This window comes from Vicugna pacos, chromosome 8 (assembly GCF_048564905.1).
Source record: "Vicugna pacos chromosome 8, VicPac4, whole genome shotgun sequence".
NCBI lineage: Eukaryota > Metazoa > Chordata > Mammalia > Artiodactyla > Camelidae > Vicugna > Vicugna pacos.
Window position 1 is genome coordinate 45861937 of NC_132994.1, and position 144179 is coordinate 46006115.

At 41.2% G+C, this 144179-nt stretch overlaps 2 protein-coding genes across 5 annotated transcripts; one reads left to right on the forward strand and one right to left on the reverse strand.

The window, feature by feature from the left end:
• Positions 1–1049: 1049 nt before the first annotated feature.
• TPD52L1 (TPD52 like 1) lies at positions 1050–79811 on the forward strand. 4 transcript variants are annotated; one of them, XM_072965828.1, is made up of 8 exons: positions 1051–1263; positions 50046–50161; positions 58086–58234; positions 66633–66734; positions 71469–71507; positions 74522–74582; positions 76000–76081; positions 79175–79306. In XM_072965828.1, the coding sequence occupies exons 1-7, from the start codon at positions 1245–1247 to the stop codon at positions 76042–76044; spliced, it is 531 nt and encodes a 176-aa protein (XP_072821929.1). In that variant the 5' UTR covers positions 1051–1244; the 3' UTR covers positions 76045–76081; positions 79175–79306. The 4 variants fall into 4 exon arrangements, with proteins under 4 accessions (XP_072821928.1, XP_072821929.1, XP_072821930.1 ...); XM_072965827.1 differs by lacking the exon at positions 76000–76081 and having other exon boundaries at positions 1050–1263; positions 79175–79811; XM_072965829.1 differs by lacking the exons at positions 74522–74582; positions 76000–76081 and having other exon boundaries at positions 1053–1263; positions 79175–79316.
• A 4664-nt stretch (positions 79812–84475) lies between these two features.
• On the reverse strand, positions 84476–101321 carry HDDC2 (HD domain containing 2). Its single transcript, XM_072965831.1, has 6 exons — positions 101168–101321; positions 99814–99935; positions 98014–98116; positions 92886–92954; positions 87426–87564; positions 84476–84833 (listed from the first exon to the last, which is right to left on the reverse strand). The coding sequence occupies exons 1-6, from the start codon at positions 101252–101254 to the stop codon at positions 84736–84738; spliced, it is 618 nt and encodes a 205-aa protein (XP_072821932.1). The 5' UTR covers positions 101255–101321; the 3' UTR covers positions 84476–84735.
• Positions 101322–144179: the final 42858 nt, after the last annotated feature.

A 144179-nucleotide genomic window follows, 5' to 3' on the forward strand; every position in this document is an offset into this window, starting at 1 on the left:
CTTCTTTGTGTCAGCTCTCAGAGTGTAAACAAGTGCCCCTCCCACAGACTCACAGACTTCTGTGTGTTTTGGAGGATGATTTTGCTACTTAAAATGGCCTCCAAGCATAGTGCCAAAGTGCTGTCTAGTACCTTAGTGCCGAAAGGCTGTATGTGCCTTAGGGAGAAATGCATATATTAAGTAAGCTTAATAAGTTTTATTCAGGTGTGAGTTACAGTGCTGTTGGCCGGGAGCACAATGTGAATGTTAACAGTGTGTATTAAATGAGGTATGTTAAAACAGAAGCGTACAGAACACAAAGTTATACATTGGTCGGTTGACAAAAGTCTCAGGTACAGAGGGTCGGAGGAACTTAACACGGTATTTCCACTAGGAGCAGTGGTTCCCTATTGTAAGTCCACCCTCCTTCCTCTGCCCCAGAGCAATGGCCCACTAGGCAGTGGTCCATGGCTCTCTCCCCTGGCGTAGGGAGGTGCTTCACAACGAACTGTCCCATTAAAAACAAACACAAAACTTCATCTCCAGTATTCTGACTCCAAGTATCAATTGTGGTACCTCATCTAGGAGATTAATTCATCTTTATTTCTTTTTGTTGATGGTTGATACCCTCTCCCTTGATTTAGATTTATGCATTACTTTTACTCCACATTCCCTGTAGTCATAGATTCCAAAGCCAATGGGCGTGAATACATACGTGTCACTGTTTAATGAGAGACGAATTCAGGTCTGTAGACCTTACTGTGTGACTTGAAGTGATTCCTGCAGACGATTCTGACTTTGAGTATTTACGTAGACCATGGTGATACCCAAAAGAAAAAATGTTTTTATCTTTATGGATTACTTCATTGAACCATATACAATAGGTATCAATAAATAGATTCACTAAAAAAAAAAACCAAAAAATGAAGGCACCGCCGACTCCCGGCGTCTTTGGGCTGAGCACGCGCCCTGAGCCCGGCGCGGGCGCCCCCCGCCCGATGCGCGAAGCGGCCGGCAGGGGGCGCAAAGCGGCGGGCGCCGTCCCCGCGAGGTCTCGGCCAGGTAGACTGGAAGGGGCGGAGGTAACCAGCAGGGCCTGAGGAGGCCGCCCCGCGGGCCCCACCCCCTCCACGCCGAGCTCGCGACACGCGTGCGGAGAGAGGACGCGAGCGGCTGCGCCAGCTGCGTTCCAAGCTCGGGCACCGCAGCTGCTTCTCCGCCAAGCGCCAGGCGTCCCCGCGGCGCTCAGTCCGAAGTCGGCCACCATGGAGGCGCAGGCACGAGGTGAGTGGTCGCCGACCGCCCCGAGGGCCAGGCCCGGCGCGTGGAAAGGCCCTTTCCCAGCAGCACCCAACTTTGCTCGCAGAGCGGAACGGCGACTTCTCCACACGCCCGCGGCTCTGCCCCTGCCCGCGCCTGTGGGAGAATTCCTGCTCCCCAAACTCAGGATGTGCTGCGGGGCTGGGGACCGAGGAAGGAGGCGTTACGGGAGAGGACCCTCCGCAGGAAGAGAGCGCCCGCGGGACGCTCTACTCTGTCCCGGCCGCTCGCCCTCGCGCTCCCCGAGCCTCGGGGTGCCCAGAGGACCTGTTGGGCAGGCTCCGGAGTCCGCGTTCCGCGCCTTTCGCCCGCGGGGAGCGGTGGCGGAGCGCGGGTCCTGTCGCCCTGGGCGGTGGGCTCGCGTCCGGCAGCTCCCAAGTTCGGGGCTCGGCGCGCCGCGCGCCGAGGTGCTGGCTCCACAGAGACGCGGGTCTCCGGCCACGCGAGGGGCTTCTAGCGCTGGGACCTGCCTTTCGAGGCGAGGGGAGCGTCACCCACCCGCAGGTCTCCAGCACATCGGAGCGTATGTCCCTGTTTCCCACGGTCGGGGAGGGACCTCTGCCTCCGCACCCGCGCGGGGTCGCTGGCCGCGGTTTGGCTGCCCGGCTCCCAGCTTCTGGGGTCGCCCGCTCGAGGAGCCCGCGACACATTGACGAAGGGCAGCCTCGTGTCTTGGGGTCCCTCTGCGACCAGAGTTAGGGAATCCCGATGGAATCGGGACAAGAATGAGAGTAAATGGACGGTGGAAAGAAGCCGAGGGGGGCGGATGTGGAGCACGAGGCTGGACACTGGCTCTGGAGCCTGTCTTGGGAGCAAGCAACATTGCCCCCAAGAAGGAAAGAGATGCGAGGTCAGCCTTTTTTTCAGCCCTTAGAACAGTCATCACCACCTTTCTCCCACACTGCAGGAAATTCTGTGATGGCTTTGAAAATAAAGAAAGCCCGTTTGGGGGAAAAAAAGGGGGAAAAGAAGGAAAAAGAAGAGGTTCATGACCCTATGCGCTCGCCCTTTAGGGGCCGAAGCGTCCTTAATGCCAGCAGCTCGGCGGGTGCTTGGGCCTGGAGCCACCCAATAGGTTTGCTGCCAGAATTACAATGGTCTGAACAACACAAACCATCCTCGTTCGTTCCATCAGCCAAGATCCTGTCCATAAAGCTGCCGCTTCCAGTATATTTTTTTCCCCGTTATCTAAATAGGAAAGGAGAATTCAATTAAGGGTAGGGGGTTGTTGGTCAACTTCAAAACTGGAGGTCAGGTTGGACCTAAGCTGAAGCAGGTGGGAGCAACACTGGAGTTTTCCAACCTGCTTTGCATAGTAGAATTATTTGCAGAATCTTAAATACTGGCCCTGGCTGATCCCAGACCAATCAGATTGGAATCCCTGGGGCCTGGGTATCCGTATCTTTGAAAACTTCCCAGGTAAATCTATAACTCAGTGAGGATGGAGAAAAACTGCAGCCAGTAGGAAACATTCATCAGATTTCTGAAACTACAGATTGGACCCACTGTCACTGCCTTGCTTTACTCGTGAGATTTACTCAACAAATATTCCAGTGCTTTCCTTTGCTAAACGCTGTGCTAAGATGAACCAACACAGCCTTGATTTCTGCTTTGGGAAATTTACAGTGGAGGAAAAGGCAGATAGTAACTTGATAGTTATGTGATAAAGTGTGGAATTGCAACTATCTTAGTGATACGAAAGAGGGCCAGAGTGCAGGGAGAGCCTGAAAAACATCTGGCCCAGTGGGTAATAATCCAGCGAGTGGAGTTTCTTTACTGTGTCCCTGTTTCTGTTCTTTGTGCTTTACGTGTGTTGACTCATTTCTACTTCACGACAGTCTCATGAGGTAGGTAGTGTTCTTCCCATTCTCCAGAAAGGAAGGAAGCAAAAGATGTAACTTCCTTGTGACATCAAGTAACCAGTAGCAGAGTTGACGCTGGGAGAGCCCAGTTCCCGCTCCCCCACCCCGCCCCTCAAAGCCTACCACTTTCAGAGGAAAGGTAAAACTTAAGTTCCCCCCTGCCCACCATCTCCCCCACCACCCCTCTTCCCCCTGGTGTGAAGCCATCCTAGGGAGACTTGGATTAGGGTGACAGTCACCTGGGAAGAGAAGAGTGAACAGACTTAAGAAATACTTAGGAAGAAAAATCAAAATAACTTGGATTGCCTATGAAGGATGGTGGTGTCAAGGATGACCTCAGCTTTATATTTTACAATCAGGTGGATGATACTTGCCTTTTAAATCTGCATTTTCCCAGTACTTTAAGTTCTTCATTTTCAGACTTTTGTGGTCATTTACGCAGCAGACATATTAAGTTCTTTAAGAATAAAACTTTTCACAAAATGTTTATAGTTTATCTTAAAGGGAAAATCTTTCCACTTGGCACGTTTTTCTGGCTCAATGAACTGCCTCAGATTCTAAGAGAGTCCTGTGGTTTCCTCCATGCAAGTTTCTATCATCAACATGGTTTACTTTAGAATTGTCTAGAGTAGGGATGGCTTATCTTTCTGCCTCTTGAACTAGAGAAAAGCAAAAATGAGTGAGGTTAAGTGGGCAGCTGCTGGTGAAATGTCCCCCGGAACTTTACAGGGGGCCACCCACATGCTGTGGACCTGATTTCCACACATAATTCGATAAATGCAGTAGCAGATCCTAGAAACTTTTCCATAAATGACACGCTGCAAATAATGTGCTTTGACCGATTACTTTCAGCAAAACAGGAAGACATTCTGGGAAGGTTACTAAGTCCAAACTCATTCTGCTAGCTGCACGACCAGCCAATAAATCAGGAGATGAGGTGTTGAGGCAAGGAATAATGACTTTATTTGGAAAGCCAGCAGACCGAGAAGATAGTGGACTTAAGTCTTTGAGAACCATCTTCCCCAAGTCAGAATTCAGGCTCCTTTTATACTAAAAAGGGGAAGGGATGTGCTTGGTTGTTGCAGACTTCTTGATGTGGAAATTCTCTGTACTTGCAGCTGTCCACCTAGGCAGGTCATGATGTTCCTGTAAATCTCCAACAAGACAGATGTTATTCTCTGTTCTGCAACTTTTCAACTCTATATGCATGGAAAAGTGTTACACCCTTAAAGTCAGAGCCTTGAGAGTGGGCTATCCTGTATATTTCAGGCAGTATTATTTTACAAAAGGTACAGAACCATCATGACTAAGACCAGGAAACAAAGCACAGGGTTAGAGCTAAAGGAACAGATCTAACATGGAGTCAGATTTGTTCTTCCCTATGACAGGAAGTCGGTAGAACAGGAACACAGAAGTGGGATTAGGAGCAGAGCGATTCGACGGTGAGGGGCTGGAGCACGGTGTGCAGTGCAAAGCCCGCAGGAGGCCAGTGGTACCAGCTGTCTTCCTGCTACTAGAGAATTTTGCTTTCATAAAATTATAAATTAGAGAGAGAAACTGGTTAAGAATGTAGCATTTTCCTGAAATATATGGCAGTCCTTTAAAATAAAAAGTTCCTGACCTTTTTAAACTATCTTGCAGTATTTCACTGTTCTGGGAAATAACTTGTCTTTCCCAATGTCTTTAATATTAAAAAGAAAAAAGTTCTCTTCACTTAACACTTGTATATATTCAGATTAATAATTGTATTAGTGTCCTATGATTGCTATAACAAATTACTATAAATTTGTTAGCTGAAAACAACAGAATGGTATTCTCTCATAGGTCTGGAGGCTAGAAGTTCAAGATCACTTTCACGGCTTCCACCCTTCTGGATGCTCCAAGAAGCACCCTCTTCCATTTCCTTGTCTCTTCCAGCTGCTGTGGCTGCTGGCATTCTTTGGCTGCATCTCCTCGATCTGCCCTTGTGGTCACCTTGCCTTCTTTTCTGCCAAATCTCCCTCTATCTCTCTTTTAAGAATGCCTGTGAGTTCATTTAGAGCTCACCGGGATAATCCAAGATCATCTCCTCATCCCAAAATCCTTAACTTCACCACATCTACAAAGACCCCTTCTTCATATAAGGTGGCATTTACAGGTTCCAGGAATCAGGACATGATATCTTTGGGGGCCATTATTCAGCCAATTACAGTAACTATTTTTTATATTCAGACATTCAACTCAGGAGGATTCCCAGAAGTCCCTGAATGACATAAAGTAATAAATGTCAGATTAATCCTACCTGTTTGCAGATGCCATTAAAGTGAAAATGTCTTATTTACCTTACTTTATACTTTGCTCACAGGTCATTTATTGGCACTCATCTTGTTCCAGGAAGAACTCAGGGCAGTTTATACAGGTGTATGAAACACAGCAAGAAAATGCAAATTAGAAATACATGAAAGAAAACAAACAAGGATAAGAACAGAAAACGAAGCAAGGAATAAAGCTCTAGAAAAATGAGTACAATTATATCCTTTTTATTAACATTCCGTGAAAACAAATTTCTTGCTGTGAAAACAAAGCCTTTTTTTTTTTTTACAAAACAGTGAAATAATCCTTTCTCCCCCAAATAGCAACAGGTTCAAGTCTTTTGTATTATAAGGATCAGATTATCCAAGGGAAAAAATCAGTTTTCCAAATTTCAGACAATATAATTAAAAACCTCAAACTATCGAAGCTAGGTGTTATACATTTTGGTTTACAATTTTTTAAAATATTATGAAGAGCATTCTTACTGTCTTCAAAGCTACCTTCTCTTATATTTTCCCTCCTAGTAAAAGTTTTACAGTAGGTAGTGATGTATACATAAGATAAGGTCAGTCATTTGCAACAAATCTTATACCATTGTTGCAATTAAAATTCTTGTAAAATCAAATTATACAAATCGTAGATATTACAGTATATTGGAACCTATTTTGAATTGCCTCCCCTAATATACACCTTGTTTTCTTAATACTCTTGGTAGGCAGCATCTGAGAAGCAGCTTCAAAAAACTTACAGGCAAGAGTCCATTTTTCTGGTCAATTGTAAGATTTGGTACTTAGGGAGCCATAGTAAATAATAAATAAGTACTTTAGCAAATACTGATTTGTTAAATAAATATTTCAACAAATATCTATCGACTACTATAGTGATAGCAAATATTCAGCAAGCACTTACTATTGAGAGACAGGGGATAGCGGTTAAGATTCCAGATCCAAGTCAAACTGCCTGGATTTTAATTCTGCCTTTGTCACTTACCACTAACATGACCCTGAACAACTTTCTTGATCTCTCTGGGCCTTGGTTTCCCCAGACATAAAGTGAGGCTAATAATAGCATCTATATCATAGGACTGTAATGAGGGTTTACCGAGTTAATATATGCAAAGTGCTTAAAACAGTGCCTGACACTTGGAAAGCGCTCTGTAAACATTTGCTGTTGCCCTTAGTAGCATATGCCAGGAACTTTGCCTGCGTCATCTTATTGATTCCTTTAATGACCCCACGGGATAGATACTAGTATACAGACAGGGAAAACTGAAGGTCAGAAATTTGTGAGAAGGCAGACTTCGACTCCAAGTCCATCTGAGTGCAGAGCATGAGCTCCAGCGCTGTAGCGCACTGCTTCTCTGTATGCGCTGGGCTGCACGCGCTGATGGGAACAAAGACGGGTTTGACATGGGTCATCTTTCCAGGGAGGATGTCAAAGAAGAGGCATCCCTCTGTGATGACACATGGAAGTGATGAGATGATGTATTTCCATCTCAATGGGATTTTTGAGTATTAAAATACTAATTAGAACTAATTCACATTGAGGGTGATTAAAAAAAACAGTAATATTTTAGTGGGGTTTTTGAGTGCCAGATACCATCCTATTATGCACTTTTTAAAAAAACCGTATTTTTTAATAAATGTAACAAAGTTACCAGGAAGGTACTGTTATTTTCATTTCACAGATGAAGAAACTGAATGACAGAGTAGTTACACAACTTTCTCCAATTCATAGAGCTTGGATGGGTTGGAATCCAGATTTGGAATCAGGGAATTTGACTCCATACCTTGGAATCTTATTAATATTCTATACCATCTCCTTAAGTTGGTGTGTATAAGCATTCAGTGTGCCAAGTTAAAAATAATAGATTTTGTATTACATTCTATACAGTCAAGGGGGCTTTAAGGGGCAGAATTTAATCACACTGTCTGTTCCATATGTGGGCCGCATCTCAGTCTGGGACTATGACCAGAATAGCGGAGATCTGCAAGAATAAGCCCCATATTATGGCCCTTTGGAGGAGGGCAGCAACATCTTGCTGTTTGAGTTCTGTTTTCAAGATGGGAAATCCTATAAAATCACACAACATGTAATTCTTAGAACCTATGTAGAATTTTACTAGTAGCTGCAAGGAGAAGCCAGTTGAAAGGTGGAGTGTTTGAAATACGTTATTCCTCTTGCTGTTCATCCATATCTTGTCATCTTAGGACTTTAAAATAAATGAAAGGCATAGGATCTGCATGTTTGTTTCCAGAAGGTAGGATCTATACTGTCTAGATGCTGGCAAAAAGGACCAATCTCAATGAATACCCCAAAAAGAAAGATGTTTATAGTCTCATGAGTATTGTAATTACTTGTTTACACAGATATGTTTTAATTTAACCATTTCCCAAGCGTGTTAGCATAATACCTACTTTAAGAATGTTCCAGGGTGAGGGGAGGGGTATAGCTCAGTGGTAGAGTGCCTGTTTAGCATGCATGAGGTCCTGGGTTCAATCCCCAGTACCTCCATTAAAAAGATGAATTAAATAAATAAATAAACCTACTTACCCCCCCCCAAAAGACCAAAACAAACAAAACAAAACAAAAAGTGATGTCAACCAACATGTACCAGGAAAAAAGAAGAAAAAAATTCCTACTGGAAAAAAATGAATGATCAGAGGATTTGTCCTTAAACTAGTAGCTACTGTAGCCATCTCTATGTTAATTTTGTGGTCTAAAATGGCAATTGAAGAAAAGGGGCTAGCAGCCCCAGTCATCAGCCTGGTTTGCTCTATGTGTGTGTGGACGTTCATCCTCACTGAGGTTCTGGAACGTCCCCAGCAACACCTTGAAGCCACCTCTTAAACTTACTGAACTAGTATGCGGTTAAGAACACATAAAGGATGTCCCCACACTGTGGATTTTCAAGCCTGGCATTCTACTTGTCATTGAATATTGAAGAAATGAAGTATAATTTATTTAAAATATATGCATTAAATTAAGTATCAGTTTTAATGTACCAGGGAAGGCAGCAGAACATTGTAGTGAATTTGCATTGGCTAAAAGAGAGCTTTGGGTCCTCAAGGAAAGATGTGTTTTAAATAGTTTCTCACCGTATGCGTTGTTTATTAAGTGTTACGTTTTGATACAGAGGTAGTGAAATGCCCAGAATAAAACCACAGATTTCCAAGAATACCCCTTCATCATCAATATACTGCTGCTTTCTCAAAAGACAAAGAATCTGACACTTGGCTGTTTGTGCTGTAGCCAAATAATGTACTGCACCCTAAAAATATGCATATATGTTACATCTCATCTCCAGACTTATCTGTGGTTATTTGCACCTTACACGAATTACATTTTCCCTGACTTGTATCTAAAAATGTAGAATCCTCCAACCCCTTGAAATTACAAAATGCAATTTTCTTATAATTAGACATTTCTTATGTCAATCAATAGCAAGAGCACCTTGTCAAGGATCCTGGAAGTAGAAATGATTCATTCAAAAGAAGAAAGATAACTAGGTATGGGGGATGTGGGAGGGCATCTCTTCAGGTCTCTCAGCTTCATAGTCTCTGGCTGTTGGATATTTGTTTGTTTTTCACTGATTTTTCCCAGGCACGTGAATGAGCTGAGAGTGTTAATAATGAGAGCTGAAAAGAAAACTGTCTACAAATATTTCCAACATTTTCGGTTTCAAAATAGATTCATTTTGACATTAAGACATCATGGAAAGATGATTTCTCTTACTTAAGAGTTAGGACAGGCCTGGAGGAAAGTGGACTCCTTGGTCCTCATTATTCCTCTTTAGATACTGCAGGGCGCTATCTGGAAGTTTCAAGATATTCATGCTTCCTGCAAAATTTATTTCAAATGATTGGAAGTTTCTTATAATGAATTCATCTCTTTCTTCTATTTTCCCCAATCCATGAAGAGCGTTACTAACAAGGAAGATATCCGTATATTGTGGGCCTACTGTGTGCCAGGCATGGTCCCAGTCATTTATGAGATGTTCCATCAGGTTCCATCCTGTAGACCAATAATGCTCTCCCTAAAAGAAGGAAGCATATTCTGAGGATTAGGACTTGCGGTTTTTTTCACTGTGACAGTTGAGAGAATGTGTAGAGATGAAAACACATGCAAAAAATCTTTGAAAGATGATCTTTCCATTTTGAAAAAACTGCGTGTGAAGATGTGAGGAGAGTACCCACCAGCCAGAAGGCAGACGTTTCTTCACAGCGGAGCTCAACATGTGGGCTTTACAGATTCTCTGGCATGCGGGAGAGCTGAGCTGGAGACCCTGGCCCCTCCTTTCCAGACATGGTTTTGACATCCACAAGGGAGGAAGACCCTTCTACTTACAAATAAAAAATGTAATACATTTGAAAAGCAAATCTTACATTGGGGAAAAAAAGGTAGGAGGAAGGAGGTGGGTTGAATAACAGTAAACAGAGGGAAAGCACACATCTAAAAAGAGATTCAGATGTAAGTTTGAAAAGAATGAGAGTCACAATATTGCCCACCGCCCACCAACTTACATTCTTCTGATTATGTACGTTATAGGGTTGCTGACTTCCTTCAAAAAGAGAACTGGGCAAATAGTGGATCAGTGCTATTAGCTATAACATTTTGTAATCTACTATCCTAAGCCTTAAAATCAGACATAAATATAACTTGTTATGACCTTTGCTAAGGGAGGGAAAAAACCCATTTATATTTAGCGTCATCCTACATGTTGTGTACTTACAGTTAAATGGGCTTGTTTGCAATGACCTGGGAATTCACAACATCTAGAAGTACAAAAACTTTCTCCTGTGGAGACCTGACCTCAGGGGAAAAAAAGACTGGATGTCAACATTCTGTGTGGCCCCCCCTCCCCATGGTGCCCTATGCCTGACCCTGGAGGCTGCCCTCCCCAGATCTTTGTCTGGTCTTATCCCTTCCCCAAGGCTGAGGGAAAATACACATTTCGGATTAATGTAATGGGACCTGTTCTATGTGGTGAAGTTACAACGGTCCCATGTAATAGCTTTGAATTTGGGTTCTCTTTGATGAAAGAGAAAATGAGCTCTTCCTCTTTAAAAAAAAAAAAAATCCAGTGGTCCATCCTCAGTCCTCATCTTGGTTGACCTACCAGCATCTCTTGGCACAGCTGCTCACTCCCTTCTCCTTGGAGCGCTTTGTTCTCTTGGTTTCCAGGAGGCCAAGCACTGGTTCCCCATCCTTCTTCACAAGCCCCACCTCAGTCTGCTGTGCTTCCCGTCTGCACTCACTCTCTCACTGAGCTCCTCGTGTTTCGTGCTTTTAAATTCCATCCATACACCAACAACTCCCTCATTTATTTTCCCCACCTGGACCTGGCCCCTCAGTGTCAGCCTGCCCACTTCATATGTCTGCACGAATGTCTAAGAAGCATCTTGAACTTAACATGTCTAATGCTGAATTTCTGATCTTCCTCCACAGTAACCCTAATGCCCCAAGATCTCCCAAAGCTGCCTCCATCTCAGCTAATGGCAACTCCATTTCAAACACAGAAGCCCCAAACCTACCCACGAAAGGTTTTTGTTTTGGGGTTCTCCCCCCTCATCAGATCCCATTTCCGGTCCATCATGCCCACTCTGCTTTCAAAATATATCTAGAGTCGAACAACTTCCCACCCCCTCTGCTGATAGTGCCCTGGCCCAGGCCGCCATCAGCTCTCACCTGAGTGTCTGCAGGAGCTCCCTGGCTGGTCTCCCTGCTTTGGCCCTGGCCTGTCTTCAGTCTGTTCCCAACATAGTAATGAGAGTGAGCCTCTCAAAACATGTAGTGTCGCACTGCGCCTCCCTTCAGAACTCTGCAGTAGCTCCTCGTTTCACGCAGAATAAAGGGCAGGGTCCTTCCTATGGCCACAAGGGTGCTATGAGATCTGTTCCCCTTCCTCCCCGTTACCTCCCTGACCTCATCTCCTGATGCTCTTTCAATTTACTAGTCCCTCTACCTGAAAAACTCTCCCTCAGCTGCGTTCCTGGCTTGCATCCTTATCTTCGTTGCCGGTCAGTGTTACCCTTAGACCTGGCAACTGGACCCCTGTTATCAGGAGACAGTTTTAAGTGGGTCTCTCAAGTTTCTGCACAACTGGTCTTGTGAGCAAAGGCATTCACAGCTAATTTTCTCTGGATTGTCTTCTCAAGGAGGTTTTGCATCTCAGGGAGCCTTGGAAGACAGAGACTGTCTCCCTTAGAGGCAGGTAGATTTACTGTACAAGATAATAAAGATCAGGTGTCCCTCTGGTCCAGATGTCGTGAAGATTTGCTGGCAGCCCCTGTATCAAATCAGAGCCTCCGCATCTCAGTGTCACTCTCAGAAACACACCCCACTGTGTAAACAGGCAAGACCTGGCCTTTATCACATCACCCTTGCGGAATTAGGGCTCAGGGAACCAGTGCAGTGATGTTGCTATGGCTACTGCTATTGCTCAGTTTTTCCCTGGGTGGATGCTTTTTGTTATTTCTGTCATTTGTCTTTGATCAAACCCTGATGGAGAGAAAGTGCACCGTCCCAAGAGCCCGGAGACCTGCCTGGTCTCGGCTTTGCTATCACTCTTACTCACCTCCTGGATCTGTTTGCTCACCTCTTACCTGGAGGGGATTGGATCAGATGCTCTTTGAGGCCCTGACTAATTCGTTCTTGAGAGGCTCATTCAGATTTTTTCATCATATGTTCCTTTTTTAAAATAAAAATTAAAAAAATGTTTATATGTATATATATACACACATACAAACATGTGTGTATGTATATCTATATATAAAGCTGCTGTTCCTATGTATATAAAGCAACCATAATGAAACTATGCTTTCTTCTGTTTATATATGGAAAGTTTGTAGCCAAGTTAGATATTTTCATTTCCTAGTGTAATTCCTGAAAGTTTATTCTGGATGCTGGCAACTTCTCATTTAGAGAATGACTGTGTACTCACATAAGCTGTTTCTCCAGGCTGAGGAGGTGAGTGTGGTCACGTGGGGAGAAGTCAGGAGAAAAGAAAATAGAAGAAAGGAAAACAAAGGTTCTGTCCTATAAAGGGACTCTAGCCTCGCAGTGGAGAGCATGGATGTTGTCACAGAAATTTGGATATGTGCCCCAGTTCAGTCGCTTTTTGGATCTGTGACCTTTCGCTTATCCAAGTCTCAGTTGCAAAATGGTGGAAGTGGTGGCCACCTCGTGGATCTGGTGACGACTGAGTGAGATGATTTGTGTGAGGTTCGTAGGATGGTGCTTGGATGCTGTCACGGTAATTAAAAGGAACAGTGAGAATGATTTATTAATTTCTCATGAAATATGCATTGAGTGCCTCCTGTGCTGGGCTTTGCACTAGGTGCTAGGGAAACAGAGGTGAATGAACCAAAGTCCTTTCATTGTGAGCTTATCACCCTATTTTTGTTGTAACACTAGATGTCAAGCTACTATCTCTAATGCATTCTTCTATTAGAAAATCCTTTGGATTTTATAAACCACCTACCACACAATTAAAAATAGCTTTCTGGAGCTAAGGAAAGATGAGTGGGTTGAAAATAGAAATAAATATATAAGTTGATGGAATTTGGACATCTGGCCTGCACGCAAAGATCTTTTCTGAAGTGTACATTTTACCTACTAAAGCACACTGTGGTTTTGCTAATAAGAGGCTATTTTAAATGATTGCTCTTTTGGTCCTTCCTTATTTACTTGGATCAAAACTTAGCGACACGCAGACAGACTAAGCACCACTTGTTGTTTGGACACATTTTGAGAAGGAACAGGTTAAATTTTTTGCTTACGTTTCCGCTGCTTCTCACATAGTAATTTAATAAATCACCGGGGGAAGGGCTGGCAGTGCTTATCTTTTCAGTTAGCAGATCTTATTTCTGGTCTCTTGTGGCTTGGATGTTGGTTATTACAGGGCAGCCTTGCTGAAGGAACGCAGAGCCAGCAGAGCAGGGTGTGTGTGCCGGACGCAGGCCTTTGAAGATCCTGGTGTCTGCTGCTTAGCAGCATGCTTGAGATTTCTGAGTGCTCTGAAAAGCTCCTGATGACAAGTGTAGATTTCTGCTCTTGCTATATCAGATGGTTCAAAATATAAATAAGGCACAAATGAAGACTATCTGTATATATATAAAACCCTATCACGATCTATTCCTTTCACTCTGCTTTATTTTTCTTCATAGCAGAGTAGCATTTTATACTTATGCATAACTGTTTGTTTTCATGTTCTCCCAACGAGCGTTTAAACTCCTTGAGGGCAGGGGCTTTGGCTGTTTTCTCCACTGCTCCGTCCTCAATGTCTAGAACAATGAATGACTGGTTCATGGAAAGCACCCTGTAAATATTTGTGGGGAAAAGGATGAGTGGATGAATAGTGCTGAGTGGATAACATCTTTTATAACCCTGGCAGGGTGTAACAGAGGATAGACTTTCAACTTTTATAAGAAATGAATGGCTTTTAGAAACTTTTATTATAACTTCTTATAAAAGCTCTCCAAGTGAAAGAAGTGCCAGAGTGACAGTAAGAATTCTCAGTCTTCTGTCATTGTCATGAAATGTCGTTTCCAGCATGGAAACTGACATATTAAGCTTAGGAGTTGGGGGATGTCGGCATAAAAATAGAAGCTGGGATAGAACTAAGTCGTTCTTCTTAAGAGAAGGCGAGTGAGGGAGCCAAGGAGAGGGTGAGGAAGAAACATGGGAACTGGGCAGGGAGGGACCCAGGAGACTGAGCCTTAATGGGAGTAAAAAGAGTACCGTGGTGGGTGGGAGGAAGAGATGCCTGGAGGCCCGAGGAGAGGAACAGGAAAGAGATACCCCTAATGCTGCTTTCCTGGGAAATGCTGTCAATCACCCCCTCATTTCCCCTATGAGATCTTTATTCATTGTAGAATTTCACATTTTTTTTTTGTGGGAATAGAGTTTCATTTGTGGGTCAGCTCAAAAGAAAAGAGGCCAAAGATCCATTACCGGAAGAAGAAGCAGCTCATGAGGCTACGGAAGCAGGCTGAAAAGAATATAGAGAAGAAAATCGACAAATTCACAGAGGTCCTCAAGACCCATGGACTCCTAGTCTGAGCCCAATAAAATTGACTGTTTATTCTTCACGCTTGGCCTGGCCTGCCCTTCCTCCATCGCCGCCATAGGATGTGGGGACCCCCAGGGCCTGCCATCCAGGTGCCACAGGCAGCCCAGGGCTTAGAAGGCTGGGGACACCAAGGGGACGGACTTTAGTGCTGTTTAGGAAAGGCCGTTTTAAACTTTACAGAGCTCTAAGGGCTATAGGCATAGTTTGTCTGTGACCAACTCATTTGTGACAGTTGGAACAACCAGTGCAGCATCAGGACTGGTAACGGGGAGCTGGAAGACTAACTGGAGGGGACCCCTACGTCTGCTTAAACCTCCCACAGGGCTGGTTACTATACTCTGCAGCTGTTAGGACGTGAGCGAATGCTTGGGCATCAGGAGTCCGGTGTCTACAGAGGTGTTTGTGGAAGGGAAGTGCAGCCAGGGGGTCACAGGCATCGCCCTTGTGTCTTCCCTGTGTTTTGTGATTCAACGCTAATAAATTATTTTTAAAGGAAAAAAAAAAAAAGAAAAGAGGCCACTGTATACCTGGCACATACTTTACAAAGAAATAGATTTTCAGTTACTCCCAATCTCCATTGAACAAATAGGTACCGACTTGAGGATGAGATGTGCAAATGAACCATGTGCTTTGGGGGCCCAGGTTTTTCTGACTGTCCACATGGAGGGTCCCATGTGGTGGCTGAGGGTCCAGAGGGAGAGAGGGAATGAGCAGCCCACTTCCACGGGGAATGCTTTGTCCAGGCGGCTGACTTTCAGTGCAGTTGAAAACCTTGGATCAGGAACACCTGTTCAGGTTATTTGAACTGGGCAGAGGGAAGTCTCATTTATATAAATAAAAGCTATGATAATTGGGTAGCCCTTTCTTCTATAAAGCACATGTGGCCTGCTCTGCTTGCTAGTTTGTAGAGATTTGTGAGGAAAAAAAAGTCCCCGTTCTTGTAGTCTTAAAAACATTATTCTACACGTTGCAAGAAGTTATTGAACTAAACTTGAAAAACACTTATTTCCTTCCCTGAATGTGCCACCCCCCACCCCAAGTCTTCGCTGAAAGCTTGTGAACTCTTGAAATATTGACGAATGTGAATCCACTCATCTCCAAATTTCACTGACCTTTTACTGGGGAGCATTTTTAGCTTTGTTGAGAATGTAGGGCAGAGGAAATCTCCTACAGAAATATCAGATTATGTGAAATTTCTTTCAGTTTCATAGAATTCAAGATGGATTCTGGAAAATGAATATTTGAGTCATGGTTAGCCTTTATACTAATAAAGCAGTACAGTATAAGGTCATTTTAAAATAAGCTCCCGGGGAGGGTAATAAAGGAGTTCATTGGCAGAGCACGTGCTTAGCATGCATGAGGTCTGTGTTCAATCCCTAGTACCTCCATTTAAACAAAAAACAAACCTTAAAATAAACTCCCAAGAAATTACCGTGCAATATAAAAGCATACCCTTCTTGCAAAATCTAATTTTAATGCAAATAGATTAATAATGTAGTAATGTAATAATTTTGAAAATCAAATGTTTGTTTAGGTCCTATGTAAATAATACCACTGTGCTGCTAAAACATCTCTGACATCCTAGCAGATATGGTAAAGGCTGCTTCTCACACAGTAGCCTTTTGAGCAATCAGACATAGTCATCAACACACTGGGGAAGTGCTCTCTTGACCAGACTGGGTGGCTTGCTTATCATTGGACATTCTCCTGTCTCTCCATTTTCCAAACCCTAGAGAATTTGCTAGGGTGATTTTGTCCTCCTGGGATGCTGGTCCTCTCATTTCGACTTGTCAGAGCCCATCCAACTATTAACGAACTTCTGATTTTCTCCTTGGAAGTATCGCCCTCTTTTCTCGATTCCCACAGTGCTTTGAATCTGTTTTACATCCTTAAGGAGCAGCATCAGAATCGAGAGTTGGGAGGGGTTGGCAAACGATCTCATCCAGTCTCCTGGTTTTGTAGATGGAAGCTCTCCAAGAGATCTGGGTGGTGGGGTGGGGGTCAGACCCAGGGGACACTAGACCTGAACTTGAGTTTCCTTCCTGCCTCGCTGCCCTGTGATCCTTCCACAGGGAGCCTTTTACCTTCTGCAGCACATTGTGGTGATTTGTCCCTATGCCTTGTTGAAAAGACTATTTGTAGATTTATTTTTCATTTAAAAATTAACATTTTTTTCATTATATAGTCAGATTCAGAAAACTTACCCTCTTAAGTTCTGCTTGCAAATCTTATTCTATTTATAAAATTAGCAAATGCTAATTACTCAGAGGCACTTTGAAGGCTATTCAAGTAGTATAATGTTAACTGATACACAAATTTAATTGACATAGTCAATTTCATATTTAAGTACTTCAATTTTCTAGTTGACTATCCTCCCCGATTACTTAAATATTATGAATCTAAAAATTAAATATATAAATATAGCAAATCTAAAATTCTCTTAAATGTTCTAATATTACTTATAAATTTAGCAGGCTTCCCACTTAAAAATCACATTTAAATCAATTACCTAACTGAACATTTAAAATTGTAATTATAAACCTGATAGTGTCTCAATAGGCAAAATTTTCTCAAACTAATACAAAATACCAAATAGTCAGATGCCTTCTCACAAATACCCCAGTTCTATGGTTCTAGGGAAGAGGCAAATAGTAAACAACATACATTAATAAAAGATGTAGCATACTAGATGTTGGTAAATGCTAAGGAAAACAATAAATTGATAAAACAGGGATGTCTGAAAGGGGTGGCAGGTGGAGTGGCATTTGCAGATGATTCTGCATCTCTCTGGGACTGAGAGCTGTACAGAGGCTTTATCGGTTAACCGAGCTTACTTTCCAAAGAGAAGGGTGGCTTTCTGAGTACACTTGAGATTGCACAAGGACTAGAAATTTGGGTTGGGACATTGCCAGCATTCCCACTGGTGACCCCAGTGGATGCTCTGAACTTATCATTGCTGTGTCCACAACTCTGTGACTTCTAAAGGGAAACCCGCAGCCCCCACATTACTTGATTGGGTTTTGTATTTCTTTGCCTCTTGCAAAATATAAACATACTTCCCACCCAACTCTAAAGACCTTGAATGCACCTCTGAATTCCTTCATTTCCTTCAGAACACTCAACCCTAACAGACAGGTCTGACTGAATTCCAGGCATCCTTCATGGTTCTGTCCTGCAGTTTGGACACAGCTTCCCCAGTCACTTTCCTGATCAACTTTAGCTCTCCAGACGTCAGTGAACTTCAAGAGGAAAAACACCGTGCCTTAGCTCTGCTGTGTTCCTCATTTACCATGTATTCTAGAGAACGTGGTGCGTTACTCAAGTAGACCCTCAGAAAGTGTTGTTTAAGGCAGTCAGTATAGTGCTACCCAAAGACAGGCTGTCCCACTCAGCCTCTTGGTTGCAAGCAACTGCTCAGAGACTGGACTCCCCTAAATGTGAGTAGGAATTATAATAAGCCCCACATGCCTCAGAGCACTTTGTTAACTAAGAACCCCTATAGGAATGCTAACTTTCCACAGTATTAGTGGTTGAATGTTTGTTCCTTTTTTTGAATATGGGGATTGCTTTTTTAAAAATATTTTACTAAAGTGTGGTTGATTTATGTTAGTTTCAGGTGTATAGCAAAGTGAGTCAGTTATACATATACATACATACATACATATATTTTCAGTTTCTTTTCTATCACGGCTTATTACGAGAAATTTAATATAGTTCCCTGTGCTATACAGTAGGTCCTTGTTGTTGAATGTTTGTTTTAAAAATCACTCAAAGCATTTCCCAAGCAGATCGTCTTTTTCCCTTCCTGTGTAGGCTTTTGGATAACATGAGTTGTACTACTGTCAATGCTGATAATTTTATTGTATCTGGTATGTATTTAAGGCACAAGTCCTTTTCTACAGGATAACACTGATGCAGCAGAAAGATCTTTCATTTCTTTCTTTTCACTTTGTGGTACTAACTTCTTTTTTCTATTCCTTCAATTTACTGAGTTACTCTGAATGCCAGCAATCTTTTGGTGGATGGAAATGCTGAGACGGCAACTCTTGTTTGAAGTGAGTCTTTCCTGCTTTCATGCATGTTAGCTCTGTTTGAGCATTCTAAGAAAAAAATCGGAAATGGTTTCTAAGAAGGCTGTGTTGCTCTGGGAAGCAGCATCTTACAGGCAACCTGGTTAAGGGAGAGTGTGGGAAAGCCATTTCAACAAGGAAAGTCACTTTCTACCTGGAATCTGAGTGCACCGGAATCTGTCACCATGCAGAGCTCTGATACCATCCTTGACACTACCTTCTCATTACCTCAAATCCGTAGCTGTGGTTTTGCTGTTCGTCTGTCGGTGCTTTATCATGTGAGTAATTGTTCTGAGGTAGAATCATTGGACGTCTCAGTTTCCCTGTCTTTTCACAACTGCTGTGCCATCTCTGTCTTTTTTTTGTGTAATTATTATTTCATCTTATATGATGTTGTAAGGCATGTTGACTCTGCCTGTTATGGAGTGAAGGTGGAAGGGAGGGAAGGAAGGAAAAGAAAGGCAAGCTTGTATTATTACATTTTCAAAGACAGAAAGTGAGTCTTTTCCCAGAGTTACCTACCACCTGCTATGATTAATTGGACTGTTAGTGCCAAGCATGGTTTATAACTTTTGTTAAATGGAGCAAAATTTCACTTGAACTTTGTAGGTCCTGAAATTACTGACAAATTAGAATTTGAAAATTAAATGTGGTACATAATTTTGAAATAAATAAATCAATGTGGCATATGTATATATGTGTATGTGTGTGTGTGTATGTGTGTGTATATATATATATATTCAGCTTTTCTTTATCAGAGAACACAAAGGAGAGTGTTAATTACCCTATTCTGTTGAGTTCAACTTGTAATTGAACCCGTGAAGTGGGACTATTTAGCATCTGTATAAAACATTGTTTCCTGGTTTGTCTAATGATACATTCAGGTATCAAAAATGTTTTCTATTTACTTGCTCAAAGTTCTTTTAAGTAAAGAAACAGAATCACACAGCTTCCTGCTCTGGGGGCCCACAGAATGGCAGCCAAATGACTTGCTATTTCTGTGGCCCTTTATACTTGCTGAATGCTATTCAGTACGCTTAATTGTGGGTATTCACAGTGCTTTCTGCTGGTGCGAAGGAGGCTGGCATTGCCCTTGTATAGATTACAAAACTAGAACCAGAAGAGGGGAAAAAAATGATGGCTTAAAGTAATCTTTGAAGTTGCGATCAAGCCTACTTTTTTTTTTTAAAGATTTGAAAGGTCAAGAATCTGATGGCAGTGAACCAGGTAATGAATATGATGTCAAATTAATTAATTAATACCCCATAGTGGTTAATTTGTAGCAGTTAAGTAGCAAACCTGATAATACATAATCTAAATAACGAGCCTAAGTAACAGTGCCAAGAGGAAAATTCAGAAAGACTGAGAGGTCGTAATATAAGATACCTCTTCAGGAGGATTTAGGAATAACCAAGAGAACTACGTAACAGACCTCAACATGCTGGCCGTGGTACAGAAAAGAACTGAGGTCGTTGGGGAGTTGGGTGATAGTATCGAGGTAGACTAGCTGTTTTACCTGATTATGTATGTGCTGTCTATTTTCTGGAGAAAAAAGAGAGAGGAAGATCAACCCGAGATTTAACCAGCATCATGGGATACAAATATTAGACTATGACGAGCTATAGAATTTGGGTGTTTTACAGTAGCACTAAGGACAGAACTAGATAGAAGCATGTGTTATTTTATGATAACATTTATTTACTGACAAGCATTTCCTGAACATCTTCTTTGTGCGGAGCAATGCAGAGACTCTGGGGATACAGTGATGGCCTAGAATGTGCACTAAAATGTGTCAGCACAGGTAACTATGCGCATCCTGGCCTGATCCGCTTCCCTCGGTGTGGTGTGAGCTCTGGATCTCTGGACAATTTCTCTCTTCTCAGGTTGTCAGAGGGCAAGATTCTCTGGGACAGCTGGAGCGAGTCGGTATTGGGTGGTGCTCTGACTGCAGGATATATGGATTCTCTAGGACACTAGGGAGACTCTGGGGCAGTTGGCTTTCGTTTGGAAAGTTGAGTTTGGACTGCTCCTCTCCTGGTGGCTCCCGTCTAGATCACCCCTTCCCTTCAGGGCCATTCCCACGGGCAATGCTGCCTCCAGGACACGTCTGGCTTTAGGGAGGCACGACTGTGCTCCTCTGCAGCTAAACTTTCTGGAAACCAGTTCAGCATAAATGACCAAGAATCCCTAGGAAGGCAGGGAGGCATAGAGGCTGAGTGACTGCCAGGGGCCTTTATTAAGCCAGTATTTGTAAGTGTGTGTTGCTTGGCTGGACATTGTACAAATCAGTTTAAACAGCAACTGTGCCTTCTGTGAGGCAGATGTGCAAACGTCAAAAGCACGTGGAGGCTCAGGGGAAGTATGTAAGCCATGAATAAACTCACAGCGCTGTGTCACTTTTGACCACGTAGAAGCACAGGCTGCCTTTTTTGGGATTCGTGAGCTGAAGTCGTGAGCAACGTGTTATAGGAATTGCATTTTTAGAGCATGAGGTGGAGAGCAGTGGCTGCCTCTGTACAGGCAGCCGGAGAGGCTTGCTGAGGGGGTGGTTCTGAGAGCTGGTTGAAGGTAGAAACGGAGGGAACCTGCCACTTGGATGCCTGATGACATTCTAGGCGTTGGATACAGCTTCTTACAGCAGCCTTTGCTTTTGGAAAGAAGAGACTCAGTTAATTTGGCTGAGAACAGCTGAGGGAGTCAGGATGTTAGAGGACTGGCTTGGCCGTCACACAGTGTCATCCCTACCACTTCCTCACCTCAGGACCCTGCACCGCTGCGACATGAGCACGGCCATGTAGGATCCCATTTAATGTTCTCCAAAACATAGCTGTGCAGTAGGTGACAGCATCTCCATTTTGCAGATGAGTAAATGGAGGCCTAGAGGATTTAAGTAACCTGTGCACCAAGTAGTCAAAAATTACTGTGCATGTGTGTACATGTTTATATATCACCTAGGAATACACACATACACACACACACACACACACAGTGGGGATTACGAATGCAAGGAATGTTATTTTGAGTACTTCATGCCAACCACTGTGTACACTATGGAGACAGCCAGAGAGACAAATTCCCCTTTTTTGAGTCATTTCCAATAGAGTCAGTCCTTATACAATGAATAAAAATGAAAAGGAAATAGAAATGAAAAATAGCGATGAAAAGCAGCAGCAGTGAAGGTGCATGCACAACACAGAAGCCTCCAGAAGTTTCCCAGGGGCCAGCCTGCGTCAGAGCTGTATAGGAGAACTTCTTGGAGGCATGAGCTTGGAGCTGGGTTTTGTAGTTACAAAAGCTAGGATATAAACATTTGAAAGAAGTGTAAATAGATAAAGAGTGCCTAGTGGAGGGCCTTGAACAGAAGCATGTGTCGAAGTTTATATTTATTTGTATGACTCTGCTTAAGGGAAGGACATTTAATAAAAACAATGAACAAAGCATTGCTCGATTGTATGAGAATAAAATTGGATAAAGTGTAGGAACCCCCAGAAACTTGTGAAGGTGACTGTAGAGCAGTGAGACAGGGGTCAGGTTTTATCTATTTTTCCACCAAGCCTAATCCCTGGTAGCTTGGTTGACACTCAAATGATAGTTAAATGTAGATAAATAATGATAGTGATTGGGAGTGTGTACTGAGCTAAATAAGGAGTCTTGATGTGGAAGAGACAAACTGAAAGGGAAACTTTGTATAAAACCAAATGTGCTCAATTATTATCATCTAGTAAAATCTGGGAGTTCTATGGGGAGAAAGGAGGAGTGTCATTTAGAGTCCAGTTGTAGAGGACAGAATCCATCCATCTGTTTTAAACAGGAAGGGATTTGTTACAGAGCCATGTTAAATGGCCACAGAATAATTGCGGGGCTGTAGTCGTAGATTCCTCAGCTTTCAGGAATCACTCTTTTTTTTTTTCCTTAATAGTTATTTAATTTGAAAGGAAACCAACTTATTTATAAAAATTTTACTTATATCCCCAAGTCATTATTTTGTTGTTGTTTTTATTTTTATTGAACTATAGTCAGTTTACAATGTTGTGTCAATTTCTGGTGTACAACACAATACTTCAGCCATATAGGAACATACGTATATTCATTTTCATATTCTTTTTCACCACAGTTAGTATGAGATACTGAGTATAGTTCCCTGTGCTACACAGTATAAACTTGTTGTTTATCTATTTTATGTATATTAGTTAGTGCCTACAAAGCAGGAACAACTCTTAAAGCTACTCCCCAAAACTGGGGTCCCATGCTGCTGCTGCTGCTGCTGCTGCTGCTGCCCCCGTGGCTACTATTAAGAAGCAGTTGGGATCAGGAAGCCACAGCCATCGGGACCTGCCCCCTCCCCAAGCTGCTGCTCCTGCCATCAGCTCCAGAGCTGTGCTGTACCTGCTCCTGTCTGCACCAGCAAATGGATCAGTCATATCCTGAGGTAGGGGGTGGGGGTGCAGATACTGGGACCTCAGCCACAAAAAGCTGATGCCAAAACGATGCTTGGCTGCAGAGCAGCAGAAGAGGTCTTCTACCTCTCTGCTGTCACAGATCTCCTGGGAAAACCTCTGACTGACCAAATCAAAGTCCCATATGGCCCTCTGGCTCTAAGGAGTCCAGCTCCTGGGACTTTGTAGTGTATCTACAGAGAGAAGAGCTCAAACTCCCATCTTGCAGGGACAAAGGGGGAAGCGATCTAGGATTAATGTATCTGGAAGGAAGAAATATTTAGAAGAAAGGTTATTTTGTTGTATAAGATAGCAAACATTTTGTTTTTGTCTGATTGCTAGAAGTACGCATTTTGTTTTCAGAAGATTTTAATACAACTATTTGTGAAGAGAAGGCAACAACTTATAGAATTGAAAAGAGTAGTAGAACTTTCAAGTTAGCAAGAGAAAAAAGGAATGAACAGAAAGTCTACCAAGCAAAATAATAAAGTGAAAAAGAGGAGGTAATAATAAACTAAATTGTAAGTATAAGATTTTTTAAAAAATCAAATAAACCATTGTTACAGTAAAGTGTAAATGGTCTAAATACCCCTACGTAAAGAGAGCTGTTGGGGTAAAAACAAAAACATGGAGGAAAGTTGCTACAAAACATATACTTAAGCAATATTTTTAAAGGTTGAGAGAAGAAAGGGATAGGCAGAAATACACATGGCAGAGAGCAAACAAAATAAAAGCATGAGGAACAATATTTATATTGGCAAGAAAGCAGAGAACAATAAAAAGAGGCCCAATTTGTGAAGTCATAAACGTCTATGCCCAAATGGCACAGAACAAGAAATGCATAATCAAAAGCCACCACAATTGCAGGAAGAACTATTTAGTAATTCAGTTTTTAGTGATGTATTTTAATAAGGAGAAGGTAGATAATAAGTAAAGACATAAGGGCCTTGAACGATCCAGTTAAATTCACTTAATAAGATATATTATAGAACTTTCTGTAGAACTTCATGTTCTTAGCCTAACTGCCTTGGTGTTATGAAACACAGGAAAATTAGTGAAGTGCTTGGCCCAAGAAAGAGCTAAAAAATTCAGAAAAGCGTCTACAAACCACATTCTTTATTGTCCAACAAAATTAGAAATACATATTAAAATATACCCTAAATTTTTAAAAACTTGGAAATAAACACACTTGGACCAAAGGTAGAATCAAAATGAAAATTCTGAACTGTCTACAAAACAGTGGAAAGGAGAATGCTCCAAACTCCGTGAGACACAGGAACTACAAATAGTGAAAGTCACTACTTAAGAAATTAGGAAAAAACACACTAAAAGAAGAGAGAATTTTAAAAGATGGAAGCAGAAGTTAATGAAAACAGCAACAACACAAAGAGTAGAAAAGGTAAATCAGAAGTTAGTTTTTGGAAATATGCAAACCCCTGGGGAGCCTATTTCCAGAAAAAAAAAAAGAGAGCACAGGATAGAAGTGAAACAAGAAAACTAAAATATTGAAGAAATTTTAGAAGCTGGAGAATACCGCGTATAAGTTTTTGGAAACTAAATTTTAAACCTAGAGCAGGGTTCTGCAAGCATTTTCTTTTTCTTTCTTTCCTTTTTTATTGAGGTCACAATGGTTGATAACATTATGTAAGTTTCACGTGTACAGGCATTCTATTTCTACTTCTGTATATATGACAGTGTGCTCACCACCGAAATTTCATTTCTCTCTGTCACCATCCAGTTGACTTCCTTGATCCATTTCGCCCTACCCCTCCCTCTTCTCCTCTGGTAACCACTGCTCTGTTCTCTGTGTCTGTGTGTTTGTTTTGTTTTGTCCATTTATTTTGTGTGTGTGCACAGACTTTTTCTATAAAGGAACGTATTGTAAATGTTTCAGGCTCTGCAGGTCATATGGCCTCTGTCACAACTACCCTGTTCTGTTGCTGTAGTGCAAAAGGAGCCATAGACATTATGGAAACAAATGAGCATGGCTATAATTTAGTAAGACTTGACCAAAATGGGCCATGAGCCAGATTTGGCCTGCAAGCTATAGTTTGCTGACCCTAGAACCAGATGAAGGATAGCAAAATATAAACTACCAAAACTGATCCAAGGAGAATTTAAAACGTCAGTAGATTAATCAATCACTGTATTTAATATAAGACCGTTTAAAGTCCCAGTGAAGATATTTTGGAATTGGGCAAGTGCTCTTAGAGTAGCTTTAAAGAATAAATGTGTGAGATTAGACAGGCATTATGATAAAGAAAACCAAGTAGGGGAGACAGTTGCCTTATGGACCATTAATCCATATCATAAAATCACTCTCATCAAAACAGCATGGTATTGCCACTGTAGAAAAGTACCAGAAAATGGAGTCCAGAATGGATCTTAGAATCTTCTGGAATTTAATATATGCAATTTAGTGGAGAATATGCTTTATTTATTAAAGAATGTTAATACAATCGACTATGAAAAAAATAAAGTCTGTCTCTTACTCTATGTCTTACAAAATTAATTCTACATAGATTAAAATCTTTACTGTAAAAAATAAAACAATGCAAATATTGAAAGAAAAATGAGATGACTACTTACAGTGTGATAGCTGGGGAGACTGTTTTAACTAAGAAAAGAAATATAGATGGTACAAAAGAAAAATAATAGACATTTTATCCTATATAAAATTTAAAAATATTTGCATGGCAGAAAGTATTATCAAATTCAATAAGCAAACAATAGGTGGGAGAAAAATGTGGTCATATATAGCAGTTAATGGATTAATATCAATGAAGTATGAAAAAGCTAGTACTTTGATATGCCAATAGAAAAATAAGCAAATTATCTGAATGGACAGTTTATAGACAAGCAGATGCAGTTGGCCATGGCATATAAAAAGATGCTTCAATTAATTATGCTATGGAAATGAAGATTTGAGTAATGACATGATACTGTGCTGTATACCTTGGACAGGCAACAAATTAAGAGTAAGCTAACTCCGTAACTGAGAAGGAGGGGGAAATGAATACTTCCACACGTTGCTGGTTGAAGTGTGAACTGCTCTCAGCTTTTGGAAAACAGTCGGGCAACATCTATTAAAATTTAAATTTTGCTCTTGGAATTTTTTGGAACTGAAACTTCCTTATGTAATTATGCATGCACAGAGATACTCACTGCAGCACTGATTATAATAGGCACTTCTCCATCCAGAAAAATAGTGAAGTAAACAAATGTCCATCAAAGGGGCAAAGTTTGCATACGTACAGTATTTGCTTATCATGGAATATTCACCAGTCACTTCAAACAGGGAGTTATAGCTGTACCATTTAGCATGTGTATTCATCATGAATTGTTAAGTTTGAATAGCAAGATACAGAGGAGTAAGTAAATATGCCATATTTTGTGAGTGGCAAAAAGTGCATGTTCACACACACACACACACACACACACATTGCTAAAGGATAAACAGGGTCTTGTATTATCTTAAAGCCAGAAACCATCAGAGGCACTTGTATCTTTGTACCTCTTCATCTACCAAGGTTTTTTCTGGTGTTGAGACATAAAGGGTTTTAACTGGGGTTCAGAAGGTGAGTGAGGGCAGCATTTCCCATTTAAGAATAATTAATAGAGACATCTTGTTTTGAAAGTTCCTTTTGAGAAGGTGGCCAGGTTTCATGGCCTTGCCTGTTGAAAAAGACATCCCACAGTTATCCAAGCATATAGTACCTTCCGCCAGAGCCTTCACAGCTGGTTAGGTTTCAGAACAAGCTACCAGAGCTGAGAAAATGAATGACTCCAGTGGAAACTTTATGGTGCCTCCCTCCTCTGTTAAGATATCCGCGTCATCAGCTTGTTGTCTAAGTGGAAAGGCGCGTTTTTATCCCTCAGTGGACCTGTCTTCTTCCAGTAGTAAGTGCTGATTCTTCCTCCCACAGCTATGTTCTCAGTATTGCTAAAAGCGGCCTCACTCGTACTGGTTTACTCCCACCCTTTCCTTGTTGCAAAGAGGGAATTATACTGATAGCGTGTGAAAATTTAGATATTGCATGAAACAAAATTAAATATCCTTCTTAGACATGATTTTCAAACTTTTCAAATGTTGGTACAGAGTAACAAATACATTTTATGTTGCACTGTTATATTGGTGTGTGCATGCATATATGTGTATGTGTATATGTTTGTGTGTGTATGTTTATATATGTGTAAAATACTGTCACTGAAAATTTCATGCAATAGTACGTTCCCTTACTATGTGCATTCTTAATAGTTTCTACTCTATTCTAGTCTATTTTATTTAAAAAATGCTTCTCACAGCCCATAAAGTTGACTTAATGATTCACTAAATGGGGTAGTGACCTGAGGTTTGGAAAAAAAGAAAAAAAAGACTGCATCAAAAGACTCCTATGAAGCGGAGTACTTGGAGTTCCACCATCAGATGTTTTCCACTGAGCAGGTAAGGCAGTTACCCAGTGAGGGCAAATCCAGACCTAGGCGTCTTTGCCTCACTGAGTATATGCCAGTAAGGCCAGCAAATGTGGAAGACATTTGGGGAGCAGGTACCTTAAGATAGTTTTCAGTCTTAGGCAAAGCATTGTGATACTTCTAGAGAATTAACTTAAAATGGGAGCAAATTTTTTTTTTTTTTTTTTTTTTTTTTTTACTGCTGTGACAGATGCCTTAGGTAATGATTTTTCTCCGACAGTTGGACCTGTCATGAGAAGGCTGGTCATCTTGGTTTAAATAGGAGGCATCTCAGTTGATTTCACCTCTGCTGTAAGCATTCTGGGATTATCTTTCTTACTTAGACTTTGAAATTATACGCTCAAATTGAAAGGAATTTCCATACCAAACTTAACAGTTAAGTATGTTCTTTTATAGTAATATCCCAGGTGAGCAAACCACTAAGTTAAGTCTTCTTAGGACCAGTAGAGATCAGTTGTGAACTTCGTTCCAAACACAGGGTTTGCGTGGGTCATAATTGATAAGGTGGCTGATGCAGGCATTTAAAGTGGAAGTGTTTAAAAACCTGACTCATACTTTACCACAAAGGAAAATGAGGTGTGCTGTATCTAACTGGGATTGGGAGCAAGAAATTTCAAAAAGAAGGTGGAAAATGGACTCTGCCTAAGGTATCCCATATAGTTACCTAATTAATTTAAGATGTATATTACTAACATTTTTAGATATTCATTTGGAAAAAAAGACTTTATATTCTACCATCGACTTTATTTTTTTTAATCTAACTTGTGTTTTTCCTAGTGATTAACACTGATGCCTTTGATTTTACAGGTGTTGTCAAAAGACAGTTCATCCCATGGGGAAAGAGCAGAGATGGGGATTGGCAGCCTCTTTCCTCTTGGTACTTTTCCATCAGACTTCTCTCAACGACCCATTGTTCTTCCCTTTTTACTCTAAAGTAGTTCCAAACCTAATAGTGTAGGAACTTGATTTTGTTTCCTTATTACATGAGTATTTGAACTAAATTGAGCCGTTTTTGTTTTCAAGATATTTAGTGAGCATCACAGAAAGAAGAATGCAAAGTAAAAGCCATAGCAATAATACTTCCAGTTGACAAAAGACATAACAAAAAGGGTACACCGAGATATTGGACATCAAATCATAGGTACTCCCCAAATTTCCCTTTCCATTTTCCTTCCCTTCCTAGAATTCTCTACCAGCGTTGAAGTACTGCAGTTTAGGACAGAAAGGCGGTATGGATAGAGCTTTCTGCTCCTGGAGTCATGTGCCACTTCTTTCTATAGATGACGACGACCTCAAGTGCCAGACTGGAAATAGGTCCTATGAACTATATTGGTCATAATTTGAACTATTTCTACCAGACCAGCTGTGACTTTGTGACTAGCAAGAATTAATACGCTTTTCTTGGTTTGTAGGACTGTCGAAAAATAAGATACCAAACTTGTGACCGGTCCCAAATGAAATAGGCTGTTGTCTCTGGTGTTCCATTTTCAGAGTAAGTCCTAGGTCATTCTCTCTGAAAACAGTACTGAATAGGTGGCACAAGGGAATCACTGTGAAAACCAGGATGATGACAGGAAATCAATGAGGCTGAGGGCCATCCACATTACATCAGCATGCTTTAGAATTTTTGTGATGTCCTCAGTATATTCTCTTCTGCTGTAGCGAGGAAACAGTATGGAGCCATCCATCACCATTGTCTCCACTCTACTTACTGATTACAGTAGTTCATATTATATCATATGATGTTATATGGAGTTTTAGCATGATTTTAAATGCACTTGTCTTCCAAACTATAACCAACATTTTCCCTAAAACTGAATAACTTCTTGGTGACCTGGGGATTTTGTTTTGTTCTTGGTGTGTGCGTTTGATTATTTTGTTCAAATTAAATGTTCTCCATCTCTTTATTCTCAGTAATATTCCTGACCTTATTTCCTAGTGGATGATTTTGCAGGAGAGCAAACTGTCCTTTGACGCTTGGATCTCACTCATCATCTACTTGCCTAATGTGTTTCCCTGAGCACAGGCATTTCTAAATGAAGAAGAGACTCTATGTCCTTTTCCAGTTTCCATCAAAATACAGATTTAATTCTTTTTCTTTAATTACAGAAGGAAATGGTGAAGGTATAGTAATCAAAACTGGGTGAATAATATTATTTCTCCTAACTGAGGCAGTGTAGAGGAACCCACTCACTATCAAATATCATTTGCACAGCATTGCAGATGCCCAAGAACAGCACTGTTTTCCATTTGGTTGGCTATTCTCACATGCAGTTTGTCAGAATAGAGAAACAGGATGCAGATATTCTAAGGATAAAGCCAGACATACTCTGAACCTGTCTCTCTCCCTGCCATCTGAGGAGAGAGAAGGGTCTGAGCAAAGGAAGAAATGACAACTGTGGGATGTCACAGTCCTCCATGGCCTTCAGGTCCTTGACTTTTCTCTCACTTCCTCCTGTTCACTGGACACACAACACACCTTGTCTTTATGAACTGTTACTTTTTTTAAACAAGGTAGGTTCAAGGAAAATAAAAAAGAACCAATATTCACATGGTATATTAACATACAGAACTTGGCACAAAGTTGAATCATTAAAGATTTGAACAGAATTATGAATGAAGGATTTGAAATAGCTTACTGCATAGCCACCAAGCTTTCCTGACTATGCTGTTAGCAAAAGTTGTCATTATTCCCTAAGAACCTTTATTGAAGGAGATTGGTAGGAAGAGTTGAGGATGTCCTTGACTTCAAGTGGAAATTTTTGTTTTCCTGATGAACTTGGCAGGCACTCAGGACACCAGACATTTAGCTCTAGGCTATGACTGTCACCCACCCAGACCAACATCTGCCCTTTAATGCCAAGGGTTTCAGAACCAACGTCACAAAGTTCTTTTGGGTTAATCCATAGCAGTCAAAATCTTGAAAAAAAAAGAAAATATTCCTTTTCCTTATCTCAGCAGGATCCCCACATGTACATGCTTGTAACTTGAAACATAGTCTAAGGGGAGGAGAAATGAGCATCCTGATGTTATGACTCTTGTAGGCTTAGTCTTTTTCACAGAAAAATACCTACTATGACATCACCTGGCTACCAGGGGACATGCTACTAGCACCTCATAGGAAAAAAGAAAGGGTTGGGTTTGTGTGTGTGTGTGTGTGTGTGTGTGTGCACACCCACATAGTGGCACCTGACAGTGAGTCTTCCTGATGCCCATCTTCAGTTCTAAGGAAACAGGCATCGATTTTTTCCCCCTTTGTTTACTTGCCATCTAGTGCTGAGTCCACTTTTCTGAGAGTTAATAAGAAGTCAGAATATTAACCATCATTTCAAAGACCAACCAACAGTGTTGTGCTTTGGTGGTGGGCCTGAGTCTGCACTGACCCCTGTGGGACTTGCCTCCCCCATGCTCTGAACCTGACTTGCACACATATCTTACTGATCAAGTCAGGCCCATGTGTGGCCACGCCAGTGAGAGCTGGTTCCATCAGAAGTGTCCCACCTGATTTCTTGAAAGATTTTATTAGCATCCATGTCCTCCACAGCAAAAATTTCATTGTAAGTGCCCTGATGGTGCATTTCAGCTCTGCCTGGCTGGTTGTTTATAATAATCATTGCAAACATCTGTTCATTATCCTTATGTGTTAGACATTGTACCCAAGAGTTTACATAATTTCATCAATCCTCCAAACAACTTTTTTGAGATAGTTACTATTACTTTCTCTATTTCACATGTGAGGAAAATGGAGCTTAGAGAAGCTGAGTGAACTAGCCAGGATTGCTCAGCTAATAATTATGTTGCTGGGACTAGATTCAGGCCCAGCTTACTCCAGAGGAGACATTCTTAAGTCACACTGTGATTCTCAGTATAGAGCGTGGAGACAGGCTAAGACCTGCCTCCAGCGGGGTGAGGCACCAGGACTTGGGGGATTGTGTTTCAAGCTGCTTACGTTTGTATTCCCCTTTCCCGGGCCTCTCCTCGCTCCTCGCCTCCTTCCTATTCTGATAGGCTTCCCTGGGTAGACAGGGTGGGGGTGCCTGTCGTCACCAGTGACTCCCCCCCGGCCGCACTGAGTCACTGTTCCTGAGGAGTGTGCCACAGCCCTTAGGGGGTGGTAATGGAACATCGCTGAGAACCAGTGGCTGAAGGAAGGCTGACAAATCCCCAAGCAATTTTTCTGTCACTTCCTGTGTGAGGCGTTCTCTCTGGGATGGCGTAGCAGGGGTCGCACGCAGCTGCAGAGTGCTAAAGAAGGCTGGAGAGCAGCCTCTGTGTATTTGAGAAATGTATGTATATAAAAAATAGGAAACATATACATAAAGTGCTTATATATGTGGAAAAATACATACACAAAAATATACACATATGAGAATATAAATATACATAGATGTTGTTGATAGATGTAACTGGTTTCCAGGTTTTTGTCCCGTCCCAGAAAGAATTCAGAGACAGGATGCAGAGGTTAAGAAAGTAAAGTGGGGATTTATTAAGGGATGGATGGTGCACTCTCAAGGGAAGAGAGTGGGCAGGCTCAGGCGAGCAGCTGCCCCGAGTTTGTTTGGTAAGTTATTTACATAGGGTGTAAAAATAAATGGGCAGAATATTCATTAGGGAGGGAAGCGTCTGGGGTCGTATTCCCCAAGTTTCATTCCAACTCCACCTTCCCAAAGGGAGGAGGGATTTTTGTCCTTATTTAGTCTGAATCGGAAGTGCCATGGGTCAGCGCATGATGGTACTTCTAATCTGCAAGGCTAATTTTATTGAAATAAAGGCATAATGAGCAAAAGGTTACGTTCGGACGCTGGAGATTCCTGCCTTTCCCACCTTTGTTAGCCTCCAGGTTGCTCATCACCCCAAAAAGTGTGACCACTTTTCAGCCCAAAGGTTCCTGCTTGTCTTTCTCTGACCACAGACCCCTGGTGCTTACGTGATGTGTGGTTTCCTGCCTTTGGCCTGTGCCCCCTGCCTTTCTGCCCAGTTCCTGCCATTAGGCCTGCATTCCCCTTTCTCTGCTCACATCTAGCTCTCTGCCTGCTCTAATAACATGTATTTTGTATATGAATCTGTGTGACACTGTATATCTAGGTATAGCTATTTCTGTGTTGGACTCTGAGTGTGTATTTCCGCCTCTCCCGAGTCCAGCATCAGCATAAGTCAAGGTGCAGAGCTGTTACACGGTCCCTGTGTGGCAGTCCTCCTTTGAGACTAGCAGGAGGGAGCGGGGAGTCGCCCAGGCCTTCAAGGAGCTCACCACCCAGAGGATTTTTGTTTTTCTTGAGGATAATAGTGACAGTTCAATTTCTAGATTAGCTCTTCTAGTTCGTCCTGATTTAGACAGCTAGAGAGGATTCTGTGGAAAAGTTTTCTGAAAAGTTAAAAAAAAATTAAAAAAACTAATACACGGCCTCATGTCTTTTAGTCCCTGAGAGCCGACTGGGACCACCTTTGGAGTTCAGGCATATTTACTCAATTATATGATTAATGTTGAGTGTGACTTCTTGGTTTCCCTTGGCAACATCTGGTTTATAGGCCATTTTAAGTGGCAGTTGACAACAGGGAAAGATCTGGAAGAAACATCAACTCTCCGCTGTCAGCATTTCTGTTTAAGGATGAAAGGGCCGTTTACAACTCAGCAGCCCCTGAGGTCATCCACGAGTGGGTCAGAGTATCAGGAAAGTTGCTTTGGGCACAATGCAGCGGGCTGATGATGCGGGTTGGTAAAAGAAATACCAGAGATGGGGAAGAGTTTAGGAAAGTGCAATGGGGACACTGCTCTAGGCAGCAGCGGGCCACACAGACAGAGGTGCCTGTGTGAGCACCGAGGGTGGGCGTGCGGGGTCTTTTACTGGGGGAGGGTGCTCTGCACACAAGGAGTAGGGGCTGCAGGATCAATTTGTGCACAGGTACCTGACTGGCAGTAAGATCTGTCAGGGACTTCTCCGAACAGTGGGGTTTACAACTTTGATAAAGGCAGATGTGTGACCTGTCCCCTAAGGCATTGTGAGATGGGCTATTTTGGGGGGCAGTTTAGCTTTGTTAGGGTAAACACACATCAAGAGAAGGTGTTTTTATCCTGCAGAAATGTAGGTATGCAGAGAGTCCTGCAGTGGGGAGTGGGTGTTAAGGTGTCAACGGCTCCAGGCACATGGAGAGCCCAGGAGCTGGGGGTTTCATGACTCCAGAGAGCACCAGCCGGCTCCGCAAAAGCGGTGTTTTCGTCCTTAAGCCCGTCTCCTGTCCCGTCATCCTCCTTCTCAAAAACCTGTGCTTCTCTTTTCCGTCTCCTGCCTCCAGTCTCCCTTCCATCTTTTTTCCAATTCAAGGTCCTCCATGATCTGGACCAAATGTCCTATTTGGTGTGTTTCTTACCACCTTTTCCTAAAAGCCTCACTTCAGATAGTCAAGCAAGTCTTTGATCTTTTACTCTTCCTGATCTTTCTTGGTTCTTACACTTGGCCAGGGCTCCTCCTACGAGATCAGCACCCCAATCTCTACCTGCCAGAATTCTCCTGTTTTGTAAGCCCCAAATCAAACAACATTATCTCTATGAAGACCTTCAGGAGTAACTTGTGGAATTAAACATTTCTTATTTGTGCTAATAGTATATTGTTTTAGACTTTGGCCAAAGTGTTTAATACTTTCTTGGTTTATAGTTAGCTGAGTAACTGAGGCTCTTACTCTGCCCTTTGAGGGTAAGAAGCATGTCGTGCTTTTCTCGTAGCCTCTTTAAGGAAAGAAAGATCTTGTATAAAACGAGTAATTTTAACATAGTTTAACATGAAGTACACTTTAGATCTATGGAAAAGGCACTGATGTGAAATTCCCTGATAACACTGGGCAAATCAGCATTGTCATCTTGGCTTGCTCTAATCAACGCTTGCATCTTTTGACTCTCTGATGTTCCAAACAGGTTTTAACCTAAGGCTTTTGAACTGGCTGTTACCTCTCCTTAGAAATCTCTTTTCTCTTGGAGTTTTCAACTTCAGCTCTTTCTTGGGGCCAGCACAACTGCCCTGTCTTGGAGAGGCTTCCTTTGACTTTTCAAACCATTGTTGGTCACGTGTCGAGGCAGAAGCCCTGTCTCCAGTTACCGTCACAGAGCCCTGTCAAACCATAGCACTACCACAGCTAGCTAAATTGTTGATTGTCTGTGCATCACATTTCTCTTAAGCTTCATGAGAGCAGGGGCTCTGCCTGCTCTGACAATCATTGTATTCTAGGACCAGGGCCAGGGCCCTGGCTCAAAGGGGCCCCACTTACACCACATTATATTATTTGAAATTCGTGGTTCTCAATGTTGACTGCCTGTCAGTGTCACCCACCAGTGGGGCTTAAAAAAACACAGATGTGCAAGGTTGACCTGAAAGATTCCAATTCATTTGGCTTGGAGTGATGCCCTTCAATTAGTCTCTGAATGCTTGATCATCAAAGACTCAGGAAAACAAAGAAAGATAAGCTTTCCATAGCTTCCAAAGTTGTGGTTGTTTTAAAGACTTTCTATATTTTATCCTGCAGAAATGAAATTATCCTGCAGAAATCCTATATTTTATCCTCCAAAGTCCACTTAAAGACTTTGCAAATTCTAAGTCCTGATCTCATGCCCTTAATCCTTGGGACTGTCACAGAGAGGGAATAAGAAGATCAAACATGAACTTACCTTAGCCACAGAAACATCTGGGACAGTTCCTCAGTTTCCTTTACTGTTTCAGTAATGTAAGAGCTTAATTACAGTTTGAATGTTGAAACAAGTTGGGGTATGTTGCCCTGTAAATAAAGGAAATGTAAATACTTATCATCTGGGCTTCTGTCTCAATGCCAGACTGACAATCGCCAAATTATTTTCAAGAAATGTACTACATGTTAAATGGTTATTTTTCTGTTAGCTTATGTAAAGTGTGTGACATTGAGTAATGTCCTTGAAATACATGTTTATGTTATCCATAATAGGTGCTTTGGTGTTTATGAGATTCCATTAAAATTGTACGACAAATTTCCATGAAAAGAGAACTTCCCTTTTTTCTTCACATTTGTTTATTTGATATCAGACTTTATTCTTAGAATCCCCACCTCCCTCATCATCATGGTGTCTAAACAGATTTATAAGTCTGACCTGCTGCCCCCTGATTTTATACGTGAGGCACAGAGGTGAGAGTAAGACTCCTGCTCGGAGCCATCTACCCAGTGAGTGGCAGACACAGCATTAGGATTCCTCCCCCTTAGTGACAAAGGGGTAGTCGTGTTCCAAAATCGTTAGGCAGGAAAAAAGAAGCAACAGCCTGAAAACTATTCCTGGCCAAGCCTGTGCAATTAATCAGAGTAATCAAGTGCCTCGCCCACTGAGGAGCTCCAGAAAAGATTTTCCCAACTTTTTCTAGACCAGGAGGAACTACATTTAATTTATAATCTAAAAATATACCCTAAAACAGACTCATAACTGTGCTTGCTGATCTGATTTCATCTTTCTTACAGCTTGCTGGGAAAAAAAAAAAAAAGGGCTGCTGCCTTTTCCTTTTAACACGCCTCATAATAGGAGCAGTCTAGAGGGATCCCTCTTCCAGACTGAAATCTCCTTTATGTGTTATCACTTTGACCTTCTAAGCCCTTGAATCATTTTACTTTTTGATCTTGGTAGGTCTGTTCTCTTCATAATCACTAATTAATTGGTTCTAAACAGCACATGTCTCTGCCACTCCATCCAGTTCCGTCTAGAGGGATATGAATCAAGTCCACATGCTCAGAAATGCACAGAATGTAACTGTCCTTATTTTTCTGCATTCTCATTTTCATGTCTCTATTGAGTTCTTTTTCTCCCAGGGTGAACTGGAGAGAAATGTTTGTCACCCAGATCAGGAGACACTCCCCTCTTTTTCCCTGCCAGGCCCCAAAGGAAAGACTTTCTTGAGTGTAGGTGTATGACTCAGAACTCTAAGAGGCAGAATAGTTGGAAGAATTTTTTTAAGTGAAGTCTGTTTTCCACCCAAAGTAAAATATAACGTTCTAATCAGGTGTGCAAACTTGTTATTTCCCAAATAACATATAATTTAATAGTTTCTTAAAGTTAAGCCACACTTTGGAGACAAGAATGATTGGGGTGCTCCAATGAGTACTCTCAACTGAGCTGTACCCCAAATATTATAAAACCTTGTCAAGTTGCTTTTCCTTTCGTTTTAGCGGTCAGAATTCGGATGGGTGGCAGGCAATAAGTGAGCAAGAGTGTGCGGAATTGGTGACGGGGAAGAGCCCGCTGGGAAATGAGCCCACTGGGAAATGTGCCCACTAAACCTCGGAGATGGGGGCTGCCCTGTTCAATTTTCAGAGTCTGAAAGAGGCATTTGGGTGTTGACCTGAGACAGTAGTCATCAGTGTCTCCAGGAATAAGGAAATAAAAGGAAGCAGTAGGGGATGTCACAACAGCATGGTTAGCAGCAGTCACTGCTGGTGTCTACATGAGTGAGGCTGGCAGGAGCCTCTGCAGCCCTAGGTCAGCGTGAGGCTGGCCCAGGGATCCGCTAGCCCGAGGCCCTCTGCCTGAGCTGGTGCCTCCAGTTAAACAAGTAGGCGTCAGGCTCTGGGAAGGTCAACACTGCCAAAGCCCTAACAGGAGCTAGGATTATGCCCAGGGCTCCACACCCAGACCCCGGCTCTCTGCCCTGATCTGCATGTGATCTTGATTGTCTGCTTTGTTTGCTTTGCTTTTCCTTGAGCGGGGAGCTCAAGGTCTGTCCGCCTTTAGGGACAGAAGATCTGCACTTTGTTTCCAGTGGATCCTGGACACAGCAGAGGCAACCCTAGAGGCTCGCAGCCACTGCGAGGCGCTGACAGTACTTTAAACCCTGTAAAGCAGTCTGAGTCTTTTGTGTCTGTTGTCTTTGAAGGCATCTTGTGTAGTATTTGAAACACGTAATGGCTGGGTTGATAAATGATTTTTCAGTTATTTGCCGGAGATAGAAAAATCACAAAGTTCTTCTTTATTTTACATCTCTACTCACTTGCAGTGGCTGCCCCGGTTTTATGCCTGAACACACATGCTTGGATGCATGAGGTAAGGGAAATCTATTTACAAACACATGACCGGCTTTCAAAGCGGTAGGTCCAGGGACATGCTGAGATGACAAGTTGCCTGAATATAGAAAAAGCAGGGGAACCCAGAGACCAGTTTCTCTCTGTGAACATCAATTTTCTCATCTATGAATTAGGGCTAGCGATACCTCACCATATGAATTAACGTGCATCAACTCCCTGACCTAGTGCCTGACCCCTGCCACTTCTCTCCCAGCAGCCGTAACTGTGGACATGGGGCTGCCCTTGTGCCCCAGCAGAGCTTCCTTGATGGTTCTCAGCTGCTTGTGGTTTTGCCCTGCAGGGGACATTCTGCGGCATCTGGAGACAGTTTTGGTAGTCCCAGCCAGGGGAAGGGTACTACGGGTATCTATCTGGCCGAGGCCATGTAAACTATTGAACATGCGACAGTGGACAGGACCGTCTCCCACAACAAAGTATCCTCTGGCCCCAAATGTCAAATAGTGCCAGCATTGAGAAACCCACCTGGCTGGAAAGTCATAGCAAAAAAAGGAGGAGGTCGGCTCATTTTACTTCATCCTTAGGAAAAAGAACATGTTAACATACTGACATGTTAACATAACATTACTGACCTCTTCTGGCACTTAAAGATACAGACAACATATAGAATCTAGACATTGCTGTGAAACTAAATCTGATTCAGGTGAAAGAAAACTTTTCCTTAACAGTAAAAGTGTTTTCGTTTGTTTGTTTTAATTTAAAGAAGCAATCCTAACTACTCAGCTGGCTTATGGAATAATGGATTGAAGGAGCCAAAGCAGAATTTTATTGATTTTAATTTTTACCAATAATATAACCTAAAAAATGCTTTGCTAAATTGTGTGATTTACTAAATAATTACTGATGTTTTCATGATTCATGAAACCAAGAAAAAAGTCGTGTTAAAATTTCATGTTTAGATACTTATTTCAATTCAAATGAAACTATAAGGGTAAAAGATACTAAGTTTAACTTGCCTTAAATTTACAAGTAAAATGTGCCAGAATTTGAGTACCTATATCACAAAATATCAGAAATCAGATGTTGAGAAAAATTTAAATGACTTAATGCTCTTAAAGAATGCTTTGAAATCATAAGGCGGTTTTTAAAGCTCAACTTTCCTTGGGTTTCCACTTTGTTTTATTGCTAGATGAAGTCTCCCTAGTTCTGCAGTGAGTGGTTGCCACCTAAGTGCCAGGTTGGGTTACCTGGGACACATTGCCCTGTTTTATAGCTGCTAGTCTGTGTTCAGCTTCTGCGATGGAACCTTTCTAAAAGAACATACATTTTAAAGCCACTAACTGTTATTTAAGCTCTTTTTTCATTCATTTTATTCAAAGACTGGTTTTTTAGTTTTGTTTGCCACCAACTGGGAAGGATTTTAAAAGCGATCTAGGACGCTTCCTGCTTCTATGTTTAGCGTGCCATAAATTCCACTGATAAATTCCTAAGATAGTTTGATCTTTAAAAAATAATAGTTCTAGGTTTAGTCATTTGTCAAAAATGTGTTGAAAATTGATTATGTGTATATGAAATTGTACTGGCCACAAACAGATTTAAATACATATTTTCTTTGAAAAAATTTGCATTGAAAATATCAGAAATGTTTTCACAAAATGGAGACGCATGATACACAGTTTCTCAGTAATTCAACATGACGTAATTTTTATGTGTTCCTCAGTTGTCATTTATCCCCAGTGGGAGCTTGGGGGTCTGTGACTCCTGATTGCACTGGGGATGTGAGCAGTGTCTGTGAAACACGGAGAAATGGGCACTTTGAGCCTGTGTGTCCTCCTTGTCCCTCCCCTACTGCTCTCCAAATACACTGTCCCCTCAGCCACCTTATAAAATCTGGACCCACTTTGCCTGGGTCCAGTTTGCTTGCTTTGTTAAGATTTCTTCATGCACGCCCTTTCATGCACTCTATATTTGAAATAAAAAGCATCATTCATGATTTAGAAATGTGCACTTGCTTCCCATTGATACCAAAACTGTAAAGTGAAATGAATTATTTAATCGTTGATACGCGTGTTGTATATATACTGTCCTTTGACGATCACATTGACAAAACTGAAAAGACTCATCTGTTCCTTCTGCTCTTACGTGTATAAGAACCTATCTTCTCTGAGTATGGCTGAAAACAATGGCCCTTGATTTTGATTTTTCATTGCAACTTGTAGGAAAGTTTCTCTTCCAAAACTCTGTGACACTCTTGCTCAGAAAGGACTCCCTGATCCAGTGATCCTTCTTGGTTTTTCTATTTTCTTGGACATTTTTGGCCGGAGGTTCCAATAATTCTATTATATGCCATAACTGTGTTAAGTGCTGGAGATTCAGACATGATTAAGACAGGGTCCCAACTCTTGAAGAGTTCGTGGGTAAGGACGAAGAAGCCCTACGTCCAATGTGACGAGTGCTAGAACAGAACCAGTGAGAACGGATAAGACACGTACATGAGGAAACAGTCAATTCAGAGAAAAGCTTTGTAGGGTAGGCAACATTTGGTCTGGGCTTTGAAGATGACACAAAGTTGGACACATGAAGATGGTAGGAAAGGGCATGACTTGCCAAAGGGTAGCATCAGCAGAGGGAAGAGAGCAGAGAGGGCCTGGTGCTCTGAGGGTGACTGGGGAGCTAGGGGAGGCTGCAGAAAGGCTGGAGAAGGGCTCTGCCCAGTCGTGATGCCCTGCTAAGAGGGTTACAGTCTATTCTGTATCCTGTAAAGAGCCGCCAGGGGTTCTGCTGTGATGTGACAGACCAGCTTATCCTTAGCTGGGGTGGATATGATGCAGGGGCCCCATGGAACCCAGCTGGGAAGATCTATACTTTTTTCTTAACATACATTTATTTTAGAAAATTTGAAGAATACAGGAAAGTAGACACAAATTTAAAAATTGCCTATAAATTCACTTCCCAGTAATATTCCTTTTTAAGATTTTTGTGAATTTCCTCATAATCTTTTTCTATGCATAGAAAATACATGCAATTTATATAATATTTGAAACAAGCTTTGAAATTATAGTTTTGTATGTTTTTAAATTAACATGATAGTTTGAGCTTCTAATGTTATCATTGTTTTTCTAGAAAATGATTTTTTTTATTATGCAGAATGTTCCTTTGCATAGATTCATATAAAATGTATAAATAATCCTCTATTTTTGGACATAACATATTGCACTCTTTTGTTGTTGTTAGTCTTCAATATTTGCCTTTAACATAGTTACTAAACATAGTTAACATTGTTAAAACATAATAATATCACATCAGTGATATTGTCTATTTGTTCACAATTCCACTGAAAAAGGATAGTGATAAATGAATGTTGATTGACCTGGATGGAAATGAGGCATTCACCTTGATGGTAGTGAGAGTAACTTGAGTTAGACATTAGAAAGAACTTCCTTACTATAACAGTTGTGAGGTGTTGTTTGTGACATGGGACTCCTGAACCTAGTCTTACTTTCTGGATATTTTAAAAATAAAAAGCCAAGAATTTAAGTAATATCTTTCTTACCAGAATCGACTAGGTTGGATAGTATCTTATGCTATTTAAGTTTCTGTAATCCTTTAAAATTTTATTTATATTTAAATTGGAATTTAAAATAAAATTTTGAAAAATTTTGACAATTACATGCTGTATTGGTCCATTCAGGCTGCCATACCAAAAATACCATAGACTGAGAGACTTAAACAACAGAAACTTATTTATCACAGTTCTGGAGTCTGGAAAGTCCAAGATCAAGGTGCCGGCAGACTCTGTGTGTGCAGCCCACTTCCTGGTTCATAGATGACCATCTTTTTCTCTGTCTTCACATGGTGGAAGAGGGAAGAAAGCTCTACGGGGTCTCTTTTATAAGGGCACTAATCCCATTCAGGAGGGCTCTACCCTCATGACCTAGTCACCCCTCAAATGTCCCCATGTACTAATATCATCACATTGGGGGTTATGATTTCAGCACATGAATTTGGGGGCACACAAATATTCGATCTGTTGCACATGCTTATTGTAACCAGCCAGGTAATACAGAGGAATGTAAAACAGTTCATCTCTTCCTTAGCCAATCTCACCCTTCTGCATTAACACTTTTGGTGTTTATCTTTTCTCACCTTTCTCAGTGCTCTTATAAACACATGGACATTCCTGTTCACATACAAAAGGTATTTTTGTTGAGCCAAGTACTGTGTGCTGGTTATTAATCCCGAGGGAGGAGAACAGTGTGCACCAATCCTAGGAGAGGACTCCAAACACTTCTGTCCATTGTATCATGATATTAGAGTTGCCAAGGAAAATACAGTGCAGTCAAGCACCAGATGGATCAGTGCTTCACTTACACAGAAAAGTGAGCAAGAGCAGCCTCAACAGTGTGCCTCTGTCCTGCATGGCCTCACGTCCCTTCCCTCACCCAGCAGCTGACTGGGGCCATTGACCTCATTCTCCTTTCTACCACCATAAGCAGCGGAGAGAAGTGACCTCAACCCCACCCCTCTGGAGTGTGAAATACTGAAAGCTGGGGTGCACCTGAGGGCCATTGGCACACAGGCTTATGCAGAGCGAAAGAGCACTGGCTGGGCCTGAGCAGGGGAGAGTCCCTCCCAGGGTGGCAAGCTCTCTATCTCTTAGTCAGGAGGGGTTCCAGGCCCAAGGCCCATTCTTATTCAGCCAAGTGGGGGTCCAGAGACTGCCTGCTTGGGACTGCCTTCCCCAGGCATTTTCATTCCTGTCCCCAAATGGGTCCTCTGCCAACGTGACCCAGCAGCTGGCTTTACACATTTGACAGTGTGCCACGAAGAGTCCTCCTGGTCAGTGCATGTTGATCCAGTTCATTATTTTTAATAACTGAAAAGCAGTACGCAGTGTGGGCGTCCCGTGCCTGTTTCAGGTGTTTTCTTACTGATGAGCATCCAGGGCTTTTAGTTTTCTACCACTACCAACAATGCTGTGGTAAATATTTTATACCTATCTTCTTAGTTCTCCTCCTTTTTTCCTGTAAGACTGCTTCTCAAGAGTGTGGTGGCAGGGTCAGAGGCTCTCCCCCGCCAGCTGTCACAGTCCAGAAGCCATTGAGGTCGTGGAAGACCCATTTCTCCACAACCCGGCCAACACAGGCTGGCCTCCAACGTTTGCAGTTTTGCTTATCTCTTAGATGAAAAATGGTACAACTTTGCAATTATAATTTGCATTTTCCTTATTGCTAGTAAAGAATGTCTTCTCATTTTATTTAGTTATTGCATTTTCTTGTGTATGTCTTGCCTTAAATTTTCCTAATTCTTGAATATTTTATTTCTGCTAAACATTCATGATTCAGAAACACATCTTTCTCTCTCTCTTAGCCTTTATTTTCCTACTCAGATTTCAGGAGAAAAGGAGATTTTCTCCTGGACATTATCAAGAGCAGCTGTTTGAAATGCTAAAGGTTTGATAAGTGAAACTGAATGTTACTGAACTGATGGCTTAAAGTCAAGGGAAGATTGCCTGTACCTCTGAACAACACTTTTTAAATGATCAGGCCTTCAAGTCTGGGTGAGGTACCACTAGGCTGTATGCTAACATCATTCTCTAACCCTCACCATAGCCATAACGTTGTGTAAGGACTAGAGAGCTTCAAAACCTTATTTAAAAAACAAAACAAAAACAAAAAACCTCGAGTCAGTGGAAGTCTTTCTTTCTGTTTACTTCTTTCTGTAAATATGCCATGGGGGAAAAAGTTCTATTTGGTTCTGCTTGTGTCCACAGAAGATGTCTTCTATTGCAAAGGGAATGGTTTTACAATTTTTCCTGAACGCGCCCTGAAGAATGACACAGCCCTTTACAAAGACCCGTGATCACTCAAGGAATGACTGAGGGTGATCTGGAGTGTAGCCGATCCAGGTGCAAGCTTGTGTCTGTCTCCCTCCCTCGGGGGTTGGAGGAGAGGAGAAACTGGTCCCAGGGCCCTCGGCTATAGCATAGCTATCTCAGGTTGACTCATCAAATAAATGAATGGAAAATCCAATTCTCAAGTCTGTTTCTGAGGTGTAAGAAGAAGGAAGATGGGAGAGGTTTTTTAAATGAGTGTTACTTTCTATTTTTTTGAATTTGCTTGAATAATTTATTACTCTGAGCTTTTCTTGTAATATAAGTGAGACTGTCTTCTTTTTTGTTTGAGGCAAAAATACAAGGCTGAGTGTTAAATTTGGAGGGTTTATGCTTTGTCAGTTTCAGTTTCCTTTCCCAGAAGTTCCATGAGAGGTAAATTTGAATATGTGTATATGGGGCTGGGACTGTGAAACGAAGATGGGGATACAGAGAACAAGATGATCTAAAGGTTAAGATGGCCTATCTATTTTTGATTTGTTTGTACACACTCCTGCCATAGTTTTATTTTTCCTCATGTATGTAGGAGTTTATTCAGAAAAGGAAGTTCCTGGAGTCTATCAGGACGATAAACTGTTTTTGGTTTTTCCATAACTAGTTGTTTGGTTTTTTGTTCACAGATTTGTGGCTGTGTTTTGATGACTTCGTTTGGGGTTGTTTTGGTCTGAGTTGCAGATTTATCCAGGGCGCATGTATTGTGTGGGTGTCAAATTGTGCCTTTCAAGAGTCGCAAATAGTGGTTTGAAATGGGAACAATATCCCAAATGCCTTAATCTTCTACTTGAAATATAGGCAGTTGGAGAAGCCAAGAAGATTCTCATAAATATTTTACATCTTTTAATTGAAAACTATCTTCTTGTTTTTTTTCTGTGATTTTGAGTGTGGTCACTGAAATGCTTGTAACCAGCAGAAGCCATTGGTGTGGGTAGGACCAGGTGACCTCATGTGAGGAATAAAAGCTCAGGGCTGAGCGGCTCATTCTCGGGCTGTGGTTCACGTTGGCCCCACGGGAGTGAAGTTCAGAAGCAGCCCCTGGAGGGAGCACATCCACCCCATCAACTGTAAGGAACTTAAGCTTCTCTATTTCTGGCTTTCATTTCAGAAAACCCAATGTCTTCTATTCTCATTCACTTGACCCACTTATGAAACATTTAAAAAAATTTTTGTACAGTATTCACAGTTAACTAAAGTTTTCCTTTATTGGTATATTCTAAACAACATAAATTAACATGGAGGTTGGAAAGCATAACGCAGCTATGTCCTGGGTGATACGAAGAGACACATTACTACCACAAATAGTTCCAGGTATACATCAATTTTCACCTTATTGGGATGTTGTATAAGAACCTGCCATAGGTGTTTTCTTTTACCAAATGTAGTTAGCATCCTAGGGTCACCCATCATGTCTTGAGGATCCTAATTCATCCAATCTTTCTCACTTTATTTACTTGTATCTTTTTCAAGGAAGTAGAAACTTAGAATTGTTTTATTGAGGAATAGAAAAGTATAAACTCAGGGAGAACACTGATAGAATGAAAACTGGCCTCTGGCTTAACGCAGTCCTTGAAGGGACTAGATGCAGTGACAAAAATGGAGTGATGGTACCAGGACAGCTGATATACTGATGTGTGCTGGTGCTACTTCGCTGCCACGTTGTTTACTACTTCTGTCAATGGCCATTGCGTTGGTCGTAAGTCTTGGTGATTTTGTCTTCAATGCTCGATGCTCCCATGACTGAACATCAGATTTAATGGATAAGCTTTTGAGTAGTACATATGTAAGGTCGTGTTAGCTAACTAAATGATTCCATAAACAGTTATGGAGCACCTAGGGTTAACAGGGAATGAAATTCCTCATAATCCAAAGGAGAAAGAATGAATCATGTGGTTGAAATATAGAATAAATGCTGCAATGCCTTGAAGTCATCTAACTCTCTCTGTTCTTCCCAATGCTTCCCAAATAATCTTTTGCTGCTCATTTGATTTCTCAAGTAGATTTTGCTCTGAGAAAGTAAAGAGCACAGAATTACCCATAAGGAGTTTGGTCTACCTGGCAAATCAACCTCACAGAAGATCTGTTAGTAGAAACTGTCTTCTAAGAGGCTGATCACAATGTGAAGTATTGAAGTGAAATATCTGGACCTAACAAACCCCAGATGACAGCGTGGACTATGACATCTCTCAGATATGCAGCCAACCTGGGGATCTCAGCCTGCATGGTCTTACACAGTAATTAAATCTGTGTCTTCATGCAGTGATACTTTCTGTAATGAGCCCAGTAAAATGATGCCACTAAGCAGGCCACTCCCATGCCTGGGGCTGTGCCACTGTAGCCATAGAGTGAGCAGGGCCTCTCCGTCCCTCAATTTCTCACAGCTCTCAGTGCCTTCAGAAGCGTCCTGCAGTCATGGGTTGGGCGTGAGACCAGGGAAGCCGTGGGTGAATGGGGCCAGTTCAGGCTAGCTGGCATTCCTATCCCTGGAGATGAGTAAGAGTCCTAGTCAGACCGTCATCACAGAAATGGTAATTTGGGTTTACATGCATCCCTGATTGGTTCAGCTCCTTGAAGACAGGCTGCCCTTCAGGGCTGCACAGTACTTACGTATTGGGTGCCATATACTTTCTGCTAACTTAAGTATTCTGTTGAATTTTGGTGGCCTCATCAGTACACAATGTACTTAAAAATCTTCTATCAAACATATGTTTCCTTTTGCAGTCAGAAGACAGCCACCTTGTACATATGGATGAATGAGAAATGGAAGGAAATACTTTGTTGATCTCTATCTGTAATAGGATGTCACTTCCATCTTTAGCCAAAGTTAGGTTTTGACCAGTCACAAATTTTTCTTTGGAGATTAGAGTCTATTTTAATCAGCATCTATGTGATTATCACCTAAACTGCATGTTAAAAAAAAAGTGGAAAGATAGAGTGTAAGTATTTAATTTAATCTTCTACAACCTCAGGAGCATCTTCAGATACAATACTTAGTAAAAAGCATAAAGTCTCTCTTTATTTAGCTGATTAGTGCATTTTCAGGCTGAGCATTACAGAGTTGACTTTTTTTAGCCACATTATTAAATGACACCAAAGCTTTAGGAAACAATGCTATTAATAGTGATGACTCATGTGTGCTTCATATTTTAAGAAGAATAGTAAACTTTTACAGGGCAGTGTCTGAAATATTTTCTTCATAAACTTGTTTAACTGTAATTATAGTAATATATAAGATTATGTGTTTTACTGCAATTTATAATTAAGTTATAAAGTAGCTTATACTATATATAATATTTAGTATTAAAATATAAAGTAATGTATATCATAATATAGAAAGCAAAAAAGCCAACGTTTTAGAGTAATTTAAGGCACACAGCATGTGAACTTGTTATTCTAGTGTTGTTGGCAACTTGGTGCGATTCTTGGAAGGGGAACTGAGGAGGAAGCAGGGAGAGGCTTTCAAGAGAGATAGGGTGGCACAAAAACACAGGCATGACTAGAACCCGGCTGAGGGACATTGCATATGGCAGCCTGGTGGGTCTGGAGGCCTTGGTGGGAAAATCATAGGCAGGCTGGTTGGAATCATCGCTTGTCGTCAGCCATGGAAAGTTTCGAATCCTGGTATAAGAATGTTCAAATGTAAACATCCATTTAATGTTTAAAACTGGGTTTTGACATGATGATAGTAACATGTTTGTAATACTGATTTGAGTGTTGTGTAGATTGGGTGCTAGGGAAAGAGACTGCACCCAAGGAGATGAAATTTAGCTAAGGGAGAGGGGAGGGTATAGCCCAGTGGTAGAGTGCGTGCCTAGCATGCACGAGGTCCCAGGTTCAATCCCCAGAACCTCCATTAAAAATAAATAAATAACCAAAAAAGAACAACAATAACAACAAAATTTAGCCAAGATGTTAAATAGTCCGAGTGAAGTGACAAAAGCCTAAATCACAGCAAGCAGTACTGTGTCATGGCAATGAAATTTAAAAAGGATGGACAAATGTGATAATGAAAAGATACAGGAAAGGCATCAGGAGTACTGGATCACTTGATCTTCTATCCTAGGGGATTAACTTAATAGGCATTAGCTGAGCAACTCCTATATGAGAGTGCCTGGGAGAGGAAAGCCCACTCTGGGGTCTTCTCAGTGTTCCACAGTGGGGAGGCAGCATATATGAAAGCTGCAGACTGCCAAAGTGGCAGCCATGGTTTATGTGTCTTACCCAGTCTCAAAGGCTAGAAATAGGTTATCCCAGCCCTGGCAGAACCAGTTATAAAATCTATTGGCGTGTCTTGCATTAGGGTTCAAACCTTAATTTTAGGATGTGGAAGTGCAAATTTCCCATTATATCGTTCTTAGCATTTGAAGTCTCTGCCCAAACTCCAGGGCAACAGGGAAAACATTTAAAGTCTTATCTACTGTATATATGATTCAGTAATAGGCTCGATTCAAGCTACTGGTAGATGAATGAAAAGAGTCCAATAAGGGAGGTGAGTAAAAAATATTGTTTTGGGGTTTTTTTGGTGGTAGATTTAGTAAATCTGCTGAAGAGATTCTAATATATAAACTCGTTTTCTATCTTTAATTTTTACCCCCCTCAAACTAACGTGTATTAGTTTTTTGTGCACTTAGAGATAATCATAAATCCAGCAGTAATGAGATGAGCACAATAGTTTTTCTCTTAGGGAATAAATGGAGATATTTTGAAGTTTTACGTTAAAAGAATGTCTGAAGTTATTTTTGCCAAACATCATGAGGAAAATATAATTAAGTAATAAATATTACAGTCTTAAGTTTATTATTTAAAACATAAGTTTTCATTTAAGCTATTTTTATTGCATTATTTTTTATTAAGTCCTAAGATAATTTTTTACTCATTTTGAAAATACACACTTTTCTTTCTTTGCTTGGTTACATAGCCAGATTTGTTTGTTAATTCCTAAATATGGTGCACACAGACCTACATGCAAGATTATTTTGCCATTTAAAAGAAGTTCTGTAGCTTTTGTGTGTTTACCAACAATTTAGGATATGGTCAGTGACCTGAAATCATAGTTCATAATCATTTTAATTCATAACTGTCTGTACTGTTTTAGTCATGTGCATGAAGCCACAACCCAAGCCATTGGAGTGCTTGACAGGATACAGAATCATTATGTTACACACCAGAAACTAACACAACATTGTAAATCAACCATACTTCACTTTTAAAAAAGTATGTTGATACCAATGGGTGAATTCATTTCAAGGTCATGGGAGACGCCTTAATCCAAACTCACTCCTGAGTTGTACTTGCCAACATTTTGTTTACTATTCTTCAAATGGTTTTAAGACAGGGAAGGGCATAGACTTTGGAGTTAGACTGGACTAAGTTAGAGCCCAGTGACTTGTGACTGAGCCAGACTCTGAACCCAGGCCCCATGAGTGAGGGTCCCATTAGCAAAGGCTGAGACCGGCCCACAGTGACTTCTCAGTTGGATCTGATTCAGCCTCGTACGCGGGACTTAAGTGAGTCGTCATTGGTTGATTGTAGGTATAGTGAACAAGGGCATATGGTAGCATTTGACAAGTACTTGAAGACCTTCCTGCTCCTCCAAGATGTCACCTGGCCAATGGAGAAGCACAGTTCCTGCATTAGAGTCAGACCTGTGGGCATTTGTTACCTTTATTAAAATAAATCTATATACTTTGTTGTATATAAATAAAAGCAAAATGGCCGTCTTTAGGCACAAAATACTCCAATAGCAGGATTGCAGAATTTATTCACACTACATCTCGGTGTACATACATGTACTCCATTTTGTTTTTTAAACCTGTACTTGACCTAGACCTATACCCCTACTATCCTCAGGCTTTGGGTAGTAGGGAAGAAAAATAGGTTTCATCCATTCAAATGCAATCATTTTAAAGTCCCTTTAAACAATACTCAATTCCTCAGTGAAATGACCCTCTAGCTTAGATTTTTCTATTCTCATCTCCCCCTTTCCCTTGTCCCAGCCTGGAATATGGAAGCAGGAGGGCCCATACCTCACAGCTGCAGTTGCTCCGGGTCCCAGAGCTGCATGCTTCCACATCTGAAGTGGGAAAATGTTTTAATACTTTTTTATCTCGAGCTTCTTTTGGACCACCCAGGGAGGTTATGAATTCTCAGAGGGAGCTCTTTTGGTCTATCCATTCCGAACTGAATATCAAGACAGGCGATCTGCCCAGTAGATCCCTGAGGGGAGTGAAGGTATTTATTTCCGGGTCACCTTATTCTTAGGATGTAGCCCTGTAGGGAGGCAGGTTTATGTAGGGACCTCACTGGAAACTACTCTCCTTGGGTGGCCTGGGCTTTGTCCTCTGCCCCTGCACCCCATGGGACAGTGAAAACCAACGCTGGGATTCCTCTGGGTGGCAGATGATGTAGAACTAATGAAGACTTGTTTTGTTTACATCTCTGACTTCCCACTTCCACTTGGTTTTTTGATTCTTAGTATTCTTTACTTTCTTGGCAGCTCATCCCACATTTAGAAAGATTTTTTTTTTCTGGAATTTTTAGTTGTGGGAGTATTTAGTCCTCCAGACTGTAGAACTAGAAGTTGGCTAAGTTCATTTATTAAATTGCATTATGTTTTATCCATCTTACCTAAAGGTTTGTTGGAGACAGAACCACTGCACGAAAGAGATGAAGACACTGTAGCTGGTGCGGATTTCTCTAGCATGCTCTCTGAGGAGGAAAAAGAAGAGTTAAAGGCAGAACTAGTTCAGGTAGGTTTAGTAATCTTCCTATTGTTACTATGTCTGTCTCTGGATTTTGAGAAATATTAATAGTTTGATATAAGTTCCATATTACAATTATGTTGTCTTTCACTTAATAAAATTTAATAAGTGATATGTTGCAAGATGATTCCTTTTTCCAGGGTATTTTTGTAATGCTAACAGTCCATTACTCATTGGTGGCTGTAGGAAAACAAATGGTTAAGCTTCTTAAACAACAATAATTCTTTGTAAATATGCACCTCTTACTCTTTTTAGTATCATAATGCAAGGGGGACCATAAATCACTTACTTATCTGATGGAATTCGTACAAGACCTTGGTACAGATACAAGCTGCTGTTTAAGAGCCGTTCTTGTTTTAGGTCAGCAATTTAGCTCAATAAATACTTTGACATGATTTATTTTTATAACAGAAAAGTCAGTCATAGAAGCAACTGAATGTATTAAGTTGATATGTTCTTTGTCAGAAAAACAGAGCTCTAGGGGTAGAGAGGAAAGCTTCAATGATCTTGTGCAGCTGCTGTGGGCATCTGGACCTAGAGTTGAGGAGGATGCCTGGCTCGTCATGAAGATGGCTCTTGGTTCAAGCCATTTGTTCGCAGCACCTAGTAACCTGTAAACACTTTGCTAAGCAGCATTCACACTGTAGGAAAAAGGGGCGGGAGAAAGGGAATTTCTCAAGTGAAATAAGCGGTCGTGCAAGAAGGAGAGACCCCGCTCTGAATCCTTGGCTCAGAGGGCAGGAGGCTTCTGGTCCAGCTGGAAGCAAGGCTTTGCCTTCCTTCTGCTCTGGCCTCCTCTACAGGCTGGAGGCAGCTTTAAATTAAGCTGCATCTTATCCTCAAATGGCTTTGCCCACTCCAGACTCTCCAACCTCTGTGGTTCTGATAGTGTGTGTTTATGACAGCTCATAATATTAAAGACTTTTCAGGTGCTTTCACAGGACACACTCTAAATTAACTTCATGATAAAATAAAAGAGCAGCTTGTTCTTCTAGAACAGCAGAAATTATTTCCGTAAGGACAGTGTGTCAAATCCAATAGTCTGGCTCTTTAGCAGGGCCTGTCTGTGGCCACTGATCCAGAACCACCTCGTTTACTTCAGATTGGCCATACCTGCCAGAGTGCACAGACCAAAGTCAGCCTTCACAGAGAACATCCTAGCTGCACATTTTCTTAAGGCCGAGAACCCTGGTTCATGACCTGTTCATGTTAGCTATGGTGTCCAAAGATTGTGTTCTGCAGACTGGGGTCAGCCAACTGATTCTAAGCTGAAATTTAACTTCTTCACTGTTATTGTCTAAATTTAAGTTTGTACCTAACTTCTGTAGCAGAACAACTTTTATCAAATGACTTGATTTTTCTGGGTTCTGTGATTACTGGATTATAATACATATGTAACCATATATCTGTCTATAACCATATATACAACCATATATACATATACACAACTATACATATAGAGAGAGAGAGCCTTTTTTTTTTAGCAAAGAGATGTTTTATTACCATTGTTATGGCAACGTGTCCCAGGAGGGGACCAATCCTCAGCACACAGTACCGCGCTGCAAGCAATAAATCAGAGCGAAATGATTATTGTACACAGTGCAGACAAGGGTCACCCCAAACCTCAAACAGAAGACTGAAAATCACTTTACAAGAAAGTAAATAAGAATAATACCCATTTTTCCTATTTAAAAAAGTGCCAGCCCTCAAGTGGCAAAGCATGGAAAGGCGAGGAAGCACGGCCCCTCAGTAGCCCCAATGCTCGAGGGGCGGGGCCCACCCTGGCGTCTAAAGATGATTGAAGTGTCCCAGATCTTCATCTTTTGTACTCCTGTTCTACGATTCTCACTCTCTGCTAACTTCTTCAGAGTGTCAGCCTCACAGCCACAGCCTCCCTCTGTCAAGATGTTAAGACCACAGACTCTCCCTTTGTAAGGCTTAAATCTGAGTGAAGAGTGAAGAGAACAAACACCAGAACCTTAAAAAGCCAAATGGTAGTGGAGCCAGTGCCAATTTAGGAAAGCACTCTTACCCCCAACCCCTTTAGAGTTATACTTCTATATATACTCAGACACACACACACACACACACACACACACACCTACATACACATATATATATACACACATATTTACATCTGTGTTTTGTGTGTGTGTGTTCTGTATTTTCTAAACTTTCAACAATGAGTATGTATTACTTTTATAATCAAAAAACAGTAAGCCTCACTTCTCAGTTGATGCCCCCATAGAATATTTAAAAAACAGCAGTTTTCGCAAATTTTTGTCTCATTCGACCACATTAATAATCTTCCAGCGTGTCTCATCCTTAAGACTCTTCGAGCCTGACTTCTGAAAAATAACATTAGACTCCTTGTTTCTGTGCTCAAGTTACCAGGATTGATGTTTTCATCCTTTAGAAGGTATTAGCCTCCATGCCTTTTGTCTCTTATTTCTGGATTCTTCAGAGATGAAGAAATGCATCGTGCCAAAGGTGGCAGCGTGACTTCCAGAGGCCCTGGGTACCCTGTGTGCCACAGGCCCAGCGAAAGCAAAGGAAGTGTATCTTTGCTGTTTTTCCTCTTCACATTTACATTTCTTCTCCCTCTATCTCAGACCACTTCTGCTTTATGCTCTTTCTTTTCTTAAATCCACTTTCTCCCTTCTACAGTGCCTGTAGCTTGTACAAGCTCCCCCCCACACACACACACATACACCAGTCAGATCACACATGCATTCAGACTGCCTGAGGTGCTAGGGTTTCATTGTATCAAGGATACAAAGCACATCCTCTCAGCAGCCCCACAGCTGGCTGTACAAAGAACTGAGACATCTGGCTGACCTCTCAGCTTCTCTGCCTCAACTCTCTGCGGACATTCTCCTGGGGCCCCTGGTCACAAGCAACTCCCCTCTCTGTGTTTGAGAGAAGATCCTTCTGGGTGTGTTAGCCACTTGGGTAACAGGACACCTCACAGCCTATTAGATAATAATTTATATTTTTATAAAAAGGCTATTAGATTGCATTTTTTCAAATTAAAGTATAGCTGATTGAAAAGGAAATCATCAAACCACAAAAAGGAAGACAAAAAGAAAAAGGAACAAAGAAAAAATACAAAATCAACTGGAAAACAAAGTTTAAAATGGCAGTAAGTACATACTTATCAATAATTACCTTAGATTGCTTTTGAGTCAAGCAGTCAGTTGTGGCCATGATCCAGAGCGAGAGCTTTGTGTAGGAGGCCTTCTTACCTCTGACGGCTTTGCTTATTAAAAGGGGTCTCGGGGTGTGCCAGGCACCCCGTCTCCTCTTCTGTGCACTCCTCTCCCTAGTTTCCTCAGGTTGTCCTGCTGTCTGCTGGCTGTGCTGGATCCCACTCCGCAGCCCCACATGGCTTTACTTGGCCCTGTTTTGTGGTTTATATCCCCACGAGGAAGCCCTCAGACCTTGGGCGAGCCTGCACCTGCGTTCAGCCCCACAGCCAGCATGCTGTTGTGCATACCCGGTGCTGCCTATAGGAAGGCCTGTGCCCGGTGGGGGAGACATAAAATAACCCAGTATTGTCCGAGAGGCTGCATCCCAGACAAAGTCTGCATTTTAAAAGAGGAATCTGTTGTTCACATGCTTTGGTCGTGAGTTTGGTATTGTGGTCATGCGATATGTGTGTTTTCAAAAATTCCTTCAATGTGAGACCAATATCACCGCTGATCTGGTGCCGTGGTTCGTGCACAGAAGGAGCTCAGTTTAAGACTTAACAATTACCTCGAATCATTTTATAGCATTAACAAATATTTATGTTTGTAAATACTAGAAATGGAATGTGTTTTTTCTACAAACCTTGCCAACACATAAAGAAATACTATTTTGTTTCAGATATTTGTTCTCATTAGTCTCACCGACAGCTGCTCTTAACATCTTTTTTCACGTCTATTCTGTGGGATTTTTTTTTCCCCTCTCGCTCCCTTTTTAAATAAACTTGCTCCATATGCCTGTACTACTAACATCCCGCTCCCACTTTGATTTCGCTAAGCTGCATTTTATGCTTAGTATTCCATAATGTGACTTGACTTTTGAAAAGGATGAAGTGTTGGCATCAGTACTGTAAATTTATGATTATATAACAGTCACGTACTGCCAATGTCCCCTAGATAAAAGGACTCAAGAAAAATAGGCATTAAGAAGAGTAGGAAAAATACCAGACAGCAGTATTAAGTCAGCAGGCCTTTTTTGGATCTTCCTTGTTCCTTTGGCTTGTGGTTCCCCAAGAAAAACACACAGTGCCCTCAAGCCACCTGTCTCTTAAGCTTACAGAGTGCCCTACGTTCTTCCTTCCTCTCTCAGATTTTTTCATCAAGACTTTCCTTCTTTCTGGACTGAGCTAGTGAACAACCAAAGTCTTCATAACCAAGTGTCTTATTGTAACACCCCTCTGTATTAATCAGGGTTCTCCCGAGAAACAGAACCAATAAGAGGTATATATGTATAGAGAAAGAGGTTTATTGTAAAGACTTGGCTGATGTGATTCTGCAGGCTGGCAAGTCCCCAGGTCTACAATCAGCAGGCTGGAGACTGGGGGAGCTGATGAGGTAGCTCAAGTCTGAAGACCTAGGAAAGGCTGATGTTATCATTTGACTCTGAAAGCAGGGAAGAAAAAAACAACAAGCAAACAGAAGGACAAAACAATGTCCCAACTCAAAAGCAGTCAGGCAGATAGATTTCCCTTTTACTCAAGGGAGGAGCAGCCTTTTTGTTCCATTTGGACCTTCAACTGATTGGATTAGGCCCACCCACTTTGGGAGTGCAATCTGCTTTATTCAGTCTACCAATTTAAATGTTATTCTTACACAGAATCACACTCACAGACACACCCAGAATAATGTTTAACCAAATGTTGGGGCAACCCATGGCCTGTCACACCCTCCCAGATATTATCTGCATTTTAATCTTAATTGTTTCATACTCTTAGCCAAAGCAGGGGTAACCAGGAGAAGAGGCAGGACTTGAAGCAGTGTGTACAAGAGACCAAATACTCTTAATCTTAAACACCATACTGATAATTAATAGTTTATGAAAATACTTTTTTCTGGATTTCAGTTAGATGTTTTATGTCATACAGGAGATTAAATAGAAAAGTAAATTTTCAGTCTTCTAACATAAATTTCATATTAAAGCTAAATTCATTAGTCAGTTTATATTTTTTGCATTTTTATTGAGATAAGTTGATATAACATAAAATTAACTATTTTGAAGTGAACAGTTCAGTGGCATTTAGTACACTTACAATGTTATGTAACCACCACCTCTGTCTAGCTCCAGACCATTTTCCCATTTTCCTCACCTCAAAAGGGAACCCCATACCCATTAAGCAATTGCTTCTCATTTCCCCTTCTCCTCTACAGCCATCAGTCTGCATCCTCTCCCTTTGGATTTCACTGTTCTGGGTATTTCAGATAATGGAATCATACCATATGTGATCTTTTGTGTCCGGCTTCTTTCACTTAGCCTGGTGTTTTTACAATTCATCTGTGTTGTAGCATATATCAGTACTTCATTCTTTTTTGTGACTGAATAAGATTCCATTGTATATACACAATGTGTTTATCCTTTCATCCTCTGTTGGATGTTTGGGTTGTCTTCATCTTTTGGCTGTTGTGAATAGTGCTGTTATGAGCACACTTATACGTGTATTTGTCTGAGTACCTGTTCTCAAGTCTTTGAGGGCTATACCCAGGAGTAGAAGTGCTGGGTCATATGGTGATTCTGTGTTTAACTTTTTGAGAAACTGTCAGACTATTTTCCACAGTGGCTGAACCATTTTTCATTCCCACCAGCAGTGTACAAGGTTTTCAGTTTCTCCACATCCTTGCCAACATTTATGTTCCCATTCATTCATATTTAGGTAATCAAGTTTAAATATCAAATTTTGTGCATAAATATTTATCCTACAAGGAGATCTTCTATGGGTCAAGAAAGCAAAGAACCAAACTATTAGTTTCTAATGAAGACATGATTAATTTAAAAGTAAAGGACAAAAAAAATCTTAAATACTTTAATTAATGATTTACCTGCACTCCAGCTCATTCCTAAATGAATTTGATATGGCTTATAGAGGTACGTAAAATGTAGTATTTGCATACTACCTGCATCAGAATATCTGGAAATGCTTGTTAAATAATATATGTAGACTGGCCCCATCAAATTTGAGACCTCAGGGCATTAGAAAGGGCCTATCTGGAATCGGAGTGACTTTTATATAAACTGAAGTTGAGAACCACTGGTGTAACTAGGCCAAAAAAATCTCATTAGTCAAATAAGGAATTGAATCTCACCAGGGTAGTCACTTAAAGCATTTGTGATTAAAGGCCTTTCTGCTGTGACAGGACTCTCTGCTCTTCAGAAAGAGATGAGATTGGCCATTTTCTATCTTGCAGTTTAATATGATTTAAGATTATCTGTTTTCTTCACCTTCTGGGATGTGTTTAATAGATATCTTGGCATATATTTAGATCACTGCTAAATAAATGAAAGCTTTAGGAGGTATGTCTTATATTTTATCGAAATGGTGAGAATTTCTTCATAGAATCTGAGAATAGACCCAACTGAGTAACTGAGTTGGTGTCTCCATCATTAGAAGTATTTTCTCTAGAAGTGGCTTTTAACATATGCTTTGATTTTTAAATTATCAGACGTGGGGTTTTATATTTCTTTAGGATGATGCTTGGTAAATTGGTCACTTTGATGTTTCTATCACTTTTTGGGGATCAAGGACTTCGTTGGAAAACTGAATCCTTTACCCACTCCTCCTACTCCCAAATAACTAATGAATATTCCATTGCCTCCCCTAATTTTGAATAAATGTCTTGGGTTCTATAGATATAAAGTTGAGACCATCAAGATGTTTAACTCTTTCTCCTCCTCTACATTTTAAATTTCTTTCTGCAAGTTAAAAATTTTCCCATTATTTTTGTTACACATTGGAAACTACAGTAATGCCTGGTATAACTACAAAACTAGGTTCCCAGTGATTTCAGCCACATGGTAGTGCAGCAACGTGGACGAATCAGATAATCTCACATTATGAGGTTGAGTGAACAGAGTCAGGCAAGAATGAGCATTGACTGTGTAATTCAATTTATATAAAATTCCAGAAAATGCAAACTAAACTCTTGTGAAAGAAAAATCAGCGGCTGCCTTGGGAGGGGAGAGAAAAAGGGAGGCAGGAATTACAAGGAGGAACTAGAAAACTTTGGAGGTGATGATATGTTCATATTTTGATTGAGGCAATGGCTTCGTAGGAGTACACACATATCAGAACTTACAGATTGTACACTTTAAGTGTGTGCAGTTTATTGTATGCTAATTACATGTCACTAAAATTGTTAAAAATAATATTCAAGACAAATCTCTCCCTTACAGACATTCTCTCCTCTTTTGTTCATTCCCTCCTGAGGCACGAGCTTGGCAAAACCACAAGGTACACCAGATGTGGCTGGCAAAAAAGAAACAACACTCTTCAGAGACAATTAAAAATAAGTTGTTTATAAAACCAGGCATGTAGTAAAAAACCAATCTTTTGTTCAGAAGTTATATCTGTGTTTAATTTTAGAAAAACGTTTGGAAGATTAGAAACCAAAAAATTAGCAGTAGCTATTTCTTAGTAGATTCCACATGATTTTTATTTTCTTTTCATTTTTCTGTTTGAGTGAATTATTTTACAAGGAGGAGTGATTACTTTTAGAATCATTAAAACTGAAAAACAATCTATCTTCATTTTTAAATATTAGACTATCTTCTCTACAGGATGTGTTTGCTAAGGCCACGCTCAGGCCAGCGTAAACAAGAGGGTGCACAGAATCTTCTCTGGTGTGTGTTTCAGCTGGTCTGACCTCTTTCCCCATCATTCTCCCACTACCTATAGCTGGAAGACGAAATTACAACATTACGACAGGTTTTATCAGCGAAAGAAAGGCACCTGGTTGAGATAAAACAAAAACTCGGCATGAACCTGATGAATGAATTAAAACAGAACTTCAGCAGAAGCTGGCATGACGTGCAGACTACCGCTGCGTAAGTACATGGACTGAATATCTAAAAAGCCACTCAGCCTTCCGTCTTGCCTCTTCTGTTTTTTTTTTTTTTTTTCTGTGAGGTTGATTTGGTCCTGGTGGCTAGGAAAAAATCATTTCTCTAGAAGTAAAATAAGAAATATGAATAATCATTAATATGTTACATGTTGCAGACTCTATCAAGTAGCTCCATGAAATCAAACTTTTTTTTACCAAAACTCTGTTTTCACTCGGATTACTTTTATGGAGTTGTATAAAGTTATTTCTCCTAAAAAATTATATATATATTTTTTAACATCTGTTAAGTATATCTATTTTTCCTTATGTTTTCTCATAAAATTCTAATGGGCTCTTGCATTTCTAATATCTAGGTGGGAAGCAATTTTTATCTTTGCTGGTACTTTTCTCCTGAACACAGAGGGGCCTGGTGGTAAGAAAAGGCACCCGTGATGGACAACAGTTATTTCAGTTTGGCTGGGGCCGGCTTTGCCTGCTGGTACCTGAGGACTGAGATTTAAGGCGTTAGTGAAGGTGCTTTTTGCATGAGGATTTCAGTCTAAGAGGAGCGGGACGTCTCGCACCGTGGTTTTCTGAGTTTCCATATAAAGGAGAATATTCTCTCCACCTACATGAGCCTAGCAGTCCTATATGCTTCTGTTCTCGTGCACCCCAAGAGCACATCCAGACAGGTCAGGGCACAGCCCAGAGCAGGGCGGGCTGGAGCCAGGTTGCCCATCAGTGTATCTCCAGAGGTGAACCAACCTTCCCCAACCTGATGATGACAATTTTGGAAAAAGATACGAAACTACACGTTGGTGTTTATCAGTTTAAAATATATATTGCAACACCATATGAACAATCTCCTATAAATTCAGGATAGCTGAATTTTAGGCACTGAATTAATTGAGCATATGTCAGTAGTTTGGGTTTTTGTCTTTGCACTTTGGTGGCCTATACTTTGTTTGTATAGTATGAGGCTGACAGCATGAGGCTGAGCCATCTCTGATTCCCTGGGTTTGATGGCATCTGTATTTGATCCAGGTTTGGGGCTTCCACTCACACTGATCTGAACTTCCTTCTGGGGCGTCAGAACCAGGCAGGATCTTTCTGCTTGGCCTCCCTGACCACACTGGGGGGATACAAGAACCCAGCGGAGGATGGAGCCGTTCTGGCTTTTCTGTGGCTGAAGGGAGGGAGGGAGCAGGGAATACTGGGCAGAGGGTGTGTCCAGTTTGCCCTGGGTCTGAAGGGCCAGGGCTGGAACGGGGCGGTGGGGGGAATGATTCATAGTTGTCCAGAGCCATGAAATTAGAGAGGGTGAGTTCCAGGAAGGCCTCTCACAGGGGAGAATACGTACTTTCTGGTTTTCCCGTGTTTGGTTTTCTAGTCAGGCAGTGTGCTTAGTTTCAGGCTTTTTGTTGAATGACTAAAACAGACTTCTTCCCTGGGGTTATTGAGTGTAAAGTCTAGTCAGGAAAACAGAGCTTTGTTTTTGTTTATTTTACAAGATGTTACAAGTAACGCGATCCCGAGAAGTGGGAAAAGTGGTGTGAAGGGAGACACAGGGTTTTGTGGGGATGTAGAGCAGGGGATGGAACTTGCCTGGGGTCTCAGGGAAGGTTCCCCAAGTAAGATATTTAGATAGAACTCTGAAGACCAATTTGGAGTTTAATCAGGCCACAAGGGGCCAGAGGAGCATCCTTGGGGAGACACAGCTGGTTGAGGCTGGCTGAGACGGCTCCTTCTAAGGAAAAGCCATTTGTTACTGAGCGCTATTGAGGTGGAGGAGAAGGGGCAGGGGCTGTTGCACGGGGTCTTGTGATCTGTTTATAGTAGAGTTATTTTTCAACCACTGGCAATAGAAAACTGTTAAGGGGTTGTGACAGCTCATCCACTCAACAAGTGTTGGTTGGTGTCTGCTACTAGGCACTGTTACCCAGAGGTAATCTAAGCCCTCAGGATGTAGGGCTCAACAAGATGGACAGAGCTTATAATCTCTCTGACTGTTAAAAGAGCAAAGAGCAAGACACAAGCAACAAACCGATGAGGAACTGTCAGGAATTGCTCTGCTGAAGTGGTTATGGACTGTGACTTGCGGGAGAGAGTAGACGCGGATTTGATTGAGTCCCAGTCAGGGAAATCCTGTCCTGAGAGGTTTCTTTGGGCTGAGACCTGAATGACAAAAAGATCTGGCCTTAGGATCACCTGGGGAAGAGCTTTCAGGCTGAGGGAAAAGTTGCCCCAAAGACCCCGAGGCAAGACCTAGCTTTGCAGGTTTGCGGAGGCCAAGGAGAGCGCTGTGTCTGGAGTGTAGTGAGAGGAGATGCGGTCTGAGCCTCTGTGGCCTCCCAGACCAAGGGGAGGAGTGAGGATTTTATTCCAAGAGTTTTGGATGCCGTTGGAGAATTTGCAGCAGGAAGTGTCTTGTTCTGATTCACCTTTGGAAAAGAACACACTGGTTAGTTCATATAATATAGGTTGTGGAGAGGCAGGAATGGAAACCAGAAAGTCGTTTACGAGGCTTGAAGTAGCCCAGGTGGGTGATGACAGAGTCATGAACAGACTGGGGACAGGATCTGAGGATGAGCCAGTGGGACTTCCCAGTGGTTTGGAGGTGAGGGATGAGGGAAATAGAAGAATCTAATGTGACTCTTAGGTCTTTGACCCGGGTTACGCATTGAGTACTGGAACTAGTTAAGCAGTCGGGGTATAGCACTGTGGTGAAGCCCATGGGCTATGGACTCCAGTTGCTTGGTTTGAAATCTAGCCCCGCTGCCTCCATGAAATAAGGTCCTATCAGTACTGTCACAGGAGGTGAAGATTCAGTGAGTGCAGAACGGCGTCACTTTGTAGACCTGTTTGCTCTTCTAGGAAACAGGCCTGGTGGGGACACCCAAGAATTCTGTTTCGGCTATGCGCAGTCTGAGCTGCCCAGCAGAGAAACAAGTTTGTGTGTGGAGAGGGTAATACAGAGGAAAAGTCAGGGATGGAAATGGACATTTGGGAGTCATTTACGTATCGCACTGAAAGCTACAGGACTCGACGAGACTTCCTCTGAGATTACTTAATAGACACAAATGATTGTGGACCACTAACCTCTAAGAATGATGTGAACTTTCCTTTGTAAAGAATAGCTCTCCTTCTTGAGAGGGAGGTTTATATCTACCAGCAACTTAATTTTGGGAGAGCATCTTTCTCCCAAACCCTTTTTTGTGGCTGCTAAGGGAAGGTGGAAAGTCCTAATAGTGTGTTGGTGGGTGGGGAGGGGGGACAGTGATAACAGAATCTATTTTTCCCCTGAATATTTAAATTCCTACTATTAGTGTCCATGATACCCATTGTAGAACTAGACCTACACCTCACAGGATGCAAACTTTGATGTGAGGGAATGATGAGCTGGGGTAGGGTTAGGTTGGATAGAATGACGTTTCAAAGCCCTCAAAAGAATTTTAGCTGTCAGAATATTGCACGTATCCCAGAAGCTATGCTTTGCATACTGATTAAGCAATCATGACCTATTTAGTTTGATTTATAATGAAAAGAAAATCTATGATATGTTAATGAAAAATCTTGGCATATTTTAGTCTATGGTAGGGTTCAAACTGGAAAAGGACCAGATGAGTAGGAATAATTACATGGCAGACTAAAATTATCTCCTTTATAGAAAGATAACCACACAATGGGAGGTCAAGAGGTCATCTGTGTCCCTGGGTTTGATGTTGCTGTTATTTTTGTCACCGTTTTTTATGTGCCTTGATTTGAAAGAATCCAAGAACACGCACCAAAAAAATTTCCCTCCACCCTCTTCTTTTTTCTTCTCTGCTGCTTTTTAACATTTTTAGGCTTCAAGGAGGCACAGGGGAGGTGGGTGGTTTTGGGGAGAAGAGGTGGGGAGGCCACTGGAGGAGAAATTGAATCTCTTCTGTAGTAGAAGGAATAGGAATTTGGAAGTGTAGTGTTGGCTTCATTTTAATAAGTGTTCAACCTTTGCTAACCCATGAAACTGCCCCATTAACAAACCCCTCTGAGTTGTACCACAGACCAAATGGTAAATGTATAAATGGGGAGAAGTTCGTGGGATGGAATTTAAGCCATTCCATCTTTTTGGAAAGTAAAACTCTAACAGAAGAGTAAAACTCTAACATTGAGCATTGACAAAATGCACAATGCTTGAAAATTGAAACTTAGTTTATGATTTATTTACTCTTTGATTCTGTGCCTCTAAGACTTCCAGACCATTATGGTCAGGAAAGATTATTATCTCTTTTTACGAGGAACCTGTTGTGGTACCCCTGGGTTCAGAAGTGCCAGTGAAGATTAAAAACCTAATTTTGAAAGATCATGTAGCCAGTCTCTCACATGGTCATTCATTCTTCTTACCTTTCAGCTTTCATCTTATCACACAAGTAAGTTCTACTTTTCTAGATTCAAGTGGTAAATCTGTGTTTTGATAGCATGTTTAGGGAATCTTTGGAAGAAAAGAAACCTAAATTTTTTGTCTGCCTTTGGTGAAATGCTGCAGATGCCACTGTTAAAATAATGCTCTCTTTTAAGTCCTGTAATAGAAAGTAGATTCGGGTTAGAAAATATCTCCTTGTGAAAAGTGTTGAATTTTAAAATCTGTCTTCTTTCTATATGTAGAAAAGTGCTCTAAGTCAGAACACTTTAGAAGATGACATGCTTTCTCCTTTTGATTATTAATACTGACTTTCAAATTAGTAAGACATGAAAAGAGGAGTCTGCATGAAAATTCAATAGAATTCCTTTTATTTGGCTTGCAGAGAAGCTTACCCAACACTTTTGAAGCTCACCTGTCTAACCGTTAAATGTTACCATTCTGTATAGAAAAAATATATGTACAGACACACACACACACAGATATTGTGGAATATTATTTAGCCACGAGAAAGAAGGAAATATTGCTGTTTACAACATCGATGGACCTTGAGGACATTGTGCTAAGTGAACTAAGTCAGAAAGAGAAGGATGGATGCTCCATGGTATCACTTATATAGAATCTAGAAAAAAGTCAGACTCCTGGAAATAGAAAGTGCAAGTGTGATTGCTGGAGGTAGGGGTATGGGAGAAATAGGGAGAGGTTGGTAAGAGTACACATTTTCAGCTATAAGATGAATAAGGTCTGAGGATCTAATGCATAATGTTATGACTGTAGTTGATAAAACTGTATTGTATGATTAAAATTTACTAAAAGATAAAGCTTAAATGTTCATATATATATATGGTGATGGATGGGTTAGTTCACTAGATGGAAAGGAGCCCTTTCACAATATATATATAAAATCATCACAATGTGCACTTTAAATATCTCACAATTTTGTTTGTCAGTTTTACCTCAGTAAAGTTGAGGTGGGGGTTAGTGGGGGAAGCTATCTATTCTAGCAGCCAAACTGAATTCCTGCAAAATAAAGCCTATTTTTCTGTTGACTTTCACTAGAAAATAGGAAGGTTACTTATACTCAAAACAAAACAGTATGCAGTCTTCAATGAGTTCATGCATATAAAGTATTTAATAAATGAGAGCTGCTATTTGCTTATTACAGTTAAACCTTTGCCAAAGAAAGGTTCAACACTGGACCAGATTCAAGCCTTATTGCGAAGTGCAGGTTCCTGCAAAGCTGATATTTTCTGGAATTGCTTTAGAGCACTCAAGGACAAATTCCCCTTGCTCACCTTAAGGTCACCATGGCTCTTCTCCAGATTTAGAAACTTCACGCTTCAAGGTCCTGACTCGCACCTGTAGCTAAAGTCTGGAGATCCACCTGGATTCTTTTTCCTCCCTTTGGCCTCATGTGGCTCTTGCTCTAGTTGATTCAGGCACTCAGGATACCATGATGATGAACAAGATGCAGTCCGAGGCAGGAGGGTGTAGCTCAGTGGTAAACTGCATGCTTAGCATGCATGAGGTCCTGGATTTAATCCCTAGTACCTCCATTAAAAAAAAAATGTGATCCTTGCCCTCAGGAATTTTGGCAGTGGAGGTTGTGATACAGTAGACAGATTCCAGATCTGTTTTTGAGGTTGAACCAACAGGTCTCTTGATGTGTTGGATATGGAACATGAAAGTAATAGAAGGGGAAAGATGATACAAAGTCTCCTATTTGTGTATTGAATGGATTACTCTATTTCCTCACCAATATGCATGAGAAACTTCTGCATAGAAAAGTTTTCCTTCATATTTTTCAAAATCACAATGTATGCAGGAAGAGTCTCGAAAATTAGAATTGAGCTTAATTCCAAATCCCAGCCCATCGTGTAGGAACATGTTTCATCTATGTTTAATATAGTGCTTTCCTCACTTCCACCATGTGTGGATTCCATTTTTTAAGTGCCATTTCTCATAGATCTGATGTCATGGCCCAGGTACTACTTTGTGAAAACTTTGTCAGCTTCCTAAAAATATAACTGGTATCACAATTCCACATTTTTCTTTATTTGTAAATAAATCCTTTTGTTTTTAAGGCTAAAACTACTACATTTACATCTTTGTTTTAAAAGATATCTCTATGCCTTTAAAACCAAGCATTCAGACACTGCTTTGGAAACCTATTTAATGGCATGTTTCTTCTGAAGAATTCTCAGCATGTGCCATTTTAGGATCATACCTCCTAAAATCTGGTAATAATGATTAAGGTTTTTATTTCTGGTCTACTTTTAGTACTATTTTAACTGCCTTATCACTAATAACAAGTTAGATGTTAATATTTTATTTTGTCAACTGCCCGAAATTGTGTGATTTCATATGATCAAAAATATTTTCCCGCCATAATTAATACCTACAATCCTGTAGTAAAATGTAAAAATAAAATTGTAACTTGAATAACTGATATTTTTGTACCTCTGCAGGAAGCAGAATTAGGCAACTATTCTAAAAGCCGTTCCTTCCTTTTATCTTCTCATGACTCATTTTCTGCTCAATCCAGGACTGTCTGGGGCCCACCTTCCCCGTTCTACTCACACTACTCTCTCCAGAGACACAAATTACCTCCTGTTCACCTGATTCTTCTCTGACCCTTATTCCCCTTGGTCGTTCCCTGGTCCCTAGGAGATGTCTGTTTAGAGGGGACATAGGCTTTTTTTTCTGCTTTTTTTTTTTAATTTAAGTATAGTCAGTTACAATTTATGGTGTACAGCACAATGTCCCAGTCATGCGTATACATACATATATTCATTTTCATATTCGTTTTCATTAAAGGTTATTAGAAGATATTGAATATAGTTCCATGTGCTATACAGAAGAAATTTGGTTTTTATCTATTTTTATATATAGTGGTTAACATTTGCAAATCTCAAACTCCAAAATTTATCCCTTCCCACCCCCTTTACCTCAGTAATCATAAGATTGTTCATTGCATCTGTGAGTCTGTTTCTGTTTTGTAAATGAGTTCATTAGTGTCCTCTTTTTTCTTTTTTTTAGATTCCACATATGAGTGATATCATACAGTGTTTTTCTTCTCTTTCTCGCTTACTTCACTTAGGATGACAATCTCTAGGTCCATTTATGTTACTGCAGATGGCATTATTTTATTCTTTTTTATGGCTGAGTAGTATTCCATTATATAAATATACCACAACCTCTTTATCCAGTCATCTATCAGACATTTAGGTTGCTTCCATATCTTGATATAGGTTTCTGAACAGATCCATTGCAGTACTATATTCCTAAAACTGTTGAAAAAAAAGTTGCTATATTATCTTAAGATTTTATACCCTTCTTATTCCAAGCTCTAAGTATTAGAAAAATAAGTGCTAGTTCTATTTTGCCTTTTTGTCATTGCTTTTACCCACATAAATAGTAAAAGCTTAAATTGCCTTTGAAATATGCATTTTCTAATTTGTGTTTGCCTTTGATGGCTAGAGTTTTCATTGTCTCTCTTTTTTTAAATTGTAGTATATAGTTTACTTACAATGTTGTGTTAGTTTCTAGTATACTGTGTAGTGATTCAGTTATACATAGATATATATTATTTTTCATATTCCTTTGCATTATAGGTAATAAGCTGTTGAATATAGTTCCCTGTGCTATATAGTAGGTCCTTGTTGTTTATCTATTACTATTTCTTCATAGAGTTAATACACAAATAATTCTCTACTCTCAGAGCAGTTCCACTATTTGTGATTAAAGATCTGCACATTCAGATCTAGACTTGTATCTGTATGTTCTTCCCAAATTCAGATTTAATGGTCTGACTTCCTGTCCAGTTAACAGCTGCCAACCTGTCTTCCCCAAATAATAAATAGAAACAGTTACTTCTATGGATCATCTTCTTCCTACATTTGTTTAAGAAAGGGAAATTTCAAAGTCAGGAGAAAGGCGATGGATGTTTTATAGGCAATCATGCTATATAAACTGTGTTCTTATTTTTGTGTTTTATTTCTAGCTATAAGAAAACACATGAAACCCTGAGTCACGCAGGGCAGAAGGCGACTGCAGCTTTCAGCAACGTCGGGACGGCCATCAGCAAGAAGTTTGGAGACATGAGGTACTGTGGGGAGAAACATGGGCCCGGGGCTAAGAGGGAAGGGGGACATTATCTGTCCATCGGCTGGTCTTCTTAACATATTCTTTTTTAATGGATTAAAATGTTACGTGGCTGACAGTTGGTCACTGAAATACATTTTTATATTGAGATGTTTTCTGCCTAAAGGTAGTTTAGTGGGGCTGGTCTCAGAGATGCCCTTTCCACTAGGACCTGACCTAGTAAAAACAGAAGATAGAGGGTGCCCTTAATCCCCAGTAATAAGGGAGGATTTTGAAAGAATGCAGCATACACTGAATTTTAATCATTGTCATTTAAACAATAAATTAAAATATGCATTCAGTGGAATATGCTCTGATAAATTATTCTTGGTCACATTTTTGCATATAGCCATCTATTATATATTTTTTCTATGCATAGATATATAAATGGATAGATATTTATTCTTTTATGCTAAAAAGTACCATATGGTGTGTGCTTATGGTAGTTTTCTTTCTTCACTTCAGCAATGTATTGTGAATACGTTAATAAATGTTTATTACATCTTCATTTTTAATGGCTATTATCTTCCAGGGCATAGTTGTAGTAAAACTTCTAAACCAGCCCCCTGTACATTCTGGTTATTTTCAGTATTTATTATATAAAATTAGGGTAAACATCAGGATTTTGAACTGAGAACCTAATGACCTCACTATAGACACTAGAAAAACAAAAGTAGTATTGACCGTTTTAATCTTTTATATCATATTCCAGGAAATTATTTTATATAGAATTGCTACTCTCATATTTTTTGCTTGTTTAAATACCTATCATAGTTTATTTTGAATTTGGCCAAGGAAGTTTTTTTTACATATCAACGTCATCTTTCTCTCTAGAAATCAAATTCGTTTTTAAAAACCTTCTCAAGTACACTTTACATTTCTTTTAAAGAAAAGTGTGTACTATTTCACTGGATTCTTAAACTGTTACTTTCTTTATTCCCCTGCAGCTTTGATACCTAGAGGCAAATATTTATATCTTTATGTTTAAGTTATTTTTTTGGCTTCAAAAATTGCTAGATTGTGCCCAATATTCATGCATCATCTTAACAACTTGACATTCATGAGGCTAGAGTTAAGTAAGTACATATGCATGAATCTGAGTATATTGTTTTAGCTTCATTTTTGCTAATAAAACAATAATGAAAAGCAATTAAAATTCTTCAGAGGCAGTGTGTGATAAACAGGTAAACATTCTGGATTATTAATTAACCCTAATTTTATTATGAATAAACTTTGTAGTCATTTCAGTGGCATTAAAACATTTATCTAAATGAATTAATTTCTTAAAAATAGGAAAGACTTTACCACATTTTGTATCCAAGAAAACATATTTTTCTATGTTTATAAAATAGAATAGAACAGAAAATAGTGTGATTGTTCACACACTAGTTGAAAACTTTCATTTGAACACCAGAATCACAGCATAATAACTGCCAGCTAGAACAGTGTTTCTTCCACTTTAGGGGCCCTTACAGACCTCTGAAGCTTGCTTAAATGCATATTTCCAGATTCTACCTCTCTACCCGACACTGTACCTCAGTAGGTCCCAAGTAATCTGACTTCAGGTGGTCGGGTTATGAGAAGACCAGGCATAGCTTAGCTCACCTGGACCTGGGTGTTCTCAGTTATAAATGAAGATAAGACTTAACACGGTCATCAGGTTATTATACAAGTGGCAGAAGAGAGTCTGTATCACATGCTAAATAAATGCTGGTTTTTATCTTTACTAAGTGACTGTCTCAGTTACAAGGTGGCCCCACAGGCCAAAACTTAGGGAGAGCCATGAACAAGAGCATGCTGTGTTTCATAAAGACTCTACTCATTTTTCTAAGTTGTAAAGAACGAAGACTGTGTTTTCACAGTTGACATACTCGTTGAGTATAGTACCAAGGTTGTGCTGACTGCCTTTCCTCCTGTTTCAATGTGGCTTTGTTTTAGCATAATGGATAACCTATTTCCCAGGAGTTCCAAACTTTTCATTAATTATTGCTCTGTGCAGAGAACATAACACTTTCATTATAAACTGTAGCTAAAAATATTGGGAAATGGAGCTTATGTTACTAGACATTCAAATATGGCCTTGTAATATTTTGTAGACTTTTATTTTTCTCAAACTATAATAGCTAACATTCGCATATAAATGAGGATAAGTCCCTGTGACAGTGACAAGTTTCCACAAAGAATTTTTAGTTTTAAATTATACTAGAACAGATACTATACGTAAAAGTCGTATTTGAAAATTGCTTTAGTTTAACATAATAAGGATAAGGATTCTCAAGTGAGAAAAATTAGTAAGTTTTAACTTTTTCATTTAAGTTAATTTGTCAATTTATAAAAATGATAGCAGGGAAATGTAAAAATTTTATTGCAAGCATTTTACTTTGAACCTCTTTTTGGTTTAAAAATATCATATTATTTTATATTTTGTTAGTTACACCATCAAATCCTTTTGTGAATTCTGGGAACAAATTTCTGAACTTGTTCAAAAAGGTTGCCAGCAAAATTCAGATATCTGAGAAGAAAAACAGTACCTCTCAGTTTTTCTTTAAAATAATTACAAGTTAATACTTAACAGATTTTGAAAAGCTAGACTTTGGGCCTTTTAATAATTGGACGAAAAGCACAATGTTAGGATTTAACTTAGATATTTTATAAAAATAAATAATATTTCCTGAGCAAGGTTCTCCTTTTAGCCTCATTGCCATTAAGTGAAGTTCCCTAAGCCCAGTCACGGAACTGCTCCACCTCCTTCTCCGTCTGTAGAGTAACTGTTAATAGCTACCTAACCAAACTTTTTTCTGAAATTAAAATAAGGTCACATTTATGAAAGCACTCAAGAAATGCAAGCTGTTAGAATCACTTTTATAATGATAATTCCACTTTCTTGGAACTTCTCGGTGAATGTGTTACAACTGCATGTGATCTAGTAGAGATGCAATCTCTGGAGGGGTCCTAGGGCTTTGTAAGAGTCCAGGCATCTCTACGGATCCATGGGAAAGACAGAGAGCAGCACAGGCTGGTAAAGTCATTGTGAGGACGAGAAAGTCAGTGGACTCAAAAAAAGCAACGAATGGAGTCCTCTCATTTTGGGGTGGCTCTTGAAAGCAGGGACGGCGGGTAGTGCAGGCATTTCCTCGTATCCCGCCGTGCTATAACCCTGCTCTTCCTCTCTCCTGTGCTGCCCCCGGCCGCAGGTCTCACTCCATCGGGTAAGCGCTGCCCCCGCCCCGGGCCCCTCACAGCCCGCACCCCCCACCAGCCCAGCCCGCTGTTCCCTTCACACTGTGGATGCGCCTCAGTCAGAGAACCGAATCTTCCTAAGAGGGTTCACCCGAGGGGGCTACAGAGTGGAGGGCACCTAATGCATATGAATCCATTTAAGCCTATGTTTATCATTCCTTCCTACGTTGGCAGAGGTCCTTAACATTGAGAGGAGAAAAGGAAAGTGGTAATTGAGAGCTGTGTCTGCTTATGAAACTTCTAGAAAGTGAAGTCAAGAAACAGGGAATTATTTTCTCCAGATTGTAGTCTTTTTCTGAACTTCCTGTAGTTCACTTTCAACTTTCTGGACCTTCTGAAGTTGAGCAGGAGAAAGGTCAGGGGCGGAGCTCACGTGTTAGGAAGTGTGTAATTGTCGGTCCCAGGTCTCTGAATAAAGCCTCCGTTTAGGTAGAATCTTATATTCATTTAAAAAAATTTTTTTTCCTAAGAAAACTGCCTGCATTTAAAGAGATAAATAGATTGATGATTCTAATGGATTTCTCTTAGTAATTCTTGTTTTTAATGTAATTTATGAGGAAATATTTCACCCAGGATTTCTAAATGGAGTGTCTAGGGTAAGACTGCAGGTATCCCCTGAATTCTCTGCCCTTCTCTTTCTGAGTTCTACTAAAGAGCTGTCCCTACTAGTGGCCTCAGTGGATGTTGTCAGGGAAGGTGATGAGTTTGATCCCTTACAGGAGAAGAGAAGGGACTGTATTGGAAAGTGTGATGCGGGAATGTTAACCTAGGAAAATGGACCCCATTTTGCTTCCTCCCTCCACCCAGCATGATTCTGAGTGGAATTCACATAGCAATAACGGGCCGGCAGTCAGAAGGAAGATGACTCAGCCACTACAGGATTAATAGAGTGAGAAGCTGATGCTCTTAGAGCTCTCAGAGAAGTTGATCTTTGTACCAGATGCCCTAGGGTGGATGCAGAAGTCCTTGCTCCCAGGTCGGACTGTGTACATTGTGTCTACCTGGCGGGTTTCCTTGATTGGCTCATGTTAACTACGTCAAGTCCTCTGGAGAGCTTCTCTACGATGGAATGAGCAGCTTTTAGCTGCCTGGCTCTACCTGATGGGCACTATCCCTTGCCCCTTACTGTCTCCGGAACAGGAGAAGGGAATTGGACCAGGAGAACATGTTCACAGGCTGTTGGGCTGACCTGGGGGGAACCAGTCTCTTTGGATTTCCTTGCCTAAAGGGAACTACAGGAAGTAAAATAATATGCAGCCATGGACCATCTCTTCCTCCTTTATGCCTTTGGAAGTGACTGTCCTGCCCAACAGAAACAAACATCTTGGTGGGGAGGGCAAGGGGTACTTCAGATAGTTAAAATTGCTGTTTTAAAATTGTGAGTAAGGAGTTTCTCATGTACTTATATTGTATCTTCTTTTTTCTTTCTTTTTTTTTTTCCTCTTTTGCCCTGAAGCTACTCCATTCGCCATTCCATAAGTATGCCTGCTATGAGGTAATGTGGGTAAATTATTTTACATAAATCAATGCAGGATGTGGATAAAGTGTTACTTTATTGATACTTTGTGGGGTTTTTTCTTTCTTTATCTGAAAGGACGTGCCTTGACCTATCTTGTTCTCTTTTTTGATGCCCCTCGGGAAGAAAGGCTGACAACCGTGCAGAAGTATTGCAGGTGTGATGGGCTTGGCTGTTGCCCAGACACACCGGCTTAACCCCAGCCTCTCCTGGTTTGTGTGACCTGAGCCTAGTCTCCATTCTCTCGCACATATGCTGGGAGAAATGAGACCTACCTCATATGGTTGTTGTGAGATGTGTAGCCTGGTTAGAGCACTTAGCACAGGGCCTGGAACATGCTGAACACACTTGCCAAGGTGGAAACCCTTTTATTTCCACAGAATTAAATGCAAGCCTGGGAGAAAGTTTCAATGAAAAGATAGGAGACGAAGAGGGCTGCAGTTCTAGAAAGGGCATCATTAGGGTTTTTTAAGGTATATATTAAGGCCAGGTGTCTGTTGAGCAAAAATATCTCTAAAATGACTGGTCAGATGAAAGCTCCCGAGAAAGATGTTCCTTGCTTCCAGGTGGCATGACTCAGTGACACAGTCAGATAAAATCACACTAATAGTAATAGAGTGTAGAGGCATGAATGTTATGTTGAAGATCAGAAGATGCAGGTTGCAACCCAGTTCTGCTAAGGATGAACCTGGCAGCCTCGGGAAGGTCACCTCAGTGATACCGTTTCACTATATTTAAAATAAAAGCCTGGAAGCAGATTTGCTGTTCTCCCCATGGTGCTTCCAGGAGCCCCAGCACTGCCTTGGGCTGCTGCGCGGGGGCACAGTGGGAGGGGAGCCTCTGGGACCCTCCCTCTCTTCAGTCAGAACTGTGCCTCTCCTTCCTGCTTTGTATTATATATTGTGGTGTGAGTACCCTCTAGAGGGAGTTCGCTTACTCTAAATGATTTGAGACCACTGAAGACGAATTCTTTCTAGGGTCACTTGCAGTGCTATAGATCTGTCTTTGTGTATGGTATGATTAAATCTGAATAAAGAGTTTCCCCCTGTTCTCCAGCATGCACTCTAGTGTAATTTAATTAAGGAAAAGTCTGTTTAATTATATCTAATGATGTCTCTTCGACACTGGGGTTATTCGGTTACTTTCGAAATTTAAGCACAGCATTTGATTTCTCTAATCTAATGATAAGTAGAGAGCATAGGTTCCAGATTGCTCATTAGTTCCTATTTGAATGACTTGCTCCCCCAGCATAAGAACACCCAAACTAAGTGCGGCCTGTGGCTCTGAGCGCCTGTACTTGTTCAATTTTAAGTCTGGGTGTCCAAAGAAAGCTTGAAAAAAAATTAATACGATTTTCCTCTCTGAACCAGGAATCCATCTAGTGACTTACAGGTCAAATGTGCCCCTCGTGAGCTTGCCTGAAATAACTTTTAAAAAAATGATTTAAAAAATGATTTTACTCAACTAACATATACCCATGAACCATTAGACTGGACTGTCTGCCCGCTGTGGTCCTGTGTAACTGATGGATGACAGGTAGTCATGTGACCAGCTGGGCCAAATAAAACTTGCCTTGGAGGTGTGGTGCTAATAATTATCTTCTGAGACATTCGTGTGTAATTTCGCTCATGTATCACCATGAGGTAGGTACTGTGGAGGACTACTCATAGGAATTTGACTCATGTTTGAATCAGATCCAAGACGTGATGCCAGGCTTAGACTCTGAACTCATCGTTGTTAATTCATACAGCCTGAGTTCAGTACATTGACTCCAAATGCATTTCTGACCATCTGGAGCGTCAGCGTCTTGGGAGACAATCCCTTACAAAGCCAAATGCATTCAAAAACGTATTCTCTACATTAGTTTCCTCTTAATAGTATTAGAGCCCTGCTGCATCCCACACTATACAATGAAGCCCATATTTATAGCCATCTCCCTTATGAAGTTTCTGTGGGCCATCCCTTTTATTTTATTTCTTCTGCACTCAAAAGAGAATGGCAAGTGACTTATCAAATATAGTGTCATTCTTTGACCTGAAAATGATGACAGTCGTTTTGCTGAAAGCTGACATGAATAGAAGATTTAAGACACACTTTTAATTCAGTTCCTGTTTCCTTGATTGGACTTGGTGATATCATTTTTAATGGAAATGATATCATTAAATTGTAATGTCATGTGGCCAAATCCAGTATAGGAAACCAAAAAGCACCAAATAGAAGATCTAAATATTAAAGTAACTAGATTATATATAGATTATTTAACACACTGAATGAATCATAAATAAAATGTTAGTAAACTTCAAAGTTTTTGTCTGGCAAGAAAAAATAAGTGTGTATTCTTTGGGAGGAAATATAATACATGGTAATAACACCATTTTGATCAAACATTAGACAAATGATGAGTGTATTTCCATTTAAAATAATGAAAGCATTGGCTTTTAGAGACAGTACTTCCTGGATGTAGACAAAGTACTTTTAAAACTTTAAAGTTTTAAAAACATATGTACCTTTTTTTTTTTTAGCTTGAGCTATTCCTATCTTGTCTCACGTTCACTAAAATAAATGACTTAAAATTCCAACTGACATTCTTCAGGTAGACTTTCCATTGTTTACAAAACAACTGAGTTGGGAAAGGAATGTCATGACAGAAACAATTAACTAGTAAATGAAAAAATTAAGCTATCACTCCTTGGACATATTGGAAATGATTTATGGTGCACCATGGAATTATTATAGTTCTGTCATTGCCGAATGCTGTATTATTTACTCTATGAGTATTTGACTATTTTACTTAGAAAAATTCTACGTCAGGTTATGGTTTCTGAATCTAACCTAGCAGAAGTGAAATACATTTTAAAACACGGTTGGAGGAGGTGGCAAACCAACAACCAGCTCTAGTGCAGAGGGGATGTTTACAAGAGCAGAACACGAGACAGCACTGTTGCTAAGAGCTAGGTCTTTGGAGCTGACCTTTCTTTTTTTTGCTATTTTAGGAATTCTCCTACTTTCAAATCATTTGAGGAGAGGGTTGAGACAACTGTCACAAGCCTTAAGGTACAGATGAAGTGAATTTCGTGTCATTGGGTTCACTGAATCAGGCAGCTTAGTCACTGCTGCTGTTGGTTCCAAAGGTGGGGCTACCAGCATTTGGTGCAGCCCAGAAGGCAACCTTGCACAGAGTCACTCCTCTTCACATATAAGTCTATAAACAAAACCATCATTGAATGGTGTTGCTGTATCCATACGACATTGTTCGTACAAACCATTCAGAAGTGAATTATTCATTAAAGTGAATTGGGGTTTGTGTTCATCTCTTTGCTGGTTGGAACTTTATGCTATCCCCCAAGAAGTAGACATGTGGTAGATGACTGTGGAGAGGACAAAGGATATGTGAGTTCTGAATTTAGAGTGTCAGTGAAAATTCAGTAATATCTCAGAGCTCCTCTGGTTTGGACATGAACTTGGCTCCAGGCATTATGCTGCCATACACCACCCGTCAACACCTAGACTTGTTTACTCCACTCACATACTGAGCACAGCCTGGGATCATTGTCATGGAGGGAAATAAAGCTGAGTCAAAAAATGCATTATTTCGCAATAGTGAATTTGTGCCCTGGGTATAAACTGAAAGTATCCCTGTTGTATGGGAGGTGCTAAAAGATATTCATTGAATGTATTGTTTGAGCATGGATAAGTTCGTCCACAGGGGATAAAAGAGCAAAAATAAAATCAGTCTACTCTTAAAATTTATGTAACTTTTAAAACAGGAAAGAAAAAATCATTGATACTACTAAGTTTTTTTTTTAAGATATCACCTAAGCTTAATATCATTAGCACTATTTCATATACAATCCAATTCTGTGTTCCTATTACTGGAAAAATTAAGTACGATGTGATCTTTAACCAGATCAAAGCAGATACAGGCACGTGCTGATTACTGGCTGCTTCTGAATCAGGCCCTTACATGTGCTGCCTGACAAGAGTCTGTGAGGGTGTAAGTTAATCCTTACTCAACATCCTAGGTGCTCTTACTGATTTTGAATTGGAAGATCTTTCCCATTAGAGGAGGGTTTTCACATAGTCTTCTCTTTACTGGGCCTGTGATTAGGTGGTTAAGGCCCAAGAATGAAATTATTACTCAGCATTTATCATGCCTTCATGGGTTCCATGTACCAGTAGCTTCTGGTTGTGCACTTTTACTCCTCTGTGTGTCCACATTATCATTTATTGAGTGGATAGGGACCAGTAGGAGCCATGCAACTGCCCCTATTTATAGGGAAAACTTTTGATAGAGAGGGAGATGCAGTGTCAGAGACATTCCTCTTGCCAAAATATCTCGTTTCAAAACAAAAGATTCCAAAAAACCCTAGAAGTGAATTACTCGACATTTGGTTCTCAGCCTTAGACAATCCAAGGAGGGTGGATTCTGCTGTGAGACAAGTTCTGACGTAGGACAAGTTGTACTTTTTAGGTGATCTATGGAAGAAGGAAATATGAAGAAGCAAAAGAAGAATAAAGAACAGCCTATTTTCATTTGCTTTTAGGAAACTCTGGTAAGCTCACAGCTCACATAGTTAAATCCTAAGTGTTTGATCCAAACTCTCAATCTCTCACTTTTCTCACCTCCGTGGGATGGAAGGCATAGAGCCTGCCTCCGCCTTCACGCGTGCACAAATCTAACTCCGCCGACTGGATCCTAGCCTGTGTCAAGCACTCCTAAAAGGAGGTTCTGTGTCTGCATGATTGTCCATTGATTTAACAAGAGTAACATCCCACCCACCTCCTGTCATGGCCAATGCCTAGCTTCTCTTTTTCTGCCCACACAGGCAATGGAGAAAAGCTAGTAATCATGTTCTGTGTCAAACTTCCCACTTCCTCAATAATCACAAAATTCTCATTCCTTTTTCTTTATCTCCATACTAAATAATAGACGTTTGACCCTTCTTTATATAGTGTATTTTCTGCTTAGTTTACTTCCGTGTTCTGAGTCTTCTCCAAAACTTTTAGAACTTTCTTCAGTTAAGGATCCTGAGGCTGTTTCCAGCTGAGGGAGTGACTCGTGAATCAGTCAGGATGCGTGAACGTCCTTGCAAGTCTATATGCTGTATTTCCACTCACACACACTGCTTGAAGTTTGATTTTTTTCCAGCACCACTTAAAGGGAACCGTATTCATATTTGTGTTCTGTTAGAAATAATGTTCTGCAGTGAAGTGGGGTCCGTTCCTGCCATCTTCTCACCCAGTCTGTCACACCATCTGGTATTTGCACACAATGGACTGTTCAAATTTTATACCCAATTGTGTAGCTGGTTTGATTTTTCATGAAAAACTTGCCAGAGCCTCATAATCATATAAAATTGGGTCCTGTCTGCCTGCATCCTTTTAATACATCAATGTATTACTTGACATCTTGGGCGGTGTCACCTGTACACTCAATGAGCACAATTTCTATTTAATCTAAAACAAGCAAACAGAAAGCAAACCCAGAATCAGCTCCTACGAAACCATATTTGGAACGTTCTACCATGTTCCAGTGATTCATGAGCAACCACATCCCTTCCAAACTGTTCTGTACTCATGTCAAGGAGAACATATTTTTAGTGCACCTAATTTTTGATGAGCACATTAAACCTGAATTAAAAACCTTTAAAAAAATAAAAGGCAAGATATATTATGCTTACCGTTTCTTTGTGTCCTTTCAACCAGGTATTTTATTATGAGAGATTAGGAAGCCTAATTCAGTAATTCAAGGTTTTGGGGGGGGTTGGGGTTTTTTTTTGTTTGTTTTTTTGCAAAGAGCAATTATAATGTTGGGGACAAGTGACAAATTTTAGATGAAAAACTATTTTGAAGGGAAGGGTCCAGGAGAGGCTTACTGTTCACATCTTTCCTTAAGCAGATCCTTGCCTGAAGTACTGTAGTGTGCAGTCATTCAACCCACATGGTTAGGAAACCCCTTAGTCCATTCCCTTCTTTGCAAATTGCTTTATTTCAGAGTGGTTCCCTCCTTTATTTTTCTTATTTTGATTTGAGAAATTAAGAACTAGAAGAGAAGAATAAAACAAAACCTAGAAGAAAACATCAGTCATTGGTATTCACCCAATTCGATACCATGGGTGACTTCTGTTGAAAAGAGAATCCAAATAAAGAGAAGGATGGGAACTATTAATAGAATCTATTACATGGAATTAATCTTGTCTCTCTCGGAAAAGAAATAAGCAGAATGAACAATCACATAGTGGAAACCAACCCCCTGCTTCTTCCCAGGGCTGCGACAACACAGAGTGGAGGAGAACTCCATGCTCTGTGCCTGAGGTCTGCAAACTAAGGCTTGTGGGCCATATCCAGCTGGTTGCCTATTTTTGAATGGTCTATAGGCTAAGAATGGTGGTTTTACATTTTTTCATGGCTGAAAAAAATCAAAGGAACAATAGTATCTTATGACATGAAGATTAAATTACATGAAATTCCCATTTCAGTGTCCATACATACAGCCTGTATAGAACACAACCGTGTTCAGTCTCTTACGTATTATCTTGTCTGCTTTCTACAGTGGCTGATTTGAGTATTTGTGGCAGAGACTATGTGATTCCCAAGCCTAAAATATTTATAATCTGTCACTTTCCAGAATGAGTTTTCCAACCCCAAGTAGAGTGGAAAAATTCACTTTAGTAACTGAATTTACAGAGGCAGAGAAGGGTTTTAGTGACTGGGAGAAAAATGTGTGTGTGATTTGCGATGGTTGACCTGCTTTTAAACCCGGGTTAAGGTTTTAGAAAGGGCAGGTCAGGCAGTAAGCAGCTACATTCTTCAGTGTGGTTTCTGTCCTGTGAGTGATCACCTTGGTAACAGTGAGGTGTAGGCAGCATTTTGGGAGTGGCAACATTATCTATTCTATACCTTTCTTTTTCTCAGAGTGTTTTTCCATATTGTTAATGGTTAAAGCAGGGCCAATGTGACCATAAATAAGCTTGCATTAAGCATTGTGGACAATTGAATAGTCCTTTAAAGGATTTTTTTAATAAATAATTTTTCAAAATACTTAACGGTATTTCTTAATTGTAAATTGATTTCTTCCTGATTATATTCTTATTAGCCAATAACAGGTACACAGAAAGGGAGCCTCGCAAAGCATCTTAACTTTGCATTTTAAGGGATGTTCCTCCTATAAAGACAACTGCCTGGAAAGATGTGAGGTGACCAGTGCCTAAGCTATGATTCTTCTCCAACTCTCAAGTTGCTCAATCCCAAATTGAAAACTTAAGCTGAAGTCACTTAAAGGCGTTCATCCATTTGTAAAATTGGGGGAATTTTTCTAATATCCAGTTCCGTTTTTATGAAATCGGTGGCTGCGTAGATGGCGCAAATCCACAGATCTGGAGCACCTCCAGAAGGGATTGAGAATTTTAGATGTAGGGGAGATGAAGAGAGCGCTGATAAAGTTGTATAAAAGTAAAGTTTCGAATGCAATCCCAGAACCCAAATATGAATGACATCCTAGCCCTCTGCTAAAGGAAACTAACTTCTGGACATCTTTTGCACCCCCTCTCAAGGAAAAATGCATTTCTGTACTTGAAAGTAATTGCTCTTACAAAGCAAGACAGATACAAGAATTAATTGCGCCCTTGCGTCTCTGCCCCTTTCAGACGAAAGTAGGCGGGACGAGCCACGGCGGAGGCAGCTTTGAGGAGGTGCTCAGCTCCACGGCCCATGCCAGCGCGCAGAGCTCGGCCGGCGGCCCCCGGCGGCCCGAGGAGGAGGAGCTGCAGTGCTAGGCCGCCCGCCTGCGCCTGCGCCGCCTCCGGAGGCCCCTCCCCGCCCGCCCGCCCGCATCCTGATACCAAGAACAAAATCCCACTGGGAAGACCCAGGCCTCGACCCTGTTCTTCAAATGGCTTCTCTTCAAATTTTAATTAAATGATTTCCATTTGTATTTGTGTTGATGGCGGACCACTTGACCGTCACACTTAATTATTCATAGACTGTCATCTTTTAAAATGTCCTGACTTCAGCAGGTACACAATTGGCCATGGCCCTTGTCTGTGTGTAATTCAACATATTTTCCAAAACGTAGCTATTATTTGCTATGAGTTTTGCTTGGACTCCTGTACGAAGTGCATGTCTTAGAAGGCTGAGTACCCCCTTTCAGTTCTCTCCGCAGGATGGAGCTCTTTCTGACCATCTCCAGCAATGAATGGGCACATTTCATCAAGTTGCTTGTGATCTCCCTCACTTACTTCAATTCCTTATGTTTATTTCAGCAATTAAAATAATTGATTTTAATGATGACTTTTGAATTCTTAATTTCTTTACACTTCGGGGCTGTTGATGACCTTAAAAGTGGTAGCTATGATTCTGCAGATGCTACTTTAAATCAACTTCTATTAATTTGGTGAACATGAGAGAGGTTATGTAAGTAATTATTACCTCAGCTACCTTAGGATGCTGAAACAATGTCCAATTCTAAAATTTTCTCTAATCTACCTAGAGTAGTAGTTAACTCAGGTAACTACTGAGTAAGTAGGCAACGGAGAGCTGAAAAGGAAATAGCTAGAATATGGGAGAAGCAGAGTTCTACAACCCCTTCTGGTCTGCAAATTGCTCACACGTGAATGAAAAAAGCATATACTAATACAATCAGATTTCTGCACTAACGTTTACCTTCCACATCATATGTTTCTCTTTTCTTCTAAATGGGAACATACATTTGTTACTAAATAGCAGCGATACATCATATAGATAATTTTTTAAATATACACAGAATAGACCTACTAACTAAAAAAATCACAATTTAAATATATAGTAATATATATAAAACATACAACTGCATATGTTATATATAAGTAATATATCACCCATGTAATATACATAATATAGATCTATATTGTTACTATGTTCATTGTTCATTTTTTAACTTACTATTAAATAGAAGTGGGTATATGTGAAATAAAGTCAACCTAAAAAATTCTATTCAAATTAATGGAGTAGGACAATCCGTACACCTACTGAAAATCAAGTTTGTTGAGGTCCGCATAATCTCTGAGGCTTGGGATCTTAGGAGCAGTAGGTATGGGGGCTGTAAATTTGAACCAGAGAAGACAAATGTGGATAAAGGAGCCCTGCCAGTAGAAGAGTTGGCATTCTCCCTAATTTATCCTTCCAGCCTGGTGGTTGAAGCCAAACCCCGTCCAGCTGGCTTATAGCTGTGTTGCTCTCCCACTGCGTGGTGTGTCCTTGGTCTCTCTATGCCCAGTCTGCAGTTGCCTGGTCACCTTTTGTAAACTCACTGCCACCTTCTCTTTGACTACATTCAGCACACTGCGTGGATTTGGAAGATGCAGTTATGGTGCCATAAACAAATATCTTCCTTCACCAACCTATTTCTGTCTCAGCCTTACAATCTGAAAACACAATATTAACATTAGTAGAAAATAATCAAGAAAATTAGCGTTAATGCCTCAAAACTAAAGTAAAATATATTTTAGCTGTTTATTTTAAGCTATTCTTCAAAAATTGTCATCAGTTTTGTAAAAACTACATTCATGTCACCTGTATTGAGAAGTTTTTTAATTACTCCCTCTGATCTGGAAGTAATGTAATGGCCATGGTGTGAGTAATCTTGTTTTCATTTTGTCGTGAATGTGCGTGATAAGCCATATCACTCAATTGAAATAATTAAATCAGTTGCTGTAGGTGGGAGTCTGAGCCTAGAGGTCTCATCTCCTCGCTGCCTAATCACTCAGGAGCTGCCCGTGTCTCCCTGATTTTGCACGTGCAAGCGTATCCCAACTTGACTGGCTGCTGAGTTGCCCTATTATGTCCAGCTGGGCCCAGTTCACAGGTGGTAGTTTCAAGTGTTCCCCAACTTCTAAATGGTATTTGCACACAATGGACATAACCTTCTGCTAACAAAGCAAAGTGACTTCAGGTCAGGTCAGCATCATGTATACGAAATGATACCACAACACGTATGATACTGACAATGCACCTCAATAATCGAAAATTCCAGTGTGAATTGTGATTACAAAATAAGCTGATTAAGAAAATAAGCTATTCTGTAATATAATGATTTACCACCTTTTAAATACTGTTGCTTTAATGCAAGATACTTAGATTTATGCTGCAACTGTATCCTAAACTCATCTCTCACAGACTATGACTATTGGAAGGTCATGTCAGCAAAGCAATCTGCATCTTTCCCTAAATTACACATTTCCTCATAAGTCTGCTCTTGAACCAATGAAAACAATCTGTGTACTTTACTATGGTCCATCATGACAAGCCACGCCACTCACAGTGGCCTACGTGAAGAGAACACTGGGTATCTAAGTGGCTCTTCTGCCAGGGTTCCGGAATTACCTGTCAACTTGAAAGTTGTTGAACTTCACTAGAAAATACTGCATACGGTGATTTAACCCCAACCCTCTCTTCTCACTTATTTTCAAATTGGAGTCTGGCTGTGTGCGATAAAGGAAGATGGTGATAAGGTTAAAAAGTGTTTTAAATACGAAATATGAAGGAATTTCTTCAAACCTGTTGTTCACATATAATTTCAAACTATAATATTTGGCAAAATCTTGTGATTATTTCTGATAATCTTTATTTAAAAATGGTAAGATTTTTATTCTACATTTCTACTTAGCTTTCAGTTTACACCATAGAGTATATACCAGGGCAAAACAGAACTAACATAATCCTACATCTCCCACATAAATCATCCCCAATTTCACTTTGAATATTAAATTACTTAAATAAAAATGCCAGCTACAGATGATGCTCTTCCCGAAGGCATTTCGTCAGTCATTTATCCCAGAGCAGCTATTACAAGGCTTTGAGCTGCACAAATTGGACATTCTGTTAGAATCAATATTTTTCAAATACAAGGGCACCGAGAATTATGTAACAGTTAGGGAAATGGCAGTCCACACATAAGGGGAAAAAAGGAATTATTCTGAAGATGGAACTGCTACCCCCAACCCTAGTCTGCCCCAGGGACGGGCAGAACTGGCTGGAGGTGCCCCTTGCAGCCCTGCCCTTCCACCCACTCCTCCTGGCAAGAGGGATGGTCTCTTCCTCATTATAAAGAGGTATAACAAGGAATTTTTTGTTGAGTTCATTTTGGAGGAGGTCATCCAAGAGATGTGACCATCAGTTGACTAGACAGCTGGACCCAGGCAACTGGAAGCTCCTGACCCCATCACACCTTTGGGATGTATGTATGTTCCACCTACCATTCCTGCACTAGGAGCTGTTTCAAGGACACAGCATCGAAGAGTCACGTGTTGTTGAGAACATCTCGACGGTACGTGACTGAAACCAGTGGAGGCTTCTGCATAAAGATTCCAGCAGGCAGGTGCACAGATCTTGTCCTGAGGCCGCCCCAGACAAGCCCCGTATATAAGTTGCTTTGTTTATTAAACCTGCCACCTACCAATCAGGAGTGGCCTGCCTTTTCAGTCTCTCCTTGCCTTCCATGGAAGGAGCCAGTTTTCGAACCAATAGTTCAAGCTAAGAACAATTATTTACTCTGCAACATAGCTCTAGGGTTTGTTACTCAGAAGACCAATTCCAGACAAGTAGCACAGGCCTGCGACAAGGAAACCCATTTCTTTAAAGTGGTAGTGCTTAAATATTTGTAGACACTGGCTGGTGATTTCAGTCGCCATCTTCTTTTATTGATCTTCATCATTACCCTTATTTAAGGGTATTTTATTTATAGAACCATTACATTTTCTTTGTTTTTTAATGTATTACCTCAGTAAGGAAGGGGTAGGACCAAGTGTGAACCCTCACTTGGCAGGTAAGTGGGAAACTGAGATAATTGTGACCAGTATTAAGTTTGACCCAATAAAGATGTCCAAAGTCTGTGTGTGGATTTCTGAAGATTACAGCAGACAGACATCCCAAATAAAACTCCAGGGCCACAGAAAACCTTCTAGTTATAAATATCTGAACTTTATTTGGGGTTGTTTTGTGCACAGGTGTTCATGTCAGGAGGAAAAAACTCCCAAAACACTGATAGACGGAGTTCTGTTTCCTACAAACCACATCTCCAACAATAACCCAACTTTGCTGATTTTCAACCATTTACTGCTTTTCACACACTGTTGCTATGATGCAGCAGCATTTCAGAGCAGAGCAGCGTAGCTCTCCTCAATGCAGATCAGCTCTATGTGTGCTGCTTCTGAAGAGATCATGCACCTTGCTTCCGGCAGATTGAGTATCCATGGATACCGCATAGAGTTTCCAAAGAAACGCTGCCTAGAATTCTCACCAAGCCAGCCTAAAAGGCCTTCTTCAAATGGAAACCGACATTTGAATTAAAGGGACAGGCATCATGCTCCCACCAAACTACTGAGCAGGTTTGCATGGACAGCCTTCCTTTCCTCACCTTTCAATGGCTGTGCATCATTTAAAGACAAGCAGGCAGATTACTCATCCTGTGAAAGGGAAATGAGGGGAAGAAACTGGGTCTGATGTGTTCGCTGCATAAGGTCCGGTGATCCCAGCAATAACTTATTATATATTTCTCACGTGATGATAAATAATCTTATAATCAAGGTCTGAAGATTGAGCAGAGGAAGATAAGTGCCTTTTGAAACTGCATGCCCTAATTTATATCCTCATATGACAAAAAGGGTTGAGGAAAGGGCAGAGAGAGGCAGAATCAGTTAACTGGTTTACAAGTCTACAATTGGGCGCATGAAGCAGGTCACAGTGAAATTAAAAATCTGGCTGCAGAATTTGAATAAAGCAGCATTTCATCTGAAGGGAGAATGCATTATAATACTTTGTTTTTCCTGGATCCTTATCACTAAACCAGCTGAAGAATCTTCTTAAAAGCAATCATAGTTTAATTTCCTATTGTTCAATGAATATGGCCTTCAGGGATGTAGGTTATTAACTCAGAATGAGATGATATAAAATCTCCAATAAGAATTCCAAAGTTTAAGGTTTTTATAATTTATTTAGTTAGTTAATGAAAGCCACCCCCCACCCTCCACCCTGGTCTTCATCTATGGCATTTTTATGACCACATCCTGTTCTGTAGCTTCCTTTATTGCCCAAATTGTATCATGTTTCTTGCCAGAGTCCAGGCAACTGAAAATAAGCAGACTCACATCTGGGGAAATCAATAGACCAACAGCGGCAAAACACACCACCATGAAACAGATTGTTACAGGAATGCAGGACCCAAGAGGACATCTCAGGAGCGTGGCTCGCTGGCAGCAGCAGCTATGTTAGCATTTCTTTCCCCCTCAAGTTCAGAAACGAGCTGGACTATTTCCGGGTGACTGAATTTTCCTGCAAGGCGAGAAGACGGGGGACAAAATAATAAGAGAATACACCAGTTTCTCCAGGTTGGTCCTAGGGCTTTCCAGGGCCTCCACTCTGTGGTCTGACCCATACTTCACTCCAACACAGAAGAATACTATTCCAGGTCCTGGAGAGGAGCCACAGGGGAACACTTGGAGCTTATTCTTCATCACCTAAGATGCTACCGAGCAGAATGATGAGAATCACGCAAAGCTGGGGAATCCTCACCAGGCAGCCTCTGAATTCTTCTACCAGTAACTACAGGGAAACTCAGGGAGGACAGAGCTCAGAGAACTGAGAAAAACCTCTGTCCACTCTGAATCTGCAATTAATTTCAGGAAACAAAGCACCTACTAATAAAAAGATCAGTATGAAGACCAGGGGGTCTAGGTTCTCCCAGGATGCAAACAAGAATGTCTACACTGAAGCCAGCTGATCTGCACCGTCTTCCTGCTCCTCAGCCCTCCCTGGGCAGCATCCAAGCTCCAAGCTACCCTAGGTCGATGGTGGGTAGCACGGGGGACTGCTAAACCTACCATCTCTTCCCTGACTGTCTTTTCTTGCCAGTGCCTTTTGCTGCTTACTGTTCATCCCACATTTAACTCTACTCCATTTATTCCCTATCCTCAATCTCTTCTCAGAAGTTCCCTTTATCTTCTTGCCCTAACTGACACCTGGCTAGTCCTGAGGACACAGCGTTCCCCACAGCCCCTCACATACCGGCTGCCTTCTCTCTCACATGGCTCTTACCACCGGGCTGGGCCTGCCCTCCACGGTCTTTGTTGCTTCCAGGCTGTGCTCTGTAAAGGTCATGCTTCCACCAAAGTGCTCCACGTTGCTAAGTCTGATGGCTACTCCTGCCCTCTTGAAATACTTTCTTCCCTTGGCTTCTGGGACCCCTGATTTTCTTCCCCCAAACCTGTTCTTCCCCCATCTTTCCCGTCCAGTGGAAAGTCCAAAATCCTCAGACTCCTCTTGTGAACACCCCGCACACGAGTCCTGTTGACACTATCCTCAGAACAAACCCAGGATCTGACCACTTCTTACTTTTTCTACCATGACCACCCTGGTCCAAATCAGGATAAGAAATAGTACAGTTACACTGTCTACATTGATTTTTTTACCAGAAGAAGTGCACCAGGGTGGAAAGTGCGGTGACTTTTAACCTAGCAGGGAGGATCAGGAGAGGAAGCCAGAAAGCTGAGTAGCCTGACTGCAGAGCTTTTTACGCCACTTAAAAAGTGTCAAGATTTTATTTTAAGGAAGAGGAAAGCCACAAATGCTTTAAAAACAAAGATGTGATGACATGAATATCTACAAAGGAGGAAAACACTGAGACATACAGGACGAACTAGAGAGAGAGAGCCCGGCAGATTACAGGAGGTGGTTATAACAGCAGTCCAGCACAGAAACAGTGAGGGCCTTGTCTGGGGCAGAGGTAGAGGGGCTGGAAAGGAGAAGGAAAACTGAATCAACTTCATCACAACGCAGGTCATATCCTGGAGCACTTTCTGGAGCTGAGACTCTCCTCTACTTGGTCCTGAGAGGCCCCAGAAAGCCCATCTCTAAGAGGACTTTCAGGGGAGATGGAAGCTGCACTGGGCCTGAAGAACTCCCAGGGCAGAGAGACGGAGTTTTACTCCAGGGAGCAACGTGGGCACGGCCGTCACCAGTGCGGTGTACACCTGGCTCCTCACTCTCGAAACGGCACCAAAATAAAGGCAGCCAAGGCTTGCTGCCAAGTATTATTCTAAGCACTGCGCATATAACCTCAAATAACCCTATAAAGTAGATTCTGTAATTATGCTCATTTTAAAAATAAAAATAAGGAAACAAAGGCCTAGTTAAGTAATTAATTTACTGGAGGTTACTTAAATTATACGTGCCACAACTAGGTTTCAAGTCTAAGCAGTTTGACTTCAGGTCTGTGCTATGAAGGGCTATAATGACAACGGTGACTTCAGCTGTTTGGGGTTTTCTATTTTTAAATCTCTATTTCTACTTCTAACTTACATGAACTTACATATTTAAAAAGCACTTACAGATTAAAATGCACTTTCACATACATTAGCTCTTTTGAATCTAAAAACCAACCTAGGACTTAAGTATTATAACTTCCGTTTTTCAGAGAGGACCCAGAGAGGTCAGGAGATTGCCCGGGGGCACACAGCAACAGCTGGTATGTATGATGTGAACCTGGTGCTCAGACTCCTGGGCCACAATGCTCTGAAGCCCCAGGTTGCCTCAAACCATGAATTCCACCATTTTCTTTCTTTTTTTTTAAATTGTAGTCCTTTTTTTTTTTAATTGGGGATAGGGGAATTAGGTTTGTTTGTTTGTTTGTTAATTTACTTAATGGAGATACTGGGAATTGAACCCAGGACCTTGTGTTTGCTAGGCATGCATTTCTACCACTGAGCTATACCTTTCCCCACAACCCCATTTTTCTTTTTAGATGCTCCATATGAAAGGGTCAGAAGAGGTTAACGACCGTGGATTTCACTAACGTAATATTAGTCATTACACGAGGAGTAACTAAGCCACACCGGAATGATGCTTATTGAAAACAGCACTGAGTACCTGCCGTGGAATCATAGAAGTCCTGCAGCCTCCCAGGTTTATTCTCAAGGTCTTCATACTCAGATGCCTGAAGAATCATCTCACACTGGTCCAGCTGCTTCACAAATTTGGCCTCTGCACTAGATTGGGTCTCATATTCCTAAGTCAAGGGACAATGAAAGCAGCATGATTAGGGCCGCATGATAGGTTATGCCAGGAAAATTCTGATTCTGGTACCTGAAATCAGAGTCACAGCTACAAGCACGTTCAGTACTGGCCACACTTCTCCACCGCACACATAGCCGTCACAGAGACGCCCCACCCGCATTTCCACAGTGTAACAGCAGCGCTCCGCGTAAGGCTGGGCTCGCATCCCACGCCTGTGGGAAGTCTCATTTGTTCATAGAGACACTTCCAAGAATTCTTCTTCCTGTTTAGTAACTTGTCTTCATTTCAAGATCATCATTCTTTAATCTACCTGAGGGGCGAGGGTCTTTTTAAACTTCAAGCTAATACTTCATCTTAGGCTTCTCAAATTATTTCCCTCTCCATTTTATGTCAGATTTCCTTTTCCTTTTTAAGTGAATTTCTAGCTTTCTCATTTAATTTTGGTTACCACTTTACACTGGGAATCTCTTGTCCTTGCTCCCCAAATAGGGAGAAGTTAATCTAGCCCCTCTGGGTTATGACTCTTGAGGATACAGCCACCATCGGAGAATTCTTCACACAGTGTACACGTGCACGTGCTGGTGGCAGGGAGCGGGTGGAGGCAGTGAACAGGGAGCAGCTTTTCTCCCTCTCCTCTTCCCAGTGGCCCCTCCCTCCTCAGTGCAGACCTGAAACTAGAAGCTACAGACAAACTGCTTCTTGGGGAGTGACACGTGTCACACAACCACAAGTCCCAATTAACACTACATGGAACCATTCTTCTATTAAGACCAAAGTGTTCCCAACCAATTTCCCTGCAAAGTTCTCATTTATAATTCCACCCCAGACGTGTTCAGATAATGAATCTGTCATTCTTCCTTGGCAGAGAGTGATGTGAAGGTTTCTTGGTTTTTATGAGATGCAGCTCGGGTTGGGGTTTTGCAGAGCAACAGAAGGATGAGGATTCAAGCAGGATAGAGATACAAGTTCTAGGTCCTGAAAATGGAGGACAGAGGGAAGAGAAAGAGAGGAAAGGAGAGGAAGATCAAAAGTTCCCTCCCTGACCCTAGGGGAAAGGCTGGCCCTGATTGTAGTGTTGATATACATGAAGTTTATCTCTTGCATCTTTCACTCTCCCACTTCCTGGTGATCTCCCTCTGGGACCCAGGACCCTCATGCTGCCATACACAACTTCCCCACCAAAATACTGCACTGTGCTTCAAAGGAGAGAAAAGGGAGACACTTTTTAAGGGGTACTTGTTAACCCAACTGTATCTTCAATTGCAGGATGAGAAACCACCCAGGGCAGGCGAGACGGGTGTGCCAGGCATCTGCCATGTGGCTGGGAGCTGCCCCTGCTATGCCTTGGGATTCAAAGGGGTATTTCATTAAGGCAAAATATAGGTGACAGAGGAGACATCTTTCTATGATACTTTGAGGAGAAAAAGTGAATGTCATTCTAAGTGAAGTAACCAGAAAGAGAAAGAAAAATACCATATGACATCACTTACATGTGGAATCTAAAAAAAAAAGAACATAAATACAAAACAGAAACAGACTCATAGACAGAACAGACATCGAATACAAACTTGTGGTTGCCAAGGAGGCGGGGGGGTGGGAAGGGCCAGACTGGGATTTCAAAATGTAGAAAAGATAAACAAGATTGTACTGTGTAGCACAGGGAAATATATACAAGATCTTGTGGTAGCTCACAGCGAAAAAAATGTGACAGTGAATATACGTATGTTTACGTATAACTGAAAAATTGTGCTCTACACTGGAATTTGACACAACATTGTAAAATGACTATAACTCAATAAAAAAAAAAGCCAATGTACTAATGCTGAACATGAATTTTCAAAATGATTAATTTAATATGAGAGTCTGTGTCCTCCACTAAACAGCGTCCCCACAAAATTCATGTCTGCCTGTGACCTACGAATGTGACCTTAGTTGGAAATAGGGGCTTTGCAGATGTAATCAAATTAAGATAAAGCCATGCTGGATTAGAATGGACCCTAATCCAATGACTGGTGTCCTCAGAAGAAGAGGGGAAGCTGGCACAGATAGACATCTGACTATGGAGGCGGAGACTGGAAGGGTGCATCTCCAGGGCAAGGAAGGCCAGAGCCAGCAGAGGCGCTCCGGAGGTGAGGGAGGGGCAAGGAAGTATCCTCCCCCCGAGCCTTCAGACAGCACGGCCCTGCCAACACCATGATTTGGACGTCTAGCCTCCAGAACTGTGACAATAAATTTCTGCCGCTTTAAGCCATTCAAGTTCATGGTAGTTTGTTATAGCAGCCTTTGAAAACTCTTACTAATAATAAATAACTGACACGGTACCATGATACAGCAGAACTATAAACGCTTGCTTAGCTAACATCCAGCATGATGACGTAAAGGAAATGCTGACCCAGACGGCAGGTCGTGGCCTGGCTCTGCCACCCGCCAGCTCAGAAGCCCTGGGCAAGGCCAAGCTCCTTAGCCCTCAGTCTTCTTACCCATAAAATAAGAGAGTTGCAAATAGGTTTTCTTTCAGTTTTAACTGTACAAAATTTTAACAGACACAGTAAAGAGCCAAAGAGACAGAATATAGAGATAAATAAGTAAGAATTAAAGAAGTAACCACTGCATAGTAGCTACTGCATCAGAGCGAGAGGAAGAAAGAGAGAAATACACACACAGACACAGAATTAGTTTGCTGGGGCTGCTGTTAAAAGCATCACAAACTACGTGTCTTAAGCGAGAGAAATGTATTGTAGCCCAGCTCTGGAGGCTAGCAGTGGGAAATCAAGGCACTGGCAAGGGTGCTTCCTTCCGGGGGCTGTGAGGGGAGCAGCTGCCCCAGGCCTCTGTCCGTGGCTTACAGATGGCCTTTTTCATGTTCACGTGACATTCTTCCAGTGTGTGTTTCTACGTCCGAATTCTCCTTTTTATAAGGACACCAGTCACACTGGAACAGGGCCCACCCCAATGACCTCATTTTAACTTGATCATCTCTATAAAGATGCAAAGATGAGGTTCATGTCAGAAGGAAAAAAAGTTCAGTTTTCCTGCTCTACATCAGTCAACAACATCCCACAGAATTACCAACCGAGACACTTGGCCCACTGCCATCTGCTTTTAAGCTGTTGGGTGGCCTGGCAGGAACAATTCTAAAGAAGCACTGTCACACTTGAGGGCGGCCACTGTGCACCTGTCCTGAGATCCTCTTTAAAAAGCTTAATTAATTCAACCAGTGACTTTTACCTGCTTGGGGGTTATCAAATCATTAATGCTCTGTGCTTTACATTTTTCCAAACCAAAGTCTTTCCAAGTGACTACTGTAGTGTTTTCATTTAGAAGATACTGTTGCAATTAAAGTAAAATTTGCAGTAAGCTTTATTTAGCCAGTTGTTGATGGACAAGAAAATAATATAGCAGATGAACTGCCCCCATGTTTTCAAGAATTAAGAGGCACAAAGCTACAAATTCTTGTAAGAGGTTTTCAAATTATGAGGGGCTCTCCTCAAGAGACGATATATGCAAAATCAGTTTCATAAGCTCAGGAGCAGTTTTTTTTTTCTTTTTATGTATGAAATGCAACCAGCTCCACTCCATTATTACTCAATTCACAGTACTCAAAAAGTTCACTGGGAAGTACGTACCTTTGGGACAAGGGACTCTTCCCTGAAGAAACCCAGTTATACCTAGTAACAGACACTATCTGAGCTAGGCTCCGGCTAGGTCCCGCACATACTCTGCCAGATTTAATTCTCACAATTATTTGACAAGCTAAGTATTAAAGGCCCACAATCTTTTACCCCAAACTCCGAGGCCAGAACTGTTTCCGTTTTCAGCACTTTTTAACTTTAGAAAACAATACAGTACATACAGCATATATTATGGAAAACCTCCAGTGGGGTGTGAGGCAGACTCGGTTACCAAACAGATGAATATTTCTACACCTAAGCATATTAACTTTCCCATCAAGGCAGATGAACAAGGACTCATGTTGATTCAGGCAAGATTCTGCTGCTGAATGAGTTCAGGTTAGACTAGTTTTTACCAAAAAAAAAAAACGGCTCTCTGAACTTTGAAAATTTTCTAATTGTGGCTGAGGGTATGTGGAGCTGTATTATTCTCATGTTCTAGAGGAGAAACAGGTTGACTAGAGTCAAGTAACTCACCCAAGGACATGCAGCCAGAAGGTGGGATTAAATCCAGGTCCCCCTGGCTGTAAGCCCCTCCTCTGTGCCACACCCTTCTGCCTCACAAGGGTTATTTCATCCCATAATGCAGCTACCCCACAGAAACGACAGCACAGCATGCACGTGACCCCTGAGGAAATGGCATTTCTAGGAGAAACATCTGCTCATGGTTTCGACCCCGGCTACTTCCCATCTTGTTCCCGTCTTCCCACATCCAGGAAAGACCTGGCCCAGCCCTCGAATCAACGGGAAGAGAACTCCACCAGCTCTGAGGCTCAGAGAAGAGCAAGACAGGGTGGGTGCCTGAGGACATGAAAGGACAGGTGGAAGGTCAGGCTCTGAAGCCAGGAGGGGGGAGCAGGGCTTTGAAGGAATCGTGAGAAGTGGGAGTGGGGGGCCGGAGGCAGGACTATCTGAGAGCAAGGAGTGGGGCTAAAGGTTCAGACAAGGAAGGGGGGGCCTGGAGGGAAGTGAGAAACCGCCACAGGCAGGGGTCGGTTTGTCGTTCTTTTCTCATCACAACTGAAACACAGAACTAGGAAGGGGAGCAATGAAGCACCAGGGCTTTCCGAGCTCTTTCCGCCCCTTCCCTCCAGCCAACCTGCCTCGCATCCTTGCTACCAGCAGCAGCACTGGGGAGGGCCTGAGCACGACAGAGCCCCTGCTCTGTGCTGCGCTTCGTGGCAGCACTTCACCGTGACCTCACTCAGCCCTAACACTTAACAGAGGCACAGATGGGCAACAGACTCAGGAAGGGGAAAGAGCCCAAGGTCACGGAGCCAGAAAGTAGTGAGGTGGGAGTTAAACCCAGTTCTGAACTGCCCAAAGCCCATGCTCTTTTCAAGGACCAGAAATGGGCAGGTGGGTACGAGGCCGGAATGGTGCGGGCTGGGAACAATGCATCAAGAAATCCAGGGGCTGTGAGTCAGCATCCATAACAGGCATCTTGCTGACAAAGGACATGGGGAAATTGGAAGGAAGAAAATTTTCTATCAGACCTGAGAAATTTCTGCAGCAGCTGGGAGGTGAGAAACAGATATAACCCAGAAAGCAATGAGTTAGAGACAGTCGGTTAAGATAGTCTAGGTCAACTAAAACATAGATGAGCCATACAAATAAAAAGCAACTCATCAAATACACTTACTTCCCAAAGTTCATAGAGCTCCTTTCTGAGATCCTCTGGGAGGAGCTGGGTTAGCTGCTTCATAGCTTCCTGAAACATCAAATCATTATTATAATCATGGTTACATTTATCTAAGTGAACTATTCTACAAAAGCTCAAACTCTCACAAATAACTCCCTAAAGGCCTTACATAAATAGGAGGGCAGTTGTGTACATTAAGTAAGTGTATTTATTCATATGTTTTTATTCACGAGCACTTATTTTGTGACCTGTAGCATACCAGACACAGAAAAAGGACAATGAGGAGGGTGTGAGACGATTATAGAAATATCAGAAGTAAGGCCAAAGATTTACAGCTTGTGGGATGCCCTGGGGAATTTCAATCATCAGCATACTTGAGTTCAAACGAAACCTGAAGGTGGGCAGAAAAGGAAACTAACTCTGTATTACAAAGCTCAAAGAAATTTTTTGTATACTATAATATTCATTTTCTATTATTAATGTTTCTATTGCAATATGTAAAGCACTACACAAATGGGCAGTTATTGTCCTTAACACAAAGGAAATCACTAGACAGCATTTTGTAGGCTCGCAGACTCACAGGCTGAAAAGAGATATTAAAGGGTGATGAGCCAAACCATCCATGTGGTATCTGAACCCTTCAGCAGCATCACTGGGTACTTCTTGAACCCTCTCCACAAGCATGTCCAGTAGAGGGAACCCAGCACCTCAAGAGGCTGCCCAGATGGGCTTCAGGCAGCACTGACAGAAGCACTTCTTACAGCAAGCTGAAAATCGGCTCTGTAGGTCTCGCACCATGCCTGACCCGCCTCCTGCCTTCCTCCCTCACATAAACAGTACATCAAACAGGTGGGCAGTGACCCAGCTGGGCCAGGATCTCTGCGGCCACAGTAACTGGTCCAAAGGATGGCCCTGTAACTCAAACCAGCCACCTAGGGACCATCTGCACGATTTGTCCAGCAGAGGCTAGACATGAGTAGAGTCCGAGAGAGCCAAACCCCAAAGAAAAACAGAGCTGAGAGAATGAGTGTGGAGGGTGTCTGGTACACATTTCTAGTCTCCAAAGTCCCAGGAGCCACTCTCGTTCCTTCATTTCCATGTTGTTCCAACATCCTAAAGTACCATTTTGGGGGCATGAGGTCTGCAACCGACTCTCGAATGTCTTCAAATTCCTTTAGCACCCTCACCCTACACCTCTTAATCTGCTCCAGTTCTTCTAACCAGAGCTTACGTTCCTTGAAAAGAACACTTTTTAAGTTGTAAGAACCACTTCTGGCAAAGTGGTTATATAAAAGGTCTTACATAAAATCAAATGGTGAGTTGGGGGAAAAGCAACGAAAATAAAAATGAATATTTGTGTATACAAGTATTCATTACTGGGAGAAAAAAAAATGTTCTACAACACAACCACACTCAGAGCGAGGCAATACTGGCCAGTGTCTACGACCTGCTCTTCTAAGTAACGTCACTATCTCGAGTGGCTTATAGCATTCATACCACGTATGAGATTTAAGGCACTTTGTGCCTGCGTTCTCCCTTGTTACTTTTTCATAAATCTCAGCAAAATACTTGAGAAAATAATCTGCATGTTCAAATATTAAAAGCATCTAACAAATCATTTTTCTCTACACTATTCTAGAAACACAAGTTTGCCCACTGCTTTTGTTTGAAAAGAATAAACTGAATAACAAATCTGTACAGATATATCAAAATTCAAACTTCTAGAATACAAACATAAAAGTCCTGCTTTGACAAGGGATAATTTTACTCCCTTTAAGGTGAGGCAACCAGCACTGAATATAGTGATTGACGTGTGGTCTGACCCAGGTGAACACAACAGAACCAAAGCTTCCATCACTCTAAATGCTCTATTTCTGTAAATGCAGACTAAGACTGAACTGGCCTTTTGGAAATTATGTCCAGTTACTGACTTATTAATACGCTTCCTGTTGACTAAAATCACCATATCCTTTAAAAAACGAAACATAAACAAACATGTTGTTGCTCTCTTCTTGAAACTGAGCAATGATTTTCTGGATCGAAACTCATTCATATCACTTGTTATTATACAATCAGAATTGCATTTTGAGACCTCATGAAACATTCCTACCTTTTTAAATGCACCCTCTGAAATGGCCCTGGCTGATGCCCAGGATAGAACGCTGAAGATGCCAGATTCCCTTCCTGACACTGAGCCCTGCCTCTCCCATTTCTGAGTTCTGCCTTGTTTCACACACAGATTTAAAGCGATCATTTCCCTAGCTTCTTCCTGACAGCAAAGCATGCCAAGAATTCGCCTAAAGTTCTAAGCTGAATGTGCTTTCAGCAAACGTCTGTCAGTTTTGTGAGAAGCACCCAGAAAGCAGAACTCATCATTCACACATCATGGTGAGGCAGACGGGGTTTGAAACCTAGCTGGCCACTGACTAGCTACGGAACTCAGAACAAGTTACTTCTTTGTCCTTCAGTTTTCTCGCCTGTAAAATAAGGTCAACAGTGGTACCTGCCTGAAAGGATTGCTGTGAGGATTAAACAGTTTATATTTATACATATATTATAATATAAATATTTATTAATTATCTGGCACAGAGTAAGTACTCCATAAAATGCCCACTGTATTTTTCATTTTCTCTACCTCGCCATATTCACTCCCATTATAAAGTGTCGTTCTTCTCCTTTTAACCTCTAGTTCTTTCGCAACTTTACTCTCAGGTACACACATACCACGACTCTGCCTTCTGTCTTGGTAAGTCTTCCCTTTGCAAAGTTATATAACCTGCAATTGCTGTGTTCCAGCCTCAAGCTCCACCCTACTATTCTTGATGATCCCTACCAGGCATCATTTACCAATTCAGGTTAATATAAAGTTTATTTTATCTTGTTTGGGGTGGGGGTCACAACACAAGCATTACTCTTGGACCCCTACATTTTGTCTTCTGTGCCCTCATTCTCCCTTTCATCTTAGTACCCGCTCTCCTCCAAGACAACCAGCCGGCCAGGTTTATCCAGTCTTGTTCAACCCCCCTACTTCAGTGCGAAGCCTTCCTGATGCCGTCGGCCAGCCTCTGGGCAAATGATGCTTCCTGGTTCTCATTATTTGCATTCCACCCCAAGGAGCCAAGAAACCCTCATTCAATTACCTTCAGGCATGGTTCAGACATCCAGATCTTATTCATAAACACCATCTGCATGAAGAATTGTTCACCTCTCACATCTTCCTCTCTGTTCCCAAAACGGATCCAGCAGCAGGAAGAGGCAACGAAGTATCAGCACTCTCCAAGCCCTGGGTTTCTTGCCCAAGAACTTGTGGTTCTTTAAGATGTTTTTCCTGTCCCTTCTGATGATACACTTTCTTCTGTGAATCAGGAGGAGTGGGCAGCAGCCGGCAGGAGGTTTAATGAGGCCGGAGGGGCTTCACCACTGCCAGGCCACGGCGCCCAGGAAGCAGCAGCACCAGCACTCTGATTTCAGGTGCCTCCGTGCCCCTCGAGGGGGCGTCACCAGTCAGGACTCAACTCCTGTCAGGACAGCGGTAGGTTTTCTGTCTCCAGTGGGGGGAGATCCTTCCCAGTGAGTTTTCTCTTCAGAAGGTTCTGACTCATTCCTCTTTGGAGTAAACCTCACAGTCCCTGTGTGCCCACATGGGGACAGCGTGTCTCTTTCTCTGCAGTCACTTTAAGGTCTCTGATCACCCTCTGGTACTTCAGTATGTGATTTTTCTCCTCCACAATGTCTACACTTCCCCCTGAGGGAAGCTATCACACATCCTGAAATGTGCTGTGTAACTGAGGACTCTCCCCCTTCTTTTCCTCTATGTCACATGTCATTACCCAGCATCCTCTGGTTTGGGGCTAGTTCCTTTCTGCTGCTCCGTATCTTGAGCTAACTGGTTTCATTTTGTATTAATTCTGCCAATCAATCTAGGAATTCTTTATTCACAACAGTCTAGACTCCGACAGAGAAACACTTCCTTAGCTTCCTCCGTTTTCACTGGCAGGAAGCTCACATGCTCTGGACCTGTATTTATGGGAAGAACACATTCCTTACACTTTCCTGACACACTTCCACCCCCAACCCTTTTCCCATGGTTGAGGGTGTGCTGAAACTCCTAAATCAGGATTCCTTGTGGATCTTCTTGCCTCTAGAAGGGCAAAAATGCTTTTGGCTACTGAGCTCTAGCCTCCCCCCAGCTCTGAGAACAGCTATTTAAGCCCACTGGCCCTGCTAAACCAACTTGATGCAGGATCTGTTGACTTAGTCATTCAGGACCAACCTCTCTGGCCTACAATAAAAGCAGTTTTCAATGATCCCTGAATTGGGAACCAGCCATCCAGCATTAAAAAAAAGCCTTCCTAGATTTTCCAGCCTCTGCTTCAAAAACGTCTTCGTCTTTGTCCCTGGGCTCTGGGTTTAGAGTCCAAATCAACAGACTTAATGTTTTACTGATGTTATTCACTTCTTACTAATACAGTTTTTTCCCCTTTACTTTTAATCATTAAAAGACTAACTTAAAATTTACTAAATAATAATTTTAATAATGATTATTCTTGCAATTAATAGAACTTCTGTCCAAAGAGCTTAACTGGCTTGGAGAATCCCTTCAAGTTCCAGCTATTTTCATTGTTCTAATGAAAGCCACACTGTCTATGTCCTGGGCTCAGGTCCCCTCTGTGCCCTCCTTGAGAACTGAAACCAATATAATGTCTTGACCCTGCGTTAAACAAGGCTGAGAGCAAGTAAAAACTGATTCACTGCTTAGTCCAGGAAATTCGTTATTTCTGGAAGATAAGATTGTAAACCACCCAAAATAGAGTAAGCTGTTAGGGCAAGACCCTTGTGAAGACCTTGCCTCCCCAGCCCCACCAATACAAAGCTATTACGTCCTAAGCTCTGTGCAATCCCATATGTAAGACAGCAGCCCCTCTTGTGAGATCCATCCAAACATCCTCCAGCCCAGGCGCTTAAATTCTATACGCTATAAATACTCTCCTCTGACCTTCCTCCATGAGACACCACTAAGACTCTGTTAAGAAGGTACTCTCCTGCAGTAGGAGTCTAATAAACTTAGCTTTGTTTCAGCAGTGAGTTTTTCTGGTGGTCTTTTGTGGAGTCAACAGTCAACACTGACCTCTTCTCGCCTATGTTTCTCTTCTTTGGGAACGTTATCTGCTGGTGCTATGTCCCCAACGATGCACTCTGCCATATCATGAACCAGGGCTAGGCGTACACATCTGACCAGGCAAGAAACGGTGAATAATTACACAGAATTATATTCACTACAGGTTCCTTCTCTATACCATCATGAAGTTATATAATATAGCTTTCTTTGTCCAGCCTTACAGAATGTTTTAACGCAGTATTTTCCAAAGTAATTATATTCTGCCAGCCTGTAACAACTCTGAATCAAAACTGCTAGTTAATATTCAACATAATACACAGAGTGCAGGGGAATTGTTAGCATAAAATTTTTTTTAATAGCTATTTACTCAAATGTCACTTTACAAGGCTGATAACTTTAGATTAAAAAGCCAGAAGGTGATCTGGGTATAGCATTTACTTACTGATACAAAATTCAGAAACAATCATTTCCCCAATGTACTAGTTAGATATCATAATGAGGCCCTTTACAGAGAAATGGGTAGAGCTGGGCAGATCTGAGTTTGAATCCAGCATCAACATCTGTTAGCTGTGAGATCTTTGCCAAGTATTTAATTTCCTGAAATGCTAAGTTTTGCAGCCTTCATTCGATTGTCTGTAAAAAGGGGATAATAATACTTCATAAGTTTGGTATGAAAATTAAATTTGATAAATTACATTCCTGGAATGCATTGCTTATTCAACAAATGACTATAATTATTAGTGATAATGATTAATGATTAGGATAATCATCATCAAACTAACAAAGGCAGGTCACAAGATAAACACCCCAGAGGACCAGTCTGTTTTATGTTCCCACTATTGCGATGGCAGAACAAGGCCTAAGGGCCTCCTCATAGGTGTCCCTGTCTACAGTTGCTCTCTTGTCTAACTCAAATCTCAAACTTCTTAAATTAATCTCCACTCAACACCATGTTCATCTTGTACTACTTGCCAAAAATCTCCTCAGTTCTACAGCATTTACAGAGTATCAGGGCTCATGAGACTCCCCAATGAACCTTTGCTGCAATCAAATTGATCTACTTATCATTTCCAAAACACACCTTTACAGGCCCCCACGAGACCTTTGGCTTCTATGTCCTCCTCTGTGTGTGCTGCATCTTCTGCTTCTCTACCTAATCAACCCTTTAGAGGTCAACTCATATTCTGCCCCCTCCATTAAAATCACCCAAGAACGGGTAATCTGTCCTGTTAGAATAATTTTCTAACATATTTTATTTTATGCTTTGCATAGAAGCCACTTTGGACCTGTGTAATTCATCTGGGTTTTATTTACTATCTTGTACTGTATTGGTAGAAAACTTTGTCATGTGCTCAAAAAGCATTTTAAACACTTGTTGACTGACTGAAGGGAGAGAGAATTTTTTTCTCAGCTCCATCCTGCACATACCACTCCAAAAAGCCACTTTACAAATGAGTGCCACACTATTCAGAAAAGAGGCTAGATAAAAGTACATATATATAAACACAATCTTAGATATTAACACTTACCTTCAAGGCCCTGGAAACCCTTATATCACACTTAATGTTTCCTGGAGGCCAAGGCAGGCTCTTTGACTTGCCAAGAGAAAACCCAGAGAGCAGTTTACAACAACTGAAGCAATCAGTACACAGTCCGTCTTCCCACATCCTGAATCTGTATGGTCTATCTCAAGTAACTTTTTTTCATGTATAAACTAACCTACAAGAGTTTGACATAGGCCTCAGTCATGAAGAGGCATGCATACCCATAGACCAGAGACCCTAACTGGCACCAAAGCCCACAGCTTACCGGTCTTTGTTAAGATGTTCATCTTTGGTCACCAGGGCCATAACTGCCATCCTGTACATGTGATCTGATACACTCTCTGGCTTCTGGACATTTCTGTACACCCAGCCAGTCCGTGGGACTCTCTGATAAAAATGAAGAGAAAGAAGGTTATAAAAAGTAAGTATTTTAACTACCTACTCGGCTTTTCATGAGAAGTCCAGGGAATAGGGCACAGAAGCAGGGTCATGGTTTCAGTACATATTAAAAAATGCTTAACTAACCTAGATGATCAATATGTGGAACCAAATAAACCAGTGAGGACAGAGAATGAAAAAGAGAGGTGGGGGAGGAATAATTCACAGGTATACAACACCGAACTCCAAAGGTCAGGTTACTCTGTGGTACTGACGTACTGATGTACACAGAACACATTCAGGTCCTTAGACAAAAAACTAAAATTGCAAAGTATCGAGTTGGTAAATTTTGCTTAAAACAACCCATTAGACGCAAGTATAAGACACTGTGGTGAAAGCTCTGAATCTGAATGAGTGACAGACTTCCAAATTCCGAAGTGGAAGGGATAAGGCAGTGCTGCCGGATGCATGCCACCACCAGGCATGACTCCTGCTTTTACACTCAGGTTATGGTCCCGTGAAGCTGTATTACCTCCTCATAAGTCTACATCTCTAAAGAATGTAATAAACTGCAGTAACAGTGGCATGAAGTAGGTCATCTGTTTTGTACTTGGAGAAATTCTTGCAAAATCACTAACTGAGTGTGGCGAGGGTGGGGAGAAGACCCCCGTGATGTAACGCCAGTGTGTACATTATAAAATCCTCTGTTAAAAATAAAATCACTTGTTATTTCTGTGAGTAATGATGAGACAGATTTCAAGCACTTCACTTACACCCTGCAGGACCAATGGGTTCTGTTCTTCCCACCTGCTGCCCAGAAGTCCACCCCTACCGTCCACCTGTGGGGTCGTGGAGCAGACGCGGGCGAGGGCGGGACAGCCGCACACCACGGCGCCGCATACCCTCCAGGAACGAAGGGCCGCCCGCGGGGAGGGCCGAGTCCGAGCACCAGGGGGACACAAGTCACAACGGGTCCCGACTCCACCCGGCCTGGGGTGCGCCTCGCATCCCGGCCGCGCTGCGCTGCCTCCGCCAACTGGCTTCCTCCGCCCCGGGTCCGGCCGCACTACCGCATCCATCCGGCGGTGCTGCCCTCCCGACCCCGCGAGGCGGGAGGACGGAGGAAGCGGGCACGCCCCGGGCCAGGCGGGGACCGGAGCCCGGTGTCCCCGTGGCCAGCCGCGGCCACTCTTCGCGCGGCCGCCACCCTGGCCCCACAGGCCCGCCCGACGCCCGCTCACCTTGAGCTGCCCCACCAGCCGCAGGAACTGCAGCAGGTTCCGGGCCCCGCGGCTCGAAAGGGCCGCAGCAGAGGAGACAGAAGCCATGCAGCCACCGATCCCTACAGGCCGGAGCGGCCGCGCGCCCGCCGCCAGAAGCTCCTCCCCACGTAGCCCCGCCCCGAAGCTCCTCCCACGAAGCCCCGCCCCCGAAGCGTCTCCCTCTTCTTCCTCCCACCCTCTCGGCCTTCCCTCTCCTCTTCTTCCCTGGCTCCTTCTATCTCCTCCTCCCCCTCCCCCTCCCCCTCCCCTCCTCCCCCCTCCCCCTCCTCCTCCCCCTCTCCCTCTCCTCCCCCTCCCCCTCTTCCTCCTCCTCCTTTTCTTCCTTTTCTTCACCCTGGTTTTCCCTGACCCTCTGTCTAGTCTTTCACCTTCCTGGCCTTGACGGCTGCCCTTGGGCACTGCACCATCCCTGGCAGACACTGTACTTGGAGCATCCGAGTACTCATTACTTGTTTACTAAACTCTGCTCAACTGGACTCCATCAAACATTTAAAGGGATTGTGGTTCCCTGGGGAAGGACAGAGGGAGTAGGGTGTGGAGGAGGAAGAGGAGAGTTATGCCATAATACACCAAAATCTTACCTTTTGGAGGATTTGGGAGCTAGCCATATAGCTAGAGGACTTTGGAGATTAGGAGCAATGACTAGGGAATGAAAACAATCCCATGATGTCCTCACAACCTCCCTGACACTGCTCCTACCCCAAAAAGTTAGTCAAGGTGTGTCTTACTATCTGTCTTAATTCCATCAACAACCAATGGTACCAGTTTTTAAAAGCATTTAGTGGACATGCATACTGATGGACTCAAGGAGGGAGGGTAATGTGGGAAATAGATTACATAGGGAGGGAGCAAGTAGGGTGATTATTGAAGTAACTCTTTGGGGGGGGTGATTTTGATTTGGTACTAGGATGGTGTAGTGGAGGTGGTGGGATGTTGAATTTTGGACACAATTTGAATTTAGGACTAACAGGATCTGTGACAGATTGGACAGAGATTATGAGAGAAAGAAAAGAGTCAAGGATGACTCCACACATTTTGGCCTGAATAACTGAAAGGATGGAGTTGCTATTTATTGAGAAAATGCAAGAAGAGCAGTTGGTGGGGACGGAGAGGAATCAGAAGTTCAGCTTAGGACAAGTTGAGACACCTACTAAGACCCTAACAGAGACATAAATCTGGAGTTTCAGGGGAAAGGTAAGAACTTCGTGTCATCAGCATATGAATGGCTTGTAAAACCAAGAAACTGGATGAGACTACCTGGGGAGAAAGTGTGGATGAAGGAGAAAAGATGTCTAAAGCCTCAGGTCTCAGGCAAGCCAACATTTAGAGTTTGGGAGAACAGGAAGAAGTAACCAGTGAAGCAGGAAGTGGACTAAGAGACAGTTGTGTCCTGGAAGCCCAATGGAGGAAATATTTCAAGACGGAAGGAGTGTCATGAATGCAGTCAACATTATATCTAGATGAGGACTGAGATTTGACCACTTGATTTAGCACATTCAATATTGGTGACCTTGACAAGAACAGATTCAGTCCATGGGGGCGAGCAGAGCCCTACCTGGAGATGGCTCCAGAGAGAACAGGAGTGAGTATTGCAACTTGTTTAAAATGAGTTGAGGTTACTAGAGGAGAGACCAGAGAGATTCTTTTGTGACTCTCATTTTGGCCTTCTGACCTCCAGAGCTGTGAGATAGTAAATCTGTGCTGGGTTAAGTTACTCAGTTTGTGGTGATGTGTTACAGCGGCAATAGGAAACAAATAGGGTTGACTCATCATATTGGGTGACCTTGATCCCTTTTCACCAAGTACCCCCTTCTTTACCTTTTTTTTCCCCCTGAAGAAGGGACATTGGTAAACCTGTTTGCACTCTACCAGACCAGTGACTTATTTCAAGTCCATGTTGGCCAACCACTAGCATCAGGGGGATTGGAGCCAATTGGATTCCACAGAAGGGAGTGCCCATTTAATGCGATGGGCAAGGAAAACAATTTGTACCACTTACTGAGTCAACTGGAATAAAAGCTCTCACTAGAGGGATTCACCACTTGGGCTCAATATACACTTCAAGGGAATCTGTGACTGTCCTGAAATGTGTTGCATTTGAGGGTTTTTCTATCATGTCCTTAAAGAGGTCTGGGACCAGAGTGAGGGCCAAACCTACCACTACTGAGAAAGCTGCTTCAGCATGTGGCTGTGGTGAGTCCACAAAGCCCTCGTGTTGATGTTCTAATAGGAGAAAGCTACCGTTGACGGAGTCCCCGCTAGTGAGATATATTATTACACACCTCACCTCCTTTGAATTTGCCCAACATCCCTCCAGGCTGTTAATAATCCCAGATTTCAGATGAGAAAACTGAGTGGCACAGAAGCTGAAGAACTGGGCAAAGTTTTCATAGCCTGTGGACAGTGCGGCCAGAATTGAAGCTCTGGCCTGTCTTCTTCCAAATCACTCCTTCAATAACACCCTGTTGCCTCCAAGCCAACAGACAATCAGTACCACATCTCATCATTGTGGGATTAAATGAGATTCTATATATAAAACAGATTTTGTGTATGGTGATTCATGTAAAGCATTGGGCCAGAGAACAGATAGCAATGGGTTGAGCTGAGAAAGTTTGTCCAGAAAACATTTATAAATATGCTTTAGGAACTGACAGAAGAACATAGACCAAAGCCTGACCAAGACCCAAGTTTTTGTTTTTTATTTTTCCTTTAGATACCTGAGGAAGAAATAATGCTTCTGCCTGCTATTCTTCATTGGTTAAAAGGTTAATATTTGGTCTGTATCAGTGGTTCTCAATCTCAGGGTGATTTTGCCCGAAAGGAACATTTGATGATATTTGGAGGCATGTTTGGTTGTCACAAAGCAGGGTGGGGGCCATGCATCTAGTGGGTAGAGTTCAAGACGGCTGCTAAAATTCCTACAAAGCACACCCCTCCCACAGCCGAGAATTATCCAGCACACACCTCACTCATGCTGAGGTAAGACACTCGTCTGTAGATCCAAAATGAAAGTGCTGACAATTAAAGTCCTCATATTGTTGATACATTTTAATTGGCAGAAAATGGATGTTGTGTTTACATTAAAATGAATGAGGAAATAAAGTAAACAAGCAATTTCCAATGCAACCTCTTTCTGAAGTAGCGCAGAAAGACTCGGGAGCTTGTCTGCAGAGACCCTGGAAAGATGAGGGGAATTAGAGGAAGGCTTTGATCATTTATGTAACTAGGTTAAAACGGAGCGATTCAGCTCACAAGATAAATGCAAGATATTAAGTCTGGGAGCAGAGGAATATTACAAAAGGGAGTGCTCAAGGGAAAGAGACTGGTCTTTGTTGTTTTTTGACACTTTCTCGCCTGCGGCATAGGACTGCAGTGCAGATGAAAACTCGGAGTGTGCACATCCCCCATAAAACCAGCCATTAGCTAAAGAGCTAAGGGAGGGCCTTCCGCTCAGGTGAACAGCCCGGGGTGAACCATGTCCGTAGTGGCTGCGGGTGATGGTGAAGGCATTGCCAAGAAAGCTGTGCCTTCTCTCTGGCTAACCTTAAGTAGAGCAAGAGCAGTTTGGCTCCAAGCCAGTGCCATTAAATAGGTGTGTTAGAGTCACCCCGGACACGTCTGGATTACAGAGTGGAGGGGTTCTGCATGTGTAAAGACAATATTACTGCTTGTTTTTTGTTTTAAATTATGATCTGAGTAAATAATCCCCTACACCAGTTTGTTGGTAAGCCCATAGACCTTCTCCATAGACCTTCTCCATAGATGACCATCTTCAGTGACTAAGGATTTTCATGATGGTACAAGAACCTTCAACCACTCTGTCACTCCATTCTTATCACAGGCGACAGACTCGAGCTTTCATCCCTCCAGAGTGACGGAAGCTACCGTTTGCCCCGGCTCATCAGTGTACATTATCAGGAGTAGGGTGGGTTCTAGGTGAACTTCACAGAGGACCTTGATGCCGGCCGCCATTTGGGGGAGCCCCTACACGGCAACCCATCAGGTATCTTAGCTGTGGTGGCAGCGTCCTTCTCCAAACACAGAGAAAGAAATGAAACCATTGCCTGCACTCAGTGGTGGCATTTTCCTTTTAAGCGAAGAACAATAGTTACTCCTATAAAACAGCAGCCAAGGGAAGTAGTGTATAGAACAAATTATATTAAAAGAGAATCAGGAATAAATTCTAATAATATGCACCTTCCAACAATGTGGATTTTTTTTTTTACTTCTAACAAAAAGAAGTGCTGTAGTTGTTCTAGACATTCCTGACTGTTAAAGAGTAAACCTGTATGTTTTATAGCAATACCTCGGTTATCCCAGAGGCCAAAATTCCAGTACTCTTATACATCTGGAGCGGCATGGAACCTATGTCATTACTATGTAAAGGCTGAATCTGAAGTGGCTGTATTGCCAAGAAATCGTATTTCAGAGCCTGGAGGGGAATGGAGCAGAAAGGTCCCAGGCAAAGCGCACCTCAAGCTTTCTTTAGGAATAATTCAGGTTGTGTGTGTATCTCTGGTTCAACCTAATGAAATGGTCATTTTTCAGCATGTAAGTTAGATCCTGTGTCATTTCTGGTGGTTGCCCCTGTCATTTCAAAGTGGGACTTGACCGCAGAAGGTGGGAAAATCAAATAGCAAACCATGACGCCCCAGAATACTTTAACTTTTTGGAAATACATTTCTGAACTCAAGGAATATTTCTCATGCAGTTTTATCATGATAGTGATACTAGGCAGAAAGATTCTTGGGGACAGACACTTTGTCTGATCCATCTTTTATCCAGGAAACCTAGAACCTAGCATGGCACTCCCCTAGATGTGGTGATGAGAAAATGGTGCTGGTGGTGGTGGAGATGTAAAAAGGAGATGCACTTCAGGGATGGAATCACTTTAGCCAAAAGCCCCAAAGCCATTGGGATATTTGTAGAGTAGAACAAATCAGGAGCTCAAACGTGTTCCTTTAAAGAACAAAATCAGTCTGTTTGGTAGATGTGTTCCAACTTCTACCCAAAGAGGAGCTGTTGGTCCAAAGGCCAGGACATTTCTATGAAGCAAGGGTATTCAGGCTTGGGGCACACCTGCTCCCCTCCTCTCCCACACCCGGGGTGGGGGGTAAGTGGCAGAGGGTTGGGATGCTGGGATGGTCCTTCCTGTCTCCGAGGCCAGCGCCTGTCTGCCATCAGAGCGGCAGCAGCAGCAGCAGCAGCAGCATGTGTCCCGCTCTAACTTTCTGTTTCCTCCTCTTCTCTCCGCATTTGAGCTTTTAAACTGCCTTTAAAACAGGAGCAGCACTGGGCTTGTCTATGCCTTCGGCTGTTTCTCATTCTTTGCCAGGCCCACTCTCTCCAAATAAATGACACATTGTAGAAGGTGCTTTACGGCCTGACTTGTTAATAGATCCAGACTGTTCTGTAATAAAACATAACAATCAAGGTTAAAAGACAAAAATCACAAAAATATGAGTTAGATAAACGTAATGCCATCTATAAAAGAAGGAGGTGGACCATCTAATTTTTAAAGTACCTTCTATTTCTAAAATTCCAAACTTTAAGACAAGATTCCCTATGGTTGAAGGATACGTTGCTTTTATACTTGGGCTAAAGATCCAACCGATTTTTCCCTTGTTGGTGAAGTTATGCTGTCTTCATAGAGTCTACTATATAAACAAATAAATAAATCATATAATGCTGATTGAATCTGCTCATTTTCTCTTTCTCAGGAATTCAGGACTGAATGTCCATAGAGCACTATAAAACTCCTCACTTAACATCATCATGTTTAAAAGACAATTAATTTTCAGTAACTACAGGGTGTACTATATTGATGGATAAAATATTCTTCCTTGAATGCTCATAATTTCATGAACTTATCATAATTTTGATAAATTTACCAAAAGCAGTAAATATTTTCTTCCTTCTTTTCAGATGGGGAAATGGAGATCAAGGCCAGGGTTTAACTTGCATTTGTCAGCGAGAATCTCATCATCCTTTGTTACTTTGTGATTGATTAATATGTTGGTTTATTGCCGATCGGTTGCTAATGAGCTAACTTATAAGCACCGAGAGGATGTAACTATTAACGTAGAAGTAACAAGCAAACCGTGAAGTGCTGCTGAGCAGATCCGCGGGTGCCGTCCACAGCCCCACTCAGGACAAGGGTGGTCTTCTCAGTGAAGACCAGGGGAAGAAACTGGAGGCTCCTTCGGCAATCTCCCCACTGCTTGTAATACCAAGAAACTACCACTAGGTGGCACCATCTCACCAGTGTTCTGTTTCACCAGCTCCGTGAAGCCTGCTGTGCCTTCACCTTCGGACGGTGGAGTATGTTTATTGTCCTGTGGTTGCTTCTTTGGTTTTAGCAAAAGCTTTCTGCTCTCATCATGCTTCCGTGTCCTCTTCTATCTCCTTTATTCTGTTTTTCTTCAGTCCTTAGGAATCTGGGCCAGTGATAGGCAGAGAAATGGCGGCCATCAAGGTGGGAATAATCATAATAGACAAGGTAAAAGAGAGAAATACTTGATTGTAACATTTTGTTGAAGGCTTATTATGTGTTCAGGGCTTCTAGGCATTAATTCCGAGACTCAGAGGAACTCTGCAAGACTGCTTTCATCTGATGAGCTAAGCAGCCGAGGTTCAGAGAATTGAAGCAACTTTCCCAAGGATACCCAAAAGTAGGTAATAGAAGCACAACGTGAATCTGAGTGTATGTAACGTCGAGGCATTAACGATCTTTGGATCACTCATGGAACCGGAACATTGGGTATAGTGAGAAAAAAACAGGAAGAGACTAGACGTCCTTATGTTCATAATCTGAAAGAACCAAATTATTTGTAACATATTTTTTTCAAGCAGTGACTTATTTATAAGTTCATAAAGTTTACAAAGAGTCTTAGATTACTGGGGACACTTACTAGGACAGAGTCAAGAAGACTTCCTGAAATCAACTCTTCTCTTGGAGGAGAATTTTTTTGTAAGGGACGTAGTTCTGAAGACAAGAGGAGGGAGGGCAGAACAGAAAGCAGTTATTTTTGTGCTTATCCCTCAAACTCATGAGTCCTTACTATTAATAATTTTGCTTCACAGTACTTTCCTTTGCTCTGTGTCCTTTGAAGTGATGTTTCAGCTAGAGCTCTAAAAGTAGGGGAAGGAGATCTGAGTAAAATATTTTGAGGGCTAAGAGGCCCAGCTCTCCCACATTATTTACACCCACAGAACCATATGAACAGAAAGAGCCAGGAATCTCATAATGCTAAAACAAACTAATGCTTCTTTGCTGTGGCCAGACGTCCCACTCCGTACCTTGCGTGCATCACTGTTCTGCTCCATCTTAGCACAGCTCAGTAAGATGTGCACTGAATTGGTGTTCCCTCAGCATGTCAAGCTTAGGCAGGTTCAGTACTCACCAGAGGGCACACAGTTTGTGGGGAAGTTGGGATTCCATTCAAGTTTGGCAGATCAAAGAGCTCAGCTTTTAACCTTTAAACACGACCTTCAATTAATATGCTATGTAGCAGCAAGCAAACGCTCTGACCATTATAATACTAACTCAAATTTGATTTATAAGTTTCAGAGAACTTTCAAGTATATTGTCGGACTTGATGCTAACAGTCCAATGAGAAAGGCGGCATAGATTTTCTTAGCACTGCTTCCCTTCCACCTGCCAGCAACAGACACACCTCCACTCAGAGAGTTTAGGTGACTTGGGTTAAGTTACAGAGTTACTAAGTGTTAGACACTGAACTTGAATTTACATTCTCGTCCTTAGCTCATTGTCTTTTTCCTGCAGCAGCAACAGCCTTTTATAGTAAATCATATATTGTAAGGGAAATTTCCCTCCATTGGCACTCAGAATGCACTGTCTCCAAAAATCTCTGTTAAAAGCCAAACATGCTATTAAGGAAAAACTGTATTAACATCAAATAATACATGCAGGCATGTACTTTAAATCACTTACAACTCCCTACAAAGGAAGAACCTAAAATGCTTTTTCAAAAATTTTACACAAATGATTCTACAGGTATAGGCAGTGATTAATATAATTCTAATTAGAATCAGTATCTGTGACTTTTTGTGTGTTATGAATGGAGAGAGTTGTACTTTGTTAACATAAGCAGAAGATAGTAAAGGTATAGAGACAAAATACAGATAAGCCTAAGATATCACAATTAGTTTTGATACAGTCCCAATCTTTCCAGTACCCTCAACACAGCAAAATTCTGGGAACCCAAGTCAGGGGAGAGAGGCCCAAAGGAAAGGGCCTGAGGGTAGCAGTCAATGGGTGTCGGGTCAACGTGGAGGGTATATGCCATCACTGTACTGCTCCAGACCCCACCTCCTCACCTGTAGCCGGAGGAGCCTAGAAGACCTGTGAGAGTCCTTAAATGTGAAGGAATAAAGTCACCCACCTCCTGTGTTCTTCCGCTGAAACAACGATGAGGTACCATCTCAGCCAAGGGCACTTTGCCATTGTTGGTAGAAAAGGTAATTGAATGCTACGCTAAGAGAAAATGCTAGTGATCGCTCAGTCACTCTTCTGGTTCTGGCCCACAGAAAGGCCACCTCAGTTTGCTGATGAAAGGTGGCGCTCTTCACCAAAAGATCATCGCGGCAAATCTGATGGTTGGGCACGAGGCTTCCCACTTTATTCCTTCCTTTCCATGGGCTGCAATTGTTCAGTATAAGTCAACCTGAAATACATAGACATCAAAGAAGAGATTATCAAGGTACCCTATTTCCTTAGATGATGAACTTCATTCAGAATTAGAAGAAGAAGGGGAAGGAGAAGAAAAAGAAGAGGAAGAAGGAGGGGGGAGAGGAGAGAAGGGAGAGAAAAATCTTAAAAGACTTCCAATGTTTCAAGAAGTGTTGGAATTCTCTTGCAGGCCACTCAAGTCAATTTGGAAATTTGGGGTTCCAAATTAGTGTAACAAAGAGATAGGTTTAGAGGCCTCGATTTTGCAGGAAGAAGGACCTGGGACTAAAGGAACCGTGAGGCACAGCTCTAGGCTAACATGATCAATGTTCAAATGATGCTCTAGTGAAGAAGACCCTGTCCTCGGGGACTTTTGAAGCTACAAGTATTATTCTTAGTGAAAAAGTAAAATCCGAAGTATTATGAATAAAAATTAAAAATTTAGGATTTAGTAAACTGTGGCTCACATTGAACACAGAACTCCCAGAAAACATGGCACAGGGATTCGGGCCCTGGCTTAAACTGATGATATTACAGAATGCATCTTTCTATACCCTTCAAATAATGAATGTCTTCATGGTCAAGGAGTAGAAAGTGTTGGAATTTTTCCTTGGCCTGGAGCTGAATGGGCTGATACTCTTTTAGCCTCATAAACCAGACCAACTCTCCAGTTCATGCACAAGTCTCCCCAGTTCATGTTTGAACTCTTCCCAAGATGGAGAGTCCCCTGTCTCTGCAAGCCCACCTTGGACACTGCTTCTTATTAGGTCATTCTACTCATTCTTCTTATATTAAAATGAAATTTGCTTTCCTGAAGTTCATTTTAAAATTATTTAACAATAAAATAATACTTCAAAAAGCATTTTTTTGAGCACCTGACACATGTCTGGCCCTGCTGGGCTTTAGGATTTAGAAGATGAGGAAATTACATGTAGTTCAACTGGTTTTGTGGCATTCATAGTCCGATTGGATACATCTCAACTTTTTCTATCCTAACACTCCTAAGAAATTGGTCAAACTCTCAGGATAACAGCGATATTCCACTGCAGGCACAGTAGCATCTCACCAGAGGTGTAACCTGAAGCAGTCCCTGAGTGTCCCTACTCACCGCTGCACCCCCATTTAAGAATCACAGCTGTAATGGTTCTGCATTCCTGTAGAAGTCCAATCCTACGTCACCAGGATGGTCAGCTATTGAAGACCACTGCCATACATCCTTCTCTCCACCCCGATCAGTTCTTCTTTAAGCTAAACACGCCACAGAATTCAAACTATGATTGTTACCTTTTTGACGTAAAGTTTGGATCAAGAAAAACCATTGATAGTAGCTGTAAATGCATCCCCATCTGTGGTAAGTGGAACCGAACCCATCAGGCCAAACCAATAGCTGGACAGGAGCAGAGACGCTGAGCAGGGAGGAGCCTGAGCTAACACGCAGTGGCCTGTGGTTGTGGTTTTTCCACTGGAACGTAGTCTACAGTGACCAACCCAAAGTGAGAAGGGGGAGATGGATGTGCTTACTGCCTCATCTTCTTGCCTTTCTTTGTTCTAAGGCACCACGGATTCTTCCTCAATGGAGGTTAGAAAGGAGGTACAGAAGGCATATTCTGTACTAATTGGCAAAACTTGAAATTTAAAGAGAGAGGAAGAAGAAGAAAAGACAAGCTAAGAGAAAAATCGTTCCAGCTTATATAGTTGGAATGTTTATAATGTAAAGAGACAGCGGCATTAAAGGATTAGGCCCCACTGCCTGATGAACATCATGTGATCTTTTGCTATTGAAAAGACCATGTGTATTTTCAAAGACAGGGGGCTTCTTAAATAAAACCAGGAGTCTGGGTTAGCAGAAGTCTGTTAGAAAACAACTAATTTTTGTTGAGTAATCTTTTGGTCCTACCCACTTCATAATCTTCAGTTTCCTTCTCTCTGTTATTGGGGGCTGCATCTCAATTTGAAAATTGGGGCTCTGGGAGATGTGATGTGTCAAAAACAAACATAAAAATGTTTAGGATCTTAATTAATCAGATCAGATTTTCCCCATGAAAATTTCCCCCTGTTTTGTTCCAGATTTGTTTTTTTAATCCTTTACTTTCTGTCCCTGACAATCCCCATGCAATTTCAGTGGGAGAGATTAGCACAACATTATGCCATAGCATTTTCAGGATTTACTTTCGATATTGTTTATTTGCTTTCTTCTCGCAAGTTTTCAGTGAGATTGGTACCTTTCCTGAATTAGACTGATGATGATCAGGATGTCAGAGTTTTCCGCCGGCCAACTTGGTGCAGCATGTCCGAGGAAGGACTGGGAGCATCTCCACGTCCGCGCTGTCATCCCAGGGTGGCCGGCCGACGAGGCGGGGAGGGCCTCTGGTCATTTGGGGAGACCCAGCAGTCGTCATAACCAGTTCATTCTCTGTGGCCCATTCAGCTCTTGGCATCGCTGCCAAGCCAGCCGACAAAGGAGCATTGTAATCCTGACAGTTTCCCAGCATTGACTGGACGGGCACAGACCACCAACCAGCTCCTTTTGCTTCTACTGTGCACAAGTGAGACCATGAATAGAAAAAAGTCAGTGGCAAAACCCCCACATCCTGCTGAAGATGGTGTGTGGATGCTTTTCTAACAAGCGAGTCTCCTTTCAGGCTAGTAATCTTCTTACCTGTTTCCTTTTGCTTTTTGGTTTGTTTTTAAATATAGTTAGCTTGAATGGTAAGGAATAATCCTCATTGACGCCACCAAAAAATTAGGTTTGAATTTTGAAAAATAAACATATGGCAAGCAGTACCCCAGAGAATGGGAAGTGTAACAAGATGAAAGTTGGTAATAAGCTTCTAAGATAAGAAGCAGTCATTCCAGCTAGTGCTAGAGGCCACTGTGATTCTTAAGAAATTGAATTTAGGAGAATAAGACTAGGGTTTTCAAGAATAAAAATAAAATTTTAGACATGCTCTCAAAAGTCTGCCCTTTCTGTAGATCAGACCAAGGGCATCTACACCTCTGATTTTATGAATAGCAACAAAGAAAATAAAATGTCTAAGAACAAAGTAAATTCAGAGGTATTTACTGTGTGTTTGTCATTGATTGAAGTCAGGAAATATTTTTAACAATCAGATAAAGTGATCTTTTAAAACACTTCAATGGTAAATGTGGTATCATTCTACTTACTTAAATTGCTTTCCTTATAAGTACAATTGACAATAATGGGATGCCGTATCTGCTTATCAGTCATCAAATATTCAAACAAATAATAGTGATCCATGCTAGTGGGAGAGGTGGTGTGAGAATATGGTGTTTAAACTGGATCTCTGGTTTTAGAGAGCAATTTAGTAGAACTCTAATAATAGTCTGCCCCTTTGACCCAGTTACCCAACTTCCTCAAATATATCTTATGTGTTTATATATTCTATACATTCACATATAATATTATATTAAAGGTAAAACAAAACAAAAGTAAAAGTAAAAATAAACACGGTAAAAACGAAGCCCCCCGCCAACGTGAGAAGGACAGAGTTAACTGTTAACCCTAAGAAAATCTATACAATGGGATACTATGTAGCTATTAAAATGAATGAAGCCCAAGATTCTTAGTAATATGGAAGAATCCTTATTTAAATGTTAGGTGAAAGGACAAGCTGTAATTAAGTAACAAGTAATAATTTTAGAATGTAAAAGTGCAATAAAATACTAATGGTCATTGTCTTAGTTGGTGAGAATGTGATTGATTTTTCACTGTATGTTTCCACATTTTCAAAATTATTCCCCAAGAGCATGTGTCTTTTTTTTTTTTTGGTAATCATAAAGAAAAAAAATTTCTTCTGTTGTAAAAAGACTAATAAAGAATCTAAATTTCCACTTCCCTTAGGTATTTGATTTGAACGGATTCAAAGGAACAACACCTTAACCTGCTACCAGGAGGCCCTGCTGAGACAATTTTTGATGCTGATTAGATTGACTTTCAGTTCCTTTATTTTCTTCTTAATCCACTCCTAGAAATACACAACTGGTTAAGCAGCATAACCCAGTACTGCCTCTGGGCTTGTTGAGATGGATTATCGTGGGTGGAAGGCTGAGTCCGGTGCCGGTGCTGTGGTGAAGCCCGCATGCCGGAACCTGTGTGCTGGGAAACCAGTGTCTTCCCTGACTGCTAAGCTGCCAGGTGCTCCCCAAGGCAAGTCTAACCAGATGTCGCAGGTATGAAAACTGGTGACGAGCAGCACTCTTTTTCTCCTTTAGCCTAGCATTTTTTCAGTTTTGTTCCACAGATAAAGCACAAGTCTTTTTCCTACTAAGCCTCAAGAAGGCAAGTGCCTGGTCTCGTGCAATCACTTTTTCAGGTGGCACTTTTTGAACACCCGTTGTGTTCTAGGAAGCTGTTTGCCTAGTGGTTAAGAGTCAGCCCTGAGTTAGATCCAAGTTGGTAGCACGAGCCTCAGACCCAGGCAGGAGGTGGGAAGGGGCAGCGGGATCTGCACCAGGTTCCACATTTTAGAAATCCCTATTCTGGCCTCTGGGCCCGTGTGAGTTGAGGAACAGGCAGGGTCAGGGGATGCACTCCCCTGGAGCTTGTGTTCCCTGCACCCACTCTGCCTCTGAGGCCATTATCCAGGTACCAGGGACCCTGGAATTTCCTGCTCAACAGCCCGAGCCTCTTTCCAGGTCAGTTTTCCTACAAGTGCATTGCACCATTGGGGAATCATTAGTCAGACAAAAAAGGGGCCAAGGGACAGGCATTTGGAAGGCTGTACAGACTGGCACAGAGGACTCGTTAAGACTGAGAACGTTTACCAAAAGGGAAAGGTGTTGGGGGGAGGGATACATTAGGAGTTTGGGATCAACATATATGCATATAACATATACATAACATATATATAAAATAGATAAACAGCAAGGACCTACTATATAGCACAGGGAACTATATCAAATGCCTGTAATGGAAGAGAATCTGAAAAAGAATATATACACACACACACACACACACATAGTTGAATCACTTTGCTGTACACTACAAACACAATATTGTAAATTAATTATACTTCAATTAAAACAAAGAAAAAAGACTGAGAATGTTTAGCACAGTGCCTGGTATGCACTGGATGCTCTGCAAATGTTATTTCTTATATAGTCCTTTAGTATCTTTTTACATATTTTCTTCTTTGAGAGAGAGAGAAAAAAAATAACTAGGAGAATATGAACTTCTACAAGGGGATACCATTTTGTTTTCAGTTTCCAAAATGGAATTTTTTTTTCAGTAACTTGGCTATTGTCCTGGCCAAGTTCCAATACTCTGTATTCAAGTTAATTACATTCCTCCCCCACTGGATACATTATTCTTCACTTCCCCCATAAAAACCATCATGTTATACTTGTGAAACAAAATAGCTTCTGTGTTCTACCAAACATGCAAAAAATGGTTGTAGTTCAATACATAGTGTATTTCTCTGTGTGACTAGTTGTGGGCTGTATTGGAATTTATTACCATGAGATGTGGGTTTAAGTCAGTGATGCTCCTGGAGAATGATAGATTCCCTATTAAACGGAGAAACATCACAGGATACTGTCTCCAGGTGACTTAATATGAGACCATTTTTAAAGCATTATTTCGGTTGAGAGTCAGCAGATGTGAGCTACTGAGCTTACCTTTGAATCACTGCATTCCCAGGCAAGTCCTTGACTGCATCACTTGGACTTTTTCAATGCCAGAAGCCTGAGCATTCATGAAATGGCTTACCAAGAGTTCTTCGTTCATCCCAAACAATGAAGAGATGTGATTTTAAGATAAAGCTGTTAAAACTGGAGAGAAAAATATTGAAGGTTGTTAATACATCACTATCCTTCTTCTTTCCCTTTCTCTGAGTTTAGCGTCGCTTCGGTCTAACATCCGTCTCCCGTACTTGCGGACTTACTGACTCATTGTTGCTGTTCAGGCTGAGGTAACCCAGGTCTGTGACTTTTTCCCCTTCTGACTTTACTTTCTAAACTTTCAGCCTGAAATATTTTTCTCATTCTAAGTCTTCGCTGCTAGAGCAAAGGAGATGATTAAAGTAATTATATGGGTTGTTCAGACCCAAATAGTTGTTTGGGAAAAGAAAGACCTGAATGATTCAATGAAAAATAGCTATTTTATCAGATCGATTCTGAAAAATAATTTCAAGTATTTGTGTTTGGTTTGTATCTACTGAAGTCGAGTTTTAATATTTACATGTATTCTTTTATTCGTTCTTTACAATGCTAATTTATTTTTTTAAATTGAAGCATAGTTGACTTACTATAGTTTTAAGTTTTTTTAAAGTTATTATTCATAGATACAGAGAACAGATTGGTGGCTGCCAGAGGTGGGGAGTAGGGGATGGGATATATGGGTGAAGGGGTTCAAAAAATAAAAAGAAAAAAAATTTAAATACAGATGAGAAAAAAAGTTATTGCCTTAGTCTCTCTGCAAGAATTGATGGTGGAGAGAATCCACATTAGATTATCGTCTGTCATTGCTGTCATTTTGCATACTAGGTGTAGCCTTTGTCCAAACTAGACTCAAATTGGTGACCCCAGAATAAAATTTTTTCCTATAAGGGTCTAATTGGTATGTTGTGCAGTGATGCCATGCCTAGTTTTGGAATGATGTGCTTTATTTCTCAAGGTGTGTCTCTCCACAAATGATAAACCGTACGGGCATGGAGAGAAAGTCTCCGTTTTCAATTCCTCCAGCAGAATGAGGTGTTTGGCACATGGTAGATGTTCATTCAGCTTCATGCTTCAACAAATAAAGATGGAATTAAGAATGCTGGCTAAACTGATTGGATTAGCAATTCATTAAATAACTAGTGAGTTGCGATCTAGTTAAAAGATAAAAGTGACCACCTGAGCAAAACTTGTGCTTTGAAAGGTGAATGATAGATTCTGGAAAAGTGAAATCAGAGTCAATATGAACACCATTTGTGACCCTGGATGAGACAGGCTGAAGTCAGACCTAGGTTTGCAGCGTAAACCCATCATGACTGGCTACGTATCTTGGGACAAATTTCTGAACATTTTTAACTTCTCAGTGCCTAAGTTTCCTCATCAGCAAAATGAAAACAACAATAACCTTGGTGGTGTTATTGTGGACATTTTTGCTGTAATATGTATCAAGTGCTTAGCATAATGTTTGGAATAAAATCAGTGCTCAAGAAAGAGAAACTACTATCTTTAGTAAGAAACCATTATCATTTTCTGTTCTACCTCATAAAAAGAAGTACGAGCATCTTATATGTACACTCCCCCCCAAAAAACTTCTTCAAATTAAAGGAAAACATGAACCTGTAGGGAAACTAGTATATTAAATTACTAGCTCTTGTTGAAACCTTCAAGATGGTGCAGCTGGAATTTGAAATTTTATTGAAGTTTTGTGTGTTTTTTGTTTACTTTAGGTGATGCCTAAAAAGGAGAGAAGAATAATAGTCTGCTCAGAGCAAGCATCTCTTTCTGGTTCCCATAGTTCTCTCAGTTCCATTAGTCTCATTATTTTGGCTCAAAACTCTCATTTTTGATGGTTCCACTCTTTCAATCATTATGGTATGTCATCAAGTCCTTCGTTTCTGCTCATAGCCACCACCACCACTGTAATCAGTATTTCGATCACCTACTCTTTGACTCCTGCAGGGGAGGCTGGAAGCCCTTCTCTCCCCAATCTCTGTCCATGATGGGGAGCACGACCTGGTGCCCAGGGAGGGATGGTAACTGGAGGGCATGTGTTAAGGCTTGTGTTAAGAGACACACTGAGCCTTCGCTCTCTCGTAAATGCTTGCTCTCACCTCTCCGAGCTGCCCTTCTCAGACTGCTCTTGCCTCCCTCACCCTGAGAATGGTAGCTTGAGGAGGTTTACAGACTTGAGGAAGCTTGAGGAATCATGGGACTTCTTGGCACTCTTTGGTCTAGGTTCTCGTCCTGCTTCTAGTCAGACACACAGTGCTCTCCACACAGTGCATCCATCTGGTTTCAAGCAAGAGATGCCATTCATTAGGAGTCAAGACTCCGTAGTATTAAAGGACATGCTTTTGCTGGGCCTGGTCCTCTGCACACAGTTTCCTTTGGGAACTGCTCAGCATTGTGGTCAAGAATAATATTTGAGGATTCTGGCTTCTGGTTCAAAGTCATCTCTTTTAAATTCATCTATTCCTCCCTCCCCCAAAGTCTGCAAATAGATTTTCTGTCTTTATTTAGTTCTTTCATCAACTTTCCAACCCAGTTTTTATTATCATTTCTTAAATATGACTTTCAGCTTATTGCTTGCTTGTTCAAAAATGTTCAATACCTGCCACTGATTAAAGGATAAAGACCAGCACTTTTGCATGGCATTCAAGGCATTTCTGACTCAGGCCCCAATTTAACCTTCTGATTAATCTCAAAGTCTCTCTGAACTTCCCCCTCTTGCCCTTGTGAATAACTGGCATGCCTCCAGATTTTCTTATACCACCTCCACTGTGATCACCACCACTGCCACCCCCTTCACCACCACCTCCACCACCACCGGGAGAGTGGAGCATTGCAAAGTAAGGGCGTGGACGCTAAAGCTAGGCTGCCTGGATTCAAATTCCTTCCCTCTCTGTCACTTATTCAATGTGTAAATCTTACTTGTACCTTAAGTTTCTCATCTGCCAAATGGGGAAAATAATAGTGCCTACCTCATAGGGTTGTTCAGAGGACCAAATTAATTCATGAATGTAAAGTACTTTAAATAGCACCATTATATAAGCACTCAACAGTTGTTAGATACTATATTAGTTACTATATTACTCAACTTAAAAGCTCATACCCTCACTGCAGGATAATTCTACTCCACTCTGCCTATGCTCTCTATTAGGCATTTATTAGATGGTACTAGTTAATTTAATTGCTTTTAGTAAATAGTGAACACACTTGGAATAGAATATCTCCAGCAAATGTGAGGAGCATATAGATGAACAACAATATAAACATCTGTATCCCCATGACCAAGCTTTATAGATAGAATGTTACTAATTTCCAGGGAGGACCTTGAGTATTCCTTCCAAACCTCATTCACCTCCATCGTCTTCTCCATAGATAACCTCCGTTCAGATATTTTTCTTTAACTCAATTGTATTATCATTGTTCATGATTTAATATATATTTTCAAATTTCTTTTTCTCAAGAAATCTTTCATAAATTATAGATTTTGTATATTAGGAATGGCAGGGATCCAACTTCCTTTTTTTGCAGTGTAAACGCCCAGTTGTCCCAGCATCACTTGTTGAAATGCTATTCTTTCCCCCATTGAAATGTCTTGGTATCTTACTGAAGATCAGTTGACTGTAAATGGGTTTATTTATGGATTTTTATTCTATTCTATTGATTGACATTATTATGATTCTATATCTATTCTTATGCTGTTACCACATTGTCATGATTAATGTAGCATTCTGTTAAGCTTTGAAAGCAGGATATATGAGTCTTCCATGTTTGTTCTTTTTTAAAGATTTTTTGGGGGGGGTCCATTCTGGGCTCCTTGAATTTCCATATGGATTTTAGAATCAGCTTCTCAATTTCTGCAAAGAAGCCAGCTGGGATTCTAATTTACATATTCTTTCATTTCTTTGATCAATGTTTTATAGTTTTCAGAGTACACAATTTGGACATCTTTTGTTAAATTTATTGCTAAGTTATTATTCTTTTAATGCTGTTGTAAATGGAATTGTTTTCTTAATTTCGTTTTCAAATTGCCCATCACAAATATATAGAAATATAATTGATTTTTGTATATTCATTTGTATCATGCAACTTTGCTCTGCTTGTTTATTAGATCAAATGGTTTTTAAATAGGTTCCTTAGGATTTTCTGTATATAAGATCATGTCAGCTGCAATAAAGATAGTTTTCCTTCTTTATGTCCTTTTCTTGTCTAACTGTCCTGCTAAGCTCCTCCACTACAATGTGGAGTGAGAGCAGATATCCTCGCCTTGTTTCTTATTTTAAAGGAAAACTATTCAGTCTTTCACCATTCAGTATAATGTTAGCTGTGAGTTTTTCATAGATGCCCTAATCAGGTTGAGGAAATTCCCTTCTATTTCTAGTTGGCTGAGCATCTAATTCTTCAAAAGCATCTTGCTCTTGCATTCCTTCCAGTTTAGTCTTTACATCATATCACTTTTCTTCTACTAATTCTTCACGGGTTCTGTCACCTTTCTTTGCAAATTTTCCTCTTCTCCAATCACTTCATTTTTTTCTAGTTTTTCTTAATTCTAATTTGTTATTCTTTACATCCTATATCATTTTCTTCATTTCATTTAGGTTTCTTCTAAACGTTAGACTATATGCCTTATCTTTTCGCGGGCATGTCTTTTGGACACGTTTATTGTTTGTAGGGATGTTGGTCTCCTCTCCCCTCTTTCTCTCTCTCATTTAGTAATTTTGTATGGGATTCTGTAATACTTTTCTGTTGCTAATTTTTATGGGAAATGAGTTTTCTAGTATTTGAGAGCAGTGCTGGTGTTGGCAGTTTGGGATTTTTTTTCTAGTTTGATGACTCTTGTGCTCCTTCTTCTGTTGTTTTCATGGCACTTATCTGGACCTTTTCTCTTGCTCCGGTTGCCCCTGCCTGTCCAGAATGAATTCTGACCCAGCAATTTCTTCTCATTGTGGGGCTTTGTCTTGGGAGGGAGCTTTGGTGATGCCCTCCAGCCTATGCCAGTCTCAGATGGCTAGGGGGCCACTAGTGAGAGCTTGTGGGGCCTCCCCTTGTCTCAGGGCTGCCAGATGCCCTGCTGGCTTCCCTCCGCTTCCTCTGTGCTAGATGACCACACACAGATCGCGTAGCTGTGGGTGCTCTGGCGCCTCATATTTTGAGGTTTGTGGAGGATACTTTGTCACTTAGTTTGCTGCACATGTTGCCTGTGGGTTTTTTGGGGTTTGGTATCATAGTTGCTCTGTCTGTTCTTTATGAGGGGATTCAAGGATATTTAAATAAATACCATGCCTTCACCATTGTCATCTTCCCAGAATCCTTGTAAGCCATTTACAATCCTTTTTGATATGAGGCAGGTTATAAAACGAGTGAATAAATAACACTTAAAATTCTCCTTCACATACTTTATAAGCCTCTTTGTTACATGGAAATAATTCATATGTACAGACAGACTCTAGTCAAAAGAGAAATACAGCTCTGTTTTTGCAGTTCCTGGGAAGCTGTTTGCTTATGAATTCGCTCTTTAAAGTCAGTGTTTCTGTTTCTAGGAAGGAGCACAATGCAAACACTTCAGAAAGATGAGACTCTGAGATGATCTTATCCTAGAGAGGCAGCTTTCATTTCTTGTCTGTCCCCTTCACCTGGGCGCTCACCCCACTTGCGAGTCTCTTGAGTCCATCCTCAGTGAAAGTGGGGAGTGGTGGTTTGGGATCATGCTGTGAATATCCTCAGGGCCACTGGATGGTCTTTTCCAAGAGACTTTGTAATCTTAACATCACAAATAAGACTTACCTGTGAAGTTTATGTAAGTTCAATGTTTCTCTCAATAGGTGGATTCCCAGCTGAGTAGTGTACTGTGGTAACTCTACATAGGAGTGTTGGGCAAGAATTAACCTTTGGGCTCCCATAGCCCATTACGCTTGTCCTGAAAGATAACTATCCTGCACATCTTTAACAGTCATGCTGGATTCACTCAGAGACCAGGAACGGGGGAATATTTTTTCTGTTGTTCTTTCACATAAAAAAAATTCTCAGTAATTTTATTTGTATCATGTATTTTCCTACTTTTAAATTATGTGCAGTTTTTCTCATTGGCATTAGCTGATTTCCATCTGACCACATTTCCAGTTGTCCATGATCACTCAGAATTCAGAACGTATCCTCCAAGGCAGAGAAGAACAGCTTTGGCCTCTAGATATTGGTAATGAGGCTTGTACTCATTCATCCTACTAATAAAGTTATGAAATGACACTGAATCAGAAGTATTCAATTTTCGAAATGTAATCATGTATAGCTGCAACCTGACACCACACTGTGCTGTGAAACCCTTTGATAGAACAGTTGAGACGTAATTGTGATGTCTGAGGGAAGGAGTCATTTACTTGTACATAGATGAGTGCTAAGTGATGATATCCTGGAGTCCTCACAAAATGACTTCAAAAAATAATTAAGACCTTATTTTCTTATTCCTTTGCAGGAAAACACTAAGTGAAGATATGTAATGTTTCACTTAAGCAAACTACTTAAGAGCCTTTCGAGTTATACAAACAAGTGCAAAATCAGCAAATACTCCTCTGCTGGGGGAGGGGACAGGCAGGTTCGATGGGGTGGGGAACAGAGAAAGCAGAATTTTTCCCCAAAAGAAAAGCTCAAGAGTTAAAATTGTGCTTTTATGGATTATTATGTTTTTAGATTACAAGTAAACACTGATGGAAATATTTTTATAAGAGTTTCTTTACATCTACATCATTTACTATTTCCATTTAAGTGGATTATGTAGGTGTTCTTAAAGCTAACACATTATCAATTTTTTAAACAATTTCTTGGGATTCTTTCATAGATTTTGGGGGATTTAAAAAAAATTTTATTTTATAGGTCATCTATGAAGCTGAATTAAGTTGTAATTGCTGTCACATGAAGTTTATCCCTGACAATAAAACCTGTAAAAATACAAGATTTGTATTTTTACTGACTTCTGTTTATTAAGATTGTTGCAATACAGCCAAACCTCATGATACAGTGGTTTATTATTACGTGGATGTGGTCAAAGAAGAGTTTTATTTGATAAATTGTTTTCACAATTTAGAAAGTTTGTGTTTGTTCCTGTCCCCAACATGAGCATCCTGGTAGGGTTCTGCCATCAATATGAGTCTATCTTTAGGGTTTTCAAAATGAAGAGTTTGAATGTGACCTTGCAGATTTTTGATTTACTATAATATCATTGCCTACTTCTCTTGCCATGTGACCTACATTGAGCTTTCAGGACTATTTAGCAAACTAAATTTTCAGCTCTATTGGCTTCTTTGCCACATGTGGTGATTCTACAGTATTTTAGATAATCTCTGGCACTGTAGGTGACCCATCTCTGGGTTTCCAGTGCAACTTGTACACATCTCCATCGTAGCTCCTCTCACACTGTGCTGGAAAGGTGGCTCCCAGTTTGCCTCTTGTCTCTTTAGGACCAATGACTAGTTTCCCCACTTCTATATCCCTTATACCTGGGACTACTCCTGGCATGGCAGAGAGGAGGCACTTAATAACTATTTATCAAATGAAATACAATTTATACTTTATGGGACATACTAGAACTTTTCTCCAGAAATGACCTTGGTTCTCATTATTTTATAAAGTATGAAGAATAGTCCCTCTCTCCTGAGCAGTCAAAGGCACGAAATTATAATCACAGATGGAAGGAAACATTTCATGGCTATTGGTGGACACATTATTTGATAATCTTTGTACCAGTTACTCTTTGCCAACTGACATGAAGTATTTGTCATTAGTGTGCATCTTACGTACTGACAAGTCACTGTGATGACATTAGGAAGGTGATAAGGCTAGTAGAATGACTCAATGATGAAACACAGACATTGCTATAATGCATATTTATTGAGTAACTAGAGAAAGTCACAAATGGGTGAAATGGTTGCTTTTACGGGCAGAGTTTACAATGGTTTAATAATATGTTAGATGTGAATTATTTTGTACTTTGTGGTCATAAAACAGGATGACCATCTCCACATCTTATCTTCTGGGATATTTTTTGTTTGGTTGTATCTAATAGTATAGCTGGAGATATTTTTTTTCTTTCATGCCTGTATCACTGTCATTTTCATTTTGAAACTTGGCTTTAGACACTAAAAGAGTGAGAAACACTTTAAGTGACCACTTAACAAGCACTGTTGCCCATGATCATGATGGAGTTGCTGTATGATAGGATCATGTGCTCCCCAAACACTGAATAATAATCTAGATAGTTTTCTCTGGTTATGCGTGTAGAGAAACACAGGCCGGAATTTCCATTTTTTATTGATTAAACGTCAATAATGTTTTACCAATTCTATGCATTTTTTCCCTCTTCCTAGGAGTAACCAAAAAATGTGAAATATACATTTGGACCCAGAAATTCCACCTTAGGAAATCTCTTCTGCAGACATAAGGTGCCTGTGCATAAAGGCTCATGATTAAGGAAGTGGAACATTGCTTATAGTGGAAGCAAACTGCAAACATCCTGATTGTCCATCTATAGGGCAATGTTTGAATAAAATCTGGTGCATCCATGCTACAGATCTACACAGTTATAGACGAAAATTTACAATAAAAATAAAGTCATACTGTATATTATATCCTTCTCTTTCTTTCTTATTTAAAATACGTTTTGGGAATCCTTTCAGGTTAATACATATAGCCGTTTATTATCTGTTAGCATGAATGTAACAGATTTTATTAATTCATGAGGGTGATATTAGTGGGAGAGAGGAGGATGGAGATAATTAATTTTTACTTATACATCTCTTTGACTTATTATAATGAATGTGTAATACTTCTGTTATTTAAAATATCTAATAAAGTTTAAAATAGGATAGCAAATGTTCATTCAAAGAGTCTTGTTAAAGACAAAGACGTTTGGAACTACCTCTCTGAATATGATGAGTATTCAAGATAATTAAACAGTCTGAGGACACACTTAAGATGTGAACACAAAGTAAGGAGTATGCTTTCTGTTTTTAGCTTTCACAAACTAAATTCAAAGGTGTTTCTAAAAGAACAGTTTCACAGGCTTTCAGGTAAATACAGTTGCATTGGAATAACCACATGTTTCCAGGATTAAGGAAAATAGTAATTTGGATATTTAAGTTCTGACATTTTAAAAACTCAGTCTCAGAACTTTACGGTCTTATTTACTATGTATCTGTGTATATGGGGGATGTAGAGAATGATCCTGATATCTGTGAACTGAGCATCAGAAAAAGGAGAATGAGTCCAAGCACAAAATATCAACCAATAACACCCATCACTGAACAGCTAAAATGCCTTCCAACTTTTAATATTCTCTTCCATTTTTCAGTCATTTTGTTAATACATCTTTTCACAGTCATTGTTTTTATTATTTTGGCTAGAGAGCCTTGTGATTTTTCACTATTTGGAAGTCATTTAAAAAATCTTATTTACATATTTTCCCTTGTCATGCTGCCCTTGTGAGACAAGCATTTTAAGTGCTACAAGGAGGTGCTGTTACTATTACAAAGGTTATTATAGGAAGGATAAAAGGACTTGGTTGGGAACAGTAGCTCCATACAAGAGAAAAAAATGTTGCACAGTTCCAGAAGCACTGTAACAAGAGTGGAGGGTACATAAAGGAACTCGGGTCACCAGATTAATACAGATAACAGAAGGAAGCACGTGAACCCAAGTTCCCTCTATGGATATAAACTGGAAAATACAGAGGAATCCACAGTATGGTGTGCTGGGAGCAGAACAGGGTGCAAATGTATCCTGTGACCCGGTTATCTACAGAACACTGGGACCGGGTCCAGCCACTTTGATCCTCTAGAGAAGCAAGGCGGCTTCCTCGTGTAAAGCTAATTTGGTAGAGTTCATGGGGAGTACAGGGTTGGGTCCTGAAGCAGGCTGCCCGGGTGACCTCACTGCGGGGCACACAAGGGCTCAAGTGCCTGCCATTCTTCTAATCAGAAGTCCTCACTGTTGCTAGTATAGTGTTGTTTCTTCCTGAGATGCAGTTTTGTCACTCCCAGAACAATTGTAAGGTTAATAATCCTAATAAAACTAATGCACTGTGTTCTGATAATATAGGGAGCTCTGTTGCTGTCTCTGATTTCAGGATGTAAGCAGCAGTCCTCGTACAAACAGTAGTCTTCTGTCCATCCCAGCAGATGGTACTGTGGTTGGAAATCTTTACAGCGCTTCAGTGGCAGCATTGTGCCTTTGACGCGTCATTATGCCAAGGCTCAGGAGCCATGGAACATATTACCTTACCAAGAAAGGCCTGCCTTACACGGCCTTGGCACTTGCAGAAATGGTCTTCACACTGAGAGTCCCAGAGCGTGCCTTACAAAGTAATAAATTACATTACCAACAGCCGTTATGACCTCAGTGAGAGATTCATGCAGCCAAGAGCAGCTCCATGTTACTGTCAGTTAATTAGTGTTGGTATTCATTAAAAGTGGGAGTGAGAGCCCGGAAATGATCATTACTCATTGTGAATGGAGTCATGGGACAGCATAAGGCTATCCAAGTCACTGCTGAAAGCAAGAACCAGGAATTGAAATAGGGATCCACAAATTGGTTACTTGGTTATAGATCTTTACAGCATGAACGCTCACACACACACAAACACACACACTCTTACACTGAGCCCTCATGCTTTTCCATTGGCTCCAATAGTTCAATACAGGTTGAATTGTGCTCCCCCAACCAAAAAAGGAAAAGCTATGTTGAAGTCCTAACTCCCAATACTTAGGAATGTGAACTTACTCAGAAATAGGGTCTTTGCAGTTGTGATAAGCTGAGATGAGGTCATACTTGAGTTGAGTGGGCCCTAATCCGAGATGACTGGTGTCCTTCGAAGGAGAGAAAACAGAGCCCCAGGGAGGAAAATCTCATGAAGACAGAGACCCACAGAATCAGAGGGAGGGCGTCCATGCGTTAACAGAGGCAGGGACTGCAGGGAGGTGGCCGCAAGCCAAGGAGTGCCCGGGGCTGAAAGAGGCGAGGAAGGGTCCTCCCCGAGAGGGCTTGGAGGGGTCACAGCCCTGCCAGCACCTTGATGTCTGACTTCTAGCATCCAGAATTGTCAGACAAATTAATGTTGCTTGAAGTTACCCGTCTGTGGTAGTTTGTTCTGACAACTCCAGAAAACTAGAGTTGTTCACGTCTATGAAATGGGCACCCTTACACCCCAGCTCTCCCGTGTGCATCTTCTGATGCACTTCCATACTGGTGTTATGTCTCACTTCTAACAAGTCAGACTTAGACACAATAAACTCAGGCCTTCCTACTCCAATCAATTCATGGCAGGCTGTCTTGCTTTGAATAAAATGAAAGATGAGTCAGAATTTCAAGGTGGGCAAGTGTTGCTTTGTCCACTGCTTTGGAAGAAAGGAAAGTAGTCCTCTTTCTTTACCATTCTTCAACCCAGAAAACAGCTATGATATAATTATGGTAAAAATCTTTATTTAAGATATATCTGTCCCATTACCACCGCAGAAAAAAATATTGTGATGTTCACATAAAACTTAAAATATATGATTTTCTTGTCATTCACTGCTTTTTTTTACTAAGTATAAAATCTTTCCAAATGGAAAGTTATTTTGCTTCTTTAAAATAATCTGTGCAATTTGCCTTCGTACATATTTGCTACTTGCAATGGTCACAGTTGCTTATATTTGTGTGTTAGATTCTATGGCAAGTATAAATAATACAAGGTGGTCCTTGACATCAAAATTTCCATAAGCTATAACCGGTGCTCCCCAATTTATACCTCCTGCCCACCATATTTTTTCTTTCAGCTCTCTACTCCCGACTCCACCTGTCTACTTTCACTCTTCCACTTGGATATCTTAAAGGCATTTAGACTAAACATATGGAAAACAAAACTTTTGATATTTTTTTGTCACTAACTCTCTTCCTCCATAAATGGTGCCACCATCCGTTCAAGCATGCACACAAGTCAGAAACCTGAGCTTCAGGCCTAATGTCACCATCTTTCCCCATCCTCCATCCTCTACCTTTATTTAATTGAACATTACTGTTCGTTTTACTGCCTAATTGTCTCTGCTCAATTTCTCATTCTCCTCCACTGTGTTTTCAGGTCGTGTTCCCATGATCGTTCCTCTAGATAACTGCAGCAGCATTCTGATGGCAGGGAGGAGAACAGCCACACTGCCCACACCCCAGCCTCTTCTTCACACTGCAGACAAAGGGTTATTTTTGGCAAGCAGATCTTAAGATGTCATCTGCCTGTTTAAACGCACAGTGGTTCCCCAAAGCTTTCCATTTACTAAAGTGGGGGATCCTTAGCTTGGCCCACAAGCTCTGCCTACCTCTCTCAGTCTCCACGTACACTGCTCTTCTCAGTCCTTGCACTCTGAACGGGGTGCCTTCTTATGGTGGAACAAATGTGCGATGTTCCTCGCAACTCCAGGTTTCAACACCTATTGTTTCTTCTGTCTAGAATGCTTTTCTCTCCTCTTCCCCTCCAGAATTCTTCCTGTTGGTTGCCACTCAATCATACAGGATTCTGCTCAAACAATACTTCTTCACGAGAGTCTTTCCTGACATCACAGAAGAGATCAGGGCCCCTGATAGTATGTTTATTGAGTCTTTCATTCACTCAACATCAGGGCATGCCAGGCACTCTTCCAGGTGCATAGGCACTACCTTCTCTCCATAGGTTCACTGGACATGAAGACAAGGCCTCTACTTTCATGAGCTTATGCTATCGTTGGAGGAAGAGATAATACACAAATAACTGAACAAGGAACCACCGGGTAGTGACAAACTCAGACAGGAACAGTGAATGAGGCATTAGATCTCTCTCAGAAGGTGCCATCTGAACTTAGATCTGAGTGTCAAGAAGCAACCAATGATATGAAATTCCAAGGGAAGAACATTTCCAGCAGAGGTTCTAGTCAGGGAAGGAAGGCTGTAGTGAAGAGAAAGATGGTCTCAGGCAGAGGTGAAGGGGATTCGTTTCTGTAGAAGAGACCACCAGGTACAGGGTTGTGCAGGTCAGGGGAAGGCGTTTGGTTTTTATTCACAGTATAACGAGAAGGTATTAAAATGCTTTAAGCAAAGAAATTATTTGCTCTCATTTGTATACCCCCAAAGATCACCCTGGCTGCTGTGTGTGAAGGATTTTAGGTGTACCTGTGTCTCAGTGCCCATAGAGGGGGCTACTGCCGTAGGCCAGCTGGCTTGGACTAGGAGGGCAGCCATGGGATTGGAGGAAGACAGACAGATAGAGGATGTTAGTTGGAAGTAGAAAGAGAAGAAATTGCTGGCAGACTGATAGAGGAGATAAAAGCTCAAAGAAGACTCAGGGGTGATTTCCTGACTGAGCAGCTAGGTGAAGAGTGGTAGCAATTACTGAGATAGGGGATGCTGAGTAAGAGCAGGTTTGGAGATGGGGAAAACAGGAGCTCTGTTTTAGGCATGTCAAATTTGAGATGCATATTAGATGGCCAAGTGGGTGTATCAGGTAGGCTGCGGCTTCTAAGAATCTGGAATCCCAACCACAAGCGATGCCTGGAGTTATGCACTGGAAAACCATCATTGTATAGATATTATTAAAGCCATTGCCTAAAAAGAACAGTGAAGAGGGACCAGAATTGAGCTTTAGGACATAATATCATTCAGGATGGAGCTGAGGACAAGGGACTAGGAAAGAACGTTAAAAGGAGCAGCCAATCAAAGAGGACAGCCAAAGGATGTGCTGTCCTGTTAACTTAATTCTGCTCAGGGTGTTCTGTTACTGTTGCAATTTCAGCCAAAAAAAAAAAAAAACAACTAAACAACCTTTTCTTCATATACTTGACAAAAATACGAATCCTGCTTCAACTATCAAAAGTAGGTTTGTTTCTCCTACTACTAAGAGAAAAATCACTCCCTTTAAGTAACAAACATCATTCTCATTAATGAATAGACATAACAGTCAAATTTCCCCTGGCTCCCAACCTGAGTCCTGGTTAATTTCCTCCTCTTTTCTTTTTAGATTTCAAACACTGATCTGGTAAAAGGTGACTTTAAAACACCTAAAAAGAACAAACTTATGCCTGAGGATGAAGGTCAGCTATATTCCCAGCCACGTGTGGACACATTCAGTGTTGAGGGTAGGAGGCAGGATACCCAGTATGTAGTTGATAATTTTATACCTCTTCATTGAACATGTATGTGTCTGTAGTTTAAAAAGCCCACGCATCTTCAAAAGAAATGGAGTTTAGGAGAGCAGGGAGCAAGGGGAGATAGTTAAAAGATAAACATAAGTAATTTGTGTTATCAAGGCGTTTTCAACCCTGGGGTGCGTGTTTGCACAAACGGTTGTGTGAGTCAAGTTCCAGCACGCTCACCTGGGGTAGCAGAGGTTTGCATCAAAACATTCATCAAAACACAGGCTGCATTCCATCTCCACAGCCCGATGTCAAGATTGCCCAGAATTACATCTCTATGCCATTAGACATCTAATGCAAAGCCATCAAGGCTTTCAGCTTTCCCTGGGGACCCCTTGGGAGGAATTTCGGCCGAGAGCCGGCAACTCAGACCTGATGCCTGTCAGGAATGAACCGTGGTACAAGCTTCAGGGAGGGCTTCCGTTGTCAAAACAATAATAGCTGTAATTTTCTCTCCTTCTATTTACAGGAAACAAACTCTTCCTTCCTGTCCTCTGCCTGTAGCAGAAAATAGACAAGCCTAGCAGATGTCCAGGGATGGCGGAGGAGTACGCGGGCTGCAGCTTCCTCGCAGAGAAAACAAGAGCTCAGGGGAGCCTGGCGGGTGGGGATGCGGGTGGGGATGCGGGTGGGGGTGGGAAGGTGGGGCCGTATTGCAGCCTGATTCCTAACGGGGCAGCATCCCTTGCCTTCTTTCTCTCCCTCCGTCTCCCTTTGTTTCTTTCGTACCACTGTGAGACGTGTGAACTAAATATGGCTAGGGAAATCTCCAACAGCCACGGTATTTTTATTTTTACATTTTATATTTTTCTCAGTCACAGTATTTTTAAACTCTTGTGGCCTCCTGTTCGCAGACTCATGTGACGTAGATGAACTAGATCCAGAGAATTTCTCATGGGAATCCAGGATGCTTTGCCGTAACTGCTGGCTTGGATTGTCTGGATTTTTGGTCCTTGTTATTGGGACCCTTGGGGTTTCATTTCACATCTTCCAGACTTGGGAAGCCCCCGACTCTGTGGCTGCACCAGGAAGGTGGGGGAGGATTGCAGGCGAGGGGTGCCTGGCGAGGGTCGCCACCCCGGGCCTGTGAAGACTTGCTGGCTGCGTGGATGGATGGAGTAGCTCAGGCCGCGGGCTGAACAGCTGGGCATCTTAATGCAAACTTGGGCACTCGCAAGAGAGGCCGACTTCTCACACCTTTCTAAGGGTCCTTTCATGTGGAAGTCCCTGATGTCGTTGTGCTTTGTTTTGCTGTCCTGGTGTCTTATCCAGCTCTGGTCAAGATAGTCTATGAGTATGCGCCCCATCCTTTCCCGTTAGCATTCCTGTTTACAGCAACCGTTTATTTCTCTTTCCAATGCTCTTGCTGAAGTTCTTTTCTCCACTGAAGAGATGTTTCAGAATGTCGTGGAATTCAAAATATTTTATTTGAGAAGTACCTTTATTTTCAAGCAATTTCTTCACAAGAATTAAAGTGTATTTGAGGTTAAATGAAGATAAGGAAACCACTCACATATTTACTGAGAAAAAAATTACCTTTAAAGCAATAATAGAAGGGGGGAGGATATAGCTCAAGTGGTGGGTGCATGCATAGCATACACGAGGTCTTAGGTTCAGTTCCCAGTACCTTCTTTAAGAATAAGCAAACCTAATTACCTAACCCCCCACCAAAATAAAATAATTAAATAGCACAATAATGAATAAAATATTGAAAAAAGTTTTAAAACAGTAATAGAAAAATGAAATCATCACTGGCTGTAGTTTCTTGCAGGAATACTGAGTCCATTGTCTAAATTATGTGTATGTAACTCTCGGTGTCACCGTTCAGACTATACATTTAATTTAATATGGTGATTCCCTGGCAGGCGTCAGTGAAGTGTGTTGAAGGAGGGGTGTTTTTTTGGTTTGTTTGTTTTGTGCAAAGGGACCACATGGACCAGCAGTAGCTTTCTTTTTCATACTGCACTTCACCTCTTATAATCACTACTGTTTACCGAGGGCTGTCAGACATTAGTATAAGTGCAATGTTGGTAATCCAGCTCTGGAAAAAAAAAAATCCCTGAATTGCAGTGTTTGTCGCTTTCCATGATGTAAATATTCCCTCCACAGTCTAGGTCAAGCTACTAAAGTTCTTGAAAATGAACATGGAATTGAGCAGAGATGATCATGATTGGCTTTCTTGATCCGGCACGAGTCAGCTCCAGGATACCAAAGGTAGTAAGTACTAACTGCTTTGAGTATTAACAAGTGCTAGTTACTCTATCGAGTGATACTGTTATTATCCGCTCTCATACAGGTAAGGAAACTGAGGCATGGGGAAGTTATGTTCCTTTGCCAAAAGTGACAGAACGAGCAAGCAGTGGAGCCAGGCTTTGAGCCCAGGCAGCCTACCACTTAACCCCTGTGCCATACTGCAGGCAGTAGTGCCGTGTTCAGTCAGCGATTTCCGAAAGAAGAAATAGTGATTTCAAGAAGTTTATACTCCTTTAGGTATTGTATCGGAGTTCCACCACAGAAAGAACCAGCAATACACACACACACACACACACACACACACAAAGTTAAGAGATTTATTGCAAAGAATTGATTGTGAAGGCTGGAGAGACAAGGTAGAAATCTGTAGGGCAGGTCATCAGGAAGGGCAGGCCAGAAATTCTTGAGCAGGAGCTGACACTACAGTCCCACTGGTAGAATTTTTTCTTAGGGAAACATTAGTTCTGCTCTTAAGGCCTTGCAACTGATGGACTCAGGACCACTCAGATTATCGAGGGTCATCTTCCTTATATAAAGCAAACTGATTACAGACTTTAACCACACCAACAAAATACCTTCACAGCAACATCTATGCGATTGATTGAATGACTGGAGACTATAAATTGGCACGTAAAGTATTACAAATTGAACTGTATTTCCCAAAAGTGATGTTGAAGTCCTAAACCACAGAATCTGTGGCTGTGACCTTATTAGAAGGCAGTGTCTTTACAGATGTGATAAAGTTAAGATGAGGTCATATTGGAGCAGGGTGGGCCTTTAATTGAAAATGACTTGTGTCCTTATAAGAAGAGGATGGAAATTTGGACACAGACATGCAGGAGGATGACATATGACAGTGGAGACAGAGATCAGAGGTTGGAGTGATATATCTACCAGCCAAGGAATGGCAAGGATTACTGGAAACCATCAGAAGTTAGGAAGAAGCAAGAAGCTTTCTGCAAGAGCAGGGCCCCACAAACCTTGATTTTGGACTTCTAGCCTTTAGAACTGTGGGACAATGAATTTCTGTTGTTTTAAGCCAGTTTGTGGTATTTTTTTATGGCAGCCCTAGGAAACTAAACAGAGGACCTTAAAAATAACACTAAATGATAATAAATTTAAATAATGTCTAATTCATCAACATTTAAAACTTCACTTCCATTAAAAAAGTGCTACACTTACTATGATTTTCTTCTGATCTCCTCAGCAGGCATTTTGTGGATCCTTTCACATTTGATGTGTATCTACAAAGTAATTTGAATGGCTTTTATTTAATTAAATATAGGCTAGAATTTATACACATTCCTATCAGAATAATCACTTAAAATATTTTACTTAAGCCAGTGTGATAGATATTGTAAAAGCATCTTTAGGAATGTATTGAAGTAAATACTTATGGATGAATAAGGAATAAATTCATTCATTGCTTTCAGGGCCAGTTATTCATTCTTTGGATTTCTATTAGTGTTAACAATTCTTTTTAAAGCTAAATAGGATTTTGGGAAATAGTTATGATCAATTTCAGATGTGACGGGAAACTAAAATAGATTCAATTAATTTTTGTCTCTAGCCTGTAAACTGTCTGCCCAAACAGAAGAACCTAAACATTTTCATCAGAGTAGCATTAGAATAAATTTATTGAAATGTTTCACAATGTGACAGCTTTGAAGGTCAATAGTTCTTTTGATATGTAAATTTGGCTTAGCAGTTTGTGTTTTTGAAAAATTTCATCCTACAATTTTATAATCACGTCTGTAATGTCATTGCAGTAGCCCAAGTGCATTACCAGTCTATTTGATGTGATCCAGTTAAAGACATTTTATCTATAGAGTTCAGTATGGTTGTGCAAGACTGAATTAGAGTAATTCCAAAGCTCCAGATTCATTCATACACAGACATTAATTGTAACATTGGAATTCCTTCCATGTGTATAGCAATTGAATTTCCATCTTACATATTTGATGCCTTCCACTATATATATCAAGTTTACTGAGTACTTGAGATCTATCATCCCCTCTTCTTACATATGACAGAATAAGTACAGCTAAGTGAAGTAACTTTCCCTGATCACACAACTAGTAAATGGCAAATCTAGGATTTGATCTGAGGCAGCCTGACTAGATCAGGCTGTTCTTTTAATCTTCTTGTACATGATTAACACGTAAATACATTCAGCAAAATTTAAAATACTTCATGTGTTTGTTTAAAAATAGTTTTCAAATTACAGCTTCCTCTGATTATGTGCCTAGGAGTAGGATACACGCATCTCAATATTCATAGCAGCACTATTTATAATAGCCAAGACATGGAAACAACCTAAATGTCCACGGACAGAAGACTGGGTAAAGAAGATGTAGTGTATACACACACACACACACACACACACACACACACACACACACAATAGAATACTACTCAGCCGTAAAAAAGGAAATGATGCTATTTGCAGCCATATGAATGGACCTGGAGATTGTCATATTAAGTGAAGTAAGCCAGAAAGAAAGAAAAATATCATGTGATATCACTTATATGTGGAATCTTAAAAAATGACACAAATGAACTTATTTACAAAATAGAAATAGATTCACAGACATAGAAAACAAACTTATGGTTACCAGCCAGGACAGGGGGTGGGAAGGGATAACTGGGAGATTTGCAAATACTAACTACTATACATAAAATAGATATAAAACAAATTTTTCCTGTATGGCACAAGGAGCTATATTCAATACCATGTAATGTATAATGAAAAAGAATATGAAAAGGAATATATGTATGTATATGTATAACTGAAACATTATGCTGAAATTGACACAACATTGTAAACTGACTATACTTCAATAAAAAATTTATACAGCAAAATGAAAGTTTTCAGTCATTAGCATTAAACCTATAGTGGTTATGGAGCTATTAACTGGTGAGTATATGGGTTGAAAAAAATTGGAAACAACTTCACATACCCTTCAATGCTTCATCTTAACTAAGTGCCTGGTAGGTGCTGTCTCCTAATCCAGTAAGGTATTGGATCAAGGCCAAGTGCAGCAACAAATTGCTTGGCCACATTCTGAGGAGATGCTGCCTCTACTGAGGCTCCTGGATGGGATGATTAAGGACCCTGAGTACCCATTATGGACTGCAGTGTGGAGTCCTGAAGGCTTAGTCTGTATGGATGGTGACCTGGATCCCCTTTCTCCAGCTAAGATTCCTGGGACTCATAACTCATTCACTGTGTCTGGAAGGAAGTTAAGCTGCAGGACTACTGAAGAAATGGCAACTTTATATGTTGTGATATATTGAGGTCACAGACATGGTCTGGTAACCACTTATGTTTGTATGTTTATTTGATTCAGGAGACCAGATTATCAAACATTTTATTTTAGAAAAAGAGAGATAAAAGAAAGCCATGGCAAAAGTCTTCCAAGTGTCCATTTTTTTTTAGGACATTAGACATTCAGCTGACTTCTCTATACTTGGTTCCCTGCTATCTTATTTGCTCCAGAAACATACCACAGCACAGGATGATACTAGAAACACTTGGCCATATTTCAAATTGAATTATCGTCATTCCTTTTATTTGAATACACCATGAGAAAACTGAGCCCCAAAACGCTCCTCCTGGGTCTGCCTTGACAAAGAGCATTCTTGTTTCCCTGCAGCCAAGAGGACTGTGAGAAAGGGCAAGACGCGCCTGCTCTATTTTCAGGAGGACTCCACTGCAAGAGTGGGTTTTCTCATGGCTGTCAGTTGACAAGGGAATTCCATGGGTCAAGCTTATAGTTAAATCAATTGCATGCCTATATGGGAAAACCTCCAGCTTATCAAACTTCCCAGTGTAAATGCAGGGGTCTGGACTCTTTCACATACTTCAGGTATTCAAATTATTTGAAAATATATTTTAAGATCATGTCCACTAAATCTTTTGAGCCCCGCTAAGAATAAATTAATTGCATGCCTTTCTAAGACACGGAAACATTAGTTACCACCCAGACTGTATCTCTACCTATTGTGGACCATGCCTTTTGGACCCACAAATGCTTCTTCCAAATGTTACTTTTAGCTCCCATACTGGAATGAATGCACTTTCTGGATTCTAGGGACATGCTCCCGTGGTGTTGAAATGTCCTGTTTTGTGACCAAATTTCCATTTGGTCTTAGAATTATCAACTTTCAATTTTAAAGTTGTTTAAAAGAAGATAACTGGACTGAATTAACTGGCTGATTTAATCCAATTACTCTTTTGAATAATTTAGTGTAGATTTAATTCAGTGACTCCCTCAAAAACTGACTACTAAATAATCACGTGTCTTAGTCTGATCAGTTCCCACCTTTCTGAACCCTTTGCTGTAGATCAGTCCATTAATCGAAGGCCATCAAACATGATACTGATCATCTAGTCTCTGTGCTTTACCCAAATCTAAACTACTGTCTGTCTCCCATTTTCCCTGTGGAGTGAGTGAATCAGGGAACCAAAGGCTCCAATTCTCCAGCTAACTTTTGTTAAGAGTATTTATTTTAGGATGTGTGTGGATTAGGATTAATTTCTGCTGCTAATATCAGAGAGCCATCTAGAGTGAACTGAATAGCACAAGGGTCCATTATTTTACATTTTAAAAGTGTAGGTGTATTTGGGGCAAGACTGGTGTGGTAACGCTGTAAAGGTGTCAGGCTCCAGGCTCTTTCTCTTCGGCTGCTTTGCCATTCGTTCTCAAGATCATGAGAAGACTGACATTGGTACAACCCTTCACTTCACATGAGAGGAACCAACAAAGAGAGAGGGGATGCCCTTCCCTTCTAAAGAACCTTCTGTGAGTACTACACAGATGTCTACCTCCATCTCATGACCATGAACGTGGCCACAAGGTCACAGGGAGGCTGGGAAATGCAGTTTTTCAACGGAACACATTTGAGGTTCTGTTGCAAGTGAAAAGGAGGGGAAACAGATATTAGAGGCAATGAGCAGTTCCTAGCACAGTTAGTCTTCAAACTGAAATAACAGAAGAAACTTTTCTTATTCATTCAAGATTCAGTAAGCCAGTATCTATTGATTAAGACATCGACCCAGGCACTGAGGATTCAAAGACCAAAATGACACAGTTCCTGCCTTCAAGGATTCCATAATTTAATGGAGACGGTATTCCTGTGCATGTCCGCAGGTATTCCTGTGCATGTCTGCAGGTGATCACATAACAGAAGTAGGCACAGCTTTCTATATGAGCAGCTAGGCTAAGCTCTCTACCTAGGCAAGGGGGAGGGAAAGGAGGAAGTCTTTATAGAAGCCATGAAAGAAAACTTTCAGAAAGGAGGAATTAATCTTCAGTGACAATATGTTGAGTGGAGGTCAAATAAGACAGAAAATATTTCCTCAGTCTTATTGACAAAGGAAGTCTTTAGTGAGCTTGGGGAACACTGTTTCAGAGGAGCAGAGGGAAGAAAATCCACCAGGGTGGGGAGAGAATTGTTAATGATGAAATAGAGATAGAAAATATGGAAAACTCTTTAAGAAACTTACCTACAAATGAAAAAAGAGGGAGAAGGCCAACAAAGATCTCTCGGTACAGGGAGTTTTTTAAGGATAGGGAAAATAAGAAAGTATTGTAATACTATCCAGAAAGTACAAAGAAAGAGAGAGAGAGAGAAAGAAATCTTATTATCTGAAATGGTGGAAAGTAAAATCTAATGCCAAGGCAGGAGATATATATATAAGAAAATGGTCATAAAACTGAGGAACATGTCTGGAGATGACCTCGAGATTTTCTGAGAAGCAGAATTCGCAGTGTTTAGATACAAGTCAGTCAGATACAGTACAGATACAGTCAAAGAGAAGAGTGGTCCCTTTTAAAACTGCCATTACCAGCAATGAGAAAACAAGATTGGGTGAGGGGAGAGAAGGAGGAAGACTGGGAAGTACAGAAGGACACACTGAAAGTCCTACCTCCCACTCGACCCAGCCATCCAGATCCCCACCACAGAGGCAGTAACCATTCCTTTCTTTCATATTTTTCCAGAATATTCTATACCAATACAAGCAAATACCAGTATTTAGCCCTACCCTCTTTTTGCACAATGATGCATGCCATACACAATACTCACCTTGCTTTGGGTAACTTAATATACATAGGAGTCCTACAATTTCCCGCATCTCTGAGGAGCCATCATTAGCTCCTCTTCATCTGCTTACAAGCAAGGTGATCACATTTCAGAGATGGGAATTGTCTTGCTCGCGATCCATAACTGATAACTAACAAAACAGGAAAATGGATTCCAGAATCGAATACAGATCTGGTATCAAATTTGCAACTCTTCTCCCAACCGGAAATTAAATACAAGAAAAAAATACGTTTGGAAATTTCACAGCAAAATGAGGGACATGAATGCTTCAACTACACTCTAATCATCACAAGATGTCCTGATGCTGTGTCTTATTTCACTTTTAAAATTGTATCAAAGACCAACTAATAAATAGCACAACCAGAAGATCCCAGTTGTCCGTGGCTCTCAAAGCCACCTAGCTCCGTTCTTAGTAAGATAGCTTTCTTATGCTTCTTTCAGTATTTCTCCCTCCAGTTTAATGTGAGGCACAATGGCCCTGCCTTCCCATTTCAGGCTACTTTCCCCTTCTAATTTACATTTCAACCTTACTTGATTACTTACTCAAACTGACCAATGACCTTCCTCAATCAGTTATAGGTTCTATTTCCTGAGTCTCTCTGCTCGGAGTTGCCGCTAATGCTGTCTCACTTAAATAAATTCTTTATCTTTCAAAACTCAGGTCTAAAACTCAAGTTAATTCATTGATTCTTTCACAAGTACCTACTAAGTGCTTGTTATGACCCAGAAAGTGTCAGCCCAGAGGAACACAAGGTGAGAAAGGGATCTGCCTTTGGGAACTTAGAGTCTAGTGTGGAAAATAGATGATAAATAATACATTAACTAGACATTGTTTCGGGTCCTATGAAATAAGAAAACTAGGTTCTAGAATGGACCATTACAGGAGCAACACATTTTGGGTTGTTAGAGAGAGATGGCATTTAAGTTGAAGCCTCAAGGGTAAGAAGGAACCAGGCCTGTGAAGAACAGGAGAAGGAAAAGAAAATATTACAGCCCTGAAGCAGGAAAGAGGAGTGCTCTTGCTGGGAACTGACAAAAGGCCATTGCTGGTGGTGCTAGGGGACAGGTAGGGAGCAAAAAGGAAGAGGCTGGAGAGGTGAGGCAAACCCACACCATAAAAGGCTTCGTAGGCTGAGTAAGTGAACTTCACTCTAAGGATAACGAGGAATGATTTAAAAAGTGCATGCAGGGCAAAAGGGAGATGTTTTAAAACATCTGACTTTGTTTTTAAATAATAAATGTTGCTGTTTTGTAAAGAATGGATCAGAGGCGACAAGTGTGAAAAAGCAGGGAATCTGGTGGAGGTATGGTAGTCTGCGTAAGAGACGGTGGTGGCCTGAACTAGGGTGTTGGCCATGGCCATGAGGCAAATCAATAGGACTTGCTGGTGAGTTTGGCAGGTGCCATTCTTGATAACTAGGTGGATGGCAGGACTGTAATTCACCTACACAGATCCTTTGTAAGGATAAAAATGATGCCCTTTAAGGCAGATACAACCCCTTTGGTGTCAGCTTGTTGGGCAGATGTCACCTTTGACAAAGAAAGACAGCTTCTTTCATCCACACAGATGCAACCCTGCTCCAGGATGTATTGTCCATTAAGGGATGCACGGGCTAGATTTCAGACCCCCACCCCTTTCTATAACCTTACTCAGTGGTCCTGATATCATGCTGCTGGTACAGCCATGGCCGTGAGGAAAACTGGAGGTGGTCCATATTTGGTAGTAGAGTGAGAATGGAGAGAAGGAATCTCGAGTTCCATCCTGGTCACATAAAGTTTGAGTTGCCCAATGGATAATGACAAGATGATGTCAAATAAGACTTTGAGTTGAGATTAGGGGAGACCAGAGGACATAGTCAATGAACATTGGAAGTTGTTAATAATCGGATGATATTAAGAGTCATAAGGATAGATAAGATGATCTAAAGAGGAAAAGGGGAAAAAAAACAAAACAAAACAAAGCAAAAAACCAAGTTAGTGTTCTGAGAAACTCTTATATGTAGAGTTCAGGTGTAAGAGTAAAACCAAAAGTGGAAACTGAGCAGGGAGAGCCAGTTAGGTAGGAGGAAAACTAGTGAAGTCGAGGAGCCCTGGGTCCTAGAGAGGAAGGTTTCAAGAAGAAGACAGTGCTCAACTGTGTCAAATGCTGTTGAAAAGTTGAGTTAGGTGAGGTCAAAACAGCACCCATTGGTTTTGACACCAACGAGGTGACTAGTGACTTTTGCCAGAGTAGATTCAGGAGATTGGCTTAGAACAAAAGACAGATAGGAGGAAATGGAAAAGTAAATAGAAGAAAAGAGCTACCACGGATGGAACACTCTAGAAATTTTTCTCTGCAGATCAGAGAAATGGGTAGTAGCTGAAAGAGTATGTAGAACAAATCAGGGTGCTTCTTCTAAAGACTGAAGTCACCTGAGTACGTCTTGAGGCAATGGAACTTATCCCACACTCCTTCCTCCAGGAAGCCTGACATGACCCTCTGTGCCCAGGTTAAGCTCATATCCTGTGTGCTTCTGATGCGACTTCACTATATGTCCCTCAAGGATGTGCCATATTGGGCTGTGGTTGTCCTGAGAGTACCAGCATTCTTAGGCTTCTGACCATCATTTGGGAGCAGTCCTCCCCTGGGTCCCCACTTACTTGCTCCCGAGCTCACCACAACCATAGAGCATCCATGTACACATCTTTAGAGAAATCTCTATATTTAGTGCAAAAGATAAGAAGATAAACAGCTGTTTGTTTAGAAATAGATAAACACCATCCCCACTCACCCTGTCAAATACTCTCAGTCTGATACTGGACCTGCAGTAAAAAAGAAAAACATCCTCTTGGGAATTGTTCTTCAAAATAGAAAACACAGCTCTGGCTGGAAGGTGACATTGCTGGCACACACACTGCATGACATTCTGCTGGAGGTTTTCGATGTTCACAGGATGTGGTTACGAACAGCAAGCCTGTCCCTGTATAGACCTGAAAAAGTGTGTGAGTTTAACTCCAAGGACACCCAGAGTTTGCCCATGTTGTGTCTTTACTGGATTTTTCTTTCTGAGAATGGGTCCACATCCTGACTTTCCAGGTGCCTGGTGCCTCCCCATTGCCCTCTCTCTTTCTCCAAGGAGCAGCAGGAGCCGCATCTTGGCAGGACTCTGTGAGGCTCACCCTGCCGGGAAGCCGAGCACCCACACAACCCTTGGTTTGTTTCTAAGACAACACGTAGTAAGTACGTAGGTTGAGTCTGATGTCTTGCCAGCTGTGTACACTCATTGTCAGAGTATGCTGGTGGCCCAGGAGCGATTTCAGACGGAAGGGCTGCCTGTCAGTTCTGAGGAAATGGCCTCAAACAAATAAACTGCCCCCGGGCCCCAAGGTCAGCCCATTGTGTCGGGTCACCACTCCAACAGCTAATTCTTCTGTCCTCTCTTGCCATTGATTGGCAAGATTAACACGAGAAGCAGGTGACTGAAGATGTGGCCACACAGGGGGCTGCATGTGGACAAGGAGAGTGTGAGAGAGCCACAAGTACCTCGCCATCCTTATGGCTTGAATTCAATGACTTCCTTCTCTGGGGCTACAGACAGGTCATGAGGGATAAAATTATCAGCTCAGGAAAGAGAAGATGTTTATAGCTTCTGCAACTTTTACGAAAATAGATAAAAGGAAAGATTGTTTTTTCCACCCTTTGCAGCTTGTAAACTTCCTTAGCACTGTGCATAGCTTGCTCCTTCTTCCAGAAATAGGGGAGTCTAGTGGGACATTGTGTGTTGAGGCCGTGGGGTGCCTTGTGTGTGATGCTTACTAGGCAAAGCTCTCCAGCTCGGAGAGTTATTTCACTGCAGCATCTTCTTCCTTCACCTTCTTTCCTTCCTTCCTTCCCTCCTTTTCTTTTTTTTTCTTTCAGCTTTATGACTTACAATTTGTATACCATTATTCACTTGTTTTTAAGTGTAATTTACAGAGCTGTGCAACCATCACCACAATCCAATTTTAGAACATTTCTATCTCCCCCGACAAAATAGCCTTCTTTTCTATTAGCAACCACTCTCCATTCCCTACACCGAGGGACCACTAATTTACTTTCTGTCTCATGGATTTGCCTTTGCTGAACATTTCATATAAATGGAATCATACATATATTTTTTCCTGTTTTTTTTTTCTGGCTTCTTTTACCTAAGATAGTTTTGAAGTTTTATCTATGTTGCAGCATATATGAGTCCTCTGTTTCTTTTTATTGCCGAATAGTATTCCATTGTATGGATGCACCACATTTTGTCTATCCGCTCATCAGTTAATTGACATTTGGATTGATTCCACTTTATGACTAATATGAATTGTGCTGCTATGAACATTTGTGTACAAGTATTTATGTGGACATGTATTTATGTTTTCATTTTTCTTGAGTGGATATCTAGCAGCGGAATTGCTGGGTCATACGGTAAATTTGTGTTTAACGTTTTTAAAACTGCCATGTTGTCTTTCCAAAGCATCTGCACAAATATATATTTCCATCAGCAATGGGTGAGAGTTGTAGTTTCTCATCATGTTGACCAACACTTGTTACTGTCTGTTTTTTGCAGTATAGCCACCCTGGCAGATGTGAAATGGTACTGCAGCCTTTCTTATAAAAGCTGGACTTAGGAAAACTGAGTTTTCCTGGTCGTCAAGGTATTACCGACATTTCTGCTGGCTTGGTGAGAGGCATTCTGAGATAAGGAGACCAAACAAAATGAGGAGGAAGTAATCTCTAAAATGACACTGTGGCTACAGTTTGAGAAGAGCAATGTTCTAAAAAGAAGTATTCCTTTTACAGATCAATAGTAATGAAAAATTCATTATATACTCTAATTCTCCTAAATAAAAAGAAGAATCAGTTTATCACATCTACCTTCTTGCTTCCAAACAATAAACATTCCTCATCTCTCATTCAAGGAATGCACGTTGTACATCTATGTATTTCAGGACGTTTGTATGTAGAGTTGAGACTGTGTCCACCATCTGGCTGGTGACTCTAGAACATTGCTCAGTGGAATGTATGTCTGATTTTCTCTGTACCTGGTGTCAGGGCACAGAACAGGGATGTTCTCATCTGAGAAATCACTTTAGAGACACTTCTTCTCTCCTCTCAAACAGGTGGGAGATGAGGCTCTGAAAAATGCATCAAAGGCAAACTGTTTTTCAAGTTGGCTGAAAAAAATGGATAAGCTAGTCAATTTAATCATTCCAATTTCCATTTTTCCACACACTTAGAATTACATCCTATTAGTATTATGTGCACTTTAGGTCATTAATAAAAAAATGTAGGGTGTTTTGATCATTTTTGTGATCTCTGGGAAAGTTCTTAATCTTCTATTCTTTTTTTTAGAAGTTTTTTTTTTCTAAATGCTTATAGCAGCTTTATTTGTAATAGCCCCAAGCTGGGGAAAACTCAGATGTCCTTCAATGCATGAATGGTTAAACAAACTGTGATATACACAAACCATGGACTACTACTCAGCAATAAAAGGAACAAACAATTAATAACTGTAACAGCTTGGATGGATCTCAAAGGAATCATGCTGAGTGAAAAACCCCCAGTGTTCTATACTACATGATTATATAGTTCCCAGGGGTTAGAGAAGAAGGTAAGGAAGGACTCCCCGTGATTACAAAATGATAGCACAGGGATTTTATAAAAGTTTTATTAAGCAAAGCACTACTAATTTTCAGCCAGCTCCATCTGCTTTGCTGAAATATTTAGGGTTTCATGAAGTTCTTTAAAATTTTATCTGTGGCTCCAAGTAAATTGTTTGAAAACTCCCTGCTTAAAAATGAATCTTTCTCAACATTAGTTCTCACATTTTTGAATGTGTATCCTGAAGCAATTTTTACCATTTTTAACCAACTTTCCCCAAGTGAATTAGCTTTAAAGATTCATAAATTTGTCTGTGGCCATGGATATTTTCTTTACCTGTTTAGCCATACTTGTAACTGTTTTTCAAATATATGTATTTTTTATTTTTTATTCTTTTATTTGTGAATGGAAAATAAAACCTCTAATAGGGAATAAAGATCTGACCAT

Bases quoted from the DNA above. Each gene is read 5' to 3' on its own strand.
- TPD52L1 (XM_072965827.1), top strand. The intron at 58,235-66,632 runs GTAAGTACATGG...TTTTATTTCTAG, and splicing joins GACGTGCAGACTACCGCTGC to CTATAAGAAAACACATGAAA. The intron at 74,583-79,174 runs GTACAGATGAAG...TGCCCCTTTCAG, and splicing joins CAACTGTCACAAGCCTTAAG to ACGAAAGTAGGCGGGACGAG.
- HDDC2 (XM_072965831.1), bottom strand. From the start codon at position 101,254: ATGGCTTCTGTCTCCTCTGCTGCGGCCCTTTCGAGCCGCGGGGCCCGG. The intron at 99,936-101,167 runs GTGAGCGGGCGT...CATTTTTATCAG, and splicing joins GGCTGGTGGGGCAGCTCAAG to AGAGTCCCACGGACTGGCTG. The intron at 98,117-99,813 runs GTAAGCTGTGGG...TTGCCTGGTCAG, and splicing joins GAACATCTTAACAAAGACCG to ATGTGTACGCCTAGCCCTGG.